The sequence below is a fragment of the Castor canadensis genome, chromosome 15 (assembly GCF_047511655.1).
Source record: "Castor canadensis chromosome 15, mCasCan1.hap1v2, whole genome shotgun sequence".
NCBI lineage: Eukaryota > Metazoa > Chordata > Mammalia > Rodentia > Castoridae > Castor > Castor canadensis.
In genome coordinates, this window is record NC_133400.1 from 71,287,831 (window position 1) to 71,404,187 (window position 116,357).

Consider the following 116,357-nt stretch of genomic DNA (forward strand, 5'->3'; position numbering starts at 1 on the left):
AACAAGTTCAAAAGGTTTCGTTGTTCTATTTCATATATGCACATAACCATATTCACCCTCCTTTATCTTCTGTATCACTCTCCCACTTCCCACAAGTACCCACTCCCCCCCAAGACCTATTTTACAGTCCTTTCTTTCATTTTTGATTCCAAAGTCAGTGTTCAAAGGGGCTTCTCAATGTATCTCATCTGTGAATATACAATACTTTGGTCAGTTCAACCCTGACACTTTCCCTCTAATATTTTTTGAGAATCCCCTCAATGCCAGGCATTGCCTGAGGGACTTGCAGTGCTTTAAACTAGTAGGTGAGGTTGATAGGTACACAACTTACTTCAACAAAACGATATGGATAAAAGATTCCCAGTGAGAAGTTCCAAGAGGGGCTCTAAGAGCACTATTCTTACAATGACGAAGTCTTCCTATTTAAACATTAGTAAAGCTGGGCACTTCTATAATCTTAGCACTTAGGATGCAGAGGGAGCAGGATTGTGGGAAACAGAGACTCTATCTCAAAAAAGCAAAACAAAGCAAAACAAAAAACTGAAAAGTAGTGATAATGCAAGGTGTGGTAGTACATGACTGTAGTCCCATCACTAGGGAGGCTAAAACAGGAGGAATGCATAAGCCCATGGTTTGAGCCAGGGGATATATAGCAAGATCCCGTCTCAAAAATATTTTAAAAAGAAAAAAAGCAGTACAATAATATACTCTATTTGAGCTCACAGTTTTACTTTCTTAAAATAAATAGTCATGCACCTTGTTTTGTTTTGTTTTGTTTGAGGCAGTGTCTCTTATGTTACCCACGTTGGTCTCCAACTCCAGCACTCGAGTGATCCTCCTGCCTCAGCCTCCTGAGTATGACTATAATTAGGCACCAAGCTTTACCCACTGTTTTCTATTGAAACTAGGCATTTCCTTCATCATACACCAAAAAAATCGCTAAGTCACTAAAAAATACACATTTTGGTCTTAGACATATTGTTGAAAGACATGTGTTCTTTGGTGCTTCAGTTTATTACCATGGGGCAAAAATCTTCACCAGCTGGAATTCCTGTCCTTGATCTGGAAAGATTATAGTTCATTAACATTTTTTATTTTTGTAAATACTTTAGAAGAGAATAAATCTCTTACTGTTCTGAAGGAATCTTGACATGACTGGGATGTATTTATAGTCTTCATGGCACTGTGCATATTCACTCTTACTTTAGTGGAAGTTGTACTTAAAGAACTTTCTGTGAAATAATAGAAATTCTAAGTAACAACTGTAGCTAAGGTTTAATAAAACATAACATATGTAAACATTTTCAAACAAGTTTAAATTTTACCTTGCCGTTTTAGAAATTTAGAAACTTAGTAAGTGTCTTGACTAAGAAAATCTGGCTTAGGAGAAGCCTAAGGAGAAGCCTAGGTCTGGCTTCTCTAGCAAGTACTTCAGTGTCCTTTCTAGAAATATTCTGTGGCTGAGAAAGAATGCCTCACCTGCTCCTTCTTGGGCCAAAGATCTCAGAGTTAGTTGTTCATCTTAATTTGGGAAAAATAAATTAAGGACTACTTTTATCATTGACTCAACCTAGAATATCATTTAGTAAATTCTTGATGACCATCCACATTTTGATGACAATTCCACACTTGATAATAATGATTAAGAATAAAATTTTTTTAGCTGGGCGCCCATGGCTCATTCCTATAATCCTAGCTACTTTGGAGGCTGAGATTGGAAGGATCGAGGTTCGAGTCCAGCCTGGGCAAGTAGTTGATTAGACTCCATCTCCAAAATAACCAGAGTAAAATGAACTGGAGGTGGCTCAAGCAGTAGAGAGCACCTTGGGGTGTATCAAGTAGCTTGTTCTCCTCCTGTAGGATTTTCTTCTATTATGGAATTTTCAAGCATTAACCAAAGTAGAGAATATAATTTTATGAATCTGATTTGCTATTTTAACCAGCTTGTTACTGACCAATTCATGGCCAGTCTTCCTTCATCTATACTTCTACACACTTCTATGTATTCCTAGTTGTTGTTTTAATTAAAGTATGACTTATATACCCCAATTAATTTTTAGGAAATTGCAGACATTGTTTTATTTCCTTTTCAAATAATTCTGCATGAATCTCCCAACATTAGTGACTTAATACTCATGCAAGCCAGGTGTGGTGGCTCATGCCAATAGTCCCAGCTACTTAGGAGGATAACAGAAGATCGCTTAAGCCAGGAGTTTGGGTTCAGCTTGGGCAACATAGGAAAAAAAAAAAAAAAAAGAAAACGCACATAGACCCATGATACTGTCATCACTTAAGACAAATTAGCCACAGTGCCCTAATGCATCAAATATCTAGTTTGTTTTCAAGTTTTTCCTATTGCCTATAAATTGTTATCAACACCATTATTATTTTGTAGTTATTTAAGTGGGACCCAAATAAGGACTATACTTTAAGATTAGATGAACTATGTCTTAAGTCTCTTTATGTACCACTTAAATCTTTCTTTACCTTGCAATTTTTTTTCCAGGGATGGGGATCAAAACCAAGTCCTTGAATATGCTAGGCAAGTGCTCTATGCTGAATTACACACTCAGCTCCACTTGTTTTTTAATTGAAGAACCTGCTTTGTTTATCTTGTATGTTTCCCACAGTCTACTTGCATCCCATTGTTATTTAACATGTTTTTCTATCCCCCATATTTCTGTAAATCTAGAACTTTGATCACTTATGACTAATTTATTTAGCAAAAATACTTTTCATCAGAAGGCAAATGTATACTTCCATCAGGAGGTGCATAATTTTTGTCAGGTTTTGTGATCCTAACAGCCATTGTAGTCATCGCCTTGACCTAGTGATTCAACATGAGTTACAAATGATGACAATATAATCCTATCATGCATTTATTAGCTGGAGTCCCTTAATAAAAAATATAAAAATCCAAGCAGAATACAAAATAAGATGCTAAAACCAGATATAATTGTAGTAAGAATAAAAAAGATAAATTTGCCAGCTTTAAGAGAATGATTGCTGGACTAAATATAACAGAACCTACTTATGTGTCATTTGTAAATGGCAGACCTAGAACATAATAACAGAAAATTTGAAAGTAATAAATAGAAAGATTTGTCAGGAAAATAACTGAAAAAAGGAGAGCTGTATGAATATAAGATAAAAAGCAAAAACATTATACAGTGATAAATGATTTAACTCACCAGGAAGACAATGTAAGTAAATTTTGCTTACATTTACTAAACAGTATCAGAACACTAGAAGAAGATCTTACATCCTTTTTAGTGATTGGTAGACAAAGCAGATCAGATATTAGGCTGGCAGATTTGAACCACATACTTCAACAAACTTTTTAAAAGAACACATATAGTACATTCTATGCAATCACACATGGGCTATCTACACTGACTGTGTATCAAGCCATTAAAAAAGTCTACACAAATTTCAAAGGCTCAATTATTGAATTTAATAATTTCAATATACCCAACATAATTTCCATGATCATATATTTCTAAAATCAAATATGTGAAACATATAGAAGAGGCTTAAAAGTTCATTTTACCCTCTGATGTACTATTATAAAATCTTATTTTAGATTCTATTCTGTGGCAGATTGAATCAGGTTTCCTGTAAATTCCCTCAAGTGTTATTTGAAGTTGGCCTATTACATGGGTCTTTGTCCTGACCCATTATTATTATGCAAGAGCTTTTGTAGTTTTTATAATTTAAGATTTAGAATTACTGTCTCAATCCCTCTACTCCTGGCTTTTGCATTTCCCCCACAACCATCTGTCTCACTCAACTTCATTAAAGAGGAAAAAATTTGGCTTCACTTTCAGGGCTGCTCTAAAAAATCCCACTGAGGTATAAGGAATAAGGATTTATAAAAACTTTTCAGCCAGATACCAAAGATTCTGTTCTGTGTACTAGAAATTGCAGAGCTTGTGATCAAGTGGTGCCTTGGCCTGTCAAAAGCAAACTTCAGCCTGAGATTGACTAAACAGATAGTTGATTTCTAATCACAAATACCTTATTAATGAATTTCCACTTGTACAAGAGATTTTGAAAGGAACCTACCACATAGGCAGTAATGATGGAGAGACACAGTGTGTCAACCCTTTGGCCCATTACAATTATGTTAATATTTTTGACCGCAAAACTTATTCTCTTCAGTACTTTCCCTAAAGTATCATCAAATGTTAATACTCAGAAACATTGTAATTTGACTTTTTATAGTTTTTCTCCCTCTAAAGGAAAAGTATAGTATACAAACAAGTTAGGAGACCTGGGATAGGATCCAGCTCTGTGGGACCTTCAGGCTTAATTCTTCTGTTTGAAGTGACACTTTTGGGGTCTTCTATGAAGCTCAGTACGACCATATTCTTATCCTTCCCCCTTCCCAGTGTCTTGGTCCTACTCTGACCCCTGCTGATCCACCTCCCTTGTCATGTTCTGGCTACGGATGGTGTGATAAAGAATGATCCATTACTCACCCTGGTCAATGATGTCCTTCTTTGAAGTGTTCCTAGTCAGGGAGAAAGACAGACAGTTAGGCTGTCATGGCCTCTAGACAGAGGTGATAGAGATGTAGGAGTTGTGGAGTGACTGTCTTCTATTGTGAGAACTGAAAAGTAGAGAGAGAATGCAAAGAGAGTAACAATGTGGACAAAGAGAGTGACAAGACAGGAACAGAAATGAGGAATGAGGGGAGAACTATGAATTTCCAGGAGTCAGTTCTGGGACCTGAGTGTTTGGGCACATACCTTACCTGGGGTTACTGGGACTCTGCTGAATCACAGAATAAATGCCAGCCTTTTGCTTACTCTTGCTCCGGGTGGTGTTGTTACATAAAGTCAGAATCCTAATTGATAGAGTGGGCTTAATCATTTCCATGGTGCCTTGATTCTGGAGCAGTCAAATGGAAGCAGCATTTACTTCCTTCTCTAGATAGGGCCATGAGCTACCATGAAGGTTTTTATACTCTGAAATAAGCTCAAAAAAGCTCTACTCTTTTGTCCTGAATTCTAAGTTCTTGTCAAAAACAAATGCATAGCCTAATCTGAAGATAGTAATTTTGCTTTGCTTCGTGTTTTGTTTTTCTTTGAGACAGTCTAGTCTCCCTGTGTAGCCCAGGCTGACTTCAAGCTCGAGATCCTCCTGCCTCAGCCTCTGGAATGCTGGGCTTACAGGTGTAAGCAACTACCAGCAACGATGGTAATTTTGATTGAGAAACTAATTACAGATTACAGTCCTTGTGTAGGATCTTTTGCTCTGGCCCAGCAGTGATTGGTTCATTAATTTATATCAGGTTTAAGCAATCAGGACAACTTTGTGTGGCCAAAGACATATCGCTCTCTTTGCTGAATTCTAAGTCTCCAAATCAGTCTTGACAAAAGTATGCCACCAATACCTTTTCTCTATTGCCCCAGAGATCTGCATAAAGGTCTGGCTTTGGTCAGAAGACAGAAATACTTTGTTTTTACTGCAGTGACATAAAGTCATAGAACTAAAACAGGAAAGAGCATCTACAGGGTGAGATTTGACATAAAGCATTTATTTACCTTCAATTTCAAACACTTGCTCAAGAAAAAATTAAGAACACCTTGCCTCCTGTTCCCTTCTCCCATGCAGGCTTACCTTACCACTTTTAATTACTGAATACCTTGGTTTAAAACTGAATCTGTTTTTTAGACGTCAACTTAGAGCTTACTCTTTCCCAAATAGTAAGGATTAATCATCTTAATTTAAAAGTAATGCATTATTTTTAAAAATTTTCTACCCACTTTAAGATTATAAGGAGTTTTATAATAAAAACAGAGCCACAGAAATAAAACTAAGAAAATCTAAAAGGCCTACCAGAAGCCAATTAGAAAGAGAAGACAGATTCATGTAACCAAACCCAAGATAAACTGGTTCATAAAATCGGGCATTAAATTCATTTCTGAGTGAAACGTTCCAAGTTGAGAATGTATATAAAACTGCCTTTTTCCTAGTCCTCAGTTCTTATTGATAGGCTATTTATAGCATTGATACCAGAGAATCCAAAAACTATCACTTTTTTCCCCAATTATGTACTACATTATTCAAACGTTAAAATACAGAAAAAGGGCTGGGGATATAGCCTAACACACAGGAAGCCCCAGGGTCCACCCTAGCATGGCAACAACAAAAACCAGAAAGCAATACAATACTAACCCTCTCCCCATAAGTGAGGACCCTCATCAATCAAGTGAGAAGTTTCAAAGAAACTGAATATTCTCTGCCTGTCATGTCTTCTTGTCCCTCTTTTGATGTTTCTGAAAATTCTGAAGGTCACAGACATAGAAATTGAAAATACAAGATCAAGAAGATTTAAGGGATAGATTTTTGAAAGTTATTTTTAGAAAGTCAAATATAAGGTCATGTTCATACCACACAAAATTTATACAGCATTTCTAGAAATACCGTTTTCAGAAAAGAACTCAACGTTTATTAATCTGAGGCTTCTGCACACAATAAAATAAACAATACCTCAAACATCATTTAAATGACTTGAAAGGCAAGATAAGTTCCATTCAGGGGCAAATACATAGGAGAGATTATGTACATTTAGTCAACCTACACTATGCTTCATTAATGGTCATGAAGGCGCACAGAGTCAAAAAGGTTTACATCATTTCTAGTCGGAGAACATTTTTTTTTTTTGGCAGTTCTGGGATTTGAACTCAGGGCCTCACACTTGCTAGGCAGATGCTCTACCCCTTGAGTCACTCCATCAGCCCTGAAAACATTTCAACTAAAATGGCAGGATGTCACAACAGATCGCGAAACTTGCACTTGAGCATGGCTACCCCAAAGACTGCGTCTCCCTAGGACATGTTGCCTCGCTTCTTCTGCAAAGCTTTCATGAGGTCTGACATGAAATCCTGCTCCCCGCCCCCTCCGGCGCCGGGGAGTCCAGGGTTCTCCTGCCTCTTGGGGGGCACGGGAGGCCTTTTGGAGGCCGTGGGGGGCGGCCTGGCGGGCTCCGGGGCGAGGCCGGGCGGGGGCGGCGGGGGTGGCGGCAGGGCCGAGCCCTGGTCGTCCGCGAACGACGGCGGGGGCGGGGGCACGAAGTCCGGGGGCGCCTCGGTGAAATCGGGGGGCGGCGGCGGGAGCTCGTAGTCGTCCTGCACGGGCGGCGGCGGCGGGGGCGGCGGCAGAAAGTCGTCGGGCGGGGCCGGGAAGCCGCAGCCGCCGGTGCCCTTGGCCTTGGGGGGCATCGCGGGGCTGCTGCAGGTGTCTGAGGACCGGCGAATGGGAGGGGGCGGAGGCAGGCTGGACTTCGGAAGGTGATTGGCCCGGGGCGTTCCTGGGTCTTGGCTACCAGGGGCTGGCCTCTTATCCTTTAACAAAACGACAGCAGCATGCATTAGTCTTGACAGACATCCACTAAGGAGGTGACATTGGCATCAATATTCCAGGTCTTCCCCCGCCGCCCCACTGTGGGTGGTGGACAGCCTTAGTCCCTCAGTTTCTGAGACTAAATGGTATAATTCATGAGCTCGTCTTGGCTCTGGGATTTAAGGGATGACTCCAAATGGCCTTTCACTTTATTGTCTGCACCTGGGAATCTTGACCATCTCCGAAGAGGTGTTTATTACATTTAGATCATGCAGGTAATCTCTCAATGCCTGCCTTAGACAGGAGTCCCCTCCTGTCTGTAAAATAGGTTAGCTTGTTATGAAATTGCCTCATTCATATTTACCAAGCTACTCCCAGCCTCAGAGAATTCAAATGGAAGCTGAATGGCTCTCCTGGACTTCATACTCACTCCTATTACCCAAGACAAGCTACCTGGGTCCTGCACACATGCTGGGACACATATTTCGGGGGAGGTGTGTCTGAGTTGAACTGGTTGGTGAAGCTCAGTTATGAGGTGTAAAATTATTTTGCTCCTATACCACACCCTCTAAGGGAGAGAGGTGGTTAAGAAGCTTCCCAAAATCTTCCCAAATCTTAAATGTCCTACTCAATTAGGGCAAAGAACATGGAGGTGTAAAAAATAATGAAAGTACTCTCTCTGAGCTACAGGTAACCTCTTTGCAAACCCAGGCACAAAGGATCTCTTCCTTAGCAGAGAACTGTTCCATAGGCCATTGGCATTAGCACTGGGAGAACAAAGCTTACTTTTTCCAGACTGTGGACTCCTAGGGAAGAACCAATTATATGCTTCACTTCCTTTGCCATAAAAGCTTTATAGGAGGTATGGGGGGATGGAGTGGAGCTGGTCTATAGTCTTAATTTACCCTTTCTTAGCCATGTGACAATTACATCTAAAGTAAATGCCATAATCCCTATCATTATCTGTTTCAGGTCATAATGAGATCAAATCAAATAAGCACCGGAGTGAGTTCTGAAAAACGAAACTATGAAGCATGTGCTATTGGTAGAAATGAGGACACCAAATCTGGCTAAAGTCTACAGGGTCATAGCCTTGGTCTGCCAACACTGGAACTGATAATTATAGCAATGTCTGTTTGTGTAATGCAACTTCTTCAGGAATTTCAGGCAGCTGAGCTGAAAGCTTTTGTTCAGTGATAATTATCACTCCAATTTAGATTCTGTTTTCTTTCTTCTCTGCTTAATAACCTCTTATCCCTGAAGAGTAAATTTAGAAATTTTTCTAAGATGCTTTATGATGAGTTTCTATTTTATTTCTTTTACTTAATTAACTGATGATGCGTTTAAAAAAATTCTCAACAGGCAGCTCAGGAATTGGTGTTCACACATAGTTAAATGATTTATTCTAAGGTTCTTTTATTTCTTTTGGTCTTTTAAAATTCCTTTCAATTGATATCACAAAAACAATGAATTTGTAATAATAGCTGAAAGTGCCCTGCAAGGCAAGATTGTCAGGCTTGAGAAAGTAAGAACATGAGAGAAACATAGCCTTTAAAGTCTGCAGGGGTTTTCAAAACCGGTAAGGCATTCCATAAACATCAAGGTTTAAGAATGATAGACAAAATGAACATGTGAATGAAGTACAAAATTACTGACGCTATGTACACGGACTGTAGTAATCGGGTGGTATATTCTATTGTGATTAAGGTTGTTTTGAATCACATGGGAAATAGTCACACAGGAATTTATATAGTCACGAGATATTTTGTACTGCATTAGTAACAGAGTTACAATTATTAGCTATGATTTTTAAATAGATTTAAATGAATCTTCATTAATCGCTTCTATTGAAAGCAGTTAGGGAGAATGTTACATCAATATGGCCTTTTTTATTTTTGTGGAGCTGAGAGATTGAACCCAAAGCCTCAAATATGCTAGGCAAGTGCTCTACCACTGATCTACATTCCCATCCTACCCTTTGGCTATTATTTTAAAATGTATTTTCCTCTCTGTCACCTTGCATATGTATGTAGGACATTAACAGAAAATATAAAATGCACATTTTATCATGCAATCCTTTCAGTAGTCTTTCATCTAGTTTTGGGTCCACTTAACACTTCCTACAGGGCCTCTCACTAACTGGTTGCCCTAATTAATTCAGAAAACAGTAAGTAAATAAGCAAAGGACTTTCAACTCAGGTGTGCCACTTTCAGTGACTTTATTTCACTAAAATCACTAAACCAGGAAAATCACTTCTTTCAAAATGGATGTAGCTAAATACCTCCCATATTTAACGTAAGTGCTTACTTTTTTCAGAAAGCAGTATGATGAGTTAGTTTTAACTTTTGATTCTAGCTCAGGTAACTTTAAGATAAACAAATGCAATTTCCTAAATGAAACTGTAGTACAGTGATTTCTCAGTTGTTGGAACTGTATTTGTTTTTTCAAGAGCAGTCATAAGGCCAGGTATGGTGGCAAACGCCTGTAGTCCCAACTACTACAGAGGTGGTGACAGGAGGATGGAGGTCTAAACCAATTTAGCCAGAAACCTTATCTGAAAAACTAAAAGTTAAAGGGTTGAGGGGGGGTTGGCTTAAGTGGTAGAGTACTTGCCTAGCAAGCAGGAGGTCCTGAATTCGATCCCAGTATGGGCAGGGGCAGGGGGTAGTTACTACAACGCTGCCTGTGGTTCAGAAAATGGACATGTAAGTACCAAGTTTGATAGACTTTGTGCTGATTCCTCTTTGGCCTTACCTTAGTTGTTTCCACATGTCTCTGGGCCTCTTCAAGAACAGCACTGACACAAGGTGCAGCCTGCGGAATCTGACCGTTGGGCTGACTGGTGCCTGTTTTAAGTCCTGAGGGGCAGGAAGAGAAAAGAGAAGAGTAGGCAAGGCATTTTCAGCATTCTTGAAGGGGAATATATTCACTTGAAGGTGAATACAAAGCAGTTTACATCACTAATGTAAATGACAGTCGCAGGTATGGTGTGGAACACAGGCCTTATGAAAAATCTGAGGTTCTGCTGGGGATACAGCTCAGTTGGTAAGCACGTGCTTAGCATGCATGAGGCCCCAGCATGAAATAAATAAATAGATATTTAAAAATCCGAGGTTGTATGGTAAAATTTATATGAGATTCAGCAAAGATTTAAGAAGGGCTGGGGATGCAGCTCAGTGTTAGATCACTTGCCTCTTACATGTGCAAGACCCAGGGTGCCATCCCCAGCCCTATGGGGGAGCAGGGGAGGAAAATCTGGAAGAACTAGGACCTTAGAGAATAGTATGTGCTGCTTTTAAAAGCTTTTTTGGGAATTAGAAAACATATTTTTGAAACATATTTGAAAACATATTTTTGTTTTAAATCCCAATGTTGGAGATTTTCCTGAAAGGTATGTATCTAGTTTCATCCCATGCTGAGTACAGGAACAATTTTTTTTTAACATTATCCTCAATGAAAGGCACTTTGGACACACGCCACACTTATTTTATTTTCCTGCCTTTTAATTTTCTCTTTTTACCACAAAAGATCAACTCATTGAGGGTTTACAGGTTTTTGGTTTGGTTTGGTTTGGTGCCAGGGATACAATCCAGAGCCAAGCACATTTGTGGTAACTGAGCTACAACCTCGGTCCAAAGGTTTACAGTTTTGAGAAAATCTGGTACAAGAAGCAGGATGATGACTTCTCTGGCTTAGAAAGCACCTGGGGATGGCTACTTCCCACACACTCCTGTGACTGAACTGCAACCTGGGCCAAGCCATGAGGTCTTCCAGTCCTTAGCTCATGAAGGCAGAGATCTGTGTTGGTCCTCCTCAGTATGGTGATTCTGTCAAATACTTCCTTCTTCAGAGTTCTCCCACAATTAGAACCCAGATAGCAACTCAAGGATGGCATGTAAGGACTTCATGAGATTGGAGAGAAGGAATAATGAGGAAATAGGATAGAATTCCTAGTTTCAAAGTATCTCACTATAAACTATTAGGTACAAAATGAAAATAATTCATAGAGGAATTCATATAATTCAAAATGAATGTTACCACTGGTGGCTCATTCCTATAATGCTAGCTACTGAACAGGCAGGGATTAAGAAGACTGCAGTCTGAGGCCAGCCTAGGCAGAAAGTTACCGAGATCCCACCTCAGCTAGAGAATGCTAGACATGGTGGTACACCTGTCACCCCAGGTATGCAGGAGGCATAAAGAGGAGGATCAAAGGCCAGCCAAGCATATATGCAAGACTGTATTTGAAAAATAGCTAAAGCAAAAAGAGTTGGAGGTGTGGCTCAAGTAGCAAGACTTCTTCCTGGCAAGCACAGACCCTGAGTTCAAACCCCAGTACTGCTCCCTCCACCCCAAAAAAGAGTTGACGAACATGGCACACCTCTGATTGCCATTCTTTGAGGACACAACAGAACTTTTGGCCAAAGTGCATAACCTGAAATGAATTAGAAAGAAACAGACACATCTAAATTGAGGGGCATTCTAGAAATAAATGGCCATTCTTTGTTTTAGAAGGCAAATGTCTTGATGTTCAGAGAAAGCTGAGGCACTGTTCCAGGTGAAAGGGGGCTTACACACACATGATGACCACATGCAGTACACCATCCCGGGAGGAAGCTTTAAAACAACTGGCAAAAGTGAAATATGGACAGTAGTTCAGATAAAAGTATTCTATCAACATTGAGTGCTAAATTTCCTGAATTTCACACTTTTAACTATGATTAGTGAGAAAATCTTTTTTTTAAGGAAATACAAATTGAAAACTTAAAAGGCAAAAGGGCATCTCCTTTGAAATGTTTCAGAAAAACCTGTGTGTATTTGTAGTGTGTAGAAGAGGAATGGAGACAGAGGAATAAAATGAACATGGTGAAATATTCAGTACTGATGATGGGAGAAAAGGGTACAGGGACTTCTCTGTACTATTTTTGAATCTTCTATATAAGTTTGAAATTATCTCAGAATAACGGACAGGTGGAGTGGCTCAAGTGGTAGAGCGCCTGCCTAGCAAGTATGAGTTCCTGAGTGCAAACCCCAGTACCATAAAAATATATATATATTATTTCAGAATAAAATGAGAAGAGATATTAGTGTCCATCTCTAAATTTAAGCGTCCTGACTAAAAGCATGTGCTAAAAGCTTGAAGTCATTTTATAAGTACTAAAAATGCTTCCATGGCTTTCCCTAATAGAAAAATTTATCTGCAATAAATTACTATCGTTAAATATTTTGGAACACTAATCCCATTTGGTCTCTGACTTCCCAGCAGCTCTGTACAATATTCCCACATTTCTTCAGGACTCTGGTTCAACTGTGTAACAAAGGAACGGATCAGAGAAAAAGAAGGGGAGGAAGTCACAGAAAAGGGTGAAAGTTGATAACGAAAGCTGAGGAGGCATCAGACAGAATGGGACTGGGATTTATTTCTTCTGTCCCCTACCAAACAACTTTACAGTCTGTACTCTCCATGGAGAACACTGAGAGACAGAAGGCATAGAGTGGGAGCTCCATGGCACATTCAGCTGAATTTAGGTTCAGATCTATGCTGTGTGGTTCCACAGGTCCTCACTGCTGGGCAATGACTCAGAGAGACAGTTGTTGGAGGCTCCCTGACTAGTATTCCAGTAGCTTGAGGTTCAAATAAGTGCAGTCAGTCAGTAACTCCTCTTGAGTCTGCTAGGGTTTTGATGTTGTGTTCCCCCAAAGGTTCATGTGTTGGAGGCCTGGTCCTCAGTGTGCTGGTGGGAAGTGGTGAACGTTTAAGAAGTAGGGCCTAGTGGGAGGTCCTTAGATCATGGTGAGGAGGGTGCCCAAGGAAGGGAATACTAGTCTCCTGGAGTGAGTTCTCATGAGAGTGAATTGTTATACAGACTTGACCCCTGAATCTCTCTCTGGCCTACTGCTTTTCAGTGTAATCCCAAGCTTCCACATGTATGTGAGCTACATGCCTGTAATCCTAGTTACTCAGCAGGCAGAGATTAGGAGGATCATGGTTCAAGGCTATCCTGAGCAAAATGAAAGTGATACCCTATCTCAAAAATACCCAACATAAAAAAAGGCTGGTAGAGTGGTTCAAATAGTAGAGTGCTTGCCTAGCAAGTGTGAGGTCCTGAGTTCAAACACTGGTACTGCCAAAAAAAAAAAAAAGACCTGTGAGCTAAATAAACCACTTTTGTTGGTAAAGTTAGTCTTGGGTACTTCATACAGTAACAAAAAACAGATTAATACAGATGTCGAGGAAAATTTATCTTTTCAAGAATATTCTTGAACTTCACCTGAACTGTGTTTCAAAGGGAGAGGGTGCTGGAAGGCACAGATGATTTGACTTGCCCTTGGGCCCGTGGATGATATAAGGCCCCACTATGATTTGAACATGTTTCCTAAAGTTCGCATGTTGGGAACTTTAAGAGGTGATTTGTCACAAGGGCTCTATCCTCATGAATGCTGCACTGCAAGAGTGAGTTAGTTCTTGGGATCAGGTATAATGAAAGGATGAATCTGACTCCTTTCCCTTCTCTCGTATGAGATCTCCGTCCATGTGATTCGGGTCATGTTATCTGTCAACAAGAAGGCCCTCTCCAGAAGCAAATCCTAGAGCTTGGACTTCCAGGTTCTAGAACTGCGAGCCAGAACAACTCCTGTGTTTATACATTACCCAGTCTTCAGTACGGTGACAGCAGCACAAAGCAGACTGAGACAGTCCCTCAAGAGCCATGTTGATTTTGTGCAAACAAGTTCAGGTGGAGAGAGCAGTTTCAATAAGACTACTGGACAAGAATGAAATTTCAAAAGCTGTCATCATTTCAAGTAGGTCTTCAGTGCCAAGAGGCACTCACAGTTACCATGAGTGTACATGTATGTGTGTAACTGGGAAGAAGGAACTTCACTGATACAGCTCTTTAGAACCTGAAACCCTATCCTGGCTGGTGCTGTGACAGTACCAGCATACAGTACTGATATACAAAGGCATACTTGAAATAGCCCAAATTGAGGCATTTTTTCCCTCACTGAAGCAGTTTGTTAGTAAGCACAGATGGCTCCCAGGATGGCTTATTTCAAAGTCTTGGCACATTTGTTGTTTGTAGAGCCATTGACTATGACAAAACCTAAGATTTTTTTTGATAAATAAGACTACAGCAACACTCACATGATTTAGTTTGCTACCTACTAAGGGATATTCAGTCTTCTTTTTTTTTTTGGTGGGACTGGGGTTTGAACTCAGAGCTTCCTATTTACAAAACAGGTGCTTTACCACTTGAGTCACACCTCTAGTCCATTTTGCTCTAGTTATTTTGGAGATAGGGTCTCGTGAACTATTTGCCTGGGTTGGCCTCAAACCATGATCCTCCTAATTTCAGCCTCCCAAGTAGCTAGGATTACAGTTGTGAACCACTGGTGCCTGGCTAAGGTCTTCCTTTTTAATCACTAAACATGTCATCTGACTGCTGCAATGTTGTTATTCTAAAAAATGTTGTTCGTTAAAAACTGGTTATAAGCAATTCCCTTAGAAGTATTGAGCACTTAGTATTAAGGGCATTCATATATAATACTTCAACCTCAGAGAAACACTGGAAGTTATTAATTCAATTTTTTTCATTTGTTGTCCCAACCACCTTTGAATTCTAACTGAGCACCAGTTATCAGCCAGACATTGCTGTCAGTGCTGGGAAAAACCACAATTTACAAGACTGAGCCCCTGACCTCCTTGAGGTGACATGGAAGTCCACAAGGGGGCAGACACTAAACTAGTGCTAACTAAATAGTCACATGGTTTATTAATTATGACTAGCCTACAAAGCTCCTCCTGAGGGTAGGGAGGAGTTAGTCACCTGAAAGAGGGAACATCATTAACAGAAGGAACAGCATCTGTGAAATTCATGAGGAGGGGTAGGGCTTGGGGCTTTGAAAAACTGAGGAAAACTCAAAAGGACCATATGGCAGGAACAGGAAGGCATGGGTGGGGATGGAGATGGGAGAAATGGAAAAGCTCCTATTATGAAGGCTTTGCTAAGGATTTGAGGCTTTAGAGCATCAGGAAATCCCCTACGTGCTTTAGGCAGGGGAGAAGTGAGATTGACATTTAGGAAGAGAGATGCCTGGGAATATAGGGAGTCAAGCTGGAGCACCATTTTCCTTTCCTCCTTCTCCCCTCTTTTTTTCTTTCAGTCATTGGTATTATAGTGGACTCTGGCTGCAGCTGGTGTTAAGACGAAGGCTTTGGGGAGAGAGATCTGTCCATCTTAGGCTTGGAGTTTAAGTCACACGCTTTATCTGACTTAACCAGAGAGCCTTGCGTTGAGAGTGGTGGACACTAACCCACCTTATCATAATTGAGAACTCTATTTACCATGGTACCTTATCTATTTATCTCTTCCTTTTGGGAAATTCACAGGTGGGTGTCTGGGGCTGAGTGGGGCCCAGAGGTACCCTATCATAACAGCATCTCAGAGTATTCCCATAACCTCAATGACACATGCAGATGCTCTTTGACTTACGATAGGACTGCATTCTGATAACCCCATCATAAGTTGAAAATATATTAAATGTATTAAAATTCATTTAATACATCTAACCTGTCAAACATCATAACTTAGTGACACAGCTCACTGTAGAGGATCAGTTGTTCACTCTCATGATGGTGTAGCTACTGGGAGCTGTGACTTACTGTCACTGCACAGTATAAGAGCCAGTAAAAGTCTCAAACTGTGATAAATACTCTGAAGGACACAAGTCAGCATAAACACCTGCAGAGAGCTCACTGTTCACGACAGAGCAGAGTGTTGGTTCAAATCTACCTTACTGTGACCTCCACACTTTATAGCTGGTTTTATCCACTGAAGCAGCATGAAAAAAATCAGAACTCTTCTGCTCTAAATAGTTCCAATTTTTTCAATCTGATTCACCATAAACATAATGTGTTAGAATCACAGCTCAGCCATGTAGAAGATACTAGATACTAGCTTCTCCCATCTTCAGTTTTCTCAGCTGTGGAGTGGAGATTATATTCTAGTCTGCAGGGTTGTTGTAAGACCCAGAAATAGTACAGTCATACCTCAGTATCCTACATCCACAGATTCAATCTATCATTGATTTAAAAAATTTGAAAAAAAAGTGTCAGTAGTGAATGTGTGCAGACTTCTTTGTCATTATTCCTAGACAACACAGTACAGCATTTGTTAAATATTCTTAGTAGTCCAGAGATGATGTAAAGTATACAGAAGACTGTGTGTAGGTTTTATGCAAATACGACACCATTTTATATAAGGGACTTGAGTACCTGCAGATTTTGGTAGCAATTGGGGTCTTGGAACCAGTCCCCAACAGATACTAAGTGATAATTGTCTATGTAAAGCAGTACATAGTACCCACTCCATTTCTCAGTGCCCTCTTTCTCCTTCCTAGAAATACAAACACACTGGATATCAGTGGATCACCTGTAATCCTAGCTACTTAAGAGGCTGAGATCAGGAGAATCACAGTTTGAGGCCAGCTTGGGGAAAAATTAGTGAGACCCTGTCATCCCAAGCTACATGGAAGGCTAAGATTGTGAGAATTGTGGTTCCAGGCTAGTCTTGGTGAAAAACAAGACCCTACATCCATAATAACCACAGCAAAAAAGGCTAGAGGCATGGCTCAGGTGGTAGAGCACCTACTTACCGAGCACTGAAGCCCTGAGTTCAAACCCCAGCCCCAGAAAAAAAGTTGCTGTTATGTTACCCTTAAAATGTGATGTCCCGGATTGGACAGGAGACTCCAATCTCATGCCATAGAAGCACAACCTCAGGCACAATCCTGAGCTTCAAATTAACGAGCCTCGGACAAACAGTATTTGTACTCTGATGAGACACACCTCTCTTCTAGCTCGCTCTAAACTCACGACGAGCTTTTCCTCAGCCATGTCATAAAAAAAGTGGCCAAATCTTTGTTAAAGGTCACTTGTAAGAAAACAGATATGGGGGCATGTGTGGGTGTCTACAAGATTTGTTTTTCTACAATGTGTTAGATAAGTTTAGGACATATGCTCTCAGCCTTGAATGCACATTGGATTTCTCCTCTGCTTGTACCTGTAGAAGGCTGAGCTGGCGTAGCTGCGTTGACAGTCCCCAGGTTTGTCCACCGAGAGGCAAGTCCAGCCCTTGCCACAGCCCGCTGATAGTTATCATAAAGAGTCTTTCCATACTAGGGAAGAAAGAAAGGAATCCATTTATTGCAAATTCTGTAATTGCAATATATAAACATTGAGAAAAAGATACTCCATGACTACTCTTTTTACTCCTTGCCCAAGCTGGGGTTTTTTGGTATATCTCAAATATTCACAAAATATTAAATAATTTTTTGGATCAGCAGGGTCAGTTAATACTTCTACCTGCCCATTAGAGGAGAGCTTTAGCTATGTAATTCTGATTACATGTCTCATGTAACTCTACTGTAGATTCAATCTTGTGTTTACTTTTTTTTGTGTGTAGTTCTGGGATGAAACCCAGAGCCTCACACATTCTAGGAAAGTGCTCTACCACTGAGCTACACACCCAGCCCAATCTCATGTTGACTAATTGTGCACTAAGCTTGCAATCCTTTCCAAGAATAAATATCTGAAAAGTTTCATTTGAAAGTCAATTCTTGGCTCTCAGATCAGTGGGCAGGTCCATGTTTGCATCACTTCCACTATTTAAAACACCCAGTGGGTAAATAAAAGAGATAATGCCTGGGGCTTCACCCAGGAGTGAACCAGCCGTTTCACAGTGGCACAAAAGCTAAATCCCGCTGGCAAGCTCAAGATTGGGTGACGTCTGGATGCCCTCTTACCTTGGCAATCCTTATTCCCATGACCCATTGGTTCAGAGTTCTTGCATCATCACAGCAGAGATACTTGATATACTGAGACTCCTTCTGAATCTGAGGATGCTAGAAAGAAGCGGTTTTGAAGACAATTTACAAACCCCACTTTTCAGGAACTTGAAATGCCTCTCAAAATAACTTTAAAAAACTCTATATATGATTTACTAAGGTATTAATTTTACTGGTAGCACAGGGTACTTTTATTTATTTATTTATTTTTGAAATGTGAGGGTCTCACTTTGTTTCCCAAGCTGGCCTTGAATCCAAGATTCTCCTGCCTCAGCCTCCTGAGTAGCTGGGATTACAGGGGGCACCATTACAGTTGGTGATGGATACATTTAAAAATGGCTAAACTTTAAAGGATTTAGGGAGTCTGTTACATGTTTTATCATAAGCACTTTTTACTATACTGTCACTTCTGCCTTTTTAACTTTTGAAAGACTCCATTCTATCATGGCTGTATTCTCCCAAAGATATCTGAGTTGTTTCTCTACTTGTCAGATAGGGGAACTGTGGAGAGTGGATTATGAGAAGCCTATGAGAACTGGACATAAGCAAGGCAATGCAGCTCAGTTGCTTTTCCTAAGAAAGATGTTTATCTGTAGGCTGAGATTGGCACAGCCCTGGCCACAGAAGAGGAAAATACAGAACAGTTGCTTCTCCTAAGTTGTTTATGTTCAGAGAAGCAAGAATGCAGGTTTCTCCTGTTACAATGTCACACCCCTCCCTGAGAACCACTGCTTCACCCTGTTTACCACTGGATATAAAAGTCTTACTGAAGGAGGACACGAGGCTTTTGTTTTGGGAGCTTTTGCTTTGAGGCTTTTGCATTTGGCTTTTAGGCTTTTGGCTTTTTGGTGTGGGAGGCTTTTGGAAGGGAAAAGAATTGCTGAAAGGAAAATGAATGGCTGAGGGAGAATTGATGAAGGGAGAATTGATGAAGGGAAAAGAATTGCTAAAGGGGAATTGCTAAAGTGGGGTTGATAGAAAGTCTGCACTGAGAACTTAACATAAAGCTAAGCTAAAGAAAAGCTAAAGAGAACATGGGACAGTGCAAGCCTGGGAACAAAGACTTTAAGAGAGATTATGCTAAAGAACAGCTAAGAGAAAACATGGGACATTGTGAGTCTAAGGAAAGAGACTTTAAAGAACAGAAAAGAAGACTTTAAAAGCAAGGTTTTAAAGAAGATTTTAGAAACAAGGTAAAGGAGTAAGGCCTTGAAGAGTATATAGAAAAGAAGCAGAATGAATGAAGAGAATAAGAGAGAAAAGAAGCCATGGGGGTTGTGCATCTCCACTGGAGCACCCAACACACCTGGCCCCAACTTTCTGTCTGTCTGACTATCCTTTGTCCTTTCTGCATCTCCCATCACCACCCAGTTAGCCCCAGTTAGTTTTGATAATAACCAGGAGTGAGAGAAAGCTCACTCCAACAAGGGAGCGAGAGAAAGCTTGCTCCAGGGAACTTAACATACTTCTATGTTACAGAAATAATGCCTATAAGAATTGTAGTCTTGTGACCCCTAAAACAGCCCAAGGGTGATTTCTGCTATCAAGAATTCAGAGTCCTTCTGGAGTTAGTAGGTATAGATAAGAACTTTCTCAATGAAACCCCAGCAGCACAGCAACTAAGAGATAGCATAGATAAATGGGACCTCATAAAACTAAAAAGCTTCTGTTCATCAAAAGAAATGGTGTCTAAACTGAAGAGAACACCCACAGAGTGGGAGAAAATATTTGCCAACTATACATCAGACAAAGGACTGATAACCAGAATATACAGAGAACTTAAACAACTAAATTCTCCCAAAACTAATGAACTAATAAAGAAATGGGCACGTGAACTAAACAGAACTTTCTCAAAAGAAGAAATACAAATGGCCAGAAAACACATGAAAAAATGCTCACCATCTCTAGCAATAAAGGAAATGCAAATTAAAACCACGCTAAGATTCCACCTCACCCCTGTTAGAATAGCCATCATCAGCAACACCACCAACAACAGGTGTTGGTGAGGATGCGGGGGAAAAAGGAACCCTCTTACACTGTTGGTGGGAATGTAGACTAGTACAACCACTCTGGAAAAAATTTGGAGGCTACTTAAAAAGCTGGACATCAATCTACCATTTGATCGAGCAATACCACTCTTGGGGATATACCCAAAAGACTGTTACTCCAGAGGCACCTGCACATCCATGTTTATTGTGGCACTATTCACAATAGCCAAGTTATGGAAACAGCCAAGATGCCCCAGCACTGACGAATGGATTAAGAAAATGTGGTATCTATACACAATGGAATTTTATGCAGCCATGAAGAAGAACGAAATGTTATCATTCGCTGGTAAATGGATGGAATTGGAGAACATCATTCTGAGTGAGGTTAGCCTGGCTCAAAAAACCAAAAATTGTATGTTCTCCCTCATATGTGGACATTAGATCAAGGGCAAACACAACAAGGAGATTGGACTATGAGCACATGATAAAAGCGAGAGCACACAAGGGAGGGGTAAGGATAGGTAAGACACCTAAAAAACTAGCTAGCATTTGTTGCCCTTAACACAGAGAAACTAAAGCAGATACCTTAAAGCAACTGAGGCCAATAGGAAAAGGGGAACAGGTACTAGAGAAAAGGTTAGATCAAAAAGAATTAACCTAGAAGGTAACACCCACGCACAGGAAATCAATGTGAGTCAATGCCCTGTATAGCTATCCTTATCTCAACCAGCAAAACCCCTTGTTCCTTCCTATTATTGCTTATACTCTCTCTACAACAAAATTAGAAATAAGGGCAAAATAGTTTCTGCTGGGTATTGAGGAGGGGGAGAGGGAGGGGGCGGAGTGGGTGGTAAGGGAGGGGGTAGGGGCAGGGGGGAGAAATGAACCAAGCCTTGTATGCACATATGAATAATAAAAGAAAAATGAAAAAAAAAAAAAGAATTCAGGGTCTTGCAAAAAATATTCTCCCTTTCTTAATTAGTATCTTATACCCAAATAGGCCAATGGTCTCTGGGTGGATGGTCTGCAGAAGAAATGCTTCTATCTATTATTAAGTGGCACTGAGCCTCCCTGGAGGTCATAAAGAGAATGGCAGACACAAAGAAGAAAAGGAGGCACTCTGTACCCTCTTTTGTACTCCTTATTCCCTTGTAATTTCTGTTGTATGTTTCTGTCTATTACAGACTGTATGCTCCAGGAGAGTGGGAACTACATCTAATTTGTTGCTGAAGATCCCAAATACTTAGCTTCAGCATATGCAAGGTATTCCAGTCCAAATGTCAAAATAATTGTTGAAGACACAAATAAACACATTTCCTGTTCAGCCAGAAATATTGCAGGCAACCAAACCTAAGCTCTAAACTGTGCATGTTGATTTTCATTGGCCATTATAACTTTGAATATACTTATTTTATTTATTTATTTGTTTTTTTATTAATTTATTCACATGTGCATACATTGTTTGGGCCATTTCTCCCCCCTGCCCCTCGACCCACCCTCTCCCCCTTCCCCCGCCACCCCTCCCTGACGCTTCCAGGCAGAACCTGTTCTACCCTTATCTCTAATTTCATTAAAGAGAAGACATAGCATAATAAGAAAAGCAAAGCATTTTTGCTGAGTTAAGGATAGCTATACAGAGAGATTCCTAGCATTGCTTCCATGCACAAATGTGTGACAACCCATGCTGATTCATCTCTAACTGATCTTTACACTGGTTCCTGATCCCCTTCTCATGTTAACCTCTGTCACTTTAAGGTTTCTGTATTAGTTCCTCTGGAGTGGGGACATCAAACACTTTCATGTTTTATGTTTACTGTCTATCCCCATACCTCCCACATGTGCTTTCCTCTTGTCATGTGACCCAAGTTCAAAAACATTGCTGTATTTGTCCTAGATCTAAGGTCCGCATATGAGGGAGAAGATACAATTTTTGGTCTTCTGAACCTGGCTAACTGTGGTCAGAATGATGTTCTCCAGTTCCATCCATTTACTTGCGAATGATAAGATTTCATTCTTCATGGCTGAGTAAAATTCCATTGTGTATAAATACCACATTTTCTTAAACCATTCCTCAGAAGTGGAGCATCTTGATTGTTTCCATAACTTGGCTATTGTGAATAGTGCTGCAATAAACATGGGTGTGCAGGTGCCTTTGGAGTAACCTGTGTTGCATTCCTTTGGGTATATCCCCAGGAATGGGATTGCTGGATCATATGGCAGATCTATGTTTAGATTTTTAAGAAGGCTCCAAATTTTTTTTCCATAGTGGTTGCACTGGCTTGCATTCCTACCAGCAGTGTACCAGGGTTCCTTTTTCCCCACATCTTCACCAACACCTGTTGGTGGTGGTGTTTTTGATGATGGCTATTCTAACAGGGGTGTAGTGGAATCTTAGTGTGGTTTTGATTTGCATTTCATTTATGGCTAGAGATGATGAGCATTTTGTCATGTGTTTTTTGGCTATTTGAATTTCTTCTTTTGAGAAAGTTCTTTTTAGTTCAGTTGCCCATTTCTTTATTGGTTCGTTGATTTTAGGAGAGTTTAGTTTCTTAAGTTCTGTGTGTATTCTGGTTATCATTCCTTTGTCTGATGTATAGCTGGCAAATATTTTCTCCCGCTCTGTGGGTGTTCTCTTCAGTTTACAGACCATTTCTTTTGTTGTGCAGAAGCTTTTTAGTTTTATGAAGTCCCATATGTCCATTCTTTCTCTTAGTTGCTCAGCTGCTGGGGTTCTATTGAGGAAGTCCTTGCCTATACCTATTACTTCCAGAGTATTCCCTGCACTTTCCTGTACTAACTTCAGAGTTTCAGCTCTGATATTAAGGTCCTTGAACCATTCTGAGTTGATACTAGTATAGGGTGATAAACATGGACCTAGTTTCAGTTTCTTGCAGATGGATAACCACATTTCCCAGCAATATTTGTTAAAGAGTCTGTCTTTTCTCCATCATATATTTTGGCACCTTTATCAAAAATAAGGTGGGTGTAGTTGTGTGGATTCATATCTGGGTCCTCTATTCTGTTCCACTAGTCTTCATGTCTGTTTTTGTGCCAGTACCATGCTGGTTTTATTGCTATTGCTTTATAATGTAGTTTGAAGTCAGGTATTGTGATACATCCAGCATTGTTCTTTTTTGCTGAGTATTGCCTTGGCTATTTGCAGTCTTGTGTTTTGGAAACAAATGAACTTCAGGGTAGATTTTTCAATCTCTGTGATGAAAGTCATTGGGATTTTGATGGGAATTTCATTAAACATGTTGATAGCCATTTTTACTATGTTGATTCTACCAATCCATGAGCATGGGAGATCTTTCCATCTTCTGTAGTCTTCCTCGATCTCTTTCTTCAGGGGTTTGTAGTTCTTCTTGTAGAGGTCATTCACATCCTTTGTTAGGTTTACCCCTAGGTATTTGATTTTTGTGAGGCTATTGTGAATGGAATTGTTTCCATATATCCCTTCTCTGTTTGTTCATTGTTGGTGTATAGAAAAGCTAATGATTTTTGTAAGTTGATATTGTATCCTGCCATCTTGCTATAGCTGTTTATGGTGTCTAGGAGTTTTTGGGTAGAGGTTTTTGGGTCTTTAAGGTATAGGACCATAACATCTACAAATAGGGATATTTTGACAGTTTCTTTACCTATTTGTATTCCTTTTATTTCTTCTTGTCAAATTGCTCTGGCTAGGAATTCAACTCCTATGTTGAATAGGGTGGGAATAGTGGGCACCCTTGTCTCATTACTGATTTTGGGGAAATGGTTTCAGTTTTTCACCATTAAGTATGATGTTGGCTGTAGGTTTGTCATATATGGCCTTTACAATGTTGAGGGTACATTCTTCTATTCCTAGTTTTCTTAGAGGGTTTATCATGAAGTGGTGTTGGATCTTGTTGAAGGCTTTTTCTGCATCTATTGAGATGATCAAGTGGTTTTTGTCTTTGTTTGTATTAATGTGCTGTCTTACATTTATAGATTTGTGTATGCTGAACCTCCCCTGCATCCCTGGGATGAAGCTGACTTGGTCATGGTGGATGATCTTTCTGATGTGTTGTTGGATTTGGTTTGCCATTATTTTATTGAGGATTTTTGCATTGATGTTCACTAAGGAGATTGGCTTATAGTTCTCCTTTTTGGAGGTGTCTTTGTCTGGTTTTGGGATGAGAGTAATATTGGCTTCATAAAATGAGTTAGGTAGTGTTCCTTCACTTTCTATTTTGTGGAACAGTTTAAGGAGGGTTGGTATTAGTTCTTTAAATGTCTGATAGAATTCAGCAGAGAATCCATCAGTTCCTGGATTTTTCATTTTTCGGAGACTCTAGATTGATGCTTCAATTTCATTTTGTGTTATAGATCTATTCAGTGATTAATATCTTCTTGGTTCAATTTTGGATGGTGATAAGTATCTAGAAACCTGTCCATTTCTTCAAGATTTTCAAATTTATTAGAATATAGGTTCTTAAAGTAGTCTCTGATGATTTCCTGGATTTCTGTGGTATTTGTTGTTATCTCCCCTTTGCATTTCTGATTTTACTGATTTGGGTTTTTTCTCTCCTCATTTTAGTCTTGTTTGCCAGGGGTCTGTCAATCTTACTTATTTTTTCAAAGAACCAGCTTTTTGTTTCATTGACTCTTTGTATGTATTTTTTTTGTTTCTCTTTCTTTGATTTCAGCCCTTACCATTTATTATTTCTCTCCTTCTGCTTGTTTTGGGATTTGCTTGTTCTTGTTTTTCTAGGAGTTTGAGATGTAGAATTAGGTCATTGATTTGAGATCTGACCTTTTAATATATGCGCTCCTGGGTATAAACTTTCCTCTTATGACTGCCTTTGCTGTGTCCCATAGGTTCCGGAAGGTTGTGTTTTCATTTTCATTAAGTTCCAGGAACATTTTAATCTCCTCTTTTATTTCATGAATGACCCATTGATCACTGAGCAATGTGTTGTTCAGCTTCAATTGTTTGCATGTTTTTTACTGTTGTTTTTGTTGTTGATTTCTAGTTTTAATGCATTATAATCAGATAGAATGCATGGGATTATTTCTATTTTCTTATATTTGCTGAGGCTTGCTTTGTGCCCTAAGATACAATCAATTTGGAGAAGGTTCCATGAGCTTCTGAGAAGAATATATATTTTGCAGAAGTTGGATGAAATATTCTGTAGACATCAGCTAGGTCCATTTGATCTATGGCGTGATTTAGTTCTAGAGTTTCCTTATTGATTTTTTTGTTTGGATTACCTATCTATTGGTGATAAGGGGGTATTAAGTCTCCCATCACCACTGTCTTGGAGTCTATATATGTTTTTAGGTTCTTCAGAGTATGTTTGATGAAACTGGGTGCATTGACATTGGGTGCATATAGGTTGAGAAATTTTATTTCCTTTTTGTGTATTTTTCCTTTTATTAGTACAGAGTGTCCTTCCTTATCTTGTTTGATCAATATAGGTTTGAAGTCTACTTTGTTCGAGATAAGTATTGCTACTCCTGCCTGTTTTCGGGGGCCACTGGCTTGGTAAATCTTCTTCCAGCCTTTCACCCTAAGCCAGTGTATGTTTCTGTCAATGAGATGGGCCTCCTGTAGACAGCATATTGTTGGATCTTCCTTTTTGATCCAGTTTGCCAAGCAGTGTCTTTTGATGGGGGAATTTAGTCCGTTAACATTCAGTGTTAGTATTGATAGGTATGTGGTGATTCCTGTCATTTAGTTGTCTTTGTTGTTCAAGGGTTTGATTGTGTGCAGCTGAATCAATGTTACTGTCTACTGTCTTGCCTCTTCTTCTCCTGTTGTTTGGTACTGCCTGTCCTTTCATGGTTTTGTTTGCTTTCACTTTCTGTGTGCAGAATCCTTGAAGAGTCTTTTGTAGTGGTGGCTTTGTGGTCATATATTGTTTTAGTTTCTGCTTATCATGGACGACTTTTACTGCTCCATCTATTTTGAATGATAGTTTTGCTGGATAGAGTATCCTAGGGTTGAAGTTATTTTCATTCAGTGCCTGGAAGACCTCACTCCATGCTCTTCTTGCTTTTAAGGTTTCTGTTGAGAAATCTGCTATGATTTTGATGGGTTTACCTTTGTATGTTGTTTTTTTCTCTCTTACAGCCTTCAATATTCTTTATCTATTCTCTGTGCTTATTGTTTTTATGATAATATGTCATGGGGTAGTTCTGTTTTGGTCAAGTCTGTTTGGTGTCCTGGAGGCTTCCTGTACCTGAATGGGCATAGTTTTCTCTAGATTTGGGAAATTTTCTGTTATTATTTTGTTGACTATATTATGAATTCCTTTTGCTTGCACCTCTTCTTCTTCAATGCCCATGATTCTCAGGTTTGGTCTTTTGATGGAGTCGGTAAGTTCTTGCATAGTCCCTTCACAGGACTTGAGTTGTCAGACTAATAGTTCTTCAGTTTTTCCTTTAATTACCATTTCATCTTCAAGTTCTGAGATTCTGTCTTCTACTTGTTTTAGTGTTCTGAAGTGGCCTTCCATTGTGTTTTGTATTTCTGTTTCATTCTTTTTTCTGAGGTTTTCCATATCATGGGTCACTTCCTCTTTAATACTGTCAATTTTCGTCCTTAATTCATTTATCTCTCTATGGTGTTTTCTGTTTCAATTTGGTATTTATTTAGGGCTCCTGTGATTTCACTTATTTGTTTTTGTGTTTTCTCATATTCTTTATTTTTGTTGTCTTGGAATTTCTTGAGTGCCTCCTGACTATTTTGGTTGACCATGTCTAGTAATGTCTCTATGAAAGCCTCATCAATTACTTGCAGAATTTCTTCTTTCAGGAAGTTCTTGTGGGCTTCATTGGGTTCCTTGGTATAGTTTATCTTTGTTTTGTTGGAGTCTAGATCTGGGTATCCATTTTCTTCATTTCCCTCTGAATCCTGTACTAATTTATTTTTTGGGGGGAGAATGGTTTCCATCCCTTTTTCATCTTCCCATCATTCCACTTGGTGCTGTTTCTGTCCCTGGTCTGTGTGTAATTTAGTATTAGCTAATTTACAATAGTACAACTAACAAAACCAAGAAAGAAGGAGAAAAAAGAAAACGAAACAGAAAAGACAAAAAGAAAAAAACAAAAAGGAGAGCCAACAAATTAACAGGGAGAGATGGTGGACAATCAAACAGTGAGCAAGAGAAACAAACACTTAAAGAAAAAAAAATCCCCAGTTCAGGAACAGTAGAATTTCAGTCTTAGTAGTTCTGGTGTTACTCCTTTAGTATCCAGTCCTGTTTGTTTGTGTCTCCTAGGCAGGTTTGGAGCTGGTGTCTGATGGTGCTGGAGCCCTCCTGTGGTGGGCAGTGAGTGACAGCCTGGCGGACCTGTGGGGCAGAGGCCTGGCAGGCGGTGGCCCAGCAGTGGCATGGGGGTGGTGGTCTGCCTGTTCTTTCATTGTATTGTGACATGGAGAAGCCTTCCACAGTCTAGGGGTTCAGGGTGCTGAAGTTTCAGCTCTCCCTGGTGCTTTACCTCAGCCAAGTGTGTCTCCAGCGTCTCAGCAAGGTCCCTGATTCATGGAGCTCACACAGTCTGCATCTGTGTCCCAGTCACCATTTTTTGAATATATTTTATTGTATGGGAAAGTAACTACCAAGTACAAACATTGCGTGTGTGTATGTGTGTGTGTGTGTGTGTGTGTGTGTGTGTGTCTGTGTGAGTGTGTATACCAACTTTCTTCTTCCTTCATTCCTCAAAGGAATTTGTTAATCCTGCTAGGATAAGCATAGGTAGTGCTAAAAATGCTAAAGATGACATAAGATGACAAGTGATCTGGGAGTAACTATCTATGCTTCAGTGGGCAGGAAAAGAGTAAAGTGGTCCAATTCCTTTTTTAGGGTATTGGACAGAGCCCTCCAGTTTTGCCTTCAGCACGATCAATGACCTTTGAGAAAATGGCTAATTTTTGAAGGTAGTTTGAGCAAAGAGCATTGAGCCTCTGAACTTAGTTGGAATCAGAGAAGCAGCATCTGGACTGGTTACCCTGTGGCATTCCCAAAGACCCAGACTGATATTGTTGTCTTTGCCTAGAAAGGATAATGAGTCATGAGTACCCTGTAGGAGCTTGTTGAAAGTTCAGAATTTTCTGGTTTTACAAATGAGAAAACTGATGCTTAGAGTGATTACTATACATGTCTTGACTTACTACTCAGGATTTCTATATGTATCTTGAGTTATTAAGCCAAAATACCAGACTTTAAATATACCACAGAAAAAAAATTATAAAGATATCCTATTTTAGCATTTTAAATGAATTGAGGAAAGTCTATTCTTATACTTTTATCTTTAAATAGACTACTTCCCTTATCCACATCCTTCAGTCCTTGTAATGTGCATTACAAACCCTTTAATACCTGTTTACTTAGGTATCAGAAAGTCCTTTCCTGAGGAGACTCCTGAATGTTACTGTAGTTTTCCATTCTGACCAGCAGATGTCAGCAAACACTTTTGGATGTGTGCAGCACAGTTCCTTGTTTTCCCAGTTCAATGCTTGCTCAATAATTCTGACAGTTTGATTTTAGTTTTGCAAACATTACTTCAATAATCATGCTCTCTGGTGACCCTTAACCATTTGAAATCTCTAACAATTCAAGTAATGTGGCCGAATAGCAAAAAGGATTTGTTGCATTAATGAACCTGAAGGAGGAACTGGCAAAAAATATAAGCCAGGCACTTGTTGGATGGAATGTGACATTCCACAACTGCCTGCAGCATTTCAACAATAAAACTAGGAAACCAAAGCAAAGCCCCTGTCTTTCAGAACCAGAAACACATCCCCTTATGCTACAATGCATTCTTGCTCTGATTGTCAGGTAAGAGAGGCAAGCATTGGTCTCTTCAACAATTAATGTTTATAATTGTTCTTAGAAAGGAAATTTATTTTCTTTCTAAGACATTTAAAAAGCTGACATTGTTACCTTAGTGCATTAATTTTTTTTGTCTTGGTTTGGGTGCATGTTTTGTTAGAGTGAAGCTTCCAGTAGCAGACTGTAAATGGTATTTGCAACAAAAAAGACACAAAGCAATCATTTGCATAGAGGTGTCCAATAAATTTCTAAAATATGTTATTCATCCAAATAAAATAAAATGTGGTCATTCCCTTAAATAAAAAAGAATTTCCCCCTGCCCCAGTACTGAGCATTGAACCCAGGACCTCATGCATTATCAGGCAAGCACTTTTACCACATTAGCCAAACTCCCATTCTTTTTGTTTTGATTTTGTTTTTGAGATAGAGTCTTGCTGTCTTTCTCCTGGTTGGCCTGGAACTTGAGATCTACCTGCCTCTACCCTGGAGTAGCTGAAATTATAGGCTTTAAATAAGATGGCTTTGAACATACAACAGAGGCCTCTAAGGTCTCTTGCAATCCTCAGAGTCTATGGTTCTAAGATGAACTGCCTAGTGGGTAGTAGGCTCCTTTCTTGCTCACTTCGTAATGCAGAAAGTCTTTAGGCCTCTCATCACAGACCCCCCTCACTTGTGCTGGTTCTCCAGTCACACCTTTGGCTTACTGCCTAAGGCTTTGGCTGAAAAATGATTTTCAAAAGGGGTTAAGGACAATCTTGGCTCAGTCCCACTGGTCAGATTCTTGTTTAAAAATTTGATTGTTCCTGTACAGGAAAAAGAGAGATGCTCTCTTAGGACATGAAGCATAGTACACAAATGTCAAGGTGGTTGCAGAATGTCTGTGCTAAACAGGATCTTGCAGACCCTCTGAACTTAACAATATGAAGAAGAGAGATTAAGCAATTTGTCTAAGGCCAAACGTAGCATTAGAACCATAACTAGAACAAAGGCTTCATTTGTTCAACAAATACCTCTGGGTGCTGAGAAGTAAGAAGCTGGGGGCATGGTGGTGCATATCTGTAATCCCAGCACTCACGAGGCTGAGACAGGAGGACCTCGAGGCCAGCCTGGGCTACATAGTGAGACCCTACCTTAAAAGAACAAAAATGAAACCAAAACCAAACAAATAAAAAACTCAAATCCAAACCAAGCCAAAACAAAACAAAAAAAGAAAAGAAGAAAAAAGACAGTTTACATCATTATTAGGGAACGGTAGTTGTGGGAGACCTCTGCCAAACAAATATGTGATTATGACAAGGTAGATTGGATAATAAGAGTTTGAGTACAGAGGCTGAGAAAGGCTTTCTGAAGAAGTGACAGAAAGGTGTAATATATTTGGGGAATATCAAGAAGTTCTATGTGACTAATGTCTGCAAACCATGGAAAGAGGTAGAAACTAAGGTAGAGAGGACTTGGAGTAATGGGCCTTGTTTCAAGCCAGAATTGTCCTCCAGGCTCTGTGGGCCACTGCACATTTTAAAACATCACAGTAACAACAGAAGTGACCTGTGGCTTTATGGAAGCTGGATCTGGAGTGAGGAATGACCTGCGTCCTTATGAGAAAAGAAGAAACACAGATGTAAATACACAGAGGAAGATGCAGGTGACACTGGCTTTACACCGCTGCAAGCCAGGGAAGCCAAGGATCGCTGAAAACGTCCAGAAGCTCAGAGAAAGGCTCAGAACAGATTTTTCCCTCAGAGCTCTTCAGAAAGAACTCAACCAATAGAAATGTTTCTACTATTTTAAGTCACCTGTCTGGTGGTAATTTGTTATGAAAGCCCCAGGAAACTGCCCCAGTGGGTGATTAATCTGACGAGAGACTGCAGAGAGAAGGGGCTGATAAGGATGGGGAGAAGGTTGGAGTCACTGTGTGACAGGTTATGGCTAAGGTGCCTGTTAGGCCTGTGATTGTTGCAGGTGTGGGACTCGGAGAGAAGGTGACTCTGCCACAGATAGGGAATGAGTAGCACATGACAGCTGGAGCTGTGGCTGGGAATATGATCACCAGATACAGAACCAAATATAGAAAAAATGCTGTAGAACATCCTAGTGTGTGTGGGGGAGAGGGAACCAGCAGAAATGCAGCTGGAGTAGGAGGATGCAGAGAAGTTGAGGTTGAAGACCATAAAATGAGGAAATGGTCAAAATGCAACAAGTGAATGAGAAGCCCAAAGACTGGGAAAATATCATGGTCACTGGAAACCTTAACAATGATTGTAACAGAGGTGATGGGAGAAGCCTGTTAGCACAGTGGCTTCACAAAGACAGAGATCTTTATTTTGTTCACTGATGTATCTCAAGGCCTTGAATAAAAGTAGATTTGAAAGAAATATTTTCGAATGAATGAATTATACTAACAGTGAAAGTTGAGGAATTGAAGACCTATGACTTTCTCAAGAAGTCTGAGTGGCTGGGTGTGGTGACTCATGCCTGTAATCCTAGCACTTGGGATGCAGAGGCAGGAGGATTGTGAGTTTGAGGTCAGCTTGTACTATATAGTGAGCTCCAAGCCAGCCAAAGCTACACAGAGACATTGTCTCAAAAAATTTAAAAAAGGAAAAAATGAAGGCTAAGTTGAAGGGAAGGCAGATGCCAACTCAACCCTAGGCATAAAGGAGTGGGGCAGATAAAATGGAGGTAAGTGATTCAAAACCCCCAAAGCATGGAATATTTAACATGTTTGCGACCAAAGGGGGAGAACTCTGTGGAGGGAGGTTGGAGATGCTGAAGCAAGAGGAAGTCACCAGTGGCGGGGCCACAGGGGAGGATAACATTGGAGGGGTAGCCTTCCTCTTCTGAGATTGAAAGTTGGAAACAGGACAGCTACTGTGTTAGATAAGTTTAGAAGTAAGCTGGGGCATTCAGTTCTATTCTCTGTTTTACTCAGAGTAGAAGACAAACTATGCCTAGCAGAATGTTTGTGGATGGAGACCATTTAAGATGAGTGTGGGCAACAGCTGGGGAGGAGGTCAAGACTGGGTTTAGTGGAAACCAATAGAAAAGTTAGTAAACTTTTCTGTGAATGCAAAAGTGACCAGGAGGTTGGCAAAAGGTAAACTTGACAACCACAGCAAGCAAGTATCTTGGTTCAACGAACCATGATAGACCCTTTTACTCAGCAAATTAATAAGAAAAATATTCCTGGGAAGGAACTGAGAAGTTGTCCTGTGAAAAAAGGAATGCATATTTTACTGGGGTTGCTCATGATTCTTGTTCCCAGATCCATCAGGTCCTGCTGGCTTCTCTACCTCAAAATCCTCTCTTCTCTCCAGAGGGGCCCCAACTCTCTCCTGAAGTTGTAAGCCATGGATAGGAAGGCTTTCAGGAGCTCTAGTTCAATACCCTGGGACTCAGCACTGCTGTCCTGGTACAGCCCAGGACAACCATGTTTCCCAGGTCAGAGAAGTCAAACCTATTGTAATTCCATAACCTAGTCCCAAGCATTTGTCAGCCTGAAACAGTTTCTTCCCCATTCACTGTGTCTAAGTCCCCATTCTGGGGGCCTCTGATCTAAGATCTTATTCTTTCACTTGCCAGACATCTGTTTCGACCTCCAGACCCTGGTTCTGGGGTATGGTCCTTGCTCTCACTGATAGACTTCCATACTGTCTGCTCACCCTGGGTATTTCATCACCAGGTAGACGTAACTATTGATACTTAGAGTCAGACACATTCTAATGCTCTGGGTGAAAACCCTGATCATACTGAGGTAGAATTCCTGGAACCCATCCTTAAATATTTTGATTCAGGAAGGCAGGACCCAGGGAACCTGCATTTCAACAAGCCCCCAGTGACTTCAGATCAGTTAGTTTACTGGTCAGCATTTCAGAAACTCTTTCCAAAACTTTTGTCCTACTTAAGAAATACGTACATCACTTTAGTAATGAACTGTTTTGGAATGCCCATGTGGAAACTGAGACCTCCATTTTGGTAATTTCTCAGGGCCTTAAGATTACAAAGATTACAGGGTAAAATAGGAAGACAAACAGTGTGGACAAGGTTCAAGGATGGGAGATAATGCAAAGGGATGCTTCCTGTCCAAATCTATGGCAGCCTGGCAAGTAGTATTTGAAAGAATGGCCACTGAGTCACATCACTAGATTCTTTTTTTTTTCTTTTATTATTCATATGTGCATACAAGGCTTGGGTCATTTCTCCTCCCTGCCCCCACCCCCTTCCTTACCACCCACTCCACCCCCTCCCTTACCACCCACTCCGCCCCCTCCCTCTCCCCCCCACCCCCTCAATACCCAGCAGAAACTATTTTGCCCTTATTTCTAATTTTGTTGTAGAGAGAGTATAAGCAATAATAGGAAGGAACAAGGGGTTTTGCTGGTTGAGATAAGGATAGCTATACAGGGCATTGACTCACATTGATTTCCTGTGCGTGACATCACTAGATTCTCATCCTGACTCAGCCACTTATTGGCTGGGCAATCTCTCTGTTCAGGTTCTACATCTATCAACTGAAATACATACAAATGTTTGCTATTATTCTTATTACCCTTCCTTTTGGAGAAAGAGACAAGGAGGTGCAAGAACTGGAAACAGGATATTTAGCAATGACCCTGGCCCCTACCCCTAGAAGCCAGTAGCTCTGTTCTTGACAATGTCTCTGGACAACTAAGTGTCCCCTGGGGGACAAAACGCTCCGTATTGAGAGCAACCAGGGAAGTACTAGGCTGACTGAGTTAGTCCAATGTTCATTATTATTAATATTATTGATAAATTACTAAAAGTAAATGCTTAGTAATGAAGAAGAGTAGGATGCCTAAATGAAAACCACACAATATCTTGAATCCTTAATGAAGGCAATAATTTCAACCAGTTAATATTTGGTTATAATAAATAAAAGCAAATATTCAAAGAGGCAAAATTGCTCAGCATGATATACTTGGCCTAATTGCTATATTTATCTAAGATAAACAAACAAAAACTGACCATGGTCGTTGGTAAAAGTGCTTGCCTAAACACAACAAGGGGATTGGAATTTGATCACATGATGGGGTGAGAGCACACAAGGGAGGTACGAGGATAGGCAAGAACCGCCCCCCCAAAAAAAAACAAGATAGCATTTGATGTCCTCAATGCAAAGGAACTAATGCAGAAACTTTAAAGTGACAGAGGCCAATAGGAGGAGGGGACCAGGAACTAGAGAAAAGGTTAGATCAAAAAGAATTAACCTAGAAGGTAACACACACGCACAGGAAATTAATGTGAGTCAACTCCCTGTATAGCTATCCTTATCTCAACCAGCAAAAACCCTTGTTCCTTCCTATTATTGCTTATACTCTCTCTACAACAAAATTAGAAATAAGGGCAAAATAGTTTCTGCCTGGTAGTGAGGGGGTTGGGGGGAGAGGGAGGGGGTGAAGGAAAGGGAGGGGTGGGGGGAAGGGGGGAAAATGATCCAAACATTGTATGCACATATGAATAAAAGAAAAAAAAAGTGCTTGCCTATCAAGCATGAGGCCCTGAGTTCAAACCCCAGTGCCACCAAAAAACCAACACAAAACCAAAACCAAACAAAAGTCTTACCATGGTCCTAAACCCAGAACTCTGTAGGTGTAAAAAGAATGACCAGTCTACTGTTCTGACTGTACTGAGAGTCTATGTTAAAAATAGGTAAACCATTTTAAACACCTGAAAATACACAGTGCCTTTTGACCATACACACCTTAAAAAGTTTCACAACCCAATAATGTTTTTAAAATGTTTTTTTGCAATTTTCTATATTTTTCTAGGACATCTTGACAACCTCATAATTTCTAAAAACTTTTACAGTGAAATAAGATCCAATAGATAAAGAACTGAAAAACTTTCCGGTTTTATCATTAAAATTGTTAATTAATTTCTTAAAGTGTGGAACTTTTATTTTCAGAAGAGATGAGAAATCCCAGACAAATTTATTTAAAGTTCAGATAGAAGGCTTCAGGGGGAGATGGCTCAAACTGACAGACCCATCCTTATTTTGGTTTACAAACAAAAATTTCAGGCTCAAGAGGTAGAGTACCTGCCTAACAAGTGTGGACCCCTGAGTTAAAACCTAGTATCACCAAAAACAAGTCTTATATCACATTTGCAGTTAACTATATAACATTTAACATTTTCCCTTAAAAGGAAATATTAACCCACATAAACTGTGACATACCTTTAAAACAAAACAGTGGTCGGTGGGTGCTTTATATTTCATTTTACACTGAATCCCATAGTAAATATTGACATTTTCAAACTGTATAAAACATGCCAGATCCCGGGATGTCTGAAAGAGAGGGAAAAATAACCTCAAGTGAGATGACAGTTGATAATTTCTCAAGGTTCTTCTTGATGGCAAAACAAAGAATTCCATTTTAGTAGAGAAAACGTTGAAGTTTTGGATAATGTATATGAACATCCATGATATTTAATGCTCTCAGAGCCAGGTCTGTACACAAGATGAAAGACAAAGAGTGTGACCAATGCAAGATCCAGTGCCACAGGCCCTGAAATAAAGTGAAAGATGACACTGTTGTTCTAGCACCTGCCAACGACTCCCAGAATCAGAATCCACAGAGCGTGGGATGTCACTATGAATGCAATGAAGACAAGCTGAGCACCTAGTCAGACACTTCATTCTGGCTTTTGCCATTCTAAGTCAGTGATGGGTTTGGGACTGAACATTAACAACAACAAAAATCCCCCTCAGGATGAATGAGGAGAGGTAAATTTGGTGCTCAACACATTAGCACACGCTCCATGCTCTTTCCTGCTTTCTCTTTCCTGCTGGTGTGGTTGCCATGGAAACAGAGACCTCTTCTCCACAGATAATATGCTTGCGAAGATGGCAGCCTCTAATCTACATATTTGGTTACGCATCAATTGCGTTTCTTGTTCCATTATTCATTTTTTATTTTACAATTCTTTACCTACTGATTAAATAAGGAATAAAGGGCAGAACTGCCATACTGCAGTGTGCAATTATTCCTTTATAAATAGTGGTACAGCTTTTCACCTATTTTCTTCTGGATTTTTGAAGTTTTAATTACCAAATAATGCATACTCATCATAATTCAAATGTATAATAAAATGCACATTTTCCTTCATTGTCTGTTTTTCTTATTCCTTTTCAGAGGTATCACAGTTAACAGCTTGCTAGTATTCTCCTAGATGTTTTTGGGTAAACATTTATACAGTAATGATTAGATGCACCACTTACATACAAACACATACATACACAATTTTCTTTCAGTGCTGGGGACTGAACCCAGGGTCATGCATGGCAAACACTACCACTGAGCGACACCCCTCCCCCAGTTCAAAACAAAATTAAAGCACAAATGAGATTTTATTACATATACTGTTCCATAAGTTGTTCTTTTTCTTGGTATCTATGACAGGTCACATGAAAGGCCATATGGCATTCATTTTATGGCTGTGTAGGATTACACTGTATAGGGAAAGCAATTTATTTTGAACTAGCATTCTACTATAGATGAAATCAGAGATCATTTCAGTTTTTTTGCTACTACAAAAAATACTATGTGTATGAGAAGATATTTCTATGGGATGGATTGCCAAGTGTGCTGTGGCCATTTGGAAGGGTACTCCCTTTTACATTTGCATAAGTCTTATACATTTGCTCTACCAGTTTATATTCTAACTTTTTTTCTTACTCACTACCGCCAAAATTGAATATCAATATTACTAATTTTATCAATCACCTGGGAAGAAATGATATCTCACTGTTTAATTTTTATTGCACTAATTACTGGTAAGATAGAACAACTTTTACCTGATAGCTTTTCTCATTTCTTTTTCTGTGAATTCTCAATAAGCTTTTTTTCTTTTCTCCTTTTATCATTTTTACACTTACTTACATGTGTATACATTGTTTGTGCTACCTTCCTCCCACCACCACCCCGCTTTCAGGTACAACCTGTTCCGTCCTCTTCTCCTATTTTGTTGAAGAGAAAACATAAGAGATAATTGTTTTTTTTAAAACATAAACATGTTTTTTTAAGCATGTTTTAAAACACAAGAAAGATTGTTTTTGCTAGTTTTGGATAAAGATAGCTATACAGAGACATTCCTAGCATTGCTTCCCTGCCCTTATGTATCACAATCCACATTGTTCATCTTCAACAGACCTCTTCACTACTTCCTAGTCCCCTTCCCATAGTGGCCTCTGCCAATTTAAAATTACTTTATTAGCTCCTCAACAGGGAGCACATCAACCACATTCAAGTTTTAGGTTTCCTTTCCTTTCCCTATTCCTCCCGTGCATGGTCTCCCCTTAGTGTGTGACCCATGTCCAATAACATTACTGCATTTGTTTTGGGTCTATAATCCGCACATGAGAGAGAATGTGTGATTTTTCTCAATAAGCTTCGCTATTTTTTTTTATATGAGAATGTTTATCTTTTTCTTGTTGATTTGTTGAAGTCTCTTTTACTGATTTGTTGAAATCTTTGTACATTATGAATAATCATACTTAGTTATACACTATGCAAATGTAACTCACTGACTCTATAGCTAGTCTTAAAAGTCTCGTTTGGTATCTTTGGGCCACAAGGAATTTCAGACAACTTTATATAGTCAAATTTGTCAATTCTGTGCTTTGTAATTTTGAGTTTTTACTCTTAATGAAGAAAGCTTTCTCTACCCTACTATTATGAAATTATCAATCAATATTTTCTTCTATTTTTATACTACTTTAATACTATTTTCCTAAGGACATCTTAATAAACCTGGATTTAATCTGAGATGAGCTGGGAAATGATTTTTCTGGATTACTTTTAACACTATTTATTGAATACCATATTCTTTCCCCACCACTGTAAGTTACTGATTTTAATTTCCCTGTGTTGACCCATTTCACTTTAACTGTCTTTAAAAAAAAAATCTAATGTTTTGACCTCTGGTAAAAGGAGTTCTAGCTAAATGGTCTTCATAATTTTAGGGAGTCTATTTTGGAACAGTATCTCTTCTTAATTAATTTTAGGTCCAGTCTGTGAAATTTTAAGTAAACAGTCCTACTGAAATGTTTATAGAGATTGCATTGAATTTATAGAAAAATAGGAGGAGAATTATTATCTTTCATATAGCAACAAGGCACATTGCTACTTATTCAGTTCCACTTTACTTTCTTTGTAAAATTTTATGCTTTATGCTGTATACATTCTGAGCATTTCTTGTTAAGTTTATTGCTATGTATTTTGTAGTTTTCGTCTCTGGTATGCATGTAGTCTTTTCCATTATATTTAATTTCCATATCGTCTATATAAAGGAAAACAATTTATTTGTTCCTAAGAGTTTTTCAGGTGAGTGTCTAATACTGTCATTTTTTTTCTTTTATTCATATGTGCATACAATGTTTGGGTCATTTCTCTTCCCTTCCCTCCTCTAATGTTATGTAGACAATCATGTTAACTGTGAACAATGAGAGTGCTACCTTCTTTTTTTCCCCAATAATTACAGTTCTTATTCTTTTCCTTGACTTACTGGTTAATTCCTTCTTCCCAATGTTAATGAGAGAAAGTGTCCAACTCTAATGTGAACACTATTTTTTTTTGTGGGACTGGGGTTTGAACTCAGGGCTTCATGCTTGCAAAGCAGGCGCTCTACTGCTTGAGCTATGCCTCCAATCCATAATGTGAACATTTTGTAATTCATATGCCTCACTTATATTTAAGTCCAAGATGTAACAGTTCTAAAATAAAACAAATTATTTGTTGGCCAATTGTTATATCCCCACTTGGGAGTAGACTGGAGATAGCATAGATGGGAGAGTGTAACTTCTAAGATTGAGACCAGAGAAAAAGAGGCTAAGTCAAGCAGCAGCTGCTGGGCACCAAGAGTTACCCACAATGCCCTTCCTGCCTCCCACAGAGAGAACAGTGTCTCCTTACTAATGGAGGACAACCTGGACATGAACATGGGTTAATCTTTATCAGAGAGAGCTGCAACCCAAAATCATACCATTTGATGGTGCCCTGGATTTAGTTTACCCAAGATATAGATAAGAGATATATTCTAAAGCTTTTTAAAGGTTAATGAAAGATAGAAATGTCTCAACCCTTTAGAAAAGATCTAAGGAAAAGCCAATGGTCTGAATGAACATTTAAAATTACATTTCAAAGAAGAACTTATTACATGCTAGTAGATTTGAGCCAATAACCCCAGCTGGCCAAGTATAAATTAAATGATCTAAAATATTTCTGCTAAATTAGGTAGCAAAATGCATTCAGTACACATCAGAAAAGAATTTAAATATTCAGAGTTAAGGGCTAAAATCTCAACGAAGATCTTATCAAGACTTCTAACACCGCTGTGATTCCAGACAGAATAAGTTTTACTCATAATGACTACAAAACAAGGGTGCAGATACAGGGGACAAGCCTTGGTGAATAGAAAAGTGCTCCTACCATAATTTTTGAAATCTGACACATATATGTATATATATGTTTGAATTTTCCCATGAGGGGTTTCTGTAGTTTTAGGCTCATGAAATGCTTTCTTGCTAAAATAACTTTTTTTTTTCTTTGTGACTGCTGTAGTTTGGATCTAGAATGTCCCGCAAAGGCCCATTTGTTAAAGGTTTGATTCCCTGGCCTGTGGCACTATTCAGAGATGGTAGGGACTTCAGGAGGTGGGGCCAATCAGGAGTTAATGAGGTCACTGGGAGCGTGCCTCCAAGGGGTTGTGGGACCCTGGTCTCTCCTCTCTTTCTTTTGCTTCTGCCATACTGGTGCTGCCAAACCACGGGCCCCAAACAATGGGTCAACCGACCATGAGCTGGAACCTCCAAAACTGTAAGCCAAAATAAACCTCTCCTTTCTTAAAGTTGATAATCATAGGTGATGAAAAGCTGACCAATACACCGACCTTAGTCTTTCCTTTGGGTACATAATAAATTCCAGAAGCCCGTAAAAGAAAATAGCGTCTTTTCCAGGATTTTTTTCCATCTTCTTTCAAATAAAGAGCTCCTTCAAGTTCTGGTACAATGATAGATGTTCCACAGAAACTTTCCTAAAATTAAGATTCGAAGACATGAAACACATGAAAGATAAAAAACACACAATATGTACACATTTGAACAAATTTTCAAGTTAGCCTTTAAACTAAAAGCTAATTTTGTCTACAATCCTGATTCATGCTTACATTATATGCTATTTGCCAAAAGGAAGGAAAGTGACCACTGAGCTCGGAGACCATGGACCATTAAACCTCAGCTCCCTGACTTCTAGAAATGGAGCAGTCCAACTTCATGTCGGGGTTGTGAGTGCAATCCTGGTCTACTGTGAAAGTAAGCATCTACTAAGGTCTACCACTGTTGTTAGAACTCGAAAGATGGAGCAATTATTACTTTTAAGGTAAGTAAGAAAATTATTATTTCACTGCCGGTAAATAGAAAACTTATAATATTTCTCTACCCAAAATAAATTAATAATATATAAAGCATGATTTCTGGTGTATATTTTCATATCTCAAAACTTGCATAGAATTATATAATTCTTAACAAATTTATTTTTTAAAGCAGTGGAATAAAATTACATATTATTCTACTAAATCAAATAAACATTCAAATAAACATTTTTTTTTGGCAGTACTGGGTTTGAATTAAGGGACTCACACTTGCTAGTAAGGCACTCTACCACTTGAGCCACACCCCCCAGTCCTTTTGCTATTAATTTTTCTTTTCTTTTTCTTTTTTTGCAATACTGGAGCTTGAACTCAGGTCCTACACCTTGAGCCACTCCACCAGCCCTTTTTTTTTTTTTGTGATGGGTTTTTTCGAGATAGGGTCTTGTGGACTATTTGCCTGGGCTGGCTTCCGACTGTGATTCTCCTGATCTCTGCTTCCTGAGTAGCTAGGATTACAGGCATGAGCCACCAATGCCTGGCTCTTTTTCTAGATAGGGTCTCAGACCTTTTGCTAGAGCCAGCCTCAGATTGTAATCCTCCTCTCTTTACCTTTTGAATAGTTGGGACTACAGAGATGTGCATGGCCCTCAATTTTTAGCATAGTTGCCGTGTGAAAACTCATTAGGAGTTTCCAGAAAATCAATCATCAAATGAACTTCTGGAACATGCCCCAGTAGTGATAATGACAGACATCTGAGTTCTCTCTCTCTCCCTGAATCTCTGTGGTGATCCAATGTGAACTTCAGATACTGAATTTCAGGGCTGGAGGCATGGCTCAAATGGTAGAGTGTCTGCCTAGCAAGCTCAAGGCTCTGAGTTCAAACCCCAGTACCACCAGCACCAAAAAAAGGAAGAAACTGAAGTTCACATGAATATTGCACTTGCCCATTAGAACACAAACAACACTGGGCAGAGCCAAATCCTCCTCCAGTTAGGTCTCTAATTACAAATCTCACACTTATACCAAATGTGATTGCTGGAAGAACATCTCAGAAGATGCACAGATTTGGAAATCCTTACATCTGGCTTCCATGGAACACATAAGCAATGAACATATGGAAAGTTAGCAGATGAGTTTATGAGGATTTTTAAACTTGTTGAAATTACTATGAGAAGGGGACTAAGGTAGAGAGGAGAAAAATGGAGGAGATGAACCAATCTGGGATGCAGTACATATATACATGGAAATGCCATAATGAAACTCCTTGTATAGCTATCCTAAACAAACAGTCTTTTTTTTTCCTCCCAAAAATAGAAAACAGGGAGGCAAAACAGGTTCTGTCTGGGGGTTGGTACCAGAGGGAGGGTGGAGGATATAAGGAAAAGGAGTAGGAGGGTATATGATGGGAATATGTTCTCATGTATGCAAATGGAAAAATGAGATCTGTTGAAACTACTCCAGGAATGAGGGGAGAGGGGGTGAAAGGAAAAAGATGGAAGGGGTAAATTCAACTATGATATATTATAAGAACTTTTGTAAATGTTGTCCAGTACAATAACAAAAAATTTACTAACTTAACTTCATGAAAAGCAAAATAGATCATCTAATGCCACACTTTACACTTTATTACAACAAACTCAAGGAAACTGTAGAATTGTCTAAATAGCTAAAATTTAGTAATTTTATTTTAAAACCCTAAGTTAAAATTTCAGTGCATTTCCCAGGATTCTGCAATGTCTGGGGGAACAAATAATTTAAAAGTAGATCCAGCAAATAACCTTCTGTTTTCTTCCAGTCTGCAAAATGAAGCTTACCTCAAGTAAAGATTCCTTGTTCTTTGCATTCATTTTCTCATTGGTTTCCTTGCCTTCTTTTTTTCCTTTGTTATCCAAGTAGAAATTCTAAATAAATTGTTAAAAGATTAGATCAGTAAGCGTTCATATCTATGCTAGACACTGAAAGGAACTCACGGTTTTGCTGTAGGGAGACACACCTGTGTGGAATAAGCAGGAACCACAGGATACCTTATTAGTCAATCAGAAGTACTGAAGATGCATCAATAGGAAAGAAACAAAACCTTCCCTCTCTCCTTCCCTCCTCTGTATAGTGCACAGTCAACGAGAACGCAAGACAGAAAAGACCAGCACAGGGCAGGACATCATTTCACTGTTAAATCCCATAGTCAAGAACACTGGTAGTCCAGTGATGTCTTCATGTGCCAGAGGGAGCCTGGGGCTGGAGTGAAGGTCAAGCTCTTGTCTCCAGTTCAAGAGCGATGTACTGTGGTTGCCAGGTGACCCACAACAGCCCAAGGCCCAGTAGACTAGATATTCTGGCTTTTCAAGAGAAACTTGAAATCTGGATTTTTGTAAATATTGGCAATTACTTTTATTTTTTAAAAAATGGTGTGTGTCAATCATGATGCTGAGTTTGCTAGATGGCAACTTGTAAGGACAGTCAAAAGTAGAAAGGATGTTTCTGGAAAGAGACTGGCCTCAACAAAGGCAGATGACTTAAAAAAGACCATGGCTTAAAAGCACTTGAAAATGGAGGTGTCGTCTCTGGTTAGTAATAATCTATGTATCACACATCACTCATACCGAATACCAATGAGAGGCTAAAAATAAAGTATGTGAGTTTCCAAAAAATCATCAACACTTAAAGACCAATTTTTACATAATCAGTACAGCTGAGGTATCCATTCACAGAGTAAATACTGTGAGTGATCACTGCCATAAAGTGTTGAGGACTAGCCAGGCACAGGTGACTTAAGCCTGTAATACTAGCTACTTGGTAGGATCATGGTTTGATGCCAGCCCAGGCAAAAAAATTGTGAGACTCTGTCCACAGGAAAAAAGTTGGGTGTTGGTGATGTACACCTTTTATCCTAGCTATGGTGGAATCCTAAAATAGGAGGATTAAGGACCAGGCCATTGTCGGCAAAAAGCAAGACCTTATCTCCAAAATAGCCAATGCAAAATGGGCTAGGGCATAGCTCAAGTAGTAGAATGCTTGTCTAGCAAGTGCCAAGTCCTGATTCAAACCCTAGTACCATTAACAAAAAAGCATTAAGGACTTTTAGATGAGAACAGAGTTTTACAAAAAAATAAATGAATAAAACGTATTCAAAGCAGGAGCACAGTGACTAAATTAGGGACCTTTCTGAAACTAGACACAAATGTTTATACTATAGCAGTATTTTTCTGAGTGTGGTCCCAGTCTGCCTTGATGCTCAACAAAGTACATGTTCCCAGGCTCCAAAACCCCTGAACTGGAGACTGGGCAAGGCCTGGGAGTCTGTGCTCCAACATGCTTCCTGGATGAAAGTTAGGTACACAGAGTGTACTGGACAGAAACCTGGGAAGCAAACTGCAGCCCTGTAAAACCTACAGAATAAAAGACAGCTCCTAGAAACAGGATGCAGGAAAACATTGATTTGCAACCTTAAATAGAGGAACTAGGTCAAGTACAAGTCCCTTGACAATTCTTGTCTACAAGGAGTTTTCCTTTAATATGATTTTTGTTTTTTGGCAGTATTAGGGTTTGAACTCTGGGCTTTGCACTTGCTAGGCAAGGGCTCTACCACTTGAACCATGTCCTCAGCCCTTTTATCAATAGTTATTTTTCAGATAGCGTCTTGTATGTCCAGGCCTGGACTGTGATCCTCCTACCTTTGTCTCCCACATAGCTGGGATTACATGTGTGTGTGAGCCGTATCTCTATCTCTCTATATATTTAACCTTACTTGTCATTACACAATATACATGTGTCAAAACAATGCAGGGCACTTCACAAATATGTACTTTTTTGTGTTTTTATGTATCAGTTAAAAATGAACTTTCTGAAGTATGTTTAAGAATACTTCCTATTTTATTACTTAACTCAGTACAAAGAAAATGAAATGAATAAAATGAATGTTCTCTTGCAATTAAAAAAAAGTGGCCCACATGTGACAGACTATTGTGAAACTGTCCTGCTGGGAAACAAACCTTGATTTAGGGTCTTAGACATGGGAGTCATGGAATGAACTCAAAGAAAGAGAAGAGAATGTGGTGAAGACTCCACAGCACGCATTTTCATCATCATCTGAGAAAGAGGGAGCCAGTGTTGCCCTGTCGCAGGGCTTTAAAGGGAAGAGAAGTCTATATCGACACCTATCATGAGGGTGCCCTAAAGAAGCAGGTCTACAGCTATGTCTCTCTCTAAGAACTTTCTCTGACATCACACATTTGCAAACTTCTGAATGACATTTTATCTTCTAAGGACCAGTGCTACACTGTGTTCATACAGATTAATTTTTATTTGACAAATATCTGTGTGTATAATTGTGCAAATGGGATACAAGGTGATGTAGTAACCTGTGCATCTATTACACAAAGATTCAATCAAGCTAATTAATGTAGCCATCACTTCACCAATTTCTCATTTATTTTTGGGGTGAGAGTGACTGGTCTAAGAAGTGATCCTCCTACCTGTACCTCCTGAGTAGCTGGGACCACAGTCATACACCACCACACCCAGTTTGTTGGTTGAAATAGGGTCTTGCTTTTTGCCCTGGCTGGCCTTGAACAGCCATCTTCCCAATCCCTGCCTCCAGAGTAGCTTGGATTATAGACTTAAGCCAGGGGCCAGCATGCCTACCTACTTAAAAATAATAATTTGATGTTATTTTTGACATTGGAAAAGAAAATTGTTAAAGTACATAATAAGCAGCACAGTAAGCAAGCAACACTATATGAATGGACTTTACCATTGTTTCTTGGGAAAACAGATGCTTAAGGCTCTTAGCAACAAGAATGGCTAATGCTAATATTGGAATAATTTTCCATTGCCAGACCTAATCCTCAGTCCTTAGTTTTTTTTTTGCTTAAGGGTAATGAGATTCAGGATATGTTATCCTCAACTAGCACATAGGCATCTGAAAGAACAACAGAAGAAGAGAAGGTCAGAGAGAACTTCTCCTGCCCTTCCCCTTGAAAAAGGCCATAAAAGAATTCCTGACCTTATTGTAAAGTAGATCAGAGATCCTAAAAATCCTCTGAGAGAGCTTTCCATTGTAATCCCAGAGGAAAGGAATGGCCCTATCCCTGAAGTCTCTAAATCCCCCTAGTATGTTGTCATTAGGTCTTACCCTTTTGTCTCCAGTCATACTTGACTGTCCATAGAAAACTCAGTTTTCCCTGTTTATTTGGTCTTCATTTCTGAAGACTTGTATTAAGTAAATTCATGTGCTCTTCTCTCCTTAATCTGTCTTCTGTTTTGGGGCCTCACCCATAAATTTAAGAGATGGGTGAGGAAAGAATCTTGTCTACCCTACATAGGCAATGTCATTCATCTTTGCACAGTGTGCTTTTAAAAGTTGCTTTTAGTAAGACAGGAATGTTCCACTGCCCCAAACACTTTCCCCAGAAGAGGCAGTATTATTTGGGCAAGAGGACCTCTCAGAGGAGAAAAAGTAATACTTTTGCTCTCCACTGTCCTTTTGTTCTCTTCTACTAGTGATCAGGCCTAACTGAAATGCAAAATAGAAATATGGAGGAGCTTTTCTAGAGGTTCTCTCTTTGTGAAGCTACTTTTCTAGGATATTTGAAGCCCTGGGAAGCTTTGTCAATTACAGACAGCTAGAATAGTTAATGAACAGAATACGACCCCTCCTTTCCTCTTCCTACATCTTTGCCTATCAGCCTATAGTTCCTTTCATTTGCTCCCCACCTCTGACAACTTTGTCTTGGTGCTTAGGATTACAGAGCTGAACACCTTTCCTCAGCCCACTTCACTCACTGCCTCCTATGTCCCCAGGCACCCAGCCCGTGAAGTATGTCCCCATGTCACTGCATTTGTTTTGTCCTCTGCTTGGACCTCATTTCTTGTGGAATGCTGTTATTGCTTCTAATTTCATATTGTCTGTCAGATACATCTGCACTCTCTTGCCTATAATGTCCAGCAGACAGACCTTGGCCTTGTACAGTCTCCTCTACTGATTTTATTCCAGTTCATGAAATGAAACACTCATGAAATGTTTGGTGGCAATTCTTCAGCAAGTGTTGGGCATCTTAGGAGAACCAAGGGATTAGGGGATTTAAATTCTTACTCCTTAATTTCTCTTGGCCAACTTTAGGCAGCCTGAGGTTTGAGTCATATTCATGCTTCTCTGGTATCTGGCCTAAAACTTCAGATTATATGGCACTGTGTCCCAGATCAAAGTCTGGCTCAGACCAATTGTGAGCACCCCAACCCAGAGCACACTGTTGACGCCTTCCTGGATAGCTGCAGCCTCCTTTCATTCCTTCCTTTCTCTGGACTGTTCTCTCCATTCAAGCAGATAATAATGATAATAATAATAATAATAACAATAGCATTATTATTGAGAATTGGTAAGTGCTTACCAACATAAAGTACTTTGTGTGGATGATGGACTTTAATTCTCATAACACATCTTAAAAATGAATGATCCCCCTTTTCAAGCAAGGAAATAGAGACTTGGGAAGTTAAATAATTTGTTGAAGGGTCCACTGTTGGTAAGTGACAGAGCCAGGATTTAAACCTCACCAGTCTGTCTTCAGGGCTTACATTCTCAGCTACTCTTAAACACCGTTTTCCACTGAGAGACACTTTTTAAAAAAGCAAATTTGAACAGAAAACTTTTCCTTTTGTGAAGTTATAATTTGAAATCCTTGGCACAGTGTAGCAGGTCCTCCAATTGGGCCCTATGCACAGTTGTTTCTAGAATGCTCTTCATACTAGCTTCCCTGGGCCTTTCCTCCTTCTCGAACTTGTCAGATGATCTTGACTCTGGGCCTTGATAATCCTGGACTATGGCTCAGAATTCTCCCCTTCCTGCCTCTCCTGCTCATCTCAGTTCCCTTAGTGACCTTAAGAAATATCAGTTCCTCAGGAACTCATCCTTGATCTCAAATACTGAGAAAGACCCTTCTGTGGTGTGTCTCCTGAGCTACTTGGATGGTCCCTGTTATTTTATATATATATTCCTTTTACATTGAATTAAGTTTGGCCTAAAGCTACCCTGGACATATTTTAAGTTTGGTCTAAACAATTCTTTTTACATAGTGAACTCTAACATAACTTGATATGCAAACAAATCCTAATCTACCCTTGTAACAAGTAGTTGAGTATGAACCAGTCACATGTGGCCAACCATTTAAACCATGTTCAAATAAACAGACATGAGCTGTAATCCATGGGGCTGTCTCTATACCTTACTCCCTTTTCTCTGGCTTTAAATATAACCTGCCCATGTGGTAGGGCAGAGCATTTCAAACCATTTAGGGTCTAGATTGGTGTATGATTCTAGAAACACAAATAAGATCTGTAAAACTAGATTTGTTGTAATTTTGTCTTTCAACTGGCTATATTTGCTAAATGTCCTTGCTGGGTGACAGGAAGTTCAGTAACACTGGTTTTCAATCTCCCAACTATTGAAGACAATAAATAATGTCATACACCGTTATTTAATAATAGATGTAATAGCTTTGTAAAGCAGAGGATGGTTAACAGTGGGAGAGCCTAAGTCATTCACAATGAACCTTAAGTTGGAGTCCTTAAGTTGGGAAACCCATGGAGTACACACGTGAAGTCCCTACACAGATAGATGCACCAGCATCAATTTCTACATATTCAACCCCCACAGGTACTCTTTTTTTTTTTTTTAATTTTATTATTCATATGTGCATACAAGGCTTGGGTCATTTCTCCCCCTCTGCCCCCACCCCCTCCCTTACCACCCACTCCGCCCCCTCCCTCTCCCCCCACCCCCTCAATACCCAGCAGAAACTATTTTGCCCTTATTTCTAATTTTGTTGTAGAGAGAGTATAAGCAATAATAGGAAGGAACAAGGGTTTTTGCTGGTTGAGATAAGGATAGCTATACAGGGCACTGACTCACATTAATTTCCTGTGTGTGTGTGTTACCTTCTAGGTTAATTCTTTTTGATCTAACCTTTCCTCTAGTTCCTGGTCCCCTTTTCCTAATGGCCTCAGTTGCTTTTAAGGTATCTGTTTTAGTTTCTCTGCGTTAAGGGCAACAAATGCTAGCTAGTTTTTTAGGTGTCTTACCTATCCTCACCCCTCCCTTGTGTGCTAAAGCTTTTATCATGTGCTCAAAGTCCAATCCCATTGTCCCATGGGTACTCTTTTCTGAAACAGATCTGCCTGAGATTGGATGGCCCCTTCAACAATTGCTTTTTCACACTTTAGAAAGGAAAGGCACCCCTTACAGCCCCCAAAACTTTACTGCCCTGGGGTGTAACTCAAGGCCCCTAAACAAAGGGATAAGTTGAAACACGGGTCTGAAAAATAGAAGACTCACTACAATCCTTTTGAAAATCAAATGATTTCTAATTCTTTGCTTCCAACACAATGGAAGGTACCTAATTATCTTGTCAGTCAATGGATGAAAAGAGCTATCTTTGTGTGACTTTTAGCTAATAAAGTGGAAGGAGGTCAAGGAATTGAATGGTATTTCTCTATTCCCATACACTTATTAATGTGAATAAGGCTTTGCAACACTTTTATCTAGAAAAATTACTTAACATCTATAAAAATGATACAGAGCATTCATCCTTTGATCCTATAATTAATGGGGTTAGAGGCTACATCTATTTATAACATTAAGAGATGTTCCCAGCAATTTTTACTTTTTATGCTTAACTTGTATAAAATTTGTTAAATGTTTTCATATTATTTCGATCAACCATGTGATTTTTAAACACTTAAACACTTTGACACTTAATGGCCTCATGGTAACCAAAAATAAAAGCAGGTTTACCTATTGATTTATAAACATGATTTGTTGAAGAGAAGATAAGAGGAAGATCAAGAAGAGAATTTCAGGCATGTAAGTGGGTTATAAAAGGACAAATCTCTGTGGAGAAAATAGAGTAGGAATAGTTCAAGGGGGAAAAAGGAACAATATGAAATGTCCCAAAAAATGTTAAAGAAAGCTTAGTGTTCAATATCAAGAGTAGACTGTAATGTCCACTGTGGACCTGAGTGATAAAGTTGTGTCAATGCAGATTCATCGAGAGTAACTAATACACCACTCTGGTGGGGGGTGTTGATAATGGAAGAGGCTGTGCATGTTGGGGGTAGGGGATACCCATGAAACTTCTGTACTTTCTGCTCAATTTTTCTGTGAACTAACTGCTCTACAAAATAAATTCTATGCTCTTTAATGTGCTTCTTAAATGGATTCTGGTAGGAATAAAATTGCCATGAAACTGTTTTTAATTCCATTGGATAATTATTTAGATTTTCAAAATTTAAAATATAATGGGCATCATATTCTTTGTTTTTACAAAGAACGATGAAAAATTGCATGTCAACAGATAAATGTGTAAGGAGGTATGTGTTTTTTTCAGACTTCCAGGGGTTATGCAAACACAAAATTTTGAGCTCCATTCACAGATACAGCCACTATCTGAGATTGGTGGTAAATGGCTGTGTGGGAATAGATGAAAGAGCAGAGGAAGGGGGTCTACCAAGATGGAGAATAGCTGTGTACAGGAACAGAGAGTGATACAAAGAGACAGAGGGCCAAGGGAGAGCTAGGGCCAAGATGCTTGTGTAATCTCAGTAACATTCAGCCTCAGTTCCAGTACCTGGGAGGCCTGGCCGTATTCCCTTTCATTCCATGAGATACCTCCATATTCTTTCAATAATCACTCTGAAAAATTTCAGATAGAACAATATCTGTTACCAAATCATCCCAGTGACACAGAGCTAATGCATTTGTGCACTTACAATTTCAGCAATGGCTCTGCAGAACTAATAAATTCACCATTTTCACCAAAGCTCAGTAGTTAGTGAGGCTCTTATGTGGATCCTGCCTCTTGTGAGGGAAGCTAAAACAATGACTCCCAAAAATTTACTAAGTTGCTCTTAAACAGAATAGGGCATAAGAATAATCAGCAGGAAAATTCATTAGGATTTATTCTGTTCTTCATTTTCAAATGGGGTGAATTTTTATCACCTCCCAAAGTGTAGATAAGTCATCTTGTTGGAATCCTTCCTGATTAAGCATCTTTTTATCTATAAATTTGCCGAACCTAGTTCCTCTCCACAAACTTAGTGTAGATAATTATGGATAATTTTACTGGAGATGTCTGATGAATTTGATTTGAGATCAAACCACTTTGCTTTTATGCATAACTTCACAATGCATCAAGCAGAGTTCATGCTGAATTGGATCTTTTGAGACAGGAGGTACAGCAGCATTTTACAAATTGAGAAGCTGAGCTTAAGTGTTTCTGAAAGGATGCCAAGGTCACAGTCAGCATGTGACAACTGAGACCCAGATGTGTTAGTCACTTTTCCAGTCATCAATGGAAACCTGTGCCTTGTAATGATGTCTGTGTAAACACACCACGTATGTAGAATATTTCCTTACTGTTGTTGCTGATAATTGAGGTCAGAGCCTCCCTTTGCATTCGTTTTATTGCCTCCTCTCCAGTGATACCCCCAGACACAAACAATTTGTAAAAGACCCCTGTTAAGTATTGAAAAATTTAGTATTAACATTTTAATGATAAAGTTTTCCATGGTTTTATATAGTGTGATAATTTTTCCAAAAGGTCTGATTACTCTGGGCCAGATAAGTGCTTTCTTAATCAAGTTATAATAAATGTGAATCCATATTTTTTTATATATCAAAGAGGCTATGGACAGGCCAAGAACAAATAGACTAACTTTGAAATCATGAATGCAGATTCCAAGGAAAAAAGACAGAAGCTGAACTCTGAAGCATTTCAGGGACCTACACTGGAAAACCTATGAAAATGTGCATCCTTCTTTCCTCAGGGCATACAGTGAAATTGTATGTTAGTTTCCATTAACATATCAAAATACCTGAGACATGCAACTTAGGATGAAAAAAGGTTTACTTAGCTCACAGTTCTGGAGATTCAAGGACATGGTACTGGCATCAGCTCTGCTCTGGTGAGGACCTCGTGGTAGATCACAATGTCAGTAGTCAGGGGACACATCTCGAATCAGGAATTCAGAGAGAGCTGGGTGGGGACAGACTTGCTCCTTTTATATAACCGTCTAATGAACACTAACTTAGGGTCCTAGGAGAACCCCCTAATACTCTTCACCCCTAATATTCTTCATGGACAGGGTCCTCATTTGACCCAAGGACTTCTATGAGGACTTGCCTTTCTTTTATTTATTTATTTATTTATTTAGCTTCTTTTTTTAAATTTTTATTTTTTTATTATTCATATGTGCATACAATGCTTGGGTCATTTCTCCCCCCTGCCCCCACCCCCTCCCTTACCACCCACTCTGCCCCCTCCCTCTCCCCCCACCCCCTCTATACCCAGCAGAAACTATTTTGCCCTTATCTCTAATTTTGTTGAAGAGAGAGTATAAGAGGCCTTGCCTTTCAACAGTTCCATTTCCCATCACACTAAAGACCAAGCTCCCAAAACATGGGCCACTGGGGAACAAGCCCCATCCAAACAACAGAACTATGCATCTGTGTGGCAGATATTCTTTTGCTTAGGTATAGGGTTGGGGAGGTAGGTGACTGCCTAATTTCCTAGTTTCATTGCTCTATTGTGCTGATATCTATTCTAACTTCAACTGCCTGATCTTGGGAATTTTACCAATTAATGTCACAATTGAAAGAGTACATTTCTCGGTGTAGACCATTACCAAGACTTTTATACTCTGTTGGTACAGTTTGTCCTTTGGGACTTTACCTTAACATACCATGCTGAAGCCAAGAGTGGTGACACATGCCTGTAATCCCATAAATCAGGAGGCTAAGACAGAAGGATCATGAGTTTGAGGCCAGTCTGGGATATATAGTAAGATCCTGTGTCTCTCAAAACAAACAAACCAAACCAAAACAAAAACCTTAAAAACATTCCATTCTGTATTCTCTTTCCTACATGGGTCCACATTAAACCCGGAAGTTATGCTTCAATTATTTTGCACAAGTTTTTTTTTTCCTTCAGCTAGATTATAAATTGCTGGAGAGCGAAGATTACCTTCATCTGTGCATGCTCCATAAATAACACAAAATTATGCATGCAACAGACGCTTCATCAATGTTTGTGAAAGTCAAATGTCTATTGGAATGAATTCCATTAAAGTCTCCTCATGGAAGTCAACATTAGAAAGACACTCAATATGCTGAAAACTTTTGTGGAGACTCAACCAAATAACTCACTCAGAATTTGTCTTTCCTTTTTATAGTTCTGGCTAAATCCAATCCTTCATACAAGTCAGTTTTTAACTAGCTAACTGTTTTAAGTTCAGACACTTCCTAGGTAGGACCATGGTTTGGACCATTTAGGCAGGAAGGACAAGCCTGTATGCTCACAGAGCCCTAAGCTGTGAGTCAAAGCTCATCAAAATGCTCATTCAGTTCTAGGGTTGATCACATCATGTCAATGTTGGCAGTTACAATGTAAACAGAACTGTCAACCTCACTGAAATACAGGATTATTTAGACTTGAACTAAGTACTTGAGACAATGCTTGAGAAGAAATTCTAAGGCAATTCAATGAAAGCGCTTCCATTTGGGTTTGTATAAAAAACTTCCTCTGGAAATACCCTTCCGAGGGATTTAAATTCTTTTTGGTATAAAGTTAGCTTAAAAAATAAAAACATAAAAGGGGTCTCAGCATAGACTTTTTTTTTAAACAAGGGGATTTCAGGTTATTTCGAAATCACACAGGGCACAGAAAGAACACACCACCCTTGTCTCACCCTAAGGTCGTGGGAAGCCACTGATCAGGGGAGGGATGATTAATCCAAACACTGAGAAAAAGAAGACTACTTCAAAAATGCTACCACTTTAATTCTGGTCTTTAATTTGGATTAGGAGAATCTAGTTACTTGATTCCAAAAGAATTAATAGTGATGATTTCTTATTTTCCCTATGTAAAGTAGCTTGCAGTAGACCAAAGGTCTCCCAAACAGCTAGCTAGGCTATATTTTAAAAGCATCCATGTGAAGATTTTGGAGAGCTGCAGAGGCAAACAAGGACTCAAGGGGTCAAGATCCAAGAAAGAAAGGAACCACAAAGAGGTATCTAGACCTTCAGGAAGCCATGCTTCCCGTCAGGGAATTTGTTGATACTTAAATGGAAATACTTCCCCCAAATGGCTATTCAAATGAATAAACATGAAATTTTGAATCACTGACACTGAAGAAATTCAACTAAAAATCATAAACCAAACCAATAAACACCCACAGCATGGTTAAAATTAAAGAAGAAAAACAAAGCAGCAGCACCAAGAGCTGGCAAGGATATGCACAACAGGGATTTTTATATGCTAAAGGAAGAGCAAATGATAGAGTATCTTTGGAAAAACGCTCAGTAGTATTTGCTAAAGCTAAGTGTAATAAACATAACCTATGATCAACAGTTCTACTCACAGGTATGCATGCAGGAGAAATATCTGCATCTATTCAACAAGAGACATGTACCAGATATTCCCGCCAGCATTACTTGTTTAAGTCCCAAGCTAGAAACAATTCAAATGTCCATCAACAACACGATGAATAATATATTTTGGTATAGTCACACAGTGGATTACTAAATGGCAAGAGGAAAGAATAAACTGTTACTACAGGCAATAACATAAATGAAAGCTGAATGGGAAAGAAAAAGCCAAACACAAAAGAAGACTATGATATGATTCTGTTTCACATAAAGTTCAAAAGGAGGAAAAATTAAGGTAATAACATCAGAATAATCAGGCATGGTGACTCATGCTTGTAATTGTAGCTAGACAGGAGGCAGAGATCTGGAGGATCACACTGTTTGAGGATAGCTGGGGCAAAAAAGTTCCCAAGACCCCATCTCAACCAATAAAAGCTGGGTATAGCGGTGCACGCCTGTCTCTCCACCTATGCAGGAAGTATAAATAGGAGGATGGTGGTCCAGGCTGGCCTGGACCTAAAGCAAGACCCTATCTCAAAAATAACCAAAGCAAAACTTGCTGGGAGCATGGCTCAAGTGGTTGAGTGCCTGTTTAGCAAGCACAATACCCTAAATTCAATTCCCAGTACCAAAAAAAAAAAAAAAATCAGATTAGTGATGGCCTTTGTAATAGGGAGTAAAGACTGGAAAGGGACATGAGGAACTCCATTATTGCTCTGTGTCTTGATGTGGATGGTAGTTACATGGGAATATTCACTTTGTAAAAATCCATGGAGTGTAGAGTTACGGTATGTGTATTAACTCATAAGACACCATGGCAAAATACAGATACCCACTAATACTCATTCTTTCTTCCTCTACTTACTTATACAACAGATAAGCTGCATAACTCCTGGAACCATTTTATGTAATCTATTAAAGGTATTTTGGGGAGGGGTTATGCAAAATGGTGACCCTGGTATATAATTCCCTGATTTAAGCTGGGCAAGTGGTTGTTCAGATAGCCATCATATTCTTCAGCTTCTCTTGTACTCACTTTAACCATGCAATACAAGTTCTGGCCTATAGGATGTAAGCAAAAAGAAATCTGGTTGTGCATTTCCCTGGCTCTTTCCTCTCTTCCTATGGGTAAGAAAATAGCCAGGTGAAAAAGCTACCTTGGACCCAGAGGTGGGTGTTATATGTTGAGGACGGCAGAGCTATTCTACTAGATCCACTTACCTATGTCTGGACCAATATGTGTGAGAGAAATAAGCTTCTAGCTTGTTTGAGCCACCGATGTAGGGGATCTCTTTGTTATAGCAGCTTAGATGGTACTCTCAGTAATACAGGCATTGATGCATGGTATTGAAGGTAGTTACAGGTTGAACATTTGGTAATTTAGTGTTTGATATTTATTACAAACAAAAGTATTTAATTGCTTTGCCATCAGTTGACCACCATATAATCCAGAGAAAATGCCAGAAAATAGCACACAGTACAGGAGAAAGAGCATTTTTCCATGAGGAAGCTGCCCTGGAATCTCCTATTTCTGTCCCTAGTGATAAAGGGCTCAGTTTCTTCACTTATAAAATGGAAAGATGTCTGGATGACCCTAGGGATCTCTTCCATCTCTAGCATTCTTCAACTTTCCTTAAAAAAAAAAAGTAATGACTGTTACGCAATCACAGTGCTTAAGTCACAGTGGGAAAGGCTCAGACTTCTCAGTGATACACTTGTACATGACTTGAGGGAAGCATTTTCAAATATGGAGAATAATGCTTTCTACCTTTGCTGATTGTTTGTAAGAGGAAGTCACAATATATCGCACATTTTCCTGGTGCTCTCCTTAGCTATCTCAGTATCAATACATTCCAAATACAAACGGCAAAGAAAAGAGCATCTTCATAACAGAAAAAATTACTGACAAGCAGTGCACCAAAGTGTACTGGATTAATGGAGCCCAACAGAAATTCAGACAGAAAAGAAGGGTTAGATAATAACAGATAGATATGAATGAAAAGAAGCAAAATGGATTTCTCTTTCTAAATTTTTCAAAGGGCTCTTAGTTTACCTAAGAGATGAGTCTATACTTATTTGAAAGGAATACCTTTATGATATTTTTTGAGGTAATGGTTTAGTCATTGTACAGATAACATTTTTTAATAAAACCTTTATACTTTATACAGTTTAACAATATGCAGGTCACCTTACCTGCGGGTTTTTAAACACGGCATATTTTTCCTCTTTCTCCAAAAATAGTACTTTATTTTCTGTGTCTCTTGTCCAATCTGATAAGACTTCAACAACATTTTCATGGTCTTCAAAAAACCTCTCTGATGAAATAAGAAAAGGTATTCTTTCAGACCTAACACAGCAGTTTCTAATTGAGAAACAAACTGTTACTGAGTTAAACAATGTCTCACAATTTTCACCAAGATTTCCAAAACTCTTAATTCTTACATGATACCTTGCTGTAATATTTGTGTTATACTTATCTGTCAGCATCTGGTTTTCAATTTATCTTCCATAAAAACATTATAGGTGGCAGAAACCACAATACCATAACAATGGTAGTTATCATGGTTTTTTTATGTTAGCATTTTTTACTCTAAATATCCCCAGCTGAGGCAAACATTCTCTTTGTGGGGAAGACAATAAAACAATAATTGGTTAAACACTCTGAAAGAAAATGTGAGATCCACCAAACATCACCCTAAAACTCTAAAAACAATGATGACTAACCAAACTTAAAAATCTAAAAGAAGGGTTTCATTTTTCTCCTGACTCCTACACCTGGAGAAAACTTCAAGGGACTGTTTTAGTGCTGAAAATTTCCTATAGAAAAAAAAAGTGCCCCCTAAACTTCTAAAGCAGGTAATTCTGGATCCCACCCAGCTCTCCTGAGAGACAACAATCCTGGGATTGCTATTGTGAATGAAAAGGAACAGAGAAATTCTTAAATTGCTTTCAAAAAAAACTTCATCAATTTCTACCACTTTCCTCTCTGGGGCTAAGTCTCTTCCATTAGACAAAATGTCTGAAATTAGGCAAGTGGGGAGGGAGGAAGGGAAAATGAGCATAGACAGGAGGTCTGTGTTAGCGTTACAGTATGCTTAAGGAAGCGACCTCTACAGGGATACATTTGCTGACAGATACCCAGACTCTCCCACAATCTGCTCAGTTTACTAGGCATGCAGGAAGAAGAAGCACCCTGCCACTTTCTGTCCCTTATGGAGCCACTAGAGAGGTAACAATGATAATGCTTCTATTCCCCAAGGTCCGGCCACCTGATGCAATCTGAGTCTTTACTACAAAGAAATGAAGAGACAACCACTAATCTCACATAAAGGCAATGATATATAGGATATATATCTTGAGAGCCTTGAACCAAACTCTTAAGAATAAAAATCCATAATAAAACAAACTCACAAGGCTTTTTGGATTCCAGCCTATTGCTGGGGAGAGAACCTACCAATTTGTAATTCTGGGTATGTTTCATAAAGGCACCAGTCCACATTGCAGTCACAATGAGTCTTTTCAAAGAGATTGTCCAGAACATCACGGGCCAACTGTCGCTCATCCACCATCAGTGACTTTGTGCTGTTATCATTCATATGTACCTTGACCACGAGCTGAGGATAAAGCCACAAAGCAGTTGGTAAATTTCAACATACTTAGTTTAAGGTTTCTACATTACTTTGGCTTCTGCAAATGTTAGTAAGAATGTCCCCTGTGAACTCACTACAAACTCATTTGTATGGGAGGAACATGTGCATGAGGAATATAGAGATGGAGAAACCAATTCAGAAAACAAACAATAAACAAAATCCTTGTCCTACCTTCAAGACTTAACATTCTGACTGGGGGACAGAAAACAAGCACAACAAAGGAAGTACTGCTACTGACACTTACTTTCCCAACATCCTCTGTGTCTTGTTCTCATTCTATTCTAGGATCCAGTGGCATTTCTTGTTGGAAAACCATGTCTGTGTCTTTATAATAAAGTCTCCTCTTTTGTTTAGCTGGGTTTCATTTTGTGCAACTATGGCTGTTTTTTCTTTGGTACCTTGTAGCACATTTGCAAAGCACTGGTGCTGGTCATTTCCCAGTGAGACTTATCACTATTAAAAAAGTGACTTGATGGACTAGAAGGGAGAAAGAGGCCAAAAAACTGGCATCATTGCTTCCTCTCCAAAAGTTTGGGTTAGGCTTTGAGCAGCTTCTTGTGCAACTCCACTTAATCTGACCTTGACAATGCTCTAATTAACAGAATTGAAGGGTGCAGTTCCTGTAGATCGTTGTGCAGAGTTACTGAAAGCATTTGAAGGATGGTAATACAATCTGGGTGAGGAACAGGAAATGACTACAAGATGAAGCACTCACGTAGCACCTCTTTTTCCCAATAAATGCACACCCAAGGTAAAAATGTAGACATCTGAGCAGTAAAACTGTATTCTATCTGAGCAGTAAAACAGTATTCCTTCCTCCAGGGATCCATCAAATTTGACCCTTTTTCCAGGTTTGTCTGATAAATACTTTTTTTCCTCTTTAAACTCCTGTAGTTTGTAATGTTACATTTTGCTATATTTAAAATGCTAGGTCCAAGTACCATTGTGTCAAAGATATACTCATCTGACCTTAGACATGAGGCATGAAAGGTTGCATGGAAAAACAGAAATTTCTCAAACAGCAGTCTTCTCTGTAGAAGGCATACTTGTCCCTCTCTGAGAATTATTGCTACAAGGTAGCTACCAATGGTAGGGTTTAGAACACTTAATCTTCCTGGTGGAAAAATTAATGCTATCTGACCACATTTTATTTCTGCTTAGGAATTCTTGAGAAAATAAGACATATGTTGATACTTTCTTTTGTTTTAATAGAGTAGAAGAAATACTAAACCACATCATTTCACAATGATGAGAGAGGTTTTATTTTTGGCAGAAATTGCAAACTAGAGTTAATCCACACGTATTTACCAATATCCACAATTAATAGAATTTAGCAAGAACCAAGAGAAGCTGTTGACTTTTTAACAGAAGGAAATCATATTTACTATTCTTCACAACTTCTATCACATTTGCAAATTGACAAGTGACTCTATACCAGTGTGTGACGGCAGTTAAATCACAGATATGGTATGTGACTTAGCAAGCTAACTACTTTTCATATTTACATGATAGTCCATGGGGTGAAATGATGCAAGACTGAAAGAAATTGTAAAGACTATAGTTTTTTAAATAACTATTTTTCTTTTTTCTTTTTATCTTCAAGCTGTTAAATACAAAAATATCCTAGCCTTAAATCGTTACAATATTTTCTTTTTTGCTTCTATAACAAGATTTCCAAATGGAATTGTTTTCCAGTTGTTACAGATAGGACAAACACATAAATAAATTAATGAATACATCTGATTCTGTTTCTGGTTCCAAAGCTTTGTAATATAAGCTGTGCATGCCATTCATAATTCAAAATGATGTTAACACCCCACAGAATTCTTGACAGCAAAGTTGTTCAGATGGGCTTGATTTCTATCCTTTAAAAACATGTTGTAGATTATGTCTGAGTACCTCACAGTTATTCTCAATTTATGAGCATCTGAGTTATTTTCTCAATGAACTGTGCTGTGCTGTGGAAGACATTTGTTTTGAAAAACATATTTGGAGCATTTGAAATCAAAACAAATATGCAACCTGTTTTGGTAATTAATTTCCTTTCCTTTCTCACTGATCAGAGTAGCTTCTGTTTACATCTTCCTTGTTGGATTGTGGCAGACTGTGCTTTATGTTTACTGTCCTAATTCATCTAAATGAAATATGGCAAAGCTCTCTCGCCTTCTGATAGATGACAGGAAATAGCTGCTATGTCCTTCTGTTCTCTTGAGGGCCAGCTGGAGCAAAGAGACTACATCTGCTCCTTGTTCTACCTTTTTATACATGAAAGACTTCTCTTTTCATTTGTCTTCTAAACATATATACAATGTGGCCTTCATTTACAAATAACCCGGTGGTTTGAAATGATCTAATTATGAATTTTGTTTTAATTCTCTCTTGCTTGCTCTCTATTACACCATCAAATCCAGGGCCTTGCACATGATAGGCAAGTGCTCTACCATTCAGCCACATCCCCAGCCTTTGCTTTTTTTTGTTTTGAGACAGGGTCTTACTACATAGCTCAGGCTGGCTTTGAACTTGCAACCCTCATGCCTCCTAATACACATTCTCTTTTGTCTTTCTACCTCCACATGTAAAGTCAGTGACTCCACAAAACCCATCCTTGCTGCTATCCATTTGTAGCTTAAGTCAACATACGCTCACCTATATGTCAAGCTTTGTGCTGGAGAAGGCTCTAGAACAGATCACTCCACTGGCATCCTCTGCTTCTACAACTTGTTTTCCATGCACCAGCTGGTATGATCCTCAAAAACCACACATTAGGCTCACACTACCCTATTTAAGACTCTCAAGTGGTCTCCTATTGCACTTATAATACAACCCAAACTCCTCCTTCTGCCTGAGAGATCCTGTGGTTCCTCTCCCTCTCTGACCTCAATTTCTTCCTTTGCTTTTACTCAGTGGCCCTTTGGGCAATGGCCACACAATCCTTTGCTTTCCTCCATCTTATCAAGCTCCTTCTTTCCTGAGCATCCTCTACTGCCTGTCCCCTCTGCCTGGGATGGTCCCCAGCACACCTGTGTATAGTCAGCTGCTTCTTGACACTGAGGTCTTTGTTTAACCTTCCTTGGTAGAGAGGCCTCACCCTCACCAAATCTGTGAGAGTGGCTTGGTTCTCTCTACCACTTCTTCCTGTTTCATTTTTGTCATAGCACTTGTCTCCCTTATAGAATTTCATGCCACACAAGTAGTGACCTCATTTGATCTGTTCACCTCTGGGTACCCCAGCACCTGCTCTAAAGAGATGGGGATGCACTGGTGAAAAACAGACAAAAATCCCTGGAGGAGTTTCCATGGGGGTGAAGGACAAGTAAGATACATACACACAAGTAAGGTACTTAGTATGTTGGATGGTGAAAAGCACTGAGGAGAAAAACAAAGTAGGGAAGGACAGTTTTGGGGATATGTGTACAGTGATAGGAAGGCCTCACTGAAGTGAATGAACACTTCAGAGAGGGTCCGAGTGAATTTACCCAGAATCCAAGGAAGATGGGACATGGGTAGTGTTCCCAGGGCAAGAGATTGCCTGGAGGTGAAGCCTTGAGGACAGGTAGCTAGAATGGGGTGAACAAGGGAGAGAATGGTGGGAGGTAAGGTCGGGCTGACAAACACAGCCAGATCATACAGGGACATTCGACCACTGTGAGGATGCTGGCTTCAGTGTGCAAGATGGGTATCCATTGGAGCCTTTTGAGCAGAGGAAGATAAGAGGAGAGAACGGGAACTGGGGCACAAATGGGGAGGTTGGTCTCAGACCACAGCGTGGACATTCATCCCTCATCTCAGGAAGGAATATGGGACACGGGTGTACCCATGCAGGTGAAAGGTGTCAGTGGGAGCTTGTGGAACTTTTCTTTCAATTGCTTCTCTTTGCACAGTGAAACTGGCAGCAAAATATAAACAGAGAGAAAGAGGATGAGGAAAGAGGTTCTGGAGCTTTTAAAAGAGAAGATATGGTATACATGGTTTTCCAGGTTAATGGGAGAGTGACCGGATCAGGGTAGCTCAGGTGGCAGTGAGCACACAGGGCTGGGTAGCAGGGATGGATGTGGCCAGGGTTTGAGAGTAGGCAAGGCAACCAAGGACATGTAATTCCAATGACTGAGTGTGGAATTTAATCTGCTGTGGTTTGGATAAGTGTCCCCAAAGTCCCTATCCTATGGCACCACTGGAAGGTGGCAGAATGTTTAAGAAGTGGGGCGTAGAGTGGGAGGAAGCTAGGTCACTGAGAGGTGTGCTCTGGAAGGGTACATTGGCACACTGGTGCTTTCTTTCTTTCTTTTTTTTTTTTCCACTTCCTGGCTGCCACCAGATGTACATGCAACCTCTGCCATGCACTCCCACCATGAGGTACTATACTGCCACAGGTTCAAAGCGACAGGGCCAAGTGACCATGGACTGAAATCTCTGAAACGGTGAGCCAAAATAAACCTTTTCTGCTTAAAAGTTGATTATCTCAGTAATGGAAAGCTGATTCACACATTACCATATGTGGACAATAAGGAAGAAAAATGATAACAAAGTCCATGCATGTTTGCAATGAACAGAGCCAGACTGATCCAGAAAAGACCCCTCTAGATGAACTTAAAAGTCCAGATCTAGGGACAGTCCGGAATATTTTCTAAAGCAAGCAACATGTAATGAATGCTTTCGTTCAAAGAACCATGATAGGTGCTGTGGGAATAGAGTTTGAGGCCTTATATGAAAAGGATAATCCGTCTAACTACAATTAAGAAAGTTCTCACTGAGTTTCAGATGTTAGATGTTCAGGAGTTGAAATAAGAGGAAGACTTTTATTTTTCCCTTACTTTACAAATTAACCATTTTTCAAACTTTATTATTAGGTATAGTCTTCTAACGAGATTAGACATAGCTGTTTCTATGTTAATACATGTTTTCCTGAAAAATCTATTTTGCAAAAAATGCACAATAAAATTTCAGACTTACTGGGAAAGCAGGCTTGAGATCAGAAGACTCAAAATGTAGGCAACTTAGAAACCAGAGTACAAACAAAAAAATGTATGGCTCCTGGGGGTATGACTTGGTTAGTCAGAGCAGGTAACAGGGCTGGAGGCTTCCCCCAGGGGAGGTGAAAAAATGCATAAGTAATTGCTGACTTGCCAGGCCAGGTGAAGTTGATCTCTGACACAAAAAAGGCAGGTCAGAAGATGGCACCACCTATTGTGAGCCGGAAGGACTGCAAAGTCCCAAGAGCACCCCTGGGGGGAGGAAACCTAGATGTACAGATTTGTTAAAAAATTTCAAAATAGAGCTAAAAGGACCCCTTGCCCATGTGGCAGTCACACCAAGGGCCTTTTCCTTTCTTACTAAAGAGAAATTCTATACCCTGGTTTCTCTTCAGATTGTATAAACCTTTCGCCTTTTTACTAAAGGGAAATTTTACTTTCACTATTGCAACTCCCAGAATAAATCATGTGTAAACCAACAAAAAATCATGTACAAGCTTTCCACTTTCATACTAATGGAGGTCCTCTTTGTTTATCAATCACAAATAAGCCAACTGACATTACACAGAGAAAAACTAAATGATTTATCTTTGTCCTTAGAATTTTATTAACTGACAACTAATTAGAAAGTACCACTTGAAATTCTCATTTTATTCTTAAACATTAAGAATAATATGAGTTTAACCGCCCCCCCCAGGCAAATGCAATTCACACTTTACCTTCTTAACCTTGGCTTCCTTCAGTTTTTCCAATGCTAGCTTAATTTTATCAGCTTTGGCTTGGGCTTCTTCTTCTTCCTGTAAAATGGCAAGATATTCAGTACAGCCCGTTAATACAAGTGAGTGATTACTCCTGCTATTGCTGGTGTCTTAATTTTTTAATGGTAAACAGAAGGTACCCAATTTCACATACTTGATTTTCAGAATTTAAATGACTAAATATTAATTAACATTTAATATTAATTTAAGTGGCAAAATATTCAACCCAATGATATAGAAAGCAGTCACCATTTATACCATGGGAATTTCAGTGTAGAAGATGAAATGATGACCTTAGTAAGGGCCTCAAAACTTTCTGCTTGGCCCACAAACTGGGGGGAGCAACCAACAGAATCTACAAATGGGCCCATCTCAAAGGAGTTGAGCACTTCCTGAAATTACATGTATCTTCTTGGTTTAGATGTCTTTTTATGGGATTCCTACTTTTTTTAGATTCTTTTTGAGGGGTGCAGTGGTTTAAAACAGAGTTTCATTATGTAGCCAAGGCTGGCCTGGAACTCCATCCTCCTGCCTCAACCTCCTGAATGCTGGGAATACAGGTATGTGCCACTACATCCAGCTGTTTTATTAGATTCTTAAAAAGGTCCTTAACTCCCCAAAAGTTAACACTTAGGCTAAAACTTAACCTTATAAATCATTAAAACAAACAAATAAAAAAACCACTGATGAACACACATGAGCAGACAGAGAAGACAGTGAAGTATTTTTTGAACCCAAATTTCTTTTGAATTGTGGAAGTTAAAAATATAAGAATAGGACTATTAAGCCTCTATTTATAATGATGAGAAAATGAACTGTCTGGTTATGCTTTACTTGCTTGAAATAACACATATACTTCCTTATGCCAATGGTTCTTGTAATTATTTTAAGTCACAGGTCCCTTTAAAAATGGGTTGGAAGTGAGGAATTTCATAAGAGCTCATGTGTGCATTTGACTTAGTATTTACTGTCGGAATTCATGGCCCCTGAAGGCTTCATGGACCCCACCTGTGTTAGAGCTCTACATTCATTACCACTTTTCAAATAAGTTTTCTATACTAATCACACAAGGGACAATGCGTGTGATAAAGTATGATTTAATTCTTGATTTATATTTAAAATCTGTTCATTCAAACGATGTGTAGGAACTTCCAGGGCCGGGAGGGTTGTATTTATCATCAGCATTCAGCTCATAAATGAGAACAACACAGGAAACTGAGCTGGATTCTTACTTTAAAACAATTTGAAGTGGCTCACTCTAAGAAAAACCCTTAAAAGTCCTCTTCTTATTTTCACGAGAGACGTATGAGTCAACATCACAAATAATGACAATGTGAACTATTCAGTTTTCTAAAATTCAGAAATGTATTAATATCAAGCACTTATTACCTTTCTGCTTTATGACATCCTCCCCAACTATGATATTATAAGTGATACTTAGTGCATGCCTACAACCCATACTATGTGGGAGGTGGAGAGTGGGAGGATCACAGTTCAAGGCCAGCCCACGAAAAAAGTTAACAAGATCCTATCTCAACCAACAAGCTGGGCATGGTGGTTTGTTTCTATAATCTCACTTATGTGGGAGGCATAGATAGGATTGTGGTAAAAGGCCATCAGGCAAAAAGCAAGATCCTATCTGAAAAATAACTAAAACACAAAAGGGATGGGGACAAGGTTCAAGTTGTAGATAACTGCTTATCAAGTGGGACCTTTAAGAGGTGACTGGCTCATGAGGGCAGAGCCTTCATGTGTTGGATTAGCTAACTAATGGCTTAGTGGATTATCAAGGGGTGACATTGTTCAGCACACCTGCTTTGTCTCACCATGACGCTCTTGACCATCTTAGCATGCAGAAGGAGGCCTCAGGGGAAGCTGAGTGGATGCTGGTACCGCAGTCTTACACGTCCAGTCTTCAGAACTTGAACTGAATAAATTCTTTATACGTTGCCCAGTGCATCATACTCAGTTACAGAAAACACACGAAGACATCACCTATGCATCTTGTTTATGGGGGCGCTCTGACTTTGCAATGTACATAGTCAATACCCTTGTTTTTTAGCAGCTCATAGCTTTGGGCAACAAATTTATGAATATAATTGCCGCTTCAAAGAAGGTCAAAGGTTCTGCCATCACTGGCCCCCATGCACTTACCGGAGAAAGAGGCTCAGGAGGTGGAGGAGGAGGTGGAAGGTCCAGCATGGGATCAGCCGGTGGAGGTGGTAAGTTATCCTCATACTGGCTGATACTGATTGCGGCAGCATTTGCGCCATAACCAAGAGAGGCTACACCACTACAATCTGAAGCTTCCAGAGGTGCTGACTGATGGTGATTCTTAGCAGATTCTTTCTGAGCTTGGATTGTCCTCTGCTCAGCTTCGCTTATGTCTGCTACCAGATCTGCCATGAGAGCATCTAAATCTTGGTCTTCCAGTGCATTTAGGGACTCTAGTAGGGAAAATCACATTACTGATAAAAACAACTATTTGCACCTGGAAATACTGGAGGCAGATAATTTTAAGGCTACAATTTTTATTGAGGGGAATCATCATTTTGATTCGTTATGATATAATGAAAAAGGTTAAAAGTATTTGTATTTAGAAGCATAAACCCAAGTACAGGGATTCCTGAAATAATTATTGCTGCATTTATTGAGTGCTTAATGAGAATGAGCTTCTAATAGGAAGAAAAGAAGAGGAAGAAAATGAATTCTACACTGAGACATCCCACATACCAGGTATAAAGTCAGATAGAAGCATACAAATAGATGGAATACAAATACAGGGAATTCTTAAACATTTTACTGCAAATCTTAGGATTTTAGAAAAGTAGAGGAGTGAGGATATTAGAGATGGCTGGAAGGTGAGTTCTCCCCAAGCATTTGGAGGAAAGACAGACTATTGCTGATAAATGTTTTTGGGAAAAAGTAGGTTGCAACCAACTGGGTTTAATATACCATTGGGATATAGAGGGAGCTTCTGTAGGCTCTGCAGGAAATCTGACATTCAAAGAAAGAGCAGCAGGAATTAAAGCAGAAAAGTTGGTAAGGATTTAAAATGGTATTAAATGTAAAGACTTTAGGAAGACAGTGAGCTGGGAATTTTTATAAGAAAGGGCAGTCATGGACTTTTCTAGTGAAGAGGAGGGAGGAGAGTTCACTTTAGAATTTCTTCCAGGTATGAGATTACTGCATAGATCACATGTAAGAGCTGGAAAGTTGGTTGGGTTGCCTGGCATGGCGGGGTGTTGATGATCAGGACACAGGTGGGGAGTGTGGTGAACAAAGGATGGCAGGATGACAAAAGGGACAACGAGGAGGTGGAATTCTAGCTGCTCTGTGTGGGATGAACCAGAACGAGGAGCTTCAGGAATGAAGCCTACTCAGTGAAAATAAGCAGGAATCTTTGTGAGATAATTTATTGCTAAACATTGCCAACACCACAGAGCACATTACATCAGGACTAATAATTTAGTATACAATGGTTATACTAAAGTTTTGATTACCTAAATGTGTAAAATAGATTTATTTTAGTGTAAGCCATTTTTACATTTTACTTCTTTATGAAATAAAGTTAAATTCATTTAAAATTTTTTCAGAGGAAAGATAAAGAACTAATGAAACCTGTTCATAAATTCCTAACATAATCACATTTTGACTGTTGATAAAAACCCTTTTCATAAGTATTACAATTATAATATAATTCAATATTATATAATATATTATGCAACTTACAATACTTTGGTGACAGAATCACCATAATGATACTTACAGTACTATTTTTCAGGGAAAATTTAATATATTACATCATATTATTTATTAACATCTTATTAGTATGTCAATAACCCTAAATTTATTCATATAGATGAGATGTATTAATTCAGATTCATTATATTAATATAGAGTTGAATAATATGAAATTGAAGAAAGAGACAGGACTGGATTCCATTCAGTTTGCCACTAACTCTTTGAATGGCTTTAAGCAAAATATTTTTAGCTCATTTTAGCAATGCTTTAACATGAAGACAGTAAAAACTTTGTCCCTAAACTAATTCTCAAAAGATTTCGTTTTCTATACTCATCAGTACATTTTAATGGTCTTGTATGCTCAAATTAAGCCATATGAGCGCCTCGTCTCCTTAGTGAGATTTCTTTTTACTGTCCTGCAACATTGCTAGTTTAGAGATTGCTGAATTTATTTTCTATCATTTTCAGTACTTTTTTGATACCGACATTATGTTTTCTGCTTAGAAAACATAGGCAGAATTAACTATAGCTGGACTATTTAATGTTGACTAGATTTTAATTATAAGGAGAACTGATATAAAACACTCAGCTCTTTCGAGTATAATGAGGCTGAATCTGCATCACCCACACATTCAAGTAATGCTACCTACTGCTGTCATAGATTTCCTTTTTTTTTTTGAAACAGGGTCTTGCTATGTATCCCAGGCTGGTCTCAAACTTATGATCTTCCTGCCTTTGCCTCCTAAGTGCTGGGATAACAGGCAGGAGTGTGTCATCATACCCGGCTTAAGTGTACCCTTTCATGGATCTTCATGAATGTTACCAACTTGGTGGAAATGACTGGCAGTAATAATAATAAGCTTATGTGGCAAACAGAAAAGAGTAATAAAAAGAGAAAATAAGAAGACACATATTATAATTTATTGAGAAACAGTCATTGGCATCATTTGGTTTATCAAAAAGTTACTGAAAATGACAGAAATGAAGAAACTCAGTGAGGACAGAAATAAAACTTGGAACTCTGGATGTCTGTGACTGAGCTTCTCTCTCATTTTGTTTTTTATACTTTTGCTTGGTACTGCAAAAAATCATTAGCAGATACAGCAAATTTTCACTAATGTGGAAGTGATTACTTCAAGATTTCTTATCATTTGAATAGCATGTGATCTGAAGGTTATCTCTGTACTAAATAAGGAGAAATTTTTGTTAATAAAATAATGTGTCAATCTTAGGGGAATTCAAAAGATGTCAATCAGAGTAAATTATAGATAAGTACATCTGATATAAATTAAAACAATTTAAATAAGACACATCAATTATTATGAAATAGTTTATTTTTATCCTTTAAGGGACACTTTTTTGTGTGATATTATATTGCTTCTTAGTAATCATGAGAAACTCTCCTTACTTCTTCAAAAACTAAGATCATTTTGAGACTTTTCACAAATGTGGTAGTTACCTTTCATTATAGACAAGAATATCTAATTGGCTTTCTTAATTCAATCTAAACACAGTAAAATACAATCTGAAATCCAGAATCTAAACAATATTTATCATGATGTCCAAGTACTTTAATTTCTATTCAAATTATAGTTCCATACAGATTTTAGTCATCATTATGATTTCAAAATACTTAATAAAGAAATTATTGTGCTTACCATTTAAGTCTTTAAAACCCACACTGTAGTTAAATTCAGCCTGGGGTGGTTTAGGATCAGGAGGGGGAAGAGTGTCAACTCCCAAACTCTGTGAAAACAGATCCCAGGCCTCAAGAATCACTCAGCATACCAACATCTTTCATTTCAAGCAGTGAGGCAAAAACCATTCATTATTTACCATTTTCTGTCTAAATGTGTTCTTTAAAGACCATGTTCTTACTTGAAATGCTTTATGCAATTTCCCCGTACAGAAAATTACAAGGAACTTCTTGAAATGACTAATTGAGAATTATGAGAATGAGATAACTTTTTATAAACAGCAGAGAAAATTTCTTATAATGATAAACACATATACTACATATAGTTTTAAAAGGACGTAAGTACTGAAATCAAAGAAAGAAGCATCTAGTCATTTGGAGAAGAAAAACAGTTTCAGGATATAATCTGCCATCGTATAGTAAAATGTTATGCTTTTACTTTTATCTAACAATACTCTTATTAAAAGAAATTAAGGACATAGCTTAGTGGTAGAGCTACTGCCTATGTGAGGCCCTGGATGCAGTCCCCAGCACCACAAAAAAAAAGAAAGAAATTAAAGAAGGGCTTGCAGAGTGGCTCAAGTGGTAGAGTGCCTGCCTAGAAAGCATGAGGTCCTGAGTTCAAACCCCAGTACCACAAAAAGTAAAAAAGAAATTAAAGAAATTATGACAGAATAAGTTATTAAATCTGTAAATAAATGTTATTTTTTATTTGGAAATAAAGGATTTGTATGTTTAACAGTTATATTTACAATTTAAATGTTATGTCTGTAATATGAGAAATGACTTGGTTGTTCTCAAGTATGAATGTTTTAATGACTTTGAATGCATTTCTTGAGGCTAATTTGGTTTGGCAAATAATATCCTTGTTCATTTACTAAGGTTCTATGGGAAACTAATTAGTATATATTTAAAAATAAATTAATGAAATATAATCAAATTTAAGCAGGAAATAAAACAGCATTGATCAAGATGTTAAAAAGAGTCAAGGATAAAATATAGGGAAAGGTGACCACAATTTGTGAATTCATTTTTAAAAACAGTGAATATGAAAAAATTGCCTAGCAAAGGGAAGCCTGATGAACATTCAATACAGCAACTTTTCTGTAAGACTGAAATTACTTCAAAAGAAAAATGTTTCAACTTTTTGTATGTGTGTGGTGCTAGGGATTGAACCCAAGGCTTTGTGTATGCTACTCAAGTACGCTACCACTGAGCTGCATCCTTCACTCTCAAAAGAAAATGGTCACAATCACATAACTACATTTTAGTTTCCTTTAATTCTTGCTTATTTGGGGAAATTAGGGAGACCATGGCTTATCTACTTCTCTCAATCATACCCCAGTTTTAAAGAATAGAATAGATACAAAATTCACAAATGGGAATCAAAATAGCAGTTTTTGAATGACTAGGAAATACCCAATAATCTCAAAGGCTGATAATGGTCAAATTGAAGAACAGGTGATAGACCCAAGTACAACGTAGGACCTTTTCCTTACCCTAAAACCTTGGGACTTACCTGTTGGGAGACCTGTATTAACTAAGCAAACCCTAGGACGATATCCACTTGGGCGTGATAAAGAAAGAAGCAAAAACCATTCACTTTTAAGTTAAAAATACTGTTTCCTCAAGAGAAAGTAGTTGCTAGCTAAAACTGATTTAGTTTTCCTAAAATAAATGGCTTTTCCAAGCACAGACCATTTATTTTGTAGAAAACTTGAGATATTTATCTCATTTAGGACTGCAGGGTTACTTTTTTTTTTTTTGCTATTTTGTACAGAAAGTAATGAGCTGAATACCTCTAAATCAAAGAAGCATTTATGGGCACACTACAAAGCACACCAAAGAACATCAGACTGCAACCTGGGTCAGTGATCCTTGAGTCTCCAGCTGCTGGGCTCTGACTGACCTGACAGTGGGATGACCTCTGAATCAATCTGTTCTTGCTGACCCTGCTTTTTCCCTGCCTACGACTGAATGGCACTCATGCTCCTTTTAGGGTCTAAATTCTTATGATCCCCTCAGGAGGACACACTCATTTCCACTTAGTCCTTTAAAATATAGCATTTCCTCAAAGGTTGGTAAAAAGATTTTACTAAAGACAACACCATTTTCTCAGCTAGTCTCCATAAAGGTAACCACAGGGGACATTGCTCAGAGGTAGTGGTTGTTGGAGGATTTGGGGTCAGGAGGATTCCTTCATTGGACACAATAAATACTAACACTGCCATAACAGAATGCATGTGTAACCAAAATATTAAATTAACTGAACTCAGAAGCATAGAATCAGGAAAAAGCTTCATTGTTTTATCAAGAATATATATCATATGTAATATTGCTAATCTTCAGTTTTTTTCAAAGACTCTACTCTTGTTACATTAAATCAAATTCTGTAATTCCACCCCCCACCCAAATTTGCAGGTTAAGAAGAGGAGTTTACCTGGGTCAGAAGATCCATCTCTCCCAGCAGAGTGCTGAACATTTGGTCTATGTCTTCACTGGACTCACCCATCTGAAAAAGGAAGAAGATATCAATAGTCTGATAAAAGCTAATCTGTGGATAAACATTGTGTTTTCTCTACCAGCCCCATCCATGAGGAGATAAGTTGGGAACAGAACTATATGGAGGGAAAGGTTCATTTTACACTGAAATTCCATACCAGACCACTGTCCAATTTGTATGGTCCAAAATTGAGCCAAACCCTGGAACTTGGTGGATGGCAAAAATTGAATGTTATTTTTCCACTTTAAACTATTCTCCATTGAGCCAAGTGAACAAAGTGTATATTGCTCTGCAATTCACTTCATCATAGGATACCTTATTACAAACTTAGAAACCCTCATACCCTCATTATGTCAGGGTAATTATATAAACTTCATCTCCATTTAAATGCTTACACTAAAACTGATATGCCAGGAGTGATTAAATATGTTTACCAAAGATATCTCTGAAATGAAAGAAGTTTTTGGTACATTTATTTGGAAGTATTGGGTAATGAATATTTAGAACTAAAAAGGCCATATAGTCAAGTAAAAAGAAATGGAAATAAGCCATTTTAAATATTATAATCTTTCTTTGCCTAAACCAAATGAAGCAACTATCCAAGAGATGAAAATTGTGTTGCGTTGTGATAAATAGGGCAGAATGCCTTGGGAGGTGTAACTAGCTATCTCTTTCCTGACATTTTGGCACGGCTGGACTGAGGAATGAAGAAATAGGAATAGTACACCGCTAGCCACCGATTACCAGCGTGTACTATTTCATCTGTGAGGTAAGAAATGTGGCAAAGATATTTCTAAGAGCTCCAAATACTCTACACCCTAAGATTAATGTCGATGATGGCTCAAACTAAAAGGTCTCGTAAGGTAGAGGATCAGCATGGATTACAGTGGCCTCAATATCCACAGTTTAACCAATGACAGATCAAACATATTTAAATTTTTTTATGGACTAAGTATGTACATATTTTTTCCTTGTCCCGATTCCCTGAAAAATACAGTATAACAATAGTCACACACCACATAATGACTAATGCTTTTCTTTTAGCCAAGGACAGACTGCCTAAACTATCATGGTCTTGTGATTATATTGCCTGGTGATGTCACAGTGGTGTCAGTCTGTACATCCTATGATCTCACAACAATGGAATTGCCCATTGGCATGTCTCAGAACTTATCCCCATTATTAAGTGATATGTAACTGTAATTACTACATGGCTTTTACACTGTAGTAGGTATGGGGATGAATGTATTTAAGCCAAACATTTCCCTGATTACATATATACATGCATCTGTGTTTTCATATGGAAATTTAAAAATCTGTTATATATAAATATATATAAACGTGTGTGTGTGCAGAGAGAATGACATGATCATTGTACTTGCTGTCTAGCTTTGACAACTATCAAATTATGACTTTTTAATTTTAACTCTACCTGCATTGCCTCTCAATAGATGATGATGATTTTGGCGTTCTGGGCTCTCATTATGAGGCCCAGGCTGGCCTCAACCTTGTGATCCTCCTGCCTCAGCCTCCTAAGAGCAGGGATTACAGATGTGCACCACTACACCCAGCTCCTCCATAGATTTGCAAACAAATATGAATTTCCGTATCTATTCAGTACGTTGGTCTAAAAGAGAAAGATTTTTAAATCCAAAACCATAATACTATTATCTATGTGTGGGTGTTTACATGTGTATGTGTATTTGTGTTCAAAAAAAATTATTTGCTGAAATAGGCCAAATCAAGGCAGATCTCTTTTTCCTAAAATAAATCATCCTAAAAACACAGAGCTCGCCCTTTAACATGACTTCAGACTAATACTTCAGTGGTAACACATTTTCATTTCTCACAGCCTACCGAATCACTATAAAAATATGTGTGTGTAAGCAGTACTTTTGCCCTACTGATTATGCTTTCTTAAAAATGACTCAAAAGGATTTATAAAACATTCCAATTCATGAAAGCAATATAACGATGCTGGTGATAACAACAACACATAATTTAGCACTAATTATGCTCCAAGAACTGCTCGGTAAACCAGAGTTGATATTAAAACCATTGCACTCCCAGCACAGCATTGACACTGAGCAATCAGAAGAAAGACAGGTGAAAAAACCTTTCTGGGAGAACCTATGTATGTCCTCCAAACATCCACCCTGAAGAGCCAGTGCTTATTCTTCTCAAATTATCCTTAGTAGAAATCTTCTGCTTATCACTTAGGAAATCTCACACGATGAAATCTCCTTGCTTAATTGTCCTGTCAGGTATTTTCTACTCTCCCAATTTTAAGAAGGAAAAGTGGTCTCTCCCTCCCTTTTGTGAAATACAAAAGCTACTGTGAACTACAATTCCTGAATCTCCTCAATAGTCATTCCAAGTTTTAAGTTTTCTATGTTTTATTTTGACTTGAAGAAATACGTTAATTTTCTAGATCACTTTATCTGGTTTCCAGTGGAGGAACCGTCTTACAGAAGCGTGGGAGTCTAAAACTGGGGTAGTCAGGAGGGGCCAGGAAGGGGACTCTTGTTAGAGCAAGATAAAGGCCATGGAACCAGCACAACCTTTACTTGCAGACACAATCTAAAGAGACAGGTGTATGTATATACCCTGGGACAGAGTGGCATATATTTGAGTCCAAGGAAACCATTTACTAAAAGCTTGGGGTCAGACCACACAGGCAGGCAGGTGAGCTCTCAGGTTCAGAAGTGAAAGGTAAAGGCAGATGCCGCAGGTCTAGGTCTATGTGTAGGTCTAAGAGTCAGGGAGGAATCAACAGCTTTCACGAAGGATGACGGGAGGTGTCCATGCTATTTTGTGTGAATCATTCAACTTATTGTTTGTTATGGACAGAAGGGAAGAAGATGGCTGTAGATGGACCCTGCCTCTAGTTAATGAGGAGAGACAATGTGAGGATTCCTTTACATGTGGCTTTATTCCCTCCAAGTTGCTTACAAAGTATCTGAATCACACCTTTTTGTTATAGCTTAGATGTGGTTTATCCCCCAAAGGTTCACATGCTGGCAGCCTAGTCCCCAGTGGAGGCTTAGTGGAAGATGTTTAGGTCACAGAGGCACTGCTTTTGGAAGGAATCAATGCTAGTCTCTCAGAGTGGACTAGTTCTCTTAAGAGTGAGTTGTGTTCTCTTAAACCATTAATTTGGAAAAGCACTAAAATGAAGAATACAGTCTTGAAGGGAAATGTTACATCAGTGAGTCAGAAAACCCAGTGAGCCAGCTTCTCAGCCACACATGCAGGTGACATACCATGAGTCAGGGATGTGCCAGGGTGAATCATCCACCTAACGTGGAAATAACTCTGTGCCCTCCTGAAACCCTGCCACGTTCATCTGGAAAAATCTCTCCCTGTCCTTTCATTCCTTTCCCCAGCATCTGGGGTTGATCAGAGTCACAATCAAAACTGCGATGTAAATCTACAGTCATAAGGAGATATACCACTGAATGGAATACAGTTTAAAAGCTTTGCATTTTTGGTAAAAATAATAGGACATTTGACTTAAGACCTATTTTATTTTTTCCTTTCTGAGACAGGATCTTGTTATGTAGCCCAGGCTGCCCTCAAACTCATAATCCTCCTACATGAATGCTGGATTATAGGCATGTTTTAAGAGCTATTTTTAAAATAAATTTTCATTAATGTGCAAAGCAACAATCACGCATACACACACACACACACACACACATTCACAAGCACAAGTAAACAGGGCTGGGCCTATTTGTATGTGTGGTATTTTCCAAAGGTCAAGGGGAGGGCAGGCTTAGGTGGCTCATGCTTATAATACCACCTATTCATGTGGCAGAGATCAGGAAGATCATGGTTTGAGACCAACCCAGACAAAAGTCAGCAAGACCCCAACTCAACAAATAAGCCAGGTGTGGTTCAACCCTGCAATCCCAGCTATTCTAGAGGCATAGGTAGGAGGATCATGATTTGAGGGGAAAACAAAACAAAAACAGAAACATGAGACCCTATGTGAAAATAACTAAAAACAAGAAAAGGGCTAGGAATGTGGTTCAAGTGGTAGAGTCTCTGTTCTGAGTTCAAACCCCAGTAGAGTAGAGGGAAGGGTGAGGGAGAAAGGAAGGGAGAGAGAGAGACAGAGAGACAGACAGTGAAGAGAGAGGGGCTGGGGGAGAGAGAGAGAGAGAGAGAGAGAGAGAGAGAGAGAGAGAGAGAGAGAGAGAGAGAGAACAAGGACATCTAACCCTGAGAGCTAAAAGTGTTATTCAAGTTAGCAGCCCAAGAGTTGGGTGGAGGATTTGTAGTGAAGCAACATATTGCAAAATGAGCCATGTCCACATCATGACTGGGTGGAGTTAAAATCTTTTCATGGGTGCGTCATTTTTGGGTTCATTTTGTGTCTTGGGAAGAACATCAAATTGCTGATTATGATAGATTTTTGTTGTTTATCTTTTCTGGGAAAGGGTGAAGGGTGAGATGTAGAAACCAATGCTCTGCCTTGTGTTCCCTGGACAACAAGGGATTTTCCCTCATGCACATTTCCCTGTGCCTTGGATTTCTAGGCTTCAGTTTTTCTCCTCAAATAGTTTCTCTTTTGCCCATATATAAACTTCAGTAATATGTATTTAAAAATCTATCTTGAAAAGTCCAATTTTGCAGTACTGGGGTTTAAATTCAGGGCTTGTGTTTGTAAGGCAGGTGCTCTACCACTTCAGCCACTCCACGAGCCCTAAACATATCTATCTTCAGTATTCTAATAAACAAATTTGCTTAACAGGACATATATTTATAATACACTCACATATTTTATTTAATTTGGATTCAGTTTTCATTGTCTTTTAGAGTAGCAATTCCAGTCATGATTTTGGACCAAACTCAGGGAAGCCCTTATCCTATCTGTCAGAAAAAGCAGCCAATTCAGTGTCCCACAGGCATTTCCATCTAAGTAGGTCCAACTCCCTTCTTTGGCACTCTTCTCCCACAAGCCCTACCTTGGCAAATAGCCACCAGTCACTCATTCTGTTTAGTAACCTTCATATAGTCCTCTGCTCCATGTAGTGACTGGAGAATTCCTGCTGGTTTGTCCTGGGGAGGGCTTCTCCTTTCCTTTATTCTCAACTGTCCAGCCACAGTTGAAAGCTTCATCAGATTATCAGTCTCCAGAGCCCCTGACTCCCCATCAGTTCTCACCACCACGTGTGGCACAGCTGCCAATTTCAAATACAAATGTGAACTTGTCATTCTCCTGTTTAAAACCTTTCCATGGCTGACTGTGATGAAGTGGGGAGAATTCGGGTGCTCAGCATGTCTTCAAAATCCTTCATAGTTTGCCCCAACCTACTTTCTAGGGTTCAATCGTTGCCATTCAGGGCCTTTCATGTTTTCTGCACAAGCATTTATTGTTTTCTATTGTTCCCTTTAAGGAATATCCTCTGTCCATATTTCCTCATAAATTCCTACTTATCATTCCAAATGCAGCTTTTATGTCAACACTCCAACAGTGTCTGCATACTCAGTACAGACACTTGCTATTCATTGCACTTGGCAAACTGATCAGTAAGTCCTGGCCCCAAGCAAACGCCTTGATAAGGTGTTGAACCAGGGTTTCCATTTCCTTCTCTGTAAAGTGAGAGCATATTAATACATAATTCATAGGATTATTGTGACATTTAGATAAAATAGCATCAGTATTGGCAGAAGCATTCCATCATAGCATTCACCATACTGCTCAGGCTCTTTTTGTTACTGTGCTAAAATCTCTTAGAAGAGTGGGTAACTGTGTTAAGTAAGATTAGATCTTGCCGATCTTTGGGTTCAAAAATGAGATTAAGTAATTTCCCAGATTAACAGGAAGATCTGGGCTAGAGTCCAGGACACAAGCTTCATGCATGCAAAACTCTCCATCACTTGACTGGTTTTCTCTCTCTCTCTCTTTTTGGTCTGGGGATTGAACTCAGGGCTTCATGCTTGCTAGGCAGGTGCTCTGCCATTTGAGTCACTCCATCAGCCCCTTTTGTGTTGGATATTTTTGAGGGGTCTTGTTTTTCTGTCTGGGCGGGCTTGGACTGAGATCATCCTGATCTCTACTGTACTAGTAGCTAGGATTACAGGCTTGCCCCCTACCCCTCTTTTTGGCAGTTGTGGGGTTTGAACTTAGATCCTCATGCTTGCTAGGGAAGAGCTCTACCACTTGAGTCCTGCCCTGGTTTCAACTGGCTGCACTCTCAACATGGTTCCTATTGCAACATATCAGGATTGGACAGTCCTCAAGAGGTCATCAAATTCCACATTTCCTATGACTTTCAGGACAATTAAACAGAAAATCTGTTTCTAAGCTGCCATCAACATCTATAGGTTTATGGAACCTCACCCAATATACCAACACTATTTCTCTATTTTGTGCTTTCCAGGTGAGGACACATTACAGACACATTTTGTTGGGTAACACAAAAGTTTCTTTGGGGCTTGCATCTATTTAGGCCTGTATCAGTTTGCCAGCCAAATATTTTAGTTGCTTTAAGAAAAATTCTGATGGCTACCATGCAACTTGAGTAACACTGCCAATGACTTTCTTTTCTAAGCCAATCTGAAGTCAATTAGTGTTTCCAGCCACAGGCTTAATCAACAATTATTTAACAAAAACAAGTTATACTTTCTATCTTAGTTATTCCTTTATTCCAATTATGTATCTAATTAATTTTAACTACCTAAATATAGGCTTATATTCTTACTAGAGAACAAAATGGAATAGATTAATTATACTGAAATAGGTCAGGTTGTCTGTATTTCCTAAATATATAATGTGGAATACATTTATATGTGTTTTTCTACTTACATAAAATTAAATGCCTCTGGTTTGTGTGAGGTTTCTGTTAGGTCGACGCTGATGGGAAGGCCAAATTGGAGCCAAATAACAAAGCAAGCAGGCTTTAAGCAGGCTTTATTGAGAGCGTGCTCTCGGGCGAGGTTCACCGTCCCCAAAGAGCAGGGCTGGAGAAGTCGCGCCGGAGAAATGGCAGCCCAGTTTTTATATCCTGGGTGAAGTCAAGAGCTTAAGGTATTATGGGGCATCGGGATAGGTCGAGGTTTGGTGGGGAGGAGCTCGGGGTAATATGGGTCAGGACCCATTGCCTGCCAGCAGGAGTTGCCATGGTAATCGTGAAGGGAAGGAGGGGATGGAGTGGAAAGTGAGCAGAGAGTCCCTGATCACCATGGGGTGGCTGCCCACCAGCCAAACAGTTTCAAAATACAGACTAAATTATGTGTCTATGTTTGCTGGTTTTTCATATTTCTATTTAAATTTGCCAATCCATAAAAACAACAATGAAGACATTCAAAAATGAACACACATCACCATGTTCAAATACTCCTTTGTTATAAACATATATGTAATATTTTTTGCTGTGAACTAAACTTTGAGCATAACAGTATTAAACTAAGGATTATTTGATATAAAAATTAAACTATTCATAAAACATTTAATACATTAAGATATGTAGTAATTTTTAAATTTTAAGTTTTCACAAAACAGAAAGTAATTATAAGGATAATATTTCACTTAGGCTTAGAAACAAGTGATCTTAACAATATCTGCATACAACCAAAAGCTTGTCAAGATTTTTCTCTTATGGTTGTCAAATTTTGGCCAAACAGAAACGATGTATTCAATGGCAGCAATCATCAATGCAATGAAGAAATGTTATTTACATATTTATAAAAGAGCTAATCTGTCAAAAGCCTGTTGCCTGGTACCATCAGATAAGGCCGTAGGAACTCATGGATGGTCTAAGCTAATTCTAGCGGTTACAAAGCTTGTCTTCTCAGATGTGCTCTTAGTGCTGCACTGTCTTTACTTGGACTAAGGTACTTACACCAATAACAGGATAGAAAATTTAGAGCAGTGAGAATTTAAAAAAATACTTGTAAGTAGAATTTTTAAAATGAAATAATGGAGGATGTATAAAAATGACTTTGCAATTGCGAATCACAGTCAATTAAGTTCAGGTTTTAATAGTTCATCAGAGCAGGTGCTCCTGCCTGTTGAGAAGCAAGGAACCTCCCTATTCCCTCTACCTGCCTGACAATGGTTAAAAAAAAATACAAACTAAGCATAACATTCTTATTCAGTGCCCAGCACTGTCCTGATGCCTTATATGAACTGACTGATTAAAGTTGTCTTCATACCTAAGGTAAAACACTTATTTTCCCCATTTCACAAATGAGGAAACTGAGGCACCCAGGATTAAGTAGCTTGACCAAGGTTACACATTTAAGTCAGTCAACAAATATCTACAACAAGGTTCTAGGCTTAAACAAACCTCTGTAAGGTTTCCGGTGTTATTTTCTAACACTGTATTTCTCTTCATCAATATGCTAAGTATTAAGCATCTAGAATTTATCTATGTATTGTCTTCTGTTCTTGAATATGGTTAAAGAAAAAATAGTTACATTCCTGCACTGATATTATGTTATTTTTAACCCTACAGATGAATAGTGTTCTGAGTTCATAATTAACTAACCAGAACTAATTATAATTAGAATTAATGTGAAATAAGGTTAAAAAATCTGAGTATCAATTTACTTTGATATTTTTATTATTTTTAAGTTAAAAAACTAGCTATAATATTTTTTTCAAAGGAAAAAATTCAATTCAATCAACACATTACAACTACAGATTAAAAAGAGGAAGAAATGTTTTAAATATGTTCAGAAGAGGGATCGCACTTAGGCCCAGGTGCTGTGGTCTCCCACCTGTAATCCCAGTTATGCAGGAGACAGAGATAGGAGGCTCATGATTTGAGTCTGGCCCTAGGCAAAAAGCATGAGACCCTATTTGAAAAATAACTAAAGCAGAAAGGGCGGGGGCATGGCTCAAATGGAGAACCCAGCAATCACAGAGGCTTTCAGTTCAAACCTCAGTACTGCCAAAAGAAAAAAGAAAGGTTCACACGTAAGGAATATGTACTGCAGAATCCAGACAACCACAAATTCTATTGGAAGCTTTGAAGTTGCTAACATGCAATATGGTCGGGAAATAATTTACAATATTGAATTTGACCTGATTCCTTCAGTGAAGTACTTTTTTCAATATGCACTAAAAGCACTTTATGAAGAGGAAGTGGTTCAGGGAATAGCACAGTGCCTGGTGAAGGTTGCTGTAACGTTTGGGGGAGGAGGGAAAGGAAGCTGAGGGTTCTTTGTGATATACAGGAAACAGAAGCACCTCTAAAATTACACAAAGTATTAAATTAATTCACTTGTCAAAGAACTAAGGAGAAGAAAGGTCTGGGGCCTACCCAACCGGTCTTTCACAGTGTGCCGGAGCTGGGGGAAAATCTTAAGATAACAGGACAATCACTGTGCCACATGGTCAATACAGTCACAGAGGAAACACGCATGGGCATTGTATGATGCGTATATAGTCATGTAAAAGAAACATCCAGGACAACGAACACGGCTCTTTTGAAAGCAATATTGTCAAGGGAAAGTTAGATGGAAATAACATTTGTAAAAGAAATGGAATGGCATAATTTCTTTCCATAACTTAAACTCCTGAATGACTGCTTCTAGAACCTTAGAATTTGACGCAGCGTGCACGCGCACACACACACGCACACACGCACGCACACACGCACGCACACACGCACGCACACACGCACACACACGCGCACACTCACGCACACGCACACGCGCGCGCACACACACACGCACGCACACACACACGCACACACACGCACACACGCACGCACACACGCACACACACGCACACACAATGAGGTGGGATACCACATTTTTTAAAAGAATGACTTTGAAATGTACTTATTTTCAAATGGCTTTGATTTTGCATACATACATAGGGAGGGAAGAGGCAAAGAGGGCACTGCCCTCTTTCACTACCGGGTAGATAAAAGATAAGATGACTCAGTGAGACCAGAAACTATTCTAACATAACTCAGGAGCAAAAAGCATGTGACAGGGAAACAATGTTCTCATGTTCAGCCATCTGGGTGGCTTTTCCATAGCTCTGGAAGATAAGCCGTAGGCTAATTTCATGTGGATACACAGGGGCTAGAAACATCTAAATTGTGAGATTTTCTTAAGTTCCTTTTTAAATTCTTCTTTGAGTGTGTATATAAGGAATGGGGAACTCTTTTTGTATTTAGGATCTACTGTGACATAAAATCAAAGTGATAACAGAATTTAGTATTTATTAAGGAACAAAACAGAAAATGTTCTCTTCACTTGCTTTGTAAATAAACTCTAGGGGCTTTAATTTTCCTAAACAGATCTCCTGTGAATAATTATGTGTGCTCACTCTCTCCTGTGAGTCTCTGTTTTCTCTTGATTCTAGCTGGAATTTGTTCTGACCATGTCACAACTAGCTGTGTCAAGATTACTAATGATCTCCATGTTGTGAAGTTCAGTGTTAGTTCCTAATCAGCATCTCACACACCATTAACACTGTTCATCACCCCCTCTGTCTCTGGGGCTTTCCACATCCACAGAATCAACCAACTATGGATAAAACAAATTTGAAAAAAAAAAGAAAGAAAAAGTCAGGTGTGGTGGTGCACACCTGTAATCCCAACTACTTGGGTAGTAGAGACAGGAGGATCTCTCATTCTAAATTGCCTGAGCAAAGTTAAGACCCCAGCTCAAAAACAAAATACAAAACAAAAGTATGGGAGTGGCTCACACAGTAGAGCATTTACCTAGAATGTTCGAGGCCCTGGATTCAATCCCTAGTATTGCCCCATCCACCATATTTTTCCCGCAAAACATTTCCACTGTATTAAGTATTATAAATAATCTAGAGATGATCTCCATCCATATGGGTGGATGTCTATAGGTTTTGTGCAAATATAACACCATTTTATATAAAAGATGTAGGCATCCTCAGGTTTTGGTGTCCTCAGGGGTCCTGAAACCAATCCCCCCATTAATACCAAGGGAGGACTGCACTTTCTTCACTTGGATTTCCTGACAGCTTTTTTTCCTGCTTTTCCTCCTAACAGAGAAGGTACAAAGCTTTAATTTCAGGGCACCTTAATTGCAGGTTCCTTCTGAGATTGCTTTTTTCCTTTGGCACCCCAACATGGAACACTGTTCCCAGAGATCACCCTGGTAGTGGTCAGGGGCTTGGAGTGAGGCCTGTACTATCTCCCTTTCACTAGGGCTTGAGCAAGAGCCTCCTTATAGTGACTCTCATGAACACTGAACTCATTTCTTTTTATCCCAGTAGAGATTTGAGGGCAGGCAATGCTGCCTGGGGTCACCTTGACCCCAGCTCCATGACTACCTTATACTGTCCTTAAGAGCAGCCTTGCAGTGGGGAAGGAGTGTGATACTGATGGCTCAGCTGGCCAGCTGCCAGGCCCCTGGGAGCTGTGGATGCCAGGCCACATCTAGTGAGAGCAAGTCTGTGTTCTTCTCAGGTCTTGCTTCTGGGCAAGCAGTATCACCACAGCAAGAAACCACAGAGGAATAAGCAGATGAGGCCTCAACATGGAGAGATGTCATGCTAACATGAACTTTTTCTAAATTATCGATCTTAAAACTATTTTGAACAACATGCTGGAGGAAAGACTAAGTCATCTATTACCTCTCCTGAAGACTGTATTTCAAATTCATCCTCAAAGGAAGTGGTGATCAAAGAACATGCAGCTAAAAACATAGATTCAGGCATTTCATTAGTTATAAAATTAAGAGTCTTGCTGTGTGTGTGGTACTGGGGCTTGAACTCAGGGCCTATACCTTGAGTCACTCTACCAGCCCTTTTTTTGTGATGAGTTTTTTTGAGATAGGATCTTGTGGACTATTTGCCCGGCCTGGCTTTGAACCACAATCCTGATCTCTGCCTCCTGAGTAGCTAGGATTACATGTGTGAGCCACTGGTGCCTGGCTGTTTTTTATTTTCTGTGGTTCTAGGGATCGAACCAAGTTAGCTCTTAAATATTTACTTTGGTTCTTGATTTTTCATTCACACTTTTAAAATTGTTTTTAAAAAAGAGAGCCTCCTAAAATTGTGTAGTCTTCAGGACCCAGAAATCCTGCTCCAATCCTGGCAACCTCACCAGCCTCTCCTTTTAGCCTCCTGTGTGGATTCCTCCTCATCCTGCCTGACCTTCTAATTTCTCTTCTGGCCTCTGTCTCAGGGTGGTCTCAGGGTGACTCCTGGCTTTAAATGCCACACCTGTGCTGCCAGTTCTCCAGGTGCATCTCTAGCCCAAACCTCTCTCTGTTCCAGATATTCAACTATCTACTCAGCACCACTCTGGCTTCCACTCCACCCTTTTGCCTCATGGGTTTTATCTCCTGAAACACTGCTCACGTGGCCCTCCCAGTTGTTCCCTAAGCACCATGAGCACACATTTCCCATGTGCTTTGCTCTTTGCCTGGAACATCTGTTCCCCACTTATCTAAATAACTGCTTTCACATCTGTGCTTAAATGATCCCTCATTGATGAGAGCTTCTCTGACATACTTTAAAATCAACTCTTGCCCAGCACCTTCCTTCCCTAGTTATATTCCATACCTGCTCATCAGCTGGAATGGAAGCCCAATGAGGGCTGGGGTTTGACTATTCTTGCTTACTGTTGTATTCCCAGGAAGCAAACACTGAGTGACTATTTGTTGACTGAACGGATAAGTACAAAAAATTACAATACAGGGGTTGAGGCTGTCTTATTTACCCTTGGGTTCCTATGGTGAAGCATAGTGTCTACCTTGGTTATGGAAGGGTTTCAAAAGTATTTGTTGAGTAAGTTAACAACTTAAGGGAGAGCAGTAGAGGTAAAATGAAGAGAGAAGGAGGTAGATTTTAAGAAAGGTGAATGATTCTACAACCACCATGGTGGGCAGCAGGAATAAGCCACGATGCAAACACTATCAGGTGGAAGACGGCTGGAGAACATGATATTCACTGGGTATATTGTCCATTCTTTCAAGCCAAGCTCCAGAGCATGTAGAAAGACTGCCAAAAGCTCAAGAGACTCAGAAGTAAAGCTGCAAGAAGCATTTTACTACCACCATCGGGGAATGCTTTTAAATGAAAAAAAAAAACCTGGTAGACACAACTTTAGGATCACCACTGATGGGACAAGCTGACGTGTGTTTCCTAATGTGACAGGGGCAACGAGGACATAGCATCTCCTCTATATCCTGTCTGCCACCTTGGTCCAATTAAGAGGTATCAATCAGATAAATGCAAATCAAGGGACATTATGCAAAACAAAACAACTGGTCTTAACTCTCCAAATTAAAAAAAAAAAAGAGAGATTATTGGATAATTTGAAAAATCTGAAGATGAACTATGTATCAGAAAAAAGGATTGAATTGAAATTTCCTGAGTGTGACAATTATGCTGTAGCGGTTACATTGTCATCACTATAGTGTGACAATTATATGATATAAGAGAATATCTTTATTCTTGAGAGATAACTAGTACAAAAAAATAAGAGAGCAGATGTGACAAATGTGAACACTGAGTGAATCCATGGGTATGTATCACATTATACTTAGATATCTTGGAAGGTTCGAAACTTTTCAAAATAAAAAATTGGGGGAACCAAAAGGTACAACTAGAAAAGAACTGAGCTAAACAAAACAAAATAAAAAGGAGGAGAAGGAAGAGGAACAGAATGAAAAGGAGGGGCAGGCAAAGAAGAGTTAAAAAATGTAATCTGTTCTGTGCACTGCCTACTATCTCATCTAATGCTTGTAAAAACCATTGAGAATAGGTTTTCACAGCAAGGAGCTTTTGGTCAGGAGTTTGATGGCAGGTTCAAGATTACAGAGCTAATATGTGTTTGGGTAGAATTCAAACCCAAGTCTTGGCTCTTTCATTCTGCAGTTCCTGTCTTCCTCAGAAAGTAACCCATATAGACAATGACTCACAGGAAAAGTGTGTGAAAGAAAAACACAGGAAGGGCTCAAGTGGTAAGAGTACCTGCCTAGCAAGTATGAAGCCCTGAGTTCAAACTCGAGTGCCACCAAAAAATAATAATAACAAAATAAAATAAGTATAAAAAGAAAAACACAGGAAGAATAGATTTAGGGACACTTAACACATCTGTTGAGACATAACACACATTTCAACCCACCCCTCCAAAAAAAAAAAAAAGACAGAAGGGGAGAGACAAAAGCACACTCCAGTGCAGAAAATAAAACAGAAACAGGCTTTCATGAAGTCATACTTCCATCTCAGAGGGCATCTCTCATATCACTGCTTCTAGAAACATCTAAGGCTGGGTTATGTCCTCATAGACATGATGGTGTATGTATTTATATAAGAGCACTTCCCCTCTAAAAACAATAATACTAAGCTGAGGTCCCTCTGGCTATGGCCTTGAGATCCATCCCTAGTCTTGGTGGAAAAGGAGATTCAAACCAATGTCTGGGTCTAGAATTTTTGCTTAACGGAAAGGTCATGGTTGACATATTCTGGTAATCATAAGATTTTGAGTGATGATTTAAAAATTAATCTCTCTCCTTCCAACTCCAAATTAAAAATGGAAAAGGAATAAGGATGCTATAGTTTGAGTATTGTTTGAAGGTATCCCACAAGGGTTCATGTGTTGGCAGACTGGTTCTCAGTGTGGAAATGCTGGGAGGTGATGGATCCAAGTGTTTGGTGATTGGATCATTGGGGAATCATAGAAAAAGGGACTGATGTAGTTCTCATGGGACCCTGGTTAGTTCCTATAAGAATGGGTTGTTTGTAGGGCTGCTTATGGTTGCTTATACCTATACTCCTAGATACTTGAGAGCTGAAGATCAGGAGGATCACACTGGGAGGCCAGCCCAGACAAAAAGTTAGCAAGGGCCTATCTCAAAGAACAAGCAAGGAGATGGTTCACACCTGTAATACCAGATACACACTAGGCAGAGGTAGGAGGATCATAGTCCAAGGCTGCCTCAGGTAAAAGCATGAGACTCCATCTGAAAAATAACTAAAGCAAAAAGGTCTGGGGACATGTCTCAAGTGGAAGAGCACTGGCCTAGCAAGTATAGGGCCCTGAGTTCAAACCCCAGTACTGCCTTCCCTCCAAAGAATGTGTTGCTATAAAAAGATCAGACTGACCCTCTCCCCACCCTCTGGATTCTTATTGTACCATGTGATCTCTTCCACACACATTTCCACAACTGTGATGCTATCTGCTATGAGTTCCTGAACAGAGGTCAACAGAAGGAACCATGTTCCTGGGATTGCAAAACTGTGAACTACAAACTTCTTTTCTTTATAAGCACACAGCCTCAGGTATTTTGTTATAGCAACTGCAAGAACTAATACAAAGAGGAAGGAGGTGAAGAAACTTTGGCCTCAATTTTTCATTTTTCTTTGACAGGAAAGATGAATGTTTTCTAGAGCAAGAAAAATTCCCCAATATGATTAGCTTTTTTTTTTTCCCTGCACAAGGGATTGAACCAAGGGCCTTGTGGATGGTAGACAAGCAGTCTGCCCAGGTTTCTGTTTTGTTAAATTTTTTGTCAGTATTGGGGTTTTAACATAGGGCCTTGCATATGCTAGGTAGGTGTGCTACTACTTGAGCCTCTCTATTGGCCCTGGCAATTTGGTGGGACTGGGGTTTGAGCTCAGGGTTTCACACTTACAAAGCAAGTGCTCTATTACTTGAGCCACATTTCCAGCCCATTTTTCTCTGATTATACCCAGAGTGGCCTCAAACCTCGATCCTCCCCATCTCAGTCTCCCAAGTAGCTGGAATTACAGGCATGAACCACAGGTGCCTGGCCAGCCCTGTTAATTTTGTTTTTGAGACAGGGTACCTTTGTTAGAGCTGGCTTTCAACTGGGGATCCTCCTGTCTCTGCCTCCTGAATAGCTGGGATTACAGATGTGAACAACCATTCCCAGCTAGTAAAATTCTTAAATAGCCAAACCTGGGAAGATTATTGTCAAATGTCCCTTTAACTTCCAGGACTGCAGAAGGGATATTTTCTAAAACTTCCTAACCATTGAGCATCACGATCTTGCCTATCACGGAGTAATGACAATCAGGCATGCCCAGGAGTGCTTCAGAATCAACACTAGGTAGGACACATTTTCAAGTTTTCCAGAAAACACTGCACAGACATATTGAAGAGCAGAAACTACCATTTTCAGATAGTTGATGAAGGCCTGGTTCCACCATAGTGCTACTCTAGCACTGATTCCCAGTTTTATGAGTTGTTTTTAATTGCAAAATAAGTCCATAGCTTGCTATAGAACAGCAAAACCCAAAAATCCCTGAAACCAAAAGGAAAAATAAAGACAGCATACTTCCTTAATTTAAGGCGCACATTTTTGTTTTAATGCCACTAAAATTGTCTATTCATAGAGTAGACTATGAAATTTGTCTGTCACAGCAGGGCTCACTGATGATGTAATTTTCCTCAACTGCTTACATGGGAACTGAGTGGAGTGGCGTTGGTATCTATTCATCTAATTGTCATTTGGTTGTTATTTGCATTGGTAGTTGTGTTCGTTAACTTTCTGATACTGTGACATAATACCTGAGATAGTCAGCTTAATGGACAAAAGGTATTTTAGCTCATAATTTTGGAGTTTTGCATTTCAGTCTGTGGTTTCTTGGCCCTGTTGCTTTGGGACTGTGGTGGCATTGTACTGCATGGCAGGAGCATATGGCAGAGGAGGCCCTCCTTCATGGGCAGCCAGGTAGGAGAGAGAGGAAGGTCTTGGATCTCAATGTCCTCTTCAAGGGCATGCTCCAGTGACCTAAGTTAGTCTCCACCTCCTAAAGATTCCATCCCTCCCAATAGCATCACAGGTTGGGGACCAAGCCTTTAACACATGTGCCTTTGGGGGATACTTATAAAAATTATAGAAATGGTAGAAAATGTTGTTCAAATAATAATTTAAATTTAGATCCCAAATCATCACTTGAAAAGTTTGCAAAAGATTTACAAGGATATGGTACTAAAATACTATATAGTTACCACTTGGGAAATAATGCTGTTTCAAAGCCAGACTGAGCAATTAAGGCAACAGAAATACCCAAAGGACCCAAACTGCCATTTTCAAAGTCAAGAGAGATTGGTGGGGCAGATATACCTATCATGAAAGATTTTCTGCCAGGTACCAAATGCCTACTTATGCAATGCTTCCAATAGGAACTGAAGAAAAGTAGGTAAACTTCCAGCAATGTTTAATTCAATATTGAAATTCGCCTTTGTGCTTAATCAAATAAGTATAGAAAAATCCATGACATTTTCTGATAAACCTAAAAAATCATGGTTGATGCTAAAGGTTGTAAGGAACAAGATTATGACTTGGGTAATGAACAGCTAAGTGTCCCAGCAAACTCTGCATGCCTTAGAATCTTTAGATCCTTGATTTAAAGAAGCAAATACTAATTTATCTGCAATACTGAGAAAAAAGATAATATAAGTCCATGAATAACTGTAGGCTGTTAGCTCTTAAAATTTCTCTGAACATTTAATGCAATATTCTTATGCCCCCCCAAAGAAAATGATAATGAGTTAATGAGTAAAATATGATAGCAATGCTGAGTGTTCTCAAGATGAGAACTGAACAATGACCTCTGGCTTTAAGCACACAGATAACCCCCCTGCTTGTCTGTGGAGGAGAGTTCGGGTGGGACCAGGGCACCTGCAGAAGCAAGTGAGAGCTGGGGATGTGGCTCAGTGGCACAGCAGGTGCCTTACATGCATTAGGCCCAGGGCTCCATCCCTGGAACTTCAACAAAAAAGTGGATATGAACTAGAGACAACAGCACAGACGACTTTTCTGAGAAAAGTTGTCATACCATAGCATACCATCCATAGCAACTATAAAAGGCTTTCTTCTCTATCATTCGGAATTCTTCCAAAGTCGCTTTCATGGCTCAAAGCATCTTTCATGTGAGTGCACTGCACTATAATTTAATCAGTTCTATTGCTGGAAGTGTGCAGCTTGCTCTTCTTGTCAAGATACTATGATCTGAGCCAGATGTTCCCATCTGCAGAAAAATTACATGTAATACAGCTTAAGGATAAGATGGGAACTATCAATTACTTCTTTCCTTTTCTTTTGTGGGGAGAGGGATTTTCTGTGCTTTTTTCTTGGTCAGTGTTCTGCACCTGGCACGGAAAACCACAAAGGATTTGGGGCTGTTCGTGAAGATGACAGTCTGCAGGAATGAGCTGGACGGCTAATTTCTCTTCATTTCAAAGTATTTTTGGCCACTTCTGTGACTGCTTGTTTCTCCAAAATATATTAAGGTGATACATGCCATGGGAAAAGCCAGCCCAAGGGTGTGTGCATGTGTGTGCATGTGTGCGTGCGCGCGTGTGTGTGCATGTGTGTGCACGCGTGTGCATGTGTGTTGTGCTGGGGAACTGAGTCTAGAGCCTTGTGTGCTAAACCCATGCTCTAACCATTCAGCTGTATCCTCAGGCCTTCTGTTCCAATTCAATTTTAATTTCCTGAATTTCTTAGTAAATATTTTCTTTTATCCCTTACAGATGCTAATGACATACTTTTCATTTTCTTTTTAAAGCAAGAAAGGAATTGACTCTATTCCCCCATATTCTAGGTGATTTATTCCTTAAATCAAGCAAATGTAATACAAAATAATTTCCCCAAAATCATTTTCCGTAAGTATTCCAGGGAATACGTTTTGTCCACATTTCCAGGGGTCCACAAACTAGGGGACCACTGAGCAAGATGAAGCAGATGAGGTCCTCCTCTAGAGGTGAGGACAGAGTTCAAAACCCAACCCTGCTACTTGTTGGCTGTGTAACTTTGGGAAAGTTACTGAACCTCTTAGTGTTCTAGTTTTCTCGTGTTTAACAAAGGTGTGATAATAAGTTACTTCATGGGGTTAAAGTGAAGATTCTATAAAAAATTACCACATGTAAAGTGTTAAGAACAGGACCCGGCTTCGATCTGAGAGCTCAGTGAATGTTGTTCTTGAGACCATGAAGTAATTGGAGCTGCAGTCACCATTATGCCTGGAAGGCTGATGTGCGAAGACCCAGGCTAAGGTTGGTGGTGTGAGGAGGAGGAAGATGGTGACCACCACATGGTATGGTATTGAATTTGAGTTTTCTCATCAAAAGCCTCCTTCTTCCCCACCAGTGAAAGTACCTGGCCCCAGGATGACAGGCAGTTGCAGTTGATGATGTGGGAAGGTCAGGAGTTAAAAGTTAAGGGAAAAGATTTTTTTTTAAAAGGACTTTAATCTTTTGAGACTCTAAAGGAAGCGAAAAGCCCAGATCTCTGCTTTGTGGCTTACGCTGGAGTGGCCTAGATTAATAGCACTTGTGCAGAAGTCAGAAGAGGAAGGAGGGGCCACCACTTCAGGAAGGGTAAAAGTTAAGCAGCCACAGGGACCATGTGTGGGACTCCCAGTGCTGTTGCTGGGAGGCGCAGAGGGTGAAGGAAGAATGATGACACATCCAGAGATACGCCCAGGACTGTGCGAAGGAGCAGAAAAAGCCAGGAGCTGGATTTGCACAGATGTCACGGAGGGTGGCTGGGGCAGGGCTGTTACTGGGTTACTGTTATAACATCCATATTGCCTTAGGTCAACGTGACCTAGAGAAGTAGAGATGCACAACACATTCGCTTTATTTTATTTTCTCATGAAGTCATTCACCTACAGGATGCTTGCTCAGGGTTTTACACCATGGTTTTCACCTTTGAATTCATTTACTCATTGGCTGAAGAAGCATTTATGAGTGCAAACTCTCGGCCAGGTAATTGCTATAATCCTTAACTTGAATATTTGTTAAATGAATGAATGAATGAAGTTGAAAGTTTAGGCACAAAAATATCTTAGCACTTGCTAAGGAATAATACAAAAGGTATAAATAAAATAAGGGACCAGGGAAGAAAGACCACTAATTCACTTGGTGTTTGGAGTTGTTCTAGGAAGCTTGAGAGGATGGGTAGATTACGTGTGTGTGTGTGTGTGTGTGTGTGTGTGTGTGTGTGTGTATGAAAATGCCACACTGAAACACATTATTTTGTATAACTTATAATGCTAATAAAAAGTTAAAAAACAGAGATCACATAGATAAACACTGGATGCTGAAAGGGTTCAGCATTTACTGTCTAGTGTTGGAAATTTAGTCTTAATACAGTTTCAGTTTCTCCATCTACTCCACAGGAATCACTTGGTTTGATATAGATTAAATAAAAGAACATGTACAAAGTGCTTACCAAATGCCTGATCCGTGTTAAATTTTCAGTGAGCAGAGATAGTGGTTTCTACCATTATTGCTGTCATCCTTACAGTTAGCACATAAATTTTTTTTAAATTTCTTTTATTCATAGTAGCACATAACTCTTATGAGGACAGTACCAGATACTTGAAAGCACTTGCAGGTCCATGTAGTTGAATAATTTAGAAAACTCAAAACTAATCTTTGGGCTGGGTTCTTCATTTTCTCCACAACAGTGGTTCAGTGTGGGTCCCCTGGTCAGAGGCATCAGCATTGCTGAGACAATTATTAGAAATGCAAATTCTTGGGCCTCACCTTGAAATGACTGAATCAGAAACTCTGGGGCTGGGGAGACCAACAATCTGTATTTTCACCAGCCTTCCAGGCCATTCTACTGCACACTGACATTTGAGAAGCATGACTCTACAGGTAGAAGGCAAGATTTTAAAAAAGACACAAGTACAGAATGTAAAGAGATCAAGAAAACCAAAAACGTTAGCCATAACAAAAACCGCTTCTGCTTTATGTCAATCACAAGGGAAGAAGGCATTCCCCATATCCTCTGTTGCTTCGCTGTTTAAAATGCGTTAGAAATCATGCATTTTTATTCGTTAGAGGCACAGAATGGAAAAGAACCTGCTGTTAATTTATGTACTAGTGAATCAAACTCGTTCTTACTCTAAATTCCTGCCTTTGGCAACTGCATTATCTTTTAAAAAAAAATACTGCCATTTTCACTTTATTATTTCATGTTAGTTGATTAAAATCAGTTCTGCTTCCATTTATTCTAAAGGGACTCGTTACACGGAATAAAATCATAATTAAATGTCACTATTTTTTAAAAACATGGCTGTATGTTGTCTCTTGTTCACTAACAAGTTCTAGCAGACAACAAAACAAGCGAGGAGTGAATTAACATTAAAGGAATCTCACAGCAGTTTTCTGCATCGTAAATAGACTTGAATATCTGACAGCATATTGTGGTACAAACTTGATTTACTGATAAATGTGCACATTTTTACTAAGAAAAGATACATATTACCATTTGATTATTTTTGGAGTGTAAGTATGAGAAATGTTTAAAATACAATTTCATTGGCTTAGCCTTGTCTGTAATACGTAACTCTGTGAGGAGCTGACTAGCAGCTGAATCTTCAGTAGCTGCTTCCTGGCTGAGTTTGTCTTTTCCTAGCTCATGGTGCCAGCAGATAGATGAATACTGTCCTTCTGTTCTTCTGATCTGTCCACTTGCTTTCTTTATGTCCCAGGCAATATTCCTGGGAACGGAAGAATCATCCAGCTTCACCAGCGACTTGAAGACCATTCTCTCTTGTTACAATCTGGTATGGATAAATGACAGTACCAGCAACATGGTGATCAAGTCCAGGGGACATTCTTTTCCTTTGTACCTAGAGATCCAATGCCGTTTTCTTCAAAAACGGTGTGTGAGACATTTGTATTAAGATTTAATATAAATCCTAGTTCTGGTGTGAGTTTCCAAAAACCACTCTCCACTTGTAGACTGAAGAAAGCAGTCCACTGCACAAAATTCCACTGGCTTTATTTGCTGATGGTAGCACCGTTATCTTCTTATAATGAAAGCCTGAGGGAAAGTCACTTGTCACATCAGATTTCTCTGCCGATTGTCAAAACCTAATTGTAGATGCTGGAATTTCATCACTTTCTGTTTCAAAATAACGGTCATGACCTAAGACGACTGAAAGAACGTGGGCAGAACCTGAAGATGCAGTTCTGGTAGATCTGTTTGAGGGGGGAGAAGCCCATTCATGCAGATCTGTTTTTGGCACATTTTTGGTGCATTGAAGGACTGGGGGAATTTTGAAAATGAAAGAAAATGGGACTACAGAGATTCTAAGAGTCAAAACCTGTGGTGAGACCAGGATGAGGAAGTCTAGGAGGGCAGAAAAAGTTGACTGAGGAGGAAAAATCATCTCAGGCTGGATGTCCGATAAGAGGCCGATATTAGGGCCTTGATAAGGTTTACCTGGACGAGACTGCTTCAAGCTAAAGAAGCCACCTGAAAAAGTACCAAGTGCCTCCAAAGAGGCAGTCTGGGACAAAACATGGGCTCAGGGGGGATGTTGGGACCACTGACAGGCTCAAGGCCTTGGTCACACTTAGGCAGGCCAAACTGCACGGGAGGAGCAAGAGAACTAAAAAGGGAATATTGAGAAGGCACTGGGGGTGGGGTGGGGGAAGGGAGTAGGATGGATACTGGAAGCAGCCAGGAAAGGGAGTGGAGCTGGGGCTGCCCAAGCAAAAGAAGAGGCAGAAACAGTCATTTTCCTTGGCATGGCTGTCCTTTAACTCCCGCTTGTTTTAATGGATTGGTCTGGCGCAAGTCCAGTGTCTTTTCTACATGTCTGCATTCAAAACTAAACGTGAAAGGTCATACTGCTGGTTGTGAACCTAAGGTTCCCACTTCAGTATCTTCAGAAACTTCCAGCTTATATAACTTAAGTTTTCTCTTAGCCAAATGTTTATGTTGCAGTTCTTCATTCTATTTGGAGGACACGAAAAGAGGCTGGGTCCTGCTGGCCTCTGGTGGCACCTCCTACCGTCCCATGTATGTCAGAAAGTCTACATCTTCTTTGGCAATAAGCCCTGAAACATTTGGATTATTGGAAAAGATAACTTGTTGCCTTTCCTTTTTCTACTATCACAAAGCTTGTCAATTGTTATTTATGGAGTTTTCTTTACTGAGTTTAAATAATTAGAGATTTCTTCATCATGGTTGATTTGTTGTCATGGAGAATGTCATTTTCATAATCTCTGATCAGAGCTTGTCCTGCCAGCTTGTGAATTACACAGCCCTGGATACGCCATGAGAAGAGGCAAAGTAAACATTTCAGTCCATCTTCTTGCATGATCTCTTAAAGCAAATATTCATTCAGTTCCTAAAGGGTGAGAGAGCACTTTCTTTCTTCACCCTTATAGCAGCATATTCACAGCACAATGATGGTGGTTTGAAAATTGGTGTTCCATTCTTTGACGCTTCTTCCATAAGACGTGGGGTCTATGTCTAATCCCTCTGAATTTGAGCAGGCTTGTGACTGCTAGGACAGACACTGTATGATATGTGTCATTATGTGACTGTGGAGGCTTGGTCACTAAAGACCATTTATCTGGGCCTCGCGTAATGCTCACTCTCCGGATGGTCCTTCTAGGACCCCAGATGTCTCAGAGTGAGAAGCTGAAGGCACCTGGAGGGGTTGTAGAAAGGACTGGTTGTCACCAGTCCTAGTGCAGCCCAGCCCAGGGGCAAAGCCAGTGAGTGAACTCCCTGCAGATGAGTCCAGTCTCCTGTTGTAAGGGTTATTCCAGCTATGCAAGTGTTCCCAGCTCAGGAGATCACAGACATCAGGGAGCTGACACAAGTCTGCCTGCTGTGGCCTGCCTGGATTCCTGACCCTCAGAGTCAGTGATCTTGTTAAAATTCTCTATTTTGCATCACTAAGTTTGAGGCAGCAACAGACAAGTAGTAGCAGACAGGAATACGATCATACTTCCATTCCCACAGTGCTGCTATGTGTCTGGCACTACAGCAGACTTACGTGTTACGCCTCTCATTCTTTCAATTGCTCTATGAAATGTATTATCGCTACTTTGCACATGAAGAAATGAAGACTGTAGAAATAGAGGTATAATTCCAGGGCACACATCTAGTAACTGGTTAGCTTATGTCAAAATCCAGCGTATAAAAGTGCCAACGGCCTATTGTTAGCCACCTAAAAATGAGAACACTAACAATTAACAACGATGTAACTGTGGAGCAGGGGATGCAGCTCCGTGGTAGAGTGCAGTCTGCCATGCTCAAGGCCTGGGTTTGATCCCTAGCACCAGACAAAATACATATAATTATGTTGTCTTTTTTCTTATAAAATGTTAATTTTTAAATGCCTAAGAATAAATAAAAGAAGTGCTCAATCTACCTACCCCTCAGGGGGCACAAACACAATTAATTATTAATTATAATTCTAAACTATTATCATTGCACCATGTGTCTTAATTTGATGTAATCTCTTTTGCCATAAATATAAAATGTTTTTTATGAAAAATACAGAAACTTGTGTCCTTGAATAAGCCAACTAGCTAGAAATTTACCTGTCTCCAGAGTGTCCCTAACTGTAAACTAGTGAAGTCCTGAGCACAGTGATGAAGCAAAGAAAGGTGTTTATCAGTTTGGTGGGCATCTGATAATATTTAACAGCTTTACATGAGTTTCTTCAATTTCTTTGTGACATTTATACTTATAATTTCCTTTTGGCACTTTTGTATATGGAAAACAAGACCCCTTTTTAATTTAATTACATTTTTCTTGATACATTCTACATGGGTTCACATCTGATCTGAAGCTGTGGAATTTGTCATTCTACTCTTCTAGATACGGGACTTTTTCATAGCTGAGAAAGTCCCAGTCTAGAATGGAAATAATGTATTTGAAAACACAGACTCCTCCAGAGTCCTCTGTCAGTTTTATTTAGACCACTAAAGCTAATTCTCTATTTAATTAACACATCATCAACAACAACCACAAAAAAAAAACAGGGAAGAAGGAATTAGCATTATGCTTGATCATCATTCACATGTTACCTGTTGAAGCCCTGCTCTGAGATCAGAAAATGTGTTGGTGTGAATGTAATAATGAAAAATCAGACTTAGATTCAAAGCTGTCTACAACTCTATGACCTCCAGCAGCAACCTGTGTAACCTTGTTGAGCCTCAGTTTTTTCATTTGGAAAATGGAGACAGGAAAACCTAATTCACATAACTGTTGCAAGGACTGAATGAGCAAACTAACTGGTACACGGTGGGCTTGAATACAGGTAGGCACATTCGAATGCACTGGGAACATCTGGTTCCAAATAGTGGGGGCGAGCATATACTTTCTTCAAAACATCCCGCGAAACGACTCCATAATGGTCTGGGAAGCACAGAAGGATAGTAATGCCAGATCTACCATGTTGAGGGATTTCTGGATGCTGCTAAGGAAAAAGGGACTTTATCGAAACAATCTATTCAATTTTCTGAATAACCAGAGCTAATGAAACGCAGTTCAATGTGGGTCTAGAGAAGACTACTAAAGATAGAGCCAAGGAAAATTCCCCAGCTCTGAGTCTGCAGGACTGGAATCAAAGGACACTTGAGGGAGCAACTCTGTAGGATGTTATATACATATTTGACTTCTCTGTCACAAAGAACAATGAGCTGTCTTCAGTCTAAAATCCGTAAGAATCTTCACCTTAACTATCATGGGAGAAGTATTTTATTTGTCCTTGAGAGGTTCTTAAGCCCAAACAACAAATCCATGCCCCCAAAGTTTGGGACCCAGAGCAGACAGGCAGCTCCTAGTCTGTAACCATGCAGTCAATCAAGCAATCAGAAGAAAATGGGAAGAGAAACTTCTCTGCTCCAGTGAAATAAAAAAGTATGTTGGTTTCCACTTCTAGCACACAGCTTTGCTGGCTTCAGCAAACAGTACTCATCAGGGGTTACGGCTTATGTGTCTGATCGTGTCCTAAACCAATGGGGAGAGCTACCTGCCTGTAAATCCCACACTCATCTGCAGAGCCCTACAGTGGCCTGGTCAAGAAGGAGGCTTGTGGCATTCACAAGTAAATCCACACCAGTTTCCTATCCCTCCAATTAAGATTATAAAACAACAACCAAGGTCACTGTCAACTATTTGAGGGAAAACAGGAACATGGGAGCCTTGAGGCTAAAAGCCAGAACCCTGACCCCTGAAGAAACAGAGCTGATGAAAGAAATAGAAGAGATTGTTTTACAATTCTGATAGACGTCTTCAGAGAGATTTAAGATGACATGACAAGAATAAGTTGCTATTATTAAAAAAGCCAATTGAAAAATAAAAATAACACCAATATTACTTATAAATGTAGATGCAAAAATTCCAAATAAAATTTAGGAAAATTGATTCCAGAAATATATTAAAAGAATAATACACAACAACCATGATGGCAAGAATAGCTCACCACTGGGAATATATTATAGTGGCCCACTAAATTAGAATATGAGCGAACACACTACATCGTCATCTCAATGCATAGCGGAAGGGCAGTCAGTACAATCCAAAGCCCACTCCTGATAAAATCTGGGATACGCCATCTTCCTGGGGCTGTACTTTCCTTAACAGTGCTGAGGAGTCAGTCTGAGGTGGACCAGTGCCCTCCAACAATCCAGTCTCTCCTGACTGTGGTGGACATGTCTATAATCTCAGCACTCAGGAGGCTGAGGCAAGAGGATATGAGTCTGCAGACAGCCTGGGCTACAGTGAGACCCTGTCTCAAAAAACAAAACAAAACTAAACAAAACTAAACTGTATCTTTCATGTGTTGTATGGTGGAAAGATTGTATGATTTGTTTTTTGAGACAGGGTCTCACTGTATAGCCCAGGGTTGTCTTGCACTCAGGCCTGGTTTATGGTGGTTATTTTTAAGAAGTGTGCTTTATTTGTTTACTTTTTGTTCCTAAGCTCAGTAACTTCCCAGAGAGTGTTTGTTTTTTTTCTCTTGTCATCAGCTAATTATTTTTCTGGAGGCAACAACTGCATTTAACAATTTAGTATTTTTTGTCTTGGTGCAGAGTGATTCACCATTAAATTTTCCAGCCAAGAACAGATCATTTTTTTATAACAAATTATCGTGAGGAGTAAATCTGTGTTTCATGGAAAACAATGCTAAATAGTTGGCTTACAAAATTATAATGCTAGGGCTGTAGCATATTTCCTCTCTCTGACTAATCAATGAGGAAAATAAAAATAAAACAGCATTTGAATAAAAATTAGGTCTGGATTATATTTATTAAAAAACAGTCATTTACCAGAAAATCTCAATAAATTCCCCAAAGGAGAAATTATATAGTCACATTCTCTGACTAAAATACAATAATAGAAATTAACAACAGAAGACTAAACAAACTCCTTAAATAAAAGGTATTTTCTCAACAACTTAAAGAGCACAAAAGGAAATTTCAAAAGCACAATTTGAAACTACCCAGAAAATAACCATCACAAAAACACACATCACAGAGATTCAAAATTTAATCAGAGCCAAATTTAAAAGAAATTTTGGAGAAAGAAAATGAAAGCAGAACCCTAATAGCATAACAGAGCATAAGAGAATATGAAAATATATTCAAGAATATCAAAGAATTTGGTGCTGGGGACGTGGCTTAAGTGGCAGAACAAGCACAAGGCTTCGAGTTCAAATCCCAGTATCACCAAAAAACAAACAAAAGAAATAAAGCTTTATTTATTTGATATATTGGATTTAGTGTAGACATTGAGAGAAAATGTGATACTGGAAAATGTACTTGGTTAATTTTTTTGGTCAGGTGTTCATGGATGATTCCAAAAATAACCTCAGTAAAATTTTAAAGTGAGTGTACATTAAGGCCTTACACCTTTGGTTCGACCCATCTTTCCAATTGTTCATGGGGGATATGCTGACAAAGGTATTAGTCAGTAAAAATATCCAGATTTCATAAGTATGAATAAAAATGCAGCTTTAATTACTCTTTGAAGTAAAAGTGGAAACAAGTTTGTCCCTAATAAAAAAAAAAGATCAATTTAGTCATTTTTGCTGTGATTCAGATTATCTTTGGGGTAAGTTTTCCCTGATCTTTGCTTTATATTATACTTCTTCCTGTTCTCTTATACTGCTACAGACTGTAGGAGGAAAATCTTACTTATCTGTGTCTCTGTCTCTCACTTCACTTTTAGCTCTGCAATTATACTTTCCATTGAGCATAGGGAGTTCCAGCCAGGAAGTCCCACCAGGGGTTCAAATACAACATGCCTTGTTCCAGCACATTCTCCACCCTGTCCAGATCTCCCCTGGTTTGCCAGTATAGGTTGTGGAATAGCGAGATGCAGGGCAGAGGTTATCTTGGAAAATGGGGAAAAAGTCAGCTCAGAGAGGAACTGAAACAAAAGCCCACATTAGGATGTGGGGAACTAGACCAGACAAAAGGAAGAAAAGGCACAGAGAAGAAATGTGTGTGTATGTGTGTGGGGTGGGGGACAGCTGACTCCATACCTGTGGATATTTGCAACAACCTGGTTCAGACTTAATGGCCTATGTTACTGGGCCTAAAAGGAGCCAGTAGACAAATGCACCTCCCCTCCTCCACCCCACATAATCCCCCTCAGGCAAAAAATAAAACAAAATAAACAAACAAGACTACACTCATTTATCTTGACCTACAGCCCCAACCCATTTTTTTTAAGGTACTGGAGTTTGAACTCAGGGCCTCACTCTTGCTAGGCAAGCGCTCTACCTCTTGAGCCACTCCCTACAACCCATTCTTCAAAAGAATGTTACTGATTTCTGAGGTCCCCAATCTGATCAGTTTATCTTGCCAATTCAACCTTCCCAATGACCTTGAACCTATCCCATTCCTTCCTTAACCAGCACCTTGGTTCAGGTCCTCCACATGTCTTATCAGGACTCCTCCATCAATTTACTATTTATTGTCCTATCAACAGTCTGTCCCTTTTAAGTCAGCATCTAGAATGCCACCAGAGGATTCCTAAAAGCCAGTTCAGTTAATATCCTTTCCACTAGCAAAGCCTTTTGGTGGCTTTACACTGTCTGCAAGATCTAATGTTAACGGGACTTTTAAATCCTTTCTCAGTCTAACCCCTATCAACTTCTCTAACTTCATCTTTCAAACATCCATCCTAGTCTCCTAAAACCTGCCCTACTGCAATAACCACCATTTTCTTTATCATTCCCTGACATACTAAATGCTTTCATCTAAGGTACTGAATCCAGAGCTTTGCTTGCAATTTTCATCTTCCCAGTAGCTTCTTGAACACAGATGAGATGGGAAAATTGATCCAGTACAGAATGTTTTCAATGGCTTTTTGTTATATTCACAGGGTTGTGAAACTATCTCCATAGTCTAATTTTCAAACACTTTAAAAGAAATCCTGTACCCACCCACCTGCTTCTCCCCAGCCCTAACCAGTTACCAGTCTACTTTCCTCCCTATATAAATTTGCCTATCCTGGAAATTTCATACAAATGGACTCATACACTAGATGGTCTTTTGTGTCTGGCTTCTTTCACTTGGTGGAATGTACTCAAAGTTCATAAAACTGTAATATGCATCAGCACTTTATTTCTTTTTAGCAGTTGATAGACATTTGGGTTTATTTCACTTTTCAGCTATTATAAAGTATACTTCTGCAAACATTTGTGTGCAAATATTTGGATGGACATATGTTATAGTTTTGTTGCAACTGCCAGGAGTGGAACTGTTGGGTTATGTGGTGACTCTGTATTTAGTTTTTTGAGGAAGTGCCAGACTGGTTTCGAAAGCTATAGCAGAATTTCACACAGTCTATGAAGATCCCAATTCCTCCACAGCCTCATCGACCCTTGCTACTGTCTGTCTTTTTGATTGTAGCCATCCTCATGGGTATGAAGTATCATCTCATTGTGTTTTTGATTTGCATTTCCCTTTTGATTCATGATACTTCGTATACTTTCTTATACTTGCATTGGTCATTTCTGTATCTTCTTTGGAGAAATGCCTATTCAGATCCTATGCCCACTTTTAAAATACATTAGATATCTTTTTATCATTAGGTTATAAGAGTTCTTAAATATTCTAGATGCAAGTCTCATATCAGATATATGATTTTCAAATATCATCTCTCATTCTGCACATTGTCTTGATAGCATTGTTTGTAGCACAAAAGTTTTAATTTGGTTTAATAATCCAGTTTATCTATTTTTTGTTTGTTGATTGTGCTTTTGGCATGACATTTAAGAAGCCATTACTGCATTCAGTTCTATGCTTTCAGAGTTTTATAATTTTTTATAATTTTAGCTCTTTGGTTTGGGTCTATGAACAATTTTGAGTTAGTTTTGTGTAAAATGTGAGTCATTTTTTTGATAGAGACTATTGAAAATAGTTTTTTAATACCTTAGAAAATATTCTTTCTGTGATGTGGTAACTTATAATTCTCTGCACATCCAATAAAAAATACTTATTGAGTCATTCATGCAAATGTTTGTATTGGTGAACCAGTCCCTATCACACTATGGCAGTGTGATAGTCCTACAACCCAGGATCAATCTAAGTGAACTTGGGATAAATGTATGACTCCTTCTTCAAAGAACCAGACTCCAGTAAATCTGGGTTAGATGGTGTTTATCCATAGGTAGATCAATGCCTAAGCTGTTGTAGCAATGCATCCTTGCCTTAAATACACATGTGTACACGTGCATGCTCACACAACTTAGAAATCCCCAAGTTGCACAAGGTCTTGGGTTTGATCCTCAGTTTCTCTCTCTCTCTCTCTCTCTCTCTCTCTCACACACACACACACACACACACACACACACAGGAAATCCCCCAACTTCCCAAACAGCTGAGTTAGCAGATGCAGAATAAAATTCAGCTCATAAAAATATATGGATTTTATAATAAGCATTACCACTCAACTTTACTAAGTTAAATAAAAATCCCAAAATTTTGGGTGATGCACTCAAAGTACTTAACTATATTTATAGTTCAAATAGCTATGTAATACATTGGATTTCTTTTTTTTTTTTATTCGTTTATTCATATGTGCATACAAATGCCATGCAGTTTAAAAACACATTCCAGGCTGGTGATACAGCTCAGTGGTAGAGTGCATGCTTAACATGTGTAGGGCCATAGGTTTAATTCCTAGCTCCATACACATAAAGAAATAAATTCCCTCAGTCTACCTTGATGACCACACTGATCCCAAGTTCTCTTACTATCATCCATCTTAGATGTGATTTTTTTTTTTCAGTCTTAGATGGGGTAGCATTTTCCAGAGGAGACTCTTGGAAGGCAGGCCTATGGAGCACATACAGGCAAGCTCTTTGCAATTACATTGGATTTCTAAGTATCTCTCTCATTTGCCTGTTAGTGAAAAAGTTTGAACCACCCAACATCATTCCACTTCCGGTCTTACAGCTTCTTAATGTGGTGTTAAGCTGTGGAGTGTCATGTAAATCCCTTCAAGGTCATATCCACCACAGGCAACTGTCCCCTGAGGCCTTTTTCTGGAGTGGTCAGAGTCTGTACTACAGCCCAGAGGAACTTTAGCAGTCCACAGATTATCTAAACACTGACAGTCCAAAGGAGACAAACAAAAACTGGGCAAGTCCACATCAGCCCGAAGAAAGGCAAGTCAAAGGAGACGGAGTGACCAATGGAGGGAGGCCAGTGCTTCTAGGCAGGGAGCAGGGGACTAAAAGGAAAGCCCTGTCCCAGCCCTCATTGCCACTGGGGGATACAGGTCAACCTCCTATCTGTCTAGCTAGAAGATATGAGATTCTTAGAGCAAGCATCTCATAGGATAGGCACATTCACAATCCACCCCCAATCCATGCTCCAACTCCATCTCCATCTTCTTCCTCCCATTAAACCTTTGCTTACAGTGAAAGGTATGGAGTATGTCCAGTGGATGCCCCAAAACATGACATAATACAAAGCCCTATGTATACTGTGTTTTTCCCCTATACATATATATATGTGATAAAGTTTATAAAATTAGGCAAAGTAAAAAAAAACTAATGATACTAATAATAAAATATGACAATTATACTAATATACTATAATAAAATTGTTAGCACCACTACCTTTTGGGTTTGGGGGCCATTATTAAGTAAAATAAGGTTTATTCAAACACAAGCACTGTTATGTCATGCCTGTCAACCTGATAATCTGGACAGTAACTAAGTGACAATTGGACAGGTAGTATATGTACAATGGATATGCTGGACAAAGAGATGACTTATGGCCCAGTGGGATGGTGTGAGATTCCATCATGCTACTCCAAATTGTACACAATTTAAAATTTATGATTGTCCATTTCTGGAATTTTCTGCTTACTATTTTCAGACTACAGTTGACTACAAGTAACTAAAACTGTGGAAAGTAAAACTGTTGAGGAGGAACTACTGTAGTTTCTCTTCCCCTAAACACATCATTTGTATTACCTCTGTGTTGTTTCTTTTCATTCCTATGACTCCCACTTGCTACACAAGCCCAGTTCCAGGTTCCATCTTAGGGACCTCTTGTCTCAAACCCTGTAGGATCATGAATTTGACAGTTTATGGCCTGAATTATGGTTTGTCTGTCTCTTTATATATCTGTATCTATGTCTATAGATAGATAATTTCCTCAAGTATGTTACAGGGCAAAATTTATACCTCAGCTTTGTTAGTACTGGCATAGTGCACCATTGGTACTTAAAACTCAAAATACGTTACTCGTATTAATATATATCAGCAACTATTTTAAGAGTAGAAGTTATAAGCTTCTTTTTTCTTCTTTTGGGGCGGTGTTTGAGTCATGGGATTTGAATGCAGGGCCTCACGCTTGCTAGGCAGGTGCTCTTATCACTTGAGACACGCCACCAAGAGTAGGAGCTCTAAATACGGAACAATTACCAAAGGTACTAGTTTCTAATTTAATCCCCCCAAAATCTTATAAAATAGTAATATTATTCCAATTTTATAGGTTGAAAAAAATTAAGCCTAGAGAAATTAACTTGAATGAAGTCACATAGCCAGTGACTAGTGGAGCTAGACTCTGCCCAAGTCTAACTCTAAAATTCATATTCACTCTTACCAAGCCACACTGCCTTCTGAAACACAGACAGTGATTAGTAAGAGATGGAAATTGGTGACTGCCCTGTTCAGACCTCAGAACTCTGTAACCTGGTTTATTTGTCCAGATCTAAAATAACCAGTTGCATGTCTATCTTAAATTCCACACTGTGAGTTCAGGCATAGAATCTTGTGTTTTCAACCAGATGTGTGACACTCACCTTGTACTTAGTAAATTTACCTAGCTGCTGGGTAATCTTGGACAAGTTACATAACTCCTCTGCTTGCCTAGTTTCCTTATCTATAAAATGACAATGAAAACAATTCCTACTTTAGATAATAACATAAGACTGGAGCACCATTTAGGGTTTTGTTTTATTCCTTACCCAAGAGGTAAGGAATAAGCACATGTTATCTGTCTTATCTATCTATCTATCAATCTATCTATCTATCTATCTATCTCTAAGAATATGTGTTTGATATTATTGATAAACACTAATAATTGCTGGTTAAACAAAATCTGCAATTGAAGTACATCATTTGATATCCTCAGAATCTCATGTGTGCCCTGAAATATACTGCATACAAGGGAATTTATTTTTGTATTTATATGCTCTAACCATGCTTTCTGTTGTTGTGGTGGAGCTTGAACCTAGGGACTTGAGCATGCTATGCAGGTGCTCTACCACTGAGATGCATCCCAAAACCAAATAAATGCCTTGTTTTGAGAGGAAGCATTTATAATAGAGACTATAATATATTGATTTCAATGAATGGGTTTATCTATGCTCTTACATCAGAAGTCTATCTCTACTATTTTTTAGTATTGACTAAAACTATTCTTCATTTTTCACAATCCTGCCTTCATGCAAATAATCTCAAGGCATTAAAGCTAGGAAAAAGTAAGCTTGGCTTAACTTAATCCAAGCCATTCATTTTATAATTGAGGAAACAGGGAGGTGGGGAAGACAAATGACTTTCTAATAGTCTTCATTATCTCCTGAAAAAGGATTTTATGATTATGTGCAGATAAACAAGAGAATCAGAAATAGAATAGTATCTAAATAATGGCTGAATTTGGCCATAAATATGGTTCTGGATGTCTAAGTGGCAGAATGCAATATTTACAAAATTAAAGATGACTGTGAGCTGTATCATATTAATTATTTTTTAAAAAGCATTGAGCTCCTATTGTGAGCTGAGAATAATGCCCAAATCCACTACGTTCCTAGAATGCAAGCAACTGACTCTCAACCTGAGTCTTTGTTTTTGGCAGTAGTGGGGTTTGAACTCACAGCCTCACCCTTGCTAGGCAGGTGCTCTGCTGCTTGAGCCATTTTGCCAGCTCCCCCATTTTTTGTCAATACCTCCTAAGTCAGTTTTGCATTGACTATGGGAAAGAGTATCTAAAATGAAACACCCTCTGATTTATTAAAACTTCTCTTTCTTAGAAGTGGTGGCTCTGTTAGCCATTGTCTCTTATGGTATTCTTGTCTATCTTGTTAGCATTCTTTACACACCTGCATCTCCCCACTCCAACCAGAGTCTGAGCTCTAAGCAAGCAGGAAACAACTTTGCATCCACAGTAGGTCATCCTTATTCAGATTTGACCAAACTTGGGAAAATATTTTGTGAAAAAATGGTGTCTATCTAGGTGCTGGTACCACAAAAGAAAAATTGTATCTGGACTGAAGACATACAATCTTTTTTATTTCTTTTTTTCCCCCTTGAGACAGGGTCTTGCTCTATAGCCCAGGCTGGCCTTGAACTCACAATCCTCATGCTTTAGTCTCTCAAGTGCTGGGATTACAGGTATGTACCATGTATGTCTGTATTCATAAGATTTTCTTTTTTGTCATTATTCTTTAAATGATACAGTTTAGTAATATTTACATAGCATTTACTTTGTATTAAGGATTTTTAAGTAATGTAGATATGTTGTAAAGTATACAGGATGATATGCGTAGGTTCTGTGCAAATACCTGTATATACTGCCCCATTAGATACAAGTGACTTGAGCATCTGTGACTTTTGGTAGATAATAGGGATTGACACTACTAGTTTTTCCACAGCCATGGCAGAATATCCTACAAAGAGTAATTGTCAAAAACTGCTAACCAAAGAGGGGAAGAATAAGGCAAAAGAACAGAACTATTACTGTGTATTTTTATCACACACCTATGGGTATTTGAGTAAGAGATGGTGACTGTGATACTGTGTTTAATCTACAATGTTTCATGTCCTTAAAAACAAGTGCACAATAAAGGCTTATTTCAAATGTGGAAATACAAGGAGCTCAATGCTTTTTTAAAATAATTAATATGATATAGCTCACAGGCATCTTTGATTATTTTCAAGGGGAATGTATTTGTTTAAAATATTTCATCATGTTTTGAGAACTTACCATAAGCCAAATACTATTCTAAGGGCTTTGCACTTATGGATTCATTTAATGGCCAAGTATTCATAAGGCTTCATCCAATGCCCCCATTGGCAAAACTGCCCAGAGTTTAAACCCCTTCTTTGTTCTGGCTGATGCTAAACTGTTCTTTGTATTTTTCTTTGCCTTACTACTATATGCACCATTTCTGATAGTATGTTGCCAATTTTTAAGCTTCTCCCAGTGACTTCCTCTGAGAAAATCAGACAAATGTATTGGTGATTATGGAGTCACATTTGCAGTGATGATTTGATACCTAGAACTCTCATAATGGAAATTAACATTGTTTCCCATTGAAATAAATTATGCATTTCTATTCTGGTGGAATTTAGGAAGAAACCTGAAGATTCTCTCTCTCTCCCTCCTCCCTCTCTCCACCCCTCCTTCTCTCTCTCTCTCTGTCTCTGTCTCTCTCTCTCTCACACACACACACACACACACACACACACCATTTCCTAACTCACAAGAATTAAGTATAGTCTAATGCACTTAAGTTGTTATTATCAGATATTATTGTCAGCATCATTTTTTGTAGTACTGGGGTTTAAACTCAGGGCCTAAGACTTGCTTAGCAGGCACTTTACCACTTGAAACACACCACTAGACCTTTTTGTTGTGTGTTGGGTATCAAGATAGGGTCTCAGGAACTATTTGCCTGGGCTGGCCTTGAACCATGACCCTCCTGAGTAGCTAGGGATTCAGGTGTGGTCCACCAGCACCTGGCTATCATCATGGTTATTACTATATTCTCCCTCTAAAACCACTAGTGGAAGCAGCAATCAGTCACTTATTTCTCTCTCTCTCTCTCTCCCTCTCTCTCTCTCTCTCTCTAACACACACACACACACACACACACACACACACACACACTCTCACACACACTCACACTCCCAAGTCTAAAATGTGCTAGGTACTTCTATCTGTTGCATTCCTGTGTGTACCTGACACTCTTTCACAGGCCAGGTCTGGAGACTTTTAAAAGACTGGGAAAGAGAGCTGTAAGTACAGTTTCTAGGACAGAGACTCAACCTCTCTGAGCAAGAGAGAGGAACTGTCCTGGCATCTCCATGAGGTTTTTTCAAACCATGCCCTAAGCATCTCCAGCTCCAAATTCCAAATCTCATCACTACTTCCCTCTCCCTCCTGAAAAGGATGTGCACTTTAGGAGTAGAGAACCAGTACAAAGAGAATTATTAATGGGCGTGTATTTTATTTGTGAACTAGCAGGTGGAAGCAAAAGTGAAAAAAAAAAGGGGGGTTGACAATGATGGTTGCCCATGGCAACAGATCACATTTGGCCGGATGTGGGTTTAGGGCAACCTGCTTTGCCGTTAATGTCAAGTTCCTTTTCAGTCCTGTTACTTTTATGTAGAATCCTTAAACTACAAGGTGCTTGGGGTAGAGGAGGATGGAGAGAAAGCATGAAAAGAAAAGTAAGCAATAGCAATTTGAAATTACTTTTGTTGCTGAAGTGTTAATAAAGCATCTGGGTGTAGTTTTCAGTATGACTTCAAATCAGGTGCTAGGGACAAGACTATTTCAATGGCAGACGCAGTTGCCTTCCTTTTCCCTTTAGCTTGCTTCAGAATTCATCTGCAGTCTCCCAGCAGCTGCACAGCTAACAAACAGCATCAGATACAGTATTTTTGCATTGTGCTGTACAGTTCAACTGCCACCTGCCACACACAGTACATGCACAAACACATTGCTTTTGGAAGATTTAGTGTGAGAAAAACAGCTCATTAATGATTTTCCTATTACATTGATATAATTTCAAGCAATTAATATTCCTTAAATGGAATTTTTTAGATATATCATTAGGTAAAAATATACTATTAAAATTAATGCCACTTGGTTCTTTTTGCCATTTCTGATGTGGCTTTTGGGAAATTTAAAGTTGCCAATGTGGCTTGCATTACATTTCTATTGGACAGCACTGGTTTGGAACACTCAGTTCTGTTATTACCACTGCCTCGGCCTTTGACTCAAAGATGACGGGATGTGGGGAGTGTAGCACATGAATGCAGTCTGAATATTACTCACCAAGGGTTAACTTAGAATCGCCCTGTTTCCTTTCCCACTCTATTTCATACTCCAGCATTGATGTTTCATACATCTGATGCTTGGGGCAGCCTTTTTTCATTGGGTCACCTGGAAATACCTTTATTTTTCAAAATGCCCCTTGGTCACCTCCTTGCAATGACTTCTCTGTCATCAATATCTCTGCTTAGTTACTTCTGTGCCTATTATTACACATTTTGCACTGTGATGTGTTTATTTACAGATCATTCCCTCCCACTAGTCTAGAAACTTCTTGGGATGAGGGGCTATATCTAATTTTCTTTTATTCTTCTCCCTGACTGGCACCTGGCTGGCCTTCAATAGATGTGTGTTGAAACTGGAAGAAAAAAAATCCCCAAAGTTCCAATTATACATATTATGGAGAGGAGAGTGTGACCCAAGTAAAGCCTATGTTAAGGGCTGTCCCCAGACTTGAGGACAGTGAATACCTTGGAGTTTCAACTGCTGTATTCAACAGTGCTCTTACAACCATCTCCTCACTACATCGATCTGCATTCCTGATCCACACCACTTCACTTCTGCTTATATATCTATTAATAATTAAATGAAATGTCAGTTATTTCATCTTGAGTTCTATAAGTTGCTACTTCCTAAACACTTTCAGCTTTCTAAATATCTCACCAGTGTTATCTGACATTTTCAGAAGCTTCTAGGAGACCTTTAGCCTTTTTCTAACACTAGAACCTATTTGAAATCCAGCCACATTATGATGTAGCTTCCTTCTCTTCCAAATTTGGTCTTAGATTTTGAAAACAGAAGCATCTTTAACCTCTGGGCATAAAAAGCTCTTTTGTGGAAAAGGCCTCTGTCTTGCCTCCCTTAGAATCTTGTTCCTAAGCTGCATCATAGAAGCCTTGTATTACACGATGTCTATATGTAGTTAAGAATTTACGCATGAGCCAGGAGCCAGTGGCTCATGCCTGTAATCCTAGCTATTTGGGAGGTGGAGACCTGGAGGACTGCAGTTCAAGGCCAGCCCAGGGAATTAGTTCACGAGACCTCATCTCCAAAATAACTAGAGTAAAACGGACTGGAGGTGTGGCTCAAGCAGTAGAGCACCTGTTTTGCAAGTGCAAAGCCCAGAGTTCAAACCCCAGTTCGGCCAAAAAAAAAAAAAAAATTTCTGTATGAAAGTTGGGCATGGTGTTACACATTTATAATCCCAGCATTTAGGAGGTGGAGGCAGGAGAATCATGAGTTTGAGGCCAGCCTGGGCTACATAGCAAAACCCTGTTTCAAAAAAAAATGTCAAAATACACAAAAAGTAAGCATTTATGTATGAGTATTGGCTGCTTAGTGTTTATTTCTTGCTTTTCCATGTATTAGAAATAATTTTAGAATTAGAAATCATCTTGATTGTCACAGATGTGGAATATTACTGATTGATTGACTAAGTCTTATACTAGTCACATAATAAAGATTTCTGGCCAACTCTTTCTCAAGTTTTGAAAGAATGATTAAAGACTTTGGGATCCCAAAGGTTTGGTCCTATGTACCATTTCTTAAAAAGTATAATCTGGGGCAAATTTCTCAGTCTCTAAGCTCTCATCTCTAATTTGTAAAATAGAAGTAACAACAGTATCCTCCCAGGTAGTCATGGAGCCTTATACACAGTAAGCACATCGATATTGCCAATATGATTTTTCACATCTATACCCTGAACTGAACTTGTGATCACTTCCCTCCAAGTCCTCATTCCAGTTGACGGCAGTCCCATCCTTCTAGTTGTTCAGGTCAAAATCTCTGCACACATCTTTGTCTCCCCATTCTTTTATACTCCATCCATCTACTCTGTCAGGAAGTCCTGTTTGGCACTTCCTTCAAAATATTCACAGAATCCCATGGCTCTCTCTATTTTTTTGTCTCCAGTAATCCAGCAATTAGAGTGAGCCTTTTTTTTTTTTGGCAGTACTGGGTTTTGAAATCAGCACCTTGTGCTTGCTAGGCAAGCACTCTACCAGACAATAGTCTCATGCTTTTTATCCAGGCTGGTCTCAGACTGTGATTCATTTATTTATACCTCCCATATAGCTGGGATTCCAGACAAAAAAAATCCCACATGTGGGTTATTCTTTGAAATGGGGTCTAGCTAACTTTTTCCCTGGCTGGACTTTCGATCCTCCTTTCTATTTCCCAAGTAAGTTGGTTTTACAGGCTCGAGACACCACTTGGCACAGAGTGAGCTTTCAAATGGAAGTTGGAAGGGCTGGAGGTGTGGCTCAAGTATGAGCCCTGAGTTCAAAGCCCAATACCACCAAAAAACAAAACAAAACAAATCAAGTGTAAGCTCGATTATGCTATTCCTCTTCTCAGAATCCTTTACCATAGCCTATAACACCTTACATGATTTGCCTTCTCTGCACCCTCCCTTCCCTTTCCAACTCCATCTATTGCTCATCCTTGCTCATCTACCTCTGACCACATGGTCTGGCTGTTCCCTGTGCTTGGAACACTGCTCCCCCAGAGAACCCCTTGGTTAACTTCACTGTCTCCTTCAAACCGTTGCTTAAACCTTGCTTTCTCAGTTAGGCTAAACCTGCACGTTGTTTAACCCAGCAGCTTTCCTTGTTCAATCTTATTTTTCTACAGCCCTTTCACTTACTAATATCTATGTTATTTACTTATTCACTTTGCCTGTTGAAGATCATTTGTCTCCCTACTGGAATACAAGCTCCACAAAGATCTTTGTCTCTTCTGTTTACCGACATACACTAAGCACTTAGAAATCAGCACTCTGAAATCATTTCTTGACTGAAAATGATTCATTAATCTTTAAAGTGGATTCTTTTTTTTTTTTTTAATTTTTGGCAGTTGGACTCAGGGCCTCATACCTGCTAGACAGGTACTCTGTCACCTGAGCCATGACACTGGATGCTTAGGAATTTTTTGAATAAGGTCTGGGCCTGGATTGAGATTCTCCCAATCTCTGCCTCCCAAGTAACTAGGATTATAGATGTGAGCCATGTAGCCCAGTTTAAAGTGGAAATATTTTTTGATTGAAATACAAATAGTAAAATATTTTTATTGAAAATAAACACACTTTGTTTCATGTACAGAATTATTAAAAATATATGAAATTAACTTGCAGCTAGGTATTTAAGGTATATATGAAACATAAATGAATTTCTTATTTAAATTTGGGCCCCATTCCCAAGACACCTCATTATGTGTATTTTCCAAAATCTGAAAAAATCCAAAGTCTGAAACACTTCTGTTCTCAAACGTTTTGGATAAGTGGTATCCAACCTGTTTAAGCTAAAGAAATATTATAATAATAATTATTTACCATTGCCATATGGTGATCAAAATGAAATCTGAGTTGACAGAGAAGTCAAGAAAGAGGTTTTATAGTATGATTTTTAATGATTCAAGTTCATTGTCAAATGCCCAGGAAGTCTGAGAGCAGAGTCATGGATTCAGGCTGCAGAGCACCTACTGAGGAGCTGTGGAGCCCTGGAGTGGTACACATCTCTCCTGCTCATGCCTCAGGGTTGAGGCCAACAGGTCAGCTGGGTCTTTGAGGCTTGAAACATTTCGATGTACCACCCAGAGGCAGAAATGATTTAGCAAACACATTTTGAGTCCCAACTATGGTATCAGAATGTGGCTAGGCAGTGGGGATGTGGTGGTGGCATGTGTCATCCTTTAGTTCTTAGAAGCCATCTTCAGGCCTCTCTCTTCCCTGCTGCAGTGCAACCCAGTCTCTTCAACTGGGTGGAGGTGGCTCAGTGCCTCTCTTTAGTATTTCTGGTTTCTCTTTCTCGAAAAATATAATTTCTACTTTTCCAGATATGCAGTTTCTCCTAAAAGTCGTGTTTCTCATGGCAATTAAAATTGTAATGCATACAAACATCACCATACAACCAGTGCACCCACCAAATATCTTTAAATCTTAAAATTTCACATTTAATATGCCTGAATTCATGTAAGTGCTTAAACTTTAAATTACTTGCCTCTTGGGATGACAGTAGTGATTAAAACACACACATGTAAGTTTTCATGCTGAACATATCAACTATACTAATTATAAGAATTGCTGTATCTTGAGTTGTATTTTGTTCTAAATTGCTCTGTTTTGGGAATTCCTAAGTCATCCCATTGCCCATGAAACAAACCCGTGAGGTCCTAGAAAATCATAATGATTGCTGTCTGATAGACCTCAGAACCCAAAATTTATTCTAAAATGTGTGGATTTACCAAAAAGGCCTTTAGGTATAAAGGGAAATAAAATAAATTTGAAGATGAGAAGTGAATGAAAATAAGAATTCTCTTTGAGAAGAGAATGGTTAAAGAAAACTTCAAGTGGCATATCAAATATACATTTATAGCAATGAACTTTATAAATTCTAGTAATAATATAGTTTGATTTACTATATTATATAGTAATAATATATATGTTTTTATTATATACTTATAAGTATATAATATATATATATGTGAAAAAAGGCAAAAATAGTAGAGAATTGGTATATATTCTCAGGGTATAAAAATACAAAAATTTAAGTGCCTGCTTTGCAAGCATGAAGCCCTGAGTTCAAACTCCAGTCCTGCCAACAATAATAATAATAATAATAATAATAAATTTAAGGGACCTTATATAGCCTAGTAGGTATTATGTGTAAGATTTTTAAGTAACTATACATTTCAAAGTTATAGTTCTTGAAGAGTAGCAACTGAGGAATTTTGAATTGTAATATTGGTCTGTGGCAATTTTCCATATTTTTTAATAGAATGGAAAGTTGGTATCTTACATATTGGGCAGTAATTGACTGCTTTTAGTGGAACTTATTAGGAATGAAAAACTCTCAAAAGTATACTTCAGAATTTAACAAAATCTGTTAACATGACTTCCTTCTTCCCTTTCCTCCCCTCCCCTTCTCTCCCCTCCCCTCCTCTTCCCTTCCCTCTCTTTGTTCCTTCATTCCCTTCTATACTGCAGATTGAACCCGAGTCTCACCCCTCACTCACCACTGAGCTACATCCCAGCCTCTTGTTAGCAGTATTATTTTCTCCACTCTTACATAAACCAACAACCCACTTCACTGAGAAATTATCTGAGGTCCAGAGGCGTTAAAACAATTGAATCAAGGTAATCCTTGTCTAGTTAGTAGCAGATATGGAGGTAGAACTCAAGCCTCCTAAATACCCAGAAAAGGCACAGGTAAGAATGTAAAAATTAAGTTTGAGGGTGACAGCCAACTTTTAGACTGTACACAACACATTGAGCAGACAGAAAATGCCATCCAGGAGATATGCAGAGGATTCTTCTCAGACCCTTTCCTCACTTGCTAGAGAGCATTACAGTCATGGCCGTTGTGCCATTTCCAGTATTTCAGTGAGGTCCACACACAGAAGTGCCCTGGGTTCATTCACAAGGTCAAGGTCCCCTTTATGAAAATTTGGTTTGAAGTTCCAGATTTTAAAATGATTAAAATTCCCTTGTACAAAAGCAAGATCTAAATAGCTCCAGAAATCTTAAGCTGGGAGAGTAATAAACTCATCTACCTTTTCTCTACTTCACCATTTCTTTTTTTTTTTTCTCTATCACATTAAAAACTGCTTTGAACAGCAGTGTTGGAAATGACTGGAAAACATCACATTTCTCTTTCCACCCTGGCACCTTCCCAGAGGGCAAAGAAGAGGTACCCTGGGCAAGGTCTTCAGGGGGACCCCTGTGCTGGGTTCCCAGGGACACAAGGACATTCTGGTTAATTTCCTTCATGCTACAAAAGGTCCTAAGCCAAATTACGCAAATGGTGTCTGGCATCCAAACTTGTCTTCATCGTATTTTAAAATAAAAGGGAGAATATTTTAGAGGTAAAGTTTTTTGTTTGTTTTAAAGAAGCAACAGTTGTCTGAAAGTTTTAAAGAAAAGAAACACTTTAAGATGTATCTGACTGCGATGGACACTCTAATTCTCACCCGACTTGTGTTTAACCCATAGTGCTCTAAAATGCCCACCTCACCCCCAAGAATTTCTCCAGATTCCCTCAGGTTGGGGGTCCTGGACCTAGGGACTCACGAAAGCTCTGATCAGTTCCCTGTTGGACCTTGTAACAATTTCCTGGGCAGGAAATGTGTCAAATCTGATGAAACAACGCGGGGAAGGCCAGCTCAAGTTCCAACCCAATTTCGGAGAGCTGGGTCAAGTTCAGAGGGGAGCCGGGGGACACGCAGACCACGAGGGCCAAGCGAGGGGCGGGTCCACGCGGTCGGCAGCCTGGGACCCCCGGGCAGGACACCGGGTATGGGGACCGCCAGAGGCGGTCTGCGCTCCAAGGTCCGCGCGGCGGGTGCAGCTTACCTTGACGGCCGTGCAGGACGCGCGGGGACGCAGCGGGGCGCGGGGCGCGGGGCGCGGGGCGCGGGGCGGCGGCCGGCGGGGACGCGGTGGGCTCGGCTCTGCTGTCTGCCGCGCTCGGCGGCTCAGGTCCCCGCCTGGGGAGGAAGTGGTATCAGCCCTGGCCTGCGCTCCCACGCAGCGCGCAGACGTGAGCGCCCGCAGCGCTGTTTGCACCGAGGCGCAAGGACGGCCCTGGGAAGCAGGCAGAGACAAAAATATGGCTAAGAGCCTTTCCCTAACTCATCCGCCTGTGCCTGCGACTTTTCCTCCACACCCACCTTGATGAAAAAACGGTCTCTTCTCCCTCTCCTCTCTTTTCTTCTCTTTCCCTCCCTCTCTCTCCTTTTTCCTCTCTTCTCTCTCTCCTCCTCTCGTCTTTCTCTTTTCTTTTTCCTTCTCCTCTTCTTCCTTTCTCTCCCTCTCTCCTCCCTTCCTTTCCCTCTCTTCTTTTTCCCCCTCTCTTTTTTTAAGTTGTGTCTCCCTCCTCCTCCTCTCACCTGCTTGGCTGTCTCAGGAGCGTCCCCTGGCTCACAGACCCATCTTTGTAGTCCCCGTATATTAAAGACAAAGGGACTTGGGGCCAAATAATAGTTCCACAGAAGGCAGGGAAGCCGGTTGGTTTTGCAAGTGTTTACTTCAGCCCTTTCTGGGCTTCCTCTTTTGGGCCAGTTGTGCAAGGTTTCCCGACTGCACAGCCCGCCTGCAGGGGACACAGGGCGGGGTTGGACAGACTAGAGGCCAGGTGCAGGACAGCCAGGTGAGAGCCAGGAGTCAAGCTGTTTCTTCCTGGGGTGAGGATGGAGGAAGGGGCGCTCAGCAGGGGCCATTTCTCAGTGGTGGGTTTGGCGACCCCAACAGATACACTGATGAAAATAACTGATGAAAATGCATAGGCCCTCAGTAGCTCCAGGGCTTGTCATGTGCTCCTGATGGCTGTGGTGTCTCCTGAGACAAAGTGGCTGAGGAGGTCTGAAAATACAAAAGTTAAAATCAGTTTGTTAATGTGGTTGAATTAATCTCTCTTCCTCTACACAGCTGTGTCTTCAAGGAACTGGCATGTGGGGTATGATAGCAGAGACCTAAACACATAAATTAGACACATAAAGTGAAAATTTCAGATAGCTCAGTCATTTAATGAGAAGTTGCTTATTAAGCGCCTACTCTCCTGAGAACCATGAAAACAGTAACAAAGAAAACAAAATTCCTTGTCTGTAATCCAAGCCACTCCAAAGGCAGAGATGGAGAGCGTAGCTTTCCCAGGGTCAACCTGGGCAAAAAGTTAGCAAAACCTCATTCCAACAAACAAGCCTGGCATGGTGCTGCCTCTTGGCACTCCACATAACTTGACAGAGGAAGGAGGATGGGGTCTGAGGCTGCCCTAGCAAAAAGTGAGACCCTATGTGAAAAATAACTGAACCAAAAGGACTTGACACTGGTTTAAGTGGTCAAGTGCTTAACCACAGATCCTGAGTTCAAACCCTAGTACTGCCAAAAAACCAAAACAACAACAGGACTTGTGGTTTTCTCTTAAGCCAATTCTCATCCCACTTTTCCTCATGGAACAAAAGGGATCCTTTCCTGCT

General features: G+C 39.4%; 1 protein-coding gene across 3 annotated transcripts; it reads right to left on the bottom strand.

The window, feature by feature from the left end:
- Nucleotides 1-6,429: 6,429 nt before the first annotated feature.
- On the bottom strand, nt 6,430-115,781 carry Apbb1ip (amyloid beta precursor protein binding family B member 1 interacting protein). 3 transcript variants are annotated; one of them, XM_074056478.1, is made up of 15 exons: nt 115,272-115,781; nt 114,736-114,869; nt 71,041-71,112; nt 68,563-68,650; nt 65,315-65,607; nt 63,122-63,199; nt 57,237-57,396; nt 55,976-56,097; nt 42,183-42,269; nt 39,888-40,031; nt 35,176-35,286; nt 18,155-18,253; nt 17,413-17,527; nt 10,106-10,209; nt 6,430-7,352 (listed from the first exon to the last, which is right to left on the bottom strand). In XM_074056478.1, the coding sequence occupies exons 3-15, from the start codon at nt 71,110-71,112 to the stop codon at nt 6,837-6,839; spliced, it is 1,989 nt and encodes a 662-aa protein (XP_073912579.1). In that variant the 5' UTR covers nt 114,736-114,869; nt 115,272-115,781; the 3' UTR covers nt 6,430-6,836. The 3 variants fall into 3 exon arrangements, with proteins under 3 accessions (XP_073912579.1, XP_073912577.1, XP_073912578.1); XM_074056476.1 differs by having other exon boundaries at nt 114,736-114,966; XM_074056477.1 differs by lacking the exon at nt 115,272-115,781 and adding an exon at nt 115,053-115,208 and having other exon boundaries at nt 114,736-114,966.
- Nucleotides 115,782-116,357: the final 576 nt, after the last annotated feature.

Excerpts from the sequence above, each read along its gene's own strand:
- Apbb1ip (XM_074056478.1), bottom strand. The coding sequence starts at position 71,112 with ATGGGTGAGTCCAGTGAAGACATAGACCAAATGTTCAGCACTCTGCTG. Across the intron at positions 65,608-68,562 it reads GGGTTTTAAAGACTTAAATG|AGTCCCTAAATGCACTGGAA; the intron begins GTAAGCACAATA and ends TTTCCCTACTAG. Across the intron at positions 10,210-17,412 it reads GCCAGCTCAGCCTTCTACAG|GACTTAAAACAGGCACCAGT; the intron begins GTACAAGCAGAG and ends CCTGCCCCTCAG.